Raw genomic sequence first — 135,860 nt, 5'->3', positions numbered from 1 at the left:
TAGTCACGTGTCATATGATTGAACCTATCTTTCATTCCACCTTCCTCTTCACCTTTAGCTGTCATTTTGCTCTCATCGACTTGAACGGAAAAACTAAGTCTTCCATCAGTCATTGTTGTCTCAACCGATCCTAATAGTTACATGGAAGGTGAGTTAAAAATAAGAAAAATAGAAGAAATAAATAATAGAAAAAGAACCGACCAAACCGATCCTTCCTTTTTACCTTCATCTTCGTCTTTGACCATTGTGTTTGCTCTCGTTGACTCGAATAGAAAAATCGAGTCTTTCATCAGCTATTGTCATCTCGACCATTCCCGACCTTTCCCCCTCTTTGATTGGTGACCAACAACCAACCTACCATTTCCTTTCTTCTTTGCTCTAACAAATAACCTGCGACCAACCCACCCTTCCTTGTCCATTTTTCTCCAACCAGTGACTCGCAAGTCTCGACCAACCAACTCTTCCATTTCCTCTTTACTTTGATCAATGACCCCACAATCATTTTTGCTCCGACCAACAACCCATAACTTATCTATTGGTGAGTTTTTAATTTGATGGCTGCTAGGTGTGGTGTTTTGATATTTTGTTTTCCTACTTTGTTTTCGCATGTTTAATTACACGTCTACTACACACTCAATACTAATTACTAGATAATTAGGTAGTTAATAGGTGTAAATTATAAATATTAAGCATTCAATATATTAGATTTCAAATTTAGAATGGTGATATACTTTTCATGTAAATTTCATGAGAGAAAATATGAGTTTAGCCTCTCTTTTATTGATAAATTTCACTAGCCATCTTGAAGTTTAGCAAAGTGGTATTGATCAGCCATATATTTTTTAAAATACTACCAACCTTCCTTATTGTTAACAAAGCATTTGAATGAACTATTTTGTCCATATATATGTGTGTATATATGAATTATAATGATTTGTAAGGTGGTATATGTAGGGTATATCTATATATATATATATATATAAAGAGTGAGTTTTAATCTCTAAAGCAACAATAATTAGTTTATATTGTCTATATATATATGTGTGTGTATATATATATATACGAATTATAATGATTTGTAAGGTGGTGTGTGTGGGGTATATATATATATATATATATAAAGGGTGAGTTTTAATCTCTTTAAGTAACATTACTTAGTTTATACTAAATAATATTGATATAATAATTTAAATATAATGATTATATGGAGCTCACTTTATCAAGTTATTGTATTGAAAGAATTAAACGAGTAAACTCCACATAATCATTATATTTGAATTACCACATCAGCGTTATTTAATATAAATTAAGTAACGTTATTTAAGATATCAAAACTCTATAAAGGATAATCTAGGGCAATGGTTAATGTGGTGTAGATATATTTTATTTTTAAACAAAATGTATTTATTATATCTTATTTCTAGTTTAAACATATTTTTATTGATTAATAATAAATGCACCATATTTTGTATTATTTTATCAATTAATAAAATTATTTTAAGACTAAAAATAAGTTACAATAAATATACAATATCTAAATAATAAGATGTATTTATTGCACCTTTAACCATATATATATGGATAATACTATTTGTACAGATAGGGTTTGTGACTTGAAAAGACCATTTTGCCCTTTTTTCTCTCTTCTTTCAATGATTATTTTGCCCCCCCTCTCTCTCTCTCATCCTCCTCCAGCCTATCATAGCCTTCATTTCGCCGTTGCCTCGTCCTCGCCACCCGCCGCCAGTCACTACCTCGCACTCATCCCTCCGCGCTACATTTTTGCCTAACCACCCACCGCCGCATGCCTCACCCTCGCCACCCAATGTATCCTTGCCTAACCGAGGGTCAAAGCCTCGCCTCTAATCACCTGGCCAACCGCCACCGCGAGAGGTAAGAAAGCTAGGTGAGGATGCAGTGGGCGACGAGTAATGAGGGCAAGGCAGTCGACGATCAACTAGGTTGGTGGTCGGTCAGACGAGAATGTAGCAATGGGTGACGAGGCAACAATAGGCGACAAGAGAAAGGCCAAAGACAGTGCTGAAGCAAAAATATGAGAGAGAGAGAGAGAGAGAGAGGTGCGATTGTTGGAGGGGGAAGGGGAAAGAAAGATACGAGAGAAGATGAGAGAAAATGATATCATGAATTTATTGCGATAAATTCTTAATTTATCGCGAGAACATCACCTATAAAACCTCAGCATGACTCATATATATGTAGCATGGGTCGGGCTATTCGTATAGAATGGGTTCACAAAACCCCTTTACAAACGCGATAAATCGCGATATATCGCGAGATTTTGACATAAAAAAATCGCGATATATCGCGATTTGTTCACCCCTTTCTCTCTCTTTCTCCCTCTCTCGCCTCTCATCTCGCCGCCGTCTTGCCCTCGCCTGCAACCTTGCCGCCGCATCGCCTCCTGTCGCAGCTGCAACCTCACCGCCTCCCGCCTCATCTCGCTGCCTCGCCTCTGTGCCTCGCTGCCTCGCCTCTGTGCCTTGCCTCCTCACCACTGCAACCTTCAGCAACCTGTGACCACCCAAACCAACCGAGGTGCAGCTGGTGGCAGCGATCGGCAAGTAGCGAGGGTGATGGCGAGGCGCAGAGGCGAGCGCGAGAGAGAGAGACAGATGAGAGGAGAGCAAAGGCGAGCCGAGGCGAGAGAGCAGGGGCAGATTTACGTGTGAGCTGCCCTAGGCTTCACCACAAGAAAAATGAATTAGGTAGGCTTAAATTTGCAATTCTTTGACCCCAGCCCACCCCCAGCCCCCCTCTGGAAACCCTTCTCTTCTCTACTTCTTCTTCCTCTCTTGACCTCACTCTCGCTTTCTCTCACCCTCGCCGCCTCTCGCTCTCTGTCTCCTCTCTCTTTCTCGTCCGGCGTCCGCTCACGCTAGCCCTCGCTCTCTGCATCTCTCTTGCTTTGCTAGCGTCGCGCTCGCCCTCGGCCCCTCGCTCTCTTCATTTCTCTTGCTCTCGCTCGCCCTCGGCCCTTCTTGCTCTCGCCTCTCGCTCTCTGCCTCTCTCGCTCACCTTCACCCTTTTCTCTTGCTCTCGCTCTCGCCTGCCCTAGCTGCTGCAACGCTGCCTCTCGGGTCTCGACTCTCGACGTTTCGCCCTCTTGCTCGCCCCGATGCCCTCTGCTCTGCCTCTCGGCCTCGCCCTTGCTTGCTGCCTCTGCTTCATTAGATTGAGAGCTAAGTAATTTTTTATTTTTTTTTGCCTCTGCCTCTGCTTAAGAAGTAAAATAAATTGTTTGTGGGTTTCAACTTTGTTGTTGATTGATTTGTTGAAGCTGTTGTCTTTTTTGAGCAAGTTATAAGTGATTTTTTTGCTAATTTTGTATTTGCTTGGAATTGGCTGTTTGACTGCTGCATTTAGTTAGGATTAGGAATACAATTGTCAATTGTTAATTTGTTATATTGGCCTTGCATTTGCCTCAAATCTTGAGTTAAATATTTTAATTGTTCGATTATTGAATTATGTTATTTTTTGTTTGTGTATCTTAAAATTTAGAATGGAACAACGAACTTCTGCGAAGAAAGAAAAAACATTATTATCTTTTTAAAATTTCAGCCCCCAACCTAAATTCCTAGATCCGCCCTTGCTAGAGAGAGTGTATGTTGAGTTAAACAAATCAGGGATAATTTGATCATTTCATAATTTTGTAAAGTTATCTATACACCCCTTATGTACAAATAGCTTTATTCATGTAGCATTGTCGCACATGTTTACATTGTTAACGTGGTGCCCTGAAACATGAGTTAATGTTCGTTAATTCCTCGTCAACTTTCCAAGCTTTTGAACTTTGAAAAGGCAACTTTTTGTCTTCTTCACCTCATATACATATATATATACCAGCCCAGCTGCCACCCCATCTCTTCATCGATCTCTCCATTGCTCTAGCTTTGCATGCTCTCTCTCTCTCTCTCTATATATATATATATTATATATATATATATATACATTCATTAATTGAAGAAATTAAATGGGTCCAGTGGGAGCTGCGAATCACCGACGGGTTCTGTCGGAGAAGGCCGCCGGCGACGGACATGGAGAAAACTGTCCCTACTTCGACGGCTGGAAGGCCTACGATGCCGACCCTTTTCACCCCACTGGGAACCCTAATGGAGTCATCCAAATGGGTCTCGCAGAAAACCAGGTTTTTACATCATCGATCAAATTATATTACATTGATTAATTAAGCTCGATCTTGGTCGTGATCTAGCTGATATGATTAGTAATGTGGGTTCTCAATTATTGCTTGCAGCTGTCTTTTGACCTGATCAAGGACTGGATTAGAAAGAACCCAAAAGCGTCGATTTGCACCGGCGAAGGGGTGGATGAGTTCGAGGCCGTCGCCGTCTTTCAGGATTATCATGGCTTGCCGGAGTTTAGAAATGTGTGAATCATGTTAATTACGATCGTTAATCAAAATGTTAATTAATTACAAGTGGGCCTTCATTAATGTTGTAAATCTTGATCTGCAGGCTGTTGCCAAGTTCATGGGAAGAGTGAGAGGTGGGCGGGTCACATTTGATCCCAACCGGGTAGTGATGGCCGGCGGCGCCACAGGAGCCACCGAGCTCCTCATGTTCTGTTTGGCCGATCCCGGCGACGCGTTCTTGGTTCCTACACCTTACTATCCAGGGTATATACATATATATATATAACATATAAAAACTCTTATATATATATATCGGTTTAATTCAATTTTTAAGTTTAGCACTTTCAGTTATTTTCGTTCAATTCTATTTTTGTATTAAAGAAAAATCAAAGTAACCGAACCGATTGAATGTAAAAAACGTCATTTTTGTACTTTATTTTTTTAATTTTTTAATTTTTTTAATCAATTAATTAATTTTTTATTTTTTTATATTTGTTCGATTTTACAATCTATTCAATATGTTTGATTTGATTTTTGACACAAGTTAATTTATTCAATTTGAATAATTTATACACTTTAATAATTGATCCGCTAAATGTTCATCCCCCTAATCTTAATGCTCCTTGTGTCATGATTAGCATTAATTAATAATAAAAAAGTTACTAATAATTATTCATTACATGGTAAATAATAATGTTAAGAGTCAAAATTCATGTTAAAACAACATTTTCGTTTCATTTTATTAACCATCCACAACTAAGAATAAGCCCTTATTTTATATATACATATACATATATATATATATATGCACACACATTGATGTGCCTTATGAGTAGTGAAGATTCCGAGTCCACTATTAGTCAAAGGGAGTTGTGGCTTAAATTTAAGAGAGAGTTTAATCAGCTTTTATAAGTAACCTTTTTCTATTATTGTACCTTCAACACCCAATAAGCTTTTAACAAAGGTAAACTTTAACTCTACCTTATATCGTAAAAGCCACTTTTCCCCCACGAGAGCCTTTCATTTTGAGATAAGTGATGCATGTCTTTCTTCTTTTGTGGTTTAATATTCGAGTTCAAAGTATAGAGGAACCATGTCAATCCATCCCAAATTTAGTGATTAAACTCTAATTAGCTTGTAAATGCTATATGATGGTTGGGGTCAAGCCAACTCAAATATTATCTCATGTGACACTTTATACTAACTCTTAAACGTATTATGAAATATATATATATGCATATATATGTTAATTTTGGAAAATTGGATTTCAGATGTGACCGGGACTTGAGGTGGCGGACCGGTGTGAATCTAATTCCGGTGACTTGCGATAGCTCAAACAACTTCCAAATCACGAGAGAAGCCCTAGAAGAAGTGTACGAGAGAGCCACAGAAGCCAATATCAATGTGAAAGGCTTGATCGTGAACAATCCTTCCAACCCACTAGGCACCGTTCTTGACAAACAAACCCTCAAGAGCCTCGTCTCTTTCATCGTCGACAAGAACATCCATCTCGTCTCCAATGAAATCTACTCTGCCACCGTTTTTCGGTCACCAAACTTCATAAGCCTCTCCGAAATCATCCAAGAAACGACTGCTGTTGATGCCAACCTCATCCACATCGTTTACAGCCTCTCCAAAGACCTGGGCCTCCCCGGATTTAGGGTCGGTATCGTCTATTCCTACAACGACGCGGTGGTATTGTGTGGCCGAAAAATGTCAAGCTTTGGCTTGGTCTCATCTCAAACGCAACATCTTTTGGCTTCGATGCTCTCCGACGAACAATTCGTAGACAATTTTTTGATTGAGAGCTCAAAAAGGCTAGAAAAGAGGCACGGAATCTTCACCGAAGGGTTGGCGAGAGCTGGGATCGGTTGTCTAAGAGGCAACGGAGGGCTCTTCTGTTGGGTGGATCTTCGCCAGCTGCTCAGGGAACAGACATTCGAGGCAGAGATTGAGTTGTGGAGGATGATAATTGACGACGTCAAGCTCAATGTTTCTCCAGGATCTTCCTTTCATTGCATTGAACCTGGTTGGTTTAGGGTTTGCTTTGCCCTCATGGATGATGACACACTTCAAGCTGCGTTACAAAGAATTCAAACCTTTTTTGGGAGCTATAAGTAATTAATCCAACACTACTCTAAGCCCTATACTCTAAGTTTTAGCGACACTTATCACTCTTTTCCTATCAAGGAGTGATTATTATTATGTACGAATGTAAACCCTAAACCTTGAACTTATTTGAGTTGATTATAATGTTTAGAGTTATGCTTGACCCTATACCTTAAGTTTTAGCAACACTTATCACTCTTTTCCTCTAGTACTATCATCTTATTTTTATCGAGGGTATTTTTGTTCTTTAAAGGTATCAGGGTGTGACTATTATCACATACAAATGTAAACTCTAAACCTTAAACTTATTTGAGTTTATTAGAATGTTTAGAGTTACACTAGATACTCATGATGGAATGTTACTATTGTAGCTAGCAATAAATTATTTTTATTGTTCATCAAATTTTGTTAATGAAAATTGACATAAACATACAATAATATAAACCCAAAAATCACTTCAAAGGTTTACATTAATGTAGATTATATTAGTTTTCTTCGGTAGAATTCGGTAACAAATCAAAAGGGGAATTGAATTGAAACAAAAATTAAAGTACAATGGCTCGTATATCATGAAATACAAAGTGCAAGAACTAACAGTATAATTTACCCTTTGAAATATAGTATAATTGTAGCAATAGTCACTATTTCTTTATAAAATAAGCATGATATTAAGAGACTTCTCAATTAAAAGCTATACATTTTTGTTATACTATTATTCATTTATTACAAATAAAAAATATATATCACGAACATAAAATTGTAAAATATATATTCTCATTGTTAGGAGCAATGTAAACATATATTGGTAGTTTAGATCCAATATCTCATTTTTATGCCCTTTTTCTTGTGATATTCGAGGTATACCTAATATAAATTGTAGATGTTTTGAGATTTTTTTTAATAAAATATTTATTTAAAAAATACAGTTAATTTTAATAATATATATTTAAGTTTTATAAAAATATTTATTTTTATTTTTAAAAAAAATAAAAATTGAGAAGAAAAATATTTTTAAAAAAAAAAGAAATTAAAAATTAAAACTAATAATGATAAAAAAAAGGCTGTTAACATATAATTAATTCTGCTGTCCAAACTTAGAAGGAAAGTATCTCAAACAAGTCTTAGACCCCAAGATGACTGAAATGATGTAATATGAAAGGATACACTGATGGTGAAATGAAAGAATATGACTTAGTAAAAAAAAAAACCAAAATGATTGAAACCATTGTGGCTCTTATAGTAAGATTGGTTTAAATGATTAAGGGTGTTTGGCTTATCTTGTATTTTTTATAGCTTTTATAATTTTTAAATTTTATAAAATTTAAAAGTTAGATAGTGTTTAAATTGATAATATGTTTAGATAAATGTGTTTTTAAATTATCAGTTAATAGTTATATGTTTAGTTTGAAAGAGCTAATAAGTTATCAAAATTTGATAAAAAATACTAAAATAGACATAATGTTGAATGATGTAAATAAAATTTATAAAAATATTAAATATATTAATTTAATATACATTAAAATATATATATATACGTAATATATATGATATACATATATATACAGAATGGAGGAGGCAACCATGAATGGAAGAGGCGGTTGGGCGATGGCAACGGCAAAAGGCTAGGGCTGGGGCAATGGCAAAAGGCTAGGGCTAGGGCAACGATGGCAGCTAGAGATAGGTCTGGTGGCGACCGTGACAACGAAGGCAAAGAATGAAGATGGAAGTATGATTGGAATTATGTATTTTGTTTGAGGGTAAAACGGACATTTCGTTGGTCAATGCAATAAGCTCTCCACAACGTTTTTGAAAAAGTTGGGGGAATAAGCTTTTCCAAAATGCTGGTAGATAAGCTTTTAAGCTTAAAAACGTTTAAGCTTTTGAGTGATTATCAAATACTTAACAAAATAAACTTGACAGTTTATAAACGGTCAAATTGATAAGCCAAACATCCCCTTGATTGATTTAAGTTCAAGATCATTCATCCACTCATCTTTATTGCTCTTGGCACCGTATGTTTGGATGTTGTTGGTGGAGATCAGCTATGTTGCATGAAAATGCCTTAGAATTTTGAAAATTAAAATGTCAAGAAACACTAAAAATATAAGATGCATTCTCTTTATTTTTTAATTTTCAGTTTTGACTTTTGAATTCATTTTCAGTTTTCTGTTTTGGTAGTCTATTTTTAAAAAATTGAAAACACGTTTTTTTTGTCATTTTTAAAAACTATTTTTCAAAACAGAAAATTAGAAAAAGCGTTCTCTTTGAAATTTTGAAAATATTTTTTTAATGATATTTTATTCAATAAATTTGATTATTAAGTAAATTATAAATATTTGATGTTAATATATTATTAAAAAATATATACATTTTAAGTTAATGAATTTTGTAATATTTTTCCCATTACAATAATAAAATATGAATAAATAAATATGTTTTGAGTTTTGAGTTTGTTTTGGATGAAAACACTCAAAACAACTTTTTGTTGTTTTGAGTTTTCTTTACAAATTTTTTTTTGTTTTTAAAAATGTATTTTTAAAAATAATAAAGAGAACGCGTTTTTATTATTTTAGAAAATTGAAAACTAAAAATGACTTGAAAACAGTAAAGAGAACGCAACCATAGTTTTTGACTGTTTTTGTAATTTTGAAAATATTTTGAGAATATTTTGTAATATTAGAAAAATATTTAAAAATACATTTCCATCTACAAAAAAATTAAATTTTTTCAATCTTTAACTCAAAATTTGATTTTTTTAATTTATTATTTATTTTTAATTAGGAAATCATTATTTATAGACAGAACTTATGTTTATATTTGTTTGAATACATTATGTAATTTGTGTTTATTTTTAAATCGAATCACTATTTTTTATAATTTTTTATATTAAAAATTATATTTATAAAAAGACTCTTATATTTTTTTTTATTTACACGTTTCCTTTACATTTTCATTTCTTACTTTTTTGAAAAATATCATTTTTTTCGTTTTTATTTCGTGTCGTATTCATTTTCATTTCCATACAATCTAGGAGATCAAAATGATGTTAACTTGTGACTAAATTAAAATTAAACATTATTAGAAGTTAAGTAATTCAAGAGTTGACATAATCAAGAAAAGATTTTGAGTTTTAGTTTCCCAAGGTAATCTCTACTACGACCCTTGGTTGCTTGTCACCATGAGATATTCTGAATTTATAGGTGAAGAATTAATAATATTATCACTAAAGTAAAAAGCAAGAGTATTAATTATTAGCTCTGTAGAGAAGGTTAGTTGTAAATATATCGTATATATAATATATTCTCTATAATTTAATTTGGACTTTATTGTATCTTTTAAATCAAGCTTAAAATGTAAAATCAATAGTTATTGGAATAGGTTTCGGGCCAAGGGCAAAGATGGAATTTAAATTTTGTACAAGGCCCACAAAGTTGATTAATCTTCTAATCTAGTCTCAAAGTGCCGTGGTATTTGCTTATTTGATTGCAAAGTCGGACACATGCTAACGAAAAAATCGTATCATAAATAAGATAAAAAATATAATGACCTTACAAAAGATACAGATCTTAAAAATTAGCACCTATAGGCAACAACACTCATTGGGACTAAGGCTTGACGTCGATATGTTAACCTAAATTTTGTATGTCCAACACCCATCTCTCATTTTGAGAATAGAAATAAAGAGAATGCATTTGATGAGTTGATTCTGAAACTAGCAACCATTCCATTGGTTTTGTTTCCAACAGCAATGATGAAAGATGGGAACACAAATGACTCAACAATCTTCAATTTGAAGTAGTAGGAAGTGTCAAGAATGTTGAAAATTGCACAACGATGAGTGAATCCCTTGAACAAACACCTCTTGGTTGTGTCCACAAAGAGGCTGAATAGATTGATTTCTACTCTATCCCAAAGCAAAACTTCAAGAGCAGACTAGGTAGTTTCAAACCACCTAGTCCCATGCTTCGAAACGAAGCATTTATATCAAGAACACGATGGTATCATCATCTATATATATGTTAACAGCATTAAGAATAAATGATAACAACAATCACAAGCCTTAGTCCCACCGGACAGAGTTGGCTACTTAAGATTCTAGACCTCCACCCATCTATACCGTGCATTGAGAATAATTACCAAAGCTTCTTTATTTATCTCCATATATTGTCTGGTTCTGAAGAGAACTATAGGGCATCGATTTATAATAATAACATTGTCACCAAGCTAAGCATTGACAATATTTACCAAAACTTATTACTTGTCTCTACACACCACCAACTATATACAGCATCTTCTCTGTTCTTGGATATGTCCTCGCATTTGCATCAACAGCAACAACTAACAGAACGTCCAGGATATGATATCTTACCGCATTAGAAGATGGTGCACGCACTTGGATTCTCTTCCACGCCCTGGTTGACATAGTAGTATGTGCTTGGCGGAGGATAGTATGGCCTGTATTGCATGGGAGGATAGTAAGGCCTGTAAGGCATGATTCCCATCATTGGTTCTGGTTCCTTCTTCTTCTCTTCTTCCTTCTTGGCCTCTTCCTTTTTTGGCTCCTCCTTCTTTGCCTCCTCCTTCTTAGCCTCCTCCTTCTTGGGCTCCTCTTTCTTAGCCTCCTCTTTCTTGGGTTCTTCCTTCTTCCCCTCCTCTTTCTTCTCCTCTTTCTTCTCGGGTTCCTTAGCTGGTCCTACCACAACGATATCAGTAGGCCAAAATTTGCGCAATTTGCTCGCAACACTAACAGGGTCCACTGTTCCAATCACTGTCAGCATTTTGCCTTTCATGTCAATGGAGATAGAATCGATTCCTACACAAATCATAACACACATCCAGTTAATTGTGTTCGACATTTCTATCTTATACTGCTTTACCTTCTCATTTCTGGAGACCCTTAACCTTCTCATTGCTTGCTAGAAGTCAGTCCACAATGCCTAATTTCTACCAAAATTAAGCCCGCTTTTGACTGAAAACATGGGAGTGTCACACTGTGTGTTAATTCATTTTCCCACTGGCAATGCTATCCAAACAAAACTTGTATACCTAATCCTCAAACAAATGAGTTAGCCCATCAAAATATTCACATAATTGAAAGGAGAAAAATCCTATGGAATGACTCATAGTTTTACAGGATTATCGCAGCATCGTCATGTTACAACCTATAATCAAAATCCAATGCATTTTGTGATCAAACTTTCGCTATAATCCTTTCGCAAGAGACGCGAAATCACAAAATTGGGTAATAACTAAGTTTACTACCCAAAATGATTTAGGAGCACAATTACTGTTTCAAGACTGGCTTGATTGATTCTGTGGAAGAATGAGAAGAATCCAAGAGACAAAAACTCTTTCCAGGATTCATACTTCCAAGTACACAGAAGAAGAAACATGATTGGTTCCATCTTTTCCCTTTCCCTTTTCCTTTTATTTTCATTTTTTTTTCTTTTTGTGGTTTTCTTAGCACCATAAAGGGAAACAAATTAGGATAGGAAAATTGGAAAAACCAGATTGTTACCTCCAAGACTAGAGACTGTCTTCAGGGCCTTCCTCTTGTCCTTGTCATCATGTAAATCCAATTTCAAGACGAACTTCTGCAAGAACAAGTAAAGAGATCCATCAGAACCAAAACTAGATAATAATTTCTTATTTATTTTCATTCTTTGATTATTATTATTATTACTATTATTTGTAACCCAATTGGAGCAGCATGATGAGAACCAACAGAATCAAAATAGGAACAAAAAAGATTTAGTAGTTAACCATTCTTGATCAATTGAAATCAGAGAATCTACTAATTATTTACAAAATCAAACCAACCCAGTTCAAGATCTCACATACACCCATCAAACAATTCTAGAAAGTACCAGAAAATATTACTCCATGAAAAACCCACAAAAGTTCAGGAGACAAAAAGTGGGCATCAAAAGGGAATAATATTATGATTCAGAGAAAAGAAACACAGAAGCAACAGCATCTTGAAGCCTTAAAAATGGCTAAGGATCAGAACGGAACAAACAAAATGAAAGAGCTTCGAATCAAGGAACCAACTGGCCCATAAGCAGAGAGATGAAGGGAACAGAACAACCAACCTTCATTTTCCTCCTGGGATTCTTAAGGGATGCGACTGCAAATGGAATTGGGAATCAGTAACCAGGGAGATGAAGAATGTTCAGAACTCGAGGAGACGGCAGATAGAAAGCAAAATGCAATTATTTCTTACTTTGTTGAAAACGATGGAGAGGTTTGGGATTGGGAATGGAACTGCAACAACTACAGGAATCCTAAAGATCCAAGAAATGTAAAAGGAAAAAAGTGTGGAGAGAGAAAGTGCACAGCCAGAGAGAGAGAGAGAGAGAGAGTGAGTGCACGATTCAAACTAGAAATCAGACGGCTGGAGCAGAGTAGGCTTCGTTTGGAAGGTGTCCAAGAAAAATGAAAAAGAATAATTGGCTTTCTTTATTGTCAACAGATACTTCTGCCGGTAACTTAAGCCACTATCAAGTTGAGCTTATCTAATAGATTGATTACACCTTAAAATTCATATTTTTATATTTTTTTATATATTTATTTGAATTTTTTTTGTTTCGATTATATTTCTGGGCTTAATTTTTAAGTTAATTTACTCTTATACTTTGATTTTTTTCGTATGATAACTCAAATTTTTCGTTGTTTCGATTATACCATATGACTTATATTTTTAATTTAATTTAACTCTTAAGTGTAGAAAAAAAATAGATAAAATAAAATAATAAAATATACGTCATACTCTATTTATGTCAAAAATAAGAATTAAATTGACTCGAAAATATAAGTCTATAAATGTAATTAAAATAATAAAAAGTTTAAGTTATCATACCAAAAAAAAATCAAATTACAGTAGTTAAAATTTATGAATGTAATTAAAATAATAAAAAGTTCGAATAATTACAAAAAATATATATATAAATATATTAATAAAAATATAAATTTGATCATTAGATCTCCCTTAAAATTTGATGGTAACATCATGAGTTTTCTAAGTTTAAACAAATTTACAAAAAGAGACTAAGCAATGCTCGAAGAAAGTATTATAGATTTACGAGATTTCAAGCTCACCGACTATTGAGGTATTTCTTAATTTTTATATTTAAATTTGTTATCAAAATTTGATGTTGAATAAAATAATTTATGTGATAATTTTTTTTAATATATATTACTATTTTCTTGACAACTTTGTCGATAATAAAGAACTAGTAATTAGCTCTATTGAACAATTATTAGTTTGAAAAAACCAAACAATTGTATTGTTTCAATCAAATAATGACTATTTATGTCCAAATAGATGTGCACTACCCCTTTTATTTCTTTTCTCTCAGTTAAAACCAAAAAAGAAAAAGAAGAAAAATAATTTCATGATTCCAAACATGGCCTTGGGGAGTAGTGTATCAGAAGCTGAAACAGCCTATGAATGATAGGTGCTGACGACCACGCGCATCGGAAGAACGTGCGGTGCGGTGGCTGTGTCCACCGAACCCTTAAATAGGGGTGACATTATTCGATTTAAATTAAGTTTTTAGATCGCTTAATGGATGTAGACAATAATGCATGTCATGAAAAAATACGTGGCGGATAGATTGTCACACGTCGAAGTAGCGGTGAGCATTGTTCGAAAAACACCAAGTTTTTGAATCGAGTGGGCGAGTATTGACAACTAATCGCACACAGAAAATGTGTGACGACTATGTCTATTATATGTTGAAAGATGAGTATTATTCGATCAAAAGTAATATTTTAAATTGAATCAATTAATTTTTATAATTCGGTTTGATCGATTTTAATATAAAAATATTGATTTTTGATATTTAATTTAGTTTTATCTTTTAGTACAAATACTAAATCGAATGACTTGTTAATTGTTTTAATAAAATTAAATTTTTTATTTTAATTTCAGTATGTGAAGTCGCTAAAAAACTTGAATAATTTTAATTTCATATTAAAATTAAACCCCTTATTTGTGCAAAAAAAAAAAAAATTGCTAATGCACTCATTAAGAAGCCTCTATCGAGGAATTAGCATGGATAGAAACGAATTATATAGACCAACGAGATGGTTATTAGGGATAAATAGTTGTATTGGTGAGTGTAACATTTCAAATTAGCATAATAATTTGAGTTTAAGGGCTAAATAAGCTAAAAACATTATCACATAAACATAGCAAGGTACTATTATGACCCTTATATGGCATTTCCATGTATTTGTTCATTTAAATCCAACTATATCATATCCAACCTCATGAATAAGATTGACCCTTAAATTAAATCAACCCTACATGCTAGGCCTCTATTAACTTAATTATGGTCACTAAATCAACCCTACATATAGGGCACTAGGCCTGTAGCTATGCTACTAAATTAATCCTAGCTGATGAGTTTTTGACAAAAATGAGGACGGTGCCAACCTCATAAATTCACAAATATATATAGATATAGATATAATCTTAGTATTATGTCTGTTATATTTGGATATAAATTTTTTGACCCTATATATATATATATATATATTGAACTTGAGATCCAATCTATTTGATAATGCTTGAGACCTAACTTAATTGATGCTTAACTTTGGTCCATTATCTACAATGGGCTCAATCTCGACCCATTGTCCAAACCATCTTAGTCTTGAACTGGTTAACTAGGTTACTTTGGTCTCGATACTCTATTTAGACTCAACTAAGCCCAATAAAATATTTAAGATTAAATTACCTAATTTGTTAGTGATTCCTTCATAGAATTAAGGGGGGATGAACTTATAATTATGAATTACTTCTTATAATTTAAAAATTTATTCTAATCACGATAATGTACGGAGGTAGAGCTTATATTTTTAAAATTATTTAGAATAACTATTCATAAGCACTATTTAATAGGGAAATTTAATTTTAAACGAAATATTATCTCTAAACTATCATAAATAGAATATGATCTCCTCTTCAAAATAAGTATTTTCAATTGTGATCTTAAACTTTCTTACTTTCTTTTTATTTTCCACATGACTTACTCATCATAATGGTCTTCTCAATTAGTCTCAACTGACGCTGAAGGTAACTTGCTTGCCAAGCCACCCACTTGATAAGCTAGTTGCCAAAAAAAATTGACAAGGAGGTGAAGCTATCTACAAACATACAACACGATAGTAAGAAAATGAAATGATCTCCACTAAGTCTTGTAGTCAAGCTCCTTTCTACCTTTGCACTAGATAGTCAATCTCTATCTAACTCGAGAAAATCTTTGCACGTCTCCATTACCTTTTGGGAGGAGGCCTAAAAATTTCACTGTCTTTTTTTACAATTTATCAAGTTCAACAATCTCGAGTCAAAATCCTATTATATATTATATTTTTTTATTTATAAATATATTAATAGTAATATTTATGTATGCATCATCATCAACAATTTGTAATACCCATTGATCTTGGATTGTACTCGAAATCATATGCTCAATTACAATTGAATTAGATAAAATTTATACACAATTGAACTATATTGCATGTATACAAATGTTACTGATTAGCCTTTGTTTGAAATCATTACAAGTGTGAATGAAAAGGTGAAAATCAATTGTCACCAACAAATTTGCATAGTGACGACCACCTAATCATAATTTATTAATAATTAGACTCTAATTACCCACCCACTTTAAAGTGTCACTAATAATTTTTATTACGATCCAATCCTTATTTTAATTTTTTTGTCAAATTTTGTTAAGAAAAACCAAAACGATATGTATTAGTATAACGGAAATGTTATTAGACACTTAAATTTGATACTTTTATTAACACTTTGTATTGATATCACAAACAATACAAAATAACAATGTAGAATATTATCACAAGCGTCAAACTTAAGTGTCAGAATAGCATTTTCATTAATATAAAGCTCAAACTTACTGGATTGTGGGGTTTACATTAATTTTAACATTAAGTAATCTTTAGGTTTATATTAATAGAGTTTCGATCTCCTAAGTAACGTTGCTTAGTTTATACTAAGTAATGCTGATGTGATAACTCAAATATAATGATATTGAGTTAAATTCTTATCAATTAGTTAGAGAAACGATAAGGATAAATAGGAGAAATAGAAATCGCAATAGTATTTTTGTCATATTGGTAATTTTATCAACAATAAGGAAAGAATAGTTAAAATTGTATACGTAATGAATATCACTGTCATTTCTCATTTGTTAAGAGTATTTTTATTTTTTATTAAATTTTAAGTGGTGTTAAATGTAATTAACCTAATTGAATTTAATAAAAATATTAATATAATAATTAATCAAAATTGATTATTTTAATTTAAAATAATGATTTTAACCAAATAATAATGACTAAATCTATATTTTTATCCTTGTACTTTTAATTTTTTTCGTGTAACCATTTAAATTTTTTGTCATTTTAATTAAACTTATGAACTTGATTCTCAAGTTAATTTAACTCCTGTATATTGATTTTTTTTGTACGACAACCCTAAACTTTTTATTCTTTTAATTACGTCAATGAATTTATATTTTTTAATTAATTTAACTCTTATATTTTTATCTGTGAAAAAAATAATAAAATAAAATGACAAAATACACATCACACTTTATTCAAATCAAAATACATAAATTAAATTGACTCAAAATATATATTTATATGTGTGATCGAAATAATAAAAAATTATTATATGAATAAAGTGCTGCAATAAAGAAGTTAAATTGATTAAAATATAGAATTTTAAAAATATAATTAAAATAATAAAAAATTAAATAATTACATAAAAAATGAAAATATAGAGACAACAATATAGATTTAACAAATAACAACAGAAAAAATAACCATCAGAATCAAATTCATGTCAGCCACGCCGAGCAAGGTCGAGTGGCGCTGCCATCTAAAAGAGCCGCCGGTGGGGTCCACATCCACGTCATGCGTACATGGCCGAGCCTCCACTTTCCACGCCGGCGGCGGCTAAAGTTCTGTCCTTTTCCCCGCCGCCGTAGATCTCCGCATTTCGGAGAGATTTTTGTTGCCACGTGGACCAATAATTTTATCCCAAAATTTTGACTGTTGACCACATGAAACCGCTTTGGCCGCCGGTGGGTGCGTAAATTTCAATTCGGTTAAACACCAAATCATCTTGGTTTCATCTTTGGTTTAAAACCTAATAATTTGTTGTTTAGTTTAGATAACAAATAATTATTATATATATAAATATATATATGTATTTGAAGTTAAATGGTTCGTTTAAATTAAAAATATTATTAATAAATTACAACAATAAATTTATCGAGTAAAAACGTAATCATCAAATCATCTGAATTTGTAAAAAATAAAATAGTTTGAGAGTACAAGAAAATCCCCATTCAAACACTACGATGATTATGTCAAGCATTGGAAATAACAAAAATTTGAAATTCATATTAACATCAGTATCAAAGACGTACATTTTTTAAAATAAATGTCTATTTACTTGTAAAGTATCTTGAGAGTAATCCACTAAAATTATAATTCTTATAGATAACATTTATCTCAATGTTCTAAAATCTTATTAGAATTATAATTCTTTATAAATTATATCTATCATTTTTATAGAATTTTCAGATGTCAAAGTTATCGAGTTTTCACGTTATCCGGAAGCCCTCTCATTTAAGGTAGTGTTTGTTAACAAAATTATGGATCGAAAAAAGTCGGATATTGAAAACATTACAGACAAAAAATATTTTTCATTATATTTGTTAAATTTATCTGATGACACTTAAAAAATAAGTCATGTGATTTCTTATCTTAAACTTTATAGATAAATTTATCTCCCCTCTTCAAATCAATTTATATTAGACATTAAAGATAAAAAAAAATAATGTATATGTTCTTTAGTGCATTTTAACAAATTTAACAAACAATTTGATAAAGATCTTCGAATGTTTATCAGTTTTATTTTGATCATTTCATATTTTATTTTGAAAAGTATTTAAATCTTATTTTGATATAATGTTATCTTATTTACTTTAACAAACGCTACTTAAAGGGAAAATATACACCTTTATATATTTTCATTTTACTTTTTAAATAGCACATTCACTTATTGTTTTCCAAATTTGAAATTACACAAATAGTTGTCACTTATATATTTATTTGAATTAAATATATATTACAATACATTAATAACGGAGTATCACATTAAGGGTGCGTTTGATTGCACTTATTTTTCATGAAAAATGCCTATTTTCCACCTAAGTTCTAACTTTTGTGCTATTTGATTAACCAGATTTTTCAGAGAAACTAAGTTCTCATTTTCAGTCACGTGAAGCGTTTTTCTCGCTTTTGCTGGAAATAGTTTTCCTATGGGGTAGTTTTTCATTTCCAGGGAATTCACTCACCACAGCCCCTCTCTTGCTTTTGTCCACCTCGATTTTTCTAAGGTTTTCCTCTCCTATTCGAGCCGACTTCGTGCCCTTCCTCTTTGTCGACATCCACCATCGAAGTTGAGCTCCAACTCGGGCTTCATTGCCATCTCCGACTTCCTGTGAGTCGCCATCCACTGTCGAATACGAGCTCCGTATTGGGCTTCGTCGCCATCTCCACAAGAAAGAGAGATAGAGACTCACAGTAATGGCGACAACGTTGCGGCTGACCCAGATGGCGACGATAGGGTTGGATGAGTCGATGGCGAGAATCTGGTTGTTGGGCACGTTGACGACGACTCAGCGTCGACGTCGTAAAGTCAGAAATGGCCGATTTTCTACACCTTTAGAAACGCCAAGCAACTGTGGTGGCGGGAGAGAGAGACGCAAGAAGGAGACAGAGAGGGTGAGATAGTGGATTTTGTAATTTGTGATGAAGAATAAAATAGAGAGTGATGAAGATGGGTTTGATTGGGTTTATTTTTATTTGTGATGAAGAATAAAACAAAGAGTGATGAAGATGCACGTTGTAGACCCGGACATGATCGATCTATGTTTGATTGTGTTTATTTTTATTTTATTTTATTACTATTTTTCATCACAAATTAATAAATAGAGAGTATTTATTGTTATTTATAATTTTTTGTGATAAATACAAATGTATAGAAATAAAAAATAAAAATGACTAAATTCTATAGAAAATATTACCAATCAAACATCAAAAGATGAAAAGTAACATCATTTTCTAGATAAAAAATTATACCAATCAAATAGCTTAAATTTCTAATTTTCATAAATTCATTTTCCTTACAATTCGATTCTCTGAAATTTATTTATTTTTTCACCTAAATTCTACCCTTACAATCAAATGCACTCTAAATGATATTTTTAAGTATCCAAATAACATTTCTAATGTTGGTGAGTAGGGGAGGAGAGGAGGATCTTTAAATGGCCAAGACATAATGATATCATTGATATGGACAAAAGATTTTGCAATAATAATATATTGTAAACTGTAGAAGACAATAACAAGTATGTCACACCATCATCATATCATCTACGACATTTGATTTTAAGCCTTGTACATAGCATTAGCAACCTAATCAATAAAAGTTTGAAATTTTTTAAGTTTTTATTTTTAATTTATAAAAATTCAAAAAATAAGTCTCTATGACCTTTATTTTTTTTTTTCACTCCTTTTCACATAATCAACAAATATGAGTTTAAAGTCGATCTTTAAGAAACTAGTAACGTAAAAAACAAAACGAGACGTTATAATCAACTATTGAGAAAGTAATAGAGTCAAAAATAAAATGCAAGAATCTTATAATGCTTAGGGAGACAAAATATGTGAAGTTGATGGTGGTCCTTTCTAAGTGTTTATTTGATAAGTAACTAAGTATTTTCATCACAAATGCAAAAATCTAAATTATAATTACCAGTTGGTTATTACACAAATATTCATTTAAAATATTTTATTTTTTAACTTTTACGGGACATAATACGAACCATGTCTCTAATATATATTAACTAAACATAATATATACTTTCATAATAAAAAAGAATATATAATTTTAATTAAAATCTTTATATAAATAAAAGTAGGATAGTCTTGAAAAAAAAAATTTCCCTCCAAACTTGCATTAATGATTTGCAATTAATACTTATTGTAGTGACCCATAATTAAGAATTAAATTAATTATTGATGTAGTGTGATAATATAATTTAAAGGAAATATTAAAATAATTTGTTGTGATTTAATAAAATTTACTTATGTAATTTTAAGGAAATAAGAAATTAAAATAATTAATTAATTTGTATTAGGAATTTCTGGAATTACAGGAAAATTAAAAGAAATTCAATAATGGGATTTTCAGAAATTTCGGGAGTTAATGTAATTAATTAAGTGGGCGTTAGTGCAATTAATGGAAAGTTTCGGGTGCTGGCGTGTATTGCAGAAAAGGGCTCAAAATCACCTTAAATATAACATAATGCATATATAGGTTGAAGATGCATGCGAGCGCGAGCGGTCGCGCGCGAGGCGGCCAGGCGGTGGACGCGGCTTTGAATCTGTGGTCAGGCACGCGAGGGGTTGGGATTTTTGGCTGATTTAATTCAGCCTCTAGACGTCGAAACGACGTCGTTTCGTCAATGGCGGTGGCTCCCAGTGGCTGGCCTGCTCGCTGCCACGTGGCCGCGTCTCCTCCGTTTATTTTTGGCCACATTTAAGCCCGATTTCGGGCGTGATTTTGAGCATAGAAACAGTAGCAATTTCAGAGAAAAATCAGCGCGCGCACGGGAGAAATTTGTGAGATTTTGGGGTTGAAAAATTCGGATTAAATTGTGTTTAATTCTAGATTTAATTATCCAGGTATGTAGAGCAGCTAGTAATTAATATTCTGTACGATCAGAATTTTGTTTTGAGTCTAATTTTGTTACTTTTGGCAAATAATTGGGATATTGCAGTTTGTATAATTTTTACTGCTTTTGGACCCAACGAGCCTAAGGATATCTCTGATAAGGCAAGTTCTTCTTACCTATCTCGTCGTTTCTTTCGTTGGCGATTTATTAAGCCTCCCTTCGTTTGTTTCGACTATTAATTAATTATGACGTTTTAAACGGTTAGTTTAAGATTTAATTTATTAAATGGATCTCGTGGGTTTTATTCGTTAGTTGCCTACGGGGGTTTGTGCCACCCCCTGCCTATTGGGAATGATGTCGTACTCACCCAGGGTTAGGTTCTTAGCGGTTCGGGTATTAATTGGATTTTTGGTTATTTTCTGGCTGGAGCGGTTGTGCAGTGGGGGCTAGGATCGGCGGTTCGGTGACGGATTGACTGTCGTACGGTCTACCTTAGGCCGCCGGCGAGTCTCTCCTACCCACTGACCGTTGACCGGTGCTAGGCACTGCTGACTAGCTTAGCCGTTATGTGATTATAGCATGCCTGCTTATATTTTATTCTCGTTGCATGGCTTGATGTGCACATGAGTACGGACTGTATGTTGGGATTATCATGATTTGGCTATGCTTGGTCACAGACATTCTAGTTGGCTAGGTTGCATCCAGCACAGGCATATGCATCGCGTGTGATTTACTATGTGGGCGGAGCATGGCCTGATGCCTGGATGTATGGGCGCCTTGTATCACGTTGATGCTTATTACGCCATTGCATTTTATATGCATTGCATGGTTACTGGTAGTATTTAGTTCTCGGACGGGAATACCGTTCCGAGGGAACCTTTGGCTCGGCTGTCGGGAGTACCGGCAGGGATACGGGTGACGGGAGTACCGACCCGGGACAGTGCGCACAAGCTTATGGAGATATATGTTGCCTTTCAGGGCAGCGGCAGGTTGGTATGGGACTTGGGTGCCAGGTGTCTTATGTGGGCCCCAATGACCGGTATGTGCTTTTATCACGCGGCGCTATTGTTTGGTTGCGTCACATGGCTTGTGTATACATGTGGGTTTGTATCTGGGGTGATCTCTTCTTCGATTCATGTTATAGCCTTCCTTTTTATATAAACTTGCTGAATCTTGCGACTCACCTTGCTTTCCATCATTCCAGGTAAGGGTAAAGCGAAGGCCGAGGGCTAGGATCGCGCCACCTAGCAGCCAGCCGTGTTGGTAAGGTGTACAGTTAGCTGCCCCCGTTATCTCTGATGTTTTGCTAGAGTCGCTGTCTTTTATTTTTGACTGTGCCAGGTTGTCATTTGTACTTCCTATTGTTGGCACAGGGTCTGTATGTATTTTTATATGCTCCATGACCGCTGTATCAGTGGGGTACTTGTGGGCATGCATGTTTACCATTTTGCTTCCGCTATTAAATTTCTTATTTATGCATGTCAAGGTATTTTTGTCTTTTGTCTATTCTTCTTCCCTTCTATGAGCGCACTCGTTCGGATAGATAGGGTGGTTGGGATATCCGAGCGGGGGTGCTTACACTTATTGCATTAATAATTTATAATTTGTAATTTGTATTAATAACTAGTGCATCACCCGTGCGATGCACGAATATCGCAATAAAGAAAATTATCGTTAAAGCAAAAGTTACATAATTCATTAATTATAACAAATTAACATCATAATAAAGAAGTAAAAAATAAACAAAATAATCATGTTGCAATCATGAGAAATGAACAAACATACAATAAAATTAGTTATTCAATTATTCTGGAATATGTATGCCCCTTTTTGTCTGACCTTTTTTTATTTTCTGACAGTTTTTATGTTTTTATTATGCTCTTTCTACTAACACATATGTGTGTCTTTAATAAAAAACTGTATTCAACGTCTATAGTATTCGTGACTTGTTAGAGTGAAGTTAACGTCTACAATTTCTAACACACTATTTTCACTTTGATGCACGAAATACTAAAAATGTGGCATGTCTTATTCTGAACTCTCAGTAGCTAGGTAATTGATTACTCAGTATAAATGGTGATTTCTCGATTTATTTTATTAATTATTTGATTGAAAATGTTTCTCGTTCATTATGATTTCAATATCGTGTATGTTATTAAACTATAGCTCAATTATGATAAATTATTGTGCGGTACGCTAAAAGGAATAATTTGTGCTGTGAAAAAAAAAAAAAAAGAATGTAGGTAAGAATGTAGGAACGTTAAACACTCACTATAAATTAGTGGACTAAAAAAAATATACAAATAAATAGAAGTGAAAGAACATAAAAAAATGAGCAAATACATAAGTGTGAATCAGTAAAAAAAAAGAAAAAAACTGAATAATAAAAGAAAACAAAAAACATGTAGATCAAACAAATTGCCTAGATATAAATCTAGCAACAACTAAAATATTTAGAAATAAAAAATTAGCAAACCAAGTTTACCTTGCATAAGAAATTATAACAAAAGCCAACAAATAAAATTTAGTAGCAATTAACAAAACAACCTCAAAAGTCTTACAGGAATAGGTCATAAAAAAAAAAAAAAACATTGTAATCCGAAACCAATCAAATAAACTTTTTTCAGTTATCCTTATTCTTGATCATCGATTGAATCTTCTTAGTTACATTAATCACAAATCGCCAAGGAGAGCCCTTTTGGCAAAACACCCTTCATACATAGTTTTCCAATGTACGTATAACTCACAACTCGACTTCAACAACGTAGTAACTTTATCATTAGATGAAGAAATCTAGAATATAATGTCATTAATTAGTACTTATGTCATACATATTAGGAATCTCCAAACTTATTTTACAATATAGATATTAAATTCTGAAAATTGATGAAATACATTTTTCTCCTCAATTTCAATTTTTTCAATATTTCAATAAAGATCGGACTCTTGCTGTTGAGAAAGGTGGGCACAACACGTTAGAACGTGTTTTAGCACATAGTCATTCTTAACACATTGCAAACCTTAAAACCTTAAACACTATACTAACTTGACTTGCTTTTAGCGTACATGTGCACTTAGAGATCAAATTAAGGCTAATTACCAACTTTATCACACTAAAAACTAAACTACGTTTGCAAATAAAGCTAAAAAATAAAATTATAACATTTAGGTTATATATAAAATTATAACATTTAAAATTAAAAAAATAAATTTAAATTAATTAAGCTATATATAAAATAAAGATAATTTAAATAATCAATTAATTATATAAATGATAATAATCAAATTTTCAAAGTTGATTATCCATATATGACTTCACATATTTTTCCTGTCAATCAATTACCACATTCAGGATAGGTTAAATTTTTAAGAAAGCAACAAAAAAAAATGTTAAAAAATAAAATTATAACATTTAGTTATATATAAAATTATAAAAAAAATAAATTTAAATTAATCAAACTATATATAAAATAAAGATAATTTCAATAATTAATTAATTATATAAATGATAATAATCAAATTTTTAAAATTGATTATCCATACATGACTTCACATATACAATCAATTATCACATTCAAAATAGGTCAAATTTTTAAAAAAATCAACAAAAAAAAGTTAAAAAATAAAATTATAACATTTAAGTTATATATAAAATTGTAACATTTAAAATTAAAAAATAAATTTAAATTAATTAAATTATATATATATAATAAATATAATTTAAATAATCAATTAATTATATAAATTATAATAATCAAAATTTCAAAATTGATTATGTATATATGATTTCACATCTTCTTCCTGACAATTAATTATCACATTTAAGATAAGTCAAAATTTTTAAAAAGAAAAAAAAATTAAAAACTAACTATTAATTAAAAAATTTAATGTTAGGACGACTTCTAAAAAATTAAGCTGTTACACAAAATCTGTTCACATTAACATAACTTTACATATTGATTATCCATACAGGATTTTACATATTCTTCCTGGCAATCAATCACTACATCCAAGACAGGTCAAATTTTTAAGAAAGCAACAAAAAAAAAAGTAAAAAAATAAAATTATAATATTTAAGTTATATATAAAATTATAACATTTAAAATTATAAAAAATAAATTTAAATTAATTAAACTATATATATAAAAAATAAAGATAATTTAAATAATTCATTAATTATATAAATGATAATAATTAAAATTTTAAAATTTATTATTCATATGTGACTTCACATATTTCTCCTGCTAATAATAAAAATATAAAACATAATAAATTTTTCAAAAGAAATATGACAACATATGATAAATATAAATAGCCTATACAAAATATTTTTATTTAAAATTATAAAAAAATAAACTTAAATTAATTAAACTATATATATAAACAAATAAAGATAATTTAAATAATTAATTAATTATATAAATGATAATAATCAAATTTTTAAAATTAATTATTCATATATGACTTCACATATTTTTTCAGCCGATAATAAAAATATAAAACATAATACATTTTTCAAAAGAAATATGAGAACATATAATAAATATAAATAGCCTATACAAAATATTAATTTTGTCAAAATAACTTAAACGACTTATTTAAAAAATAAATTTAAATTAATTCAATAATATATATAAAATAAAGATAATTTAAATAATTAATTAATTATATGAATTAGAATAATCAAATTTTCAAAATTGATTATCTATACATGATTTCACATCTTCTCCTTGACTATTAATTACCACATTCAAGATAGGTCAAAATTTTTTGAAAATAACAAAAAAAATAAAGTTCAAAAATAACTATTAACTGGAAAACTTAATGCTAGGACGACTTTCAAAAAATTAAGTTGTTACACAAAACTTGTTCACATTAACAAACCAGAAACACGATTAAAATTAATTAATTAAACATCAAAAGCCCGGTTAAACTAATTAAATAAATGATAATAATCAATTGAGTTATATATAAAATTATAGTATTTAAAATTAAAAAAATTAAATTAAATTAATTAAACTATAAAATTATATAAAACTATAACAATTAAAATTATAAACAAATTAATTAAACTATATATAAAATAAAGATAATTTAAATAATCAATTAATTATATAAATAATAATAATCCAATTTTCAAAATTGATTATCCATACATGATTTTACATATTCCTCTTAGAAAATTTAAAGTTAAAAAATAATTATTAATTTAAAATTTTAATGCTGGGACGACTTTCAAATAATTAAATTGTTACACAAAATCCGTTTATATTGACAAACCAGAAATAATGTTAAAACTAATTGGTTGAAAATAAGAAAATATGGTTAAACTAATTAAATAAATGATAATAATTAATTAAATTATATATAAAATTATAATATTTAAAATTATAATAAAATAAATTTAAATTAATTAAAATATTTATAAGATAAAGATAATTTAAATAATTAATTAATTATATAAATGATAATAATCAAATTTTTGAAATTGATTATTCATACATGACTTTATATATTTCTCCTTACAATCAATTAACACATTCAAAATAAGTCAAATTTTTAAGAAAGTAACAAAAAAATAATATTAAAAAATAAAATTATAACATTTAAAATTATAAAAAATAAATTTAAATTAATTAAACTATATATAAAATAAAGATAATTTAAATAATCAATTAATTATATAAATAACAATAATAAAATTTTTAAAATTGATTATCGATACATGACTTTACATATTTCTCCTAGCAATCAATTACCATATTCAAGACAGGTCAAATTTTTAAGAAAGCAACAAGAAAATAAACTTAAAAAATAAAATTATAATATTTAAGTTATAGATAAAATTATAACATTCAAAATTATAAAAAAATAAATTTAAATTAATTAAACTATATATACAAAAAATAAAGATAATTTAAATAATCAAGTAATTATATAAATGATAATAATCAATTTTTTAAAATTAATTATCTATATATGACTTCACATATTCCTGCTGTCAATAATAAAAATATAAAACATAATAAATTTTTCAAAAGAAATATGACAACATAAGATAAATATAAATAGTCTGTACAAAATATTAATTTTGTTAAAATAAATTAAATGATTTATTTAAAAAAAATAAATTAATTAAATGATATATATAAAATAGAGATAATTTAAATAATTAATTAATTATATAAAATATAATAATCAAATTTTTAAAATTGATTATCTATACATGATTTCACATATTTTCCCTGACAAATAATTACCACATTCAAAATAGGTCAAAATTTTTTAAAGTAACAAAAAATATAAAGTTAAAAAATAACTATTAATTGGAAAACTTAATACTATGACTACTTCCAAAAAATTAAGTTGTTACACAAAACCTGTTCACATTTGCAAACCGGAAATACGATTAAAATTAATTGATTGAAAACCAAAAGCCTGGTTAAACTAATTAAATAAATGATAATAATCAATTGAGTTATATATAAAATTATAGCATTTAAAATTTAAAAAATTAAATTAAATTAATTAAACTATAAAATTATATAAAACTATAACAATTAAAATTATAAAAAAAATTAATTAAACTATATATAAAATAAAGATAATTTAAATAATCAATTAATTATATAAATAATAATAATCAAATTTTCAAAATTAATTATCCATACATGATTTTACATATTCCTCTTAGAAAACTTAAAGTTAAAAAATAACTATTAATTTAAAATTTTAATGCTGGGACGACTTCCAAAGAATTAAACTGTTACACAAAATCCGTTTATATTGACAAATCAGAAAAACGGTTAAAATTAATTGGTTGAAAATAAAAAAATATGGTTAAACTAATTAAATAAATGATAATAATTAATTAAGTTATATATAAAATTATAATAAAATAAATTTAAATTAATTAAAATATTTATTAGATAATGATAATTTAAATAATTAATTAATTATATAAATGATAATAATCAAATTTTTGAAATTGATTATCCATACATGACTTCATATATTTCTCCTAACAATTAATTATCACATTCAGAACAGGTCAAATTTTTAAGAAAGTAACAAAAAAAATAATGTTAAAAAATAAAATTATAACATTTAAAATTATAAAAAATACATTTAAATTAATTAAACTATATATAAAATAAAGATAATTTAAATAATCAATTAATTATATAAATAACAATAATAAAATTTTTGAAATTAATTATCGATACATGACTTTACATATTTTTCCTAAAAATCAATTATCACATTCAAGACAAGTCAAATTTTTAAGAAAAGCAATAACAAAAAAAAGTTAAAAAATAAAATTATAATATTTAAGTTATATATAAAATTATAACATTTAAATTTATAAAAAAATAAATTTAAATTAATTAAACTATATATAAAAAAATAAAGATAATTTAAATAATCAATTAATTATATAAATGATAATAATCAAATTTTCAAAATTAATTATCCATATATGACTTCATATATTCCTGCTTCAATAATAAAAATATGAAACATAATAAATTTTTCAAAAGAAATATGACAACATATGATAAATATAAATGGCCTATACAAAATATTAATTTTGTCAAAATAACTTAAACGACTTATTTAAAATAATATAATTTTGCCTAAATAACTAATTTAAGATAACCTACCAATTAATTATTTTTCAAAATTAAGTAATAACATAAACATATATAAAATTTGTATTTTTTTGGTATGGTTTTGAAACTAATTAAGGGTTTTAGAGTTTTGAGTGGTGGCATTATTGAGAGAGAATGAGAGATAAATTATGGGAAATAAAATAAAAAATTAAATTTATTTTTTTTTTAAATTACTTGGCAGTCGGTATCCGATAGTATTACCTGATATATCAAGATTTCTCCAAATTTAAAAAAGTTTTATTTTTCTGTAATTTATTTCAATCAATATTTTATATTAATATTTAAGAATTAATAATATGGATTAAATCTTGTCTCTTCATATACCATGCTTACATATTCTCCAAGCATTTTTCAGGTAAAAAAAATTATCTACAAGTTCCAAGAAATACATATTTTTCACAAATCTATATTTAATTAATGATCTATAAAAATTCTATTTCGGGTAAGAAAAAAAATAAACAAAACATAATAAAATATCAAAATAGAAACTGAAAATGAGCGGGAAAAGGATTTGGCGGCTGTTTTGTTATAATATATATATAGATTTAAATATTTCAATTGCTTTGAAATAATAAGTAGTAATAAAAATTTTTCCCAAAACTTGTATTAATGATTTGCCTTTAGTACTTATTGTATTAATAATTTACATTTTGTAATTTGCATTAATAATTTAAGTCTTTCACTTGTTTTGAAATAATATGTATTAATTATTGTAAAATTAATATTGAATTTTAAATACACGAGTTTTTCAATAGTAATTATGGAATTTCTACTACATTCTTATGTGAATATTAAATATTTAATTAATCTGTCAATCAATAAAAAATAAATACTATTTATGATAAATATGAATAGACATTTAAACTATCAATTAAGGCACAGAAAATTGTTTATTTATATAAAATTATATCTTTATATAATATAATATAATAATATATAGTAGAATAGTATGCAAATATTTCTTCCCTCCAAAAATCTGTCAAACTATTTTTTACATCTAAAATTTGTATTAAACTTGCATGAATTTTTCAATGCTATTAATTAATCAAAATAAATATTTTCTGTTAGATCTCTCATCAATTAATTCGTCAATCAATAAAAAAAAATACTATTTATGAGAAATATGAATAGACACTTAAAGTATTAACTAAGTCACGAAAAATATCCATTAAATAAAATCTTAAATTTCTATAATATAATAATATATAATATATTATGTTAAAGTATAATAGTTTGCGAATTTTTGTTCCCTCCAAAAATCTACTAAGCTATTTTTTGCCTCTAAAATTTGTATTAAATGTGTTAATTTATTTAAAATATTATCTTTATATCTTTATTCTATATATATTTATATAATATTAAAATATGATAGTCAAATAAAGTATTTTGCCGAATGTTAATCAATGATTAATTTTTCCTTTCAAAAACTTGCATTAAATAAAAAATATAATATAATGAATAAAAAAATTTATAAGTATTTTGTCAAGTGACATACTTAATGTATTAATTATTCTTTAACACATTAAATGACAGTAAATTAAATTAAAAGTGTTCTCTATTAATATATTGAATAGTAAGTAATTAATTAAACTTAAATTTTGATAAATAATTAAAAATTTAAAAAAATTATAATTATTAATTTTGTTAAAATTATTTAAAATAATAATTTTATTTTTTTATTTTTAAATTAAACTCTTCCGTGTATCACACGAGTTCACCACTAGTTTTAAAATAAAAGAAAAAAATTAGCATCCTTAAAAAAGTAAAAGCCAAATAGAATTTGTTCTTTCCATGTGTAGACGAAGAGAAAATTTGGGAGTATCTTTATGTTATTTTATTTTTATTTTTAAAAATTATTGTGCTCGATAAAATGGTCCAAACTCCATACCCAAAAACAAACCTAAAATTAAAGAAAAAGACTCAAAAGTCTATCGAAAGAACAAGTCTAAAAAATAAGTCACAAGAGTATGAAGGATGAGTGAGATTGAGATCACATTGATTGATTGAAATACCTAAATTAGAAGATTGTGAAAGACTAACTTGCAATAAACCTACGAAAGAAAGACTCATGGGAGACTTAGTTGAGGGATCGGTGTGACTAAAAGGCACTGAGGTCACCCAAAGACTAGTATGGTAAAGCTATCGAGATCAAAGTCAAGTGACTCACGGATCTCAAATACTTAAGTCAATTTCGGACTCAAAGTGAAATTATAGTTTTAATAAAGTTGTGAGCGTATTCCTTGGTAGATGAAGAGTTTTCCATTTATGAGGAGGAGATTGACAATTGAAGGGAAAGCTATAATTTTTGACAGGCATTTCGAATTCTCTTTCATACTTACAAATTTATTGTTGTATTTAAATAATAATAAAAATAATAAAATAATGATAAAAAATTAAAAACAAACAATAAAAATGATACGAGGTCACTTAAGTTTGATACTATTGTGACGTATTGCATTAATTATAAGATAATTATTTATTAATTAGTAACTAATAAATATTTGAATATCAATATTAAGTGTAATCACAAATATTAAATTTAAGTATTTTTATATTATTTTTGAGTAAATAAATACTAAAATGTTAATTTTACACTCAAAAATATTTTTACACTTAATATGATATTTTTATATTAATATTTTATATATTTATATTAATTAAATATATAATATAATAATACGTTAATATAAAAATATCACACACAAAATCCAATACGTGGCCCGATCCGACATGGGAACCAGGATTCGTGCCCGCCATGCGGCCCGACATCTGTGTAACACCGTTAATTCTCCGTCGCCGTTAACTTAACCCTCTTGTCAAAAAATCTCTCTTCTTCACGCTCGTCTCCGTTGACTACCACGTTAAACTCCACTTCCCCCTCGTTCGATTTCCCCCAAATTGAAAAACCCTAATTTCCCGTTTTGATTTCTATGAATTCTCAGTTTACTCGCATGCGAATCCTATCAAACAATGGATTCCGGTTCTGGCCGTGATTTTTTTCAAATCTGCAGCTTTTGATTGTGTAATGTATTCGGGGCTCTGGAAACCTCTGAGATCGATCGAGCTTATTGTTTATCAAAATCGTGTGATTTGGATCGTGATTGGGAGTGGATTGGGGTTTGATGGATGATCAAGGCGAGGGGTTGTGTGTGATGCTTCAGCAACCGAGTTTGAAGATGTATCGGCTCATGAACGGGCCTTCATTGCATCCTTCGGGCTGGTTGGAGATTCGTCTGTTCTACGTCCGTGTATCGCCGTGTGCCGTCGAGAGCGTTCCAGATCATCTCACGCTCCGCCACCTCCGCCGCGAAATAAGGGTTGCGTTGGAAATCAATGGGGCTCGGATACCGGCACCGGAAGCGACGTCGCTGACGCTGCGTCGCGATCGTATCGATAAGGAGTCGTCGGAAGTGACGTATGTGAGCACTGACAGTGTTAGGGTTTCTGGGGCGGTTGAATTTGAGGTCTATGAGGGGGAGGACATGTTGCTGTGTGGGTCTCTGGAGAGAATGGAGGCTGCTTGGAGTAATGGCCATGTGGGATTAGAAAACGATTCGAAGGCTGGCTGGAGTATGGACTGCTATTCGGCAGCGGCAATTGCAACCGGATGTTCGGCATTTTTCCAGCCAAAAATTGGGATTTCAGCTCCGTCCTTTGAGGTTTACATTGCTGGGTGCTGTTCCGGTACGCCTGTGATTTTATCAAAGACAATTCTGATTAGTCCGAGGAGGAAACCGCCGAGGCATGGCATGCTTGATGCTATTCCCGAGGATGATGAAACTGGGAAGGAGAAGAACGGTGATGGCTTGATTCGGCAGCGGAAAATTCAGGTACTGGTGCCAATGGATTGCGCTCCAATGTTCTTCATATATGATTTATTCTTTCCTTAAATAATTGAATCTGAGTTCTGATGTTACAATAGTTGGTTTTAACTTGTAAAGTCAATTGATTCCCTTTGGGTGATTGCTAATTGCATTTGCATGGTTGCTTTCGTTCTTGTGCTAAAACCGTCTGAACATTAGAGGTACGGACGTACGGTCTCTATTGAATTTTGTTGTTTGTGGAAAAAGTGGTATTGAATAAAGAATTTTCTTTAACAGAAAAGAAAAATAATGAAGACAGATGGAATAACTTGGTATAAGTTTCAACTTTCAAGTGAATATGGTATGGATTAAGTTGGTATAATTTGAAGGGGATGTCATATGTAACTTTCTAGTTAGTTCTTTTGTGTTGCAATTTACTTTTATGTTTGAATTTGTTCATACTAATCCAACATAAAAAGTTGAGGTTGCATTTGTTGTAATCTTATCTCATTATATTCTCCATTAGAGCAAATGCTTTTCCACCCTATGGTCTCACCTAGAAAATATTTGGTTGTCCTATATCAACCAATGAATTATGACGTAATTATTCCATAACTAAAATTCATTCAGTTACTTGAAGTAACTAAGAACTTCAAATTGGAGTCAAAATATTATTGAATTATTAGAACTACTTTGATATCTTCTATCCACAGAGTTTCTGTTAATCCATACGACTTTCGTTCTTCCATTTTTTTGTTCCAAACCGTTATTTGAATTCTTCGATCTTTTTCTTGATTTCAGATTTCATCTGTTTATTCATTCAACGCACAATCACAAATGAGATGGAAAGACTTCTATTGGAATCCCCATCAAAATTCACAGGAATAGGGCAAATTCGATCTATCTTTAGTTCATATATATAACTAGCCAATATCTAATATCACATATACATGTCTTTCTTCCATAACGTAAACCAACTATTCCTATCTTAGATTCAATCGTATTCTAGAATCATTCATCAAAATATCCACAAGAGTTGGCTTATAGCCATGAAATTCCATAGACTTAGGTTGATTCTTCCTTTCCTAACCAACCCCTCTTTCCATTTTTCTGTAAATTCTTCTCCATCTTTCTTTATCATTATCCTACATGGATAGAATCGAAATGGACAATTTGATTATGCCTAATCATTGCATAGAAATTTCATTATTTGATCGATCTAAGTTCATGCAATTTATTATTTTTGAAAATTTTCTTTTGGTCAATCATTGAATTGAATAAAATCAACTGAAGGGGGAATCGTTTTATAAAACATATATTTTTTTATTTAATCAGATGCCATAAGTATAGACCCCCCAAATTCTTATTCAAATTATGACTCCTAATAGTTAAAAATTGATTGAACGATCGAAATAGAATATTCAGTGAGGAGACGTATGATATAAGTAGACCAAACAGGAATTTTAGGAAAAAGATCTTTTAGGTCTCCTTCCTTTTTTTTCCTTTACAATTCTGTAATCTTTTTTGTTATTACTCTAGATCGTCTATAATGTATTTGTATATTAATATTTCCTAAGTAGTTATCTTGAACTAAGCATCCATTGCCTTGGGCTAGGTCTAAAAAAAAAAAAAAAAAAACTATTTCGAAAACTAGTCAATGATGGCCCTCCATGGATTCCCCTATATAAGCTGTAGCTAAAGTTGCAAAAATAAGAGCTTGAATACCACTTGTAAATAATCCAAGGAACCTAACGGGTATAGGAACCATTAAAGGTACTAAAGAGACAACAACAAAAATGTCATGTCCCTAAGAGGATTAGAAGGGTAATATTGTGATAGGGATATAATGAAGGGGTAATATTGTAATAGGCTTATATTAGTTTGTTAGGAGATATTTGGTTGTTTGTTAGGAGCACATGGGTGCTGTTAGAAATTAGTTAAGGAGCTAGTTGTCATGTCCCTAGGAGGATTAGAAGGGTAATGTTGTAATAGGGATATAATAAAGGGGTAATATTGTAATAGGCTTATATTAGTTTGTTAGGAGATATTTGGTTGTTTGTTAGGAGCACATGAGTACTGTTAGAAATTAGTTAAGGAGCTACCTATGCCTATATAAAGGCCTATTGTAAGAGGAGAGGAATATGCATGAATTGATGAAATGAAATTCTGATTCTCTCTACAATTCTCTCCCTTCTCCCTCTTGTTTCTCTCTATTGCTCTCCCTCAATTCTCTCTAATTTCTCCCCCCATTTCTGTCCAAATATCCCTCTAAACTTTCTGTTCTTAATCCTAAGCCTTTCGAATCCCTCCGAATGCCAATTTCAGCCTGTTATGAACGGCTAGGTTCATGACACTAGTTATGCCTATAAAAAAGCCCATTGTAAGAGGAGATGGACATGCTTGAATTGTTAATGAAACTCTCATTCTCTCTCTAAGAATTCTCTCAAATCTCCCTCTCATTTTTCTCTTCTACTCTTCCTCAATTCTCTCTAATTTCTTCCCCATTCTTCTTCAATTTTCCCTCTATACATTATGTTATTGACCTTAATTCAATCGGATCATTCTGATTGCCGATTTCATCCCGTTATGAACCCTAGGTTCATGACAAATTAGTATCAAAGCCAACGATTCTCGGCTGCGATTCCATCGATTCTAATAGTGAATTCTGTTCAGTCACGTATTTGAGTCAAATCCGAGCCATCAAGATCCTAATGATTGTGATCGAATAGGTGAATTGCGGTGACCCACCACGATTGGCTGGGAATTGTGGACTGCCGATCCACAACAGGTAGTGCAATAAGAGCCAATCCATTTAGGAGGCGGTGCTGGAGGTGCTTCCTAGTAGCAACTCTAACCGCCAATTCAACATAAATAATCAAACGGTGTGTGAACGTAAAGCAGATTCCAGCAAATTTCATGATTATTAGTAGATCCGAGGTTGAGTCTTGAAGACGAAGCCAGTGGTTGACTCGGGGCTGGAAACTCAGAGGTTGCCCGACTTGAAGGACGAGATCTATTTTTCAAATCCGACCATGACGTACGAGGAAATTTCGGCTATCCTATCGGCTGCATCCAAGTCGTTGCATGTGGTAAAGGCAAACAAACCCAGGCATTCTTGGTTGTTGTTTCCCAACGACGGTACTCGGCTACTACTTTGTAATTTTCGTTCACTTCACGGTCGGCGATTCCAAGGGTGTATTTTGGCGTGATTAAGATTCAATTTGAAGGTAGTTCAAAGCCAGTGGTTATCAGCTACTGCATGGTGATTAGGCAAAACCTAAAGGTTGACTTCGACTAAGATTTTTAGTGATTCAGAGCAGGTGGGGGTAGTCGTTGAATCACAACAGTCGCATAGAGAGTCTGGGCGATCTTGGATTTGTTGTGATCCAGTGCTGGAAACGATTGCAGCAGGCGATTCCATTGGAGAAACGCCGTCAATTAGGTGGAATTCTTGGGAGTGGAAGGAATACACGTAAATTCCGACAAATTCAAACTATCTTGGCGGCGAAATTCAAGGACAGATCAACCATGTTCGCTAATCCAAGTGGAGCAAATCTTGAGCGATAGCTGATTCGTAGTGGTCTGTTGCAGGGAATTTCAGCAATCAACTTGGATTGCTGTCGATCCTAGACTCCTGATCAGCAATTAATGGCAGATCAGGGAAGCACAGTTCAGCAAGGGAGGCAAGCAAACCCAGGCGATCTTGGTTGTTTCTCCTTAGCAACGGATCTCGGCCACTGCCCAGCTTCTGATTCCTCTTACTGCCGCTAAATTTTGGGGATCCAGGAAGAGGACCGATCTGAGGCACTGAAATTCAGATCCACGAGTGTTGTGTTGGCTGCTGCGTTGATCGGGAGGCGGCTCTCGGTTGGGTTCGGACGCTCCTTGACGGTAAATTTATGATTATTCATAGGCTGTTACTTCTCGACGACTGTTACTTCTCGACGACTCTCGGTTCGAATTTGTGGAAAGGAAAAACAGATTTAGTAATTTTCGTGCTTGGTCAAATCAACACAGCAATCAGATTCAAGCAACCAATTGCTAAGTTAGAAGCGAGAAGTGTGAGGAATTATGATGGAAAGAGAGCTACGTTTTCTTGGCCTATTGCTTTTCTAGCCAGTGAGATTTTGGCCAGGAGGAGTAGTGCACGCACGAGAACATTGGAGTCTCAGTCGCAGCAGAAGGGTGTTGCATTTTTAGGGGGACGACCTACTCGTGAGGCCATTGGGAGCAGTGTATACATGGAGCTGATGGGCCCTCAATTGCAGCAGAAGAATATTTCATTTTCAGCTGAAATGGAGCCTCAATGGCAGCCAAAGAAGGCTGCATTTTCAGTTGGCAGCAACAGGGACAAAGGAACCAACAGTGGGATTGATGAAGAGTGCGAGGAATTTGGCCGTATGTTTCGTGAGAAGCTGTAGGAGTTTGCGATGATGCTAATCAAGAAGTATCATTACAACTTTCCCGTTGAATACTTCGATGATTATTGCGGGAGTTTTAACAAAGATGAATTCCTTAAAATAGAGCCGTTGAAGGGGAAATTGAGGAGGCGGGAAGCAGATTCATTGCTCACCTCCAATGTTGAGCAGAAGAAATATACCGGTTTAGGCGAAATAGACAAGGAAGATGCCAACTCATTACCCTCCTTGGCTAGTGCATGAGCTGAAGGATTTGGAGGTGTTTCGGATCAGAAGTTTGTGGGAAATGGAATAGCATTGGATCAAGAAAATCTGACTGAAGGACCCACAGATATTGGGGCTGGAATCCTTCATCCTATTATGGACCTACCAAAAGCTAAGGATTCTTTGGCTTGGGATAAAATGGGCAGCGAGAAGGTGGAGAGGGCTGAGGAGTACATGGAAGAAGAGAGTGAGGAAGAGGAGGATGACACTCAATCAGTTGGTAGCTTCTCAAGCACTGCCACTGGTGTTGAGACTCCTGATGCCATTGATCTCCTAAAACAACAGAATAAGGAATCTAAAGAGAAGGAACAAAGGATTGCACCGGGCACCTTGCTTGGAACATCTCTGTTGGGATGAGACGAAGCTCAACCCTAAATCAACCATTTATAAAGTAAATAAACAGACCGATTTCATACACGAATGAATGGACAGAATCATACACAGACACTCAAAACAAATCAAAATAAAGAACACAAGCAACTTTACTGTGATTCACCCGTTAAAGAGGGCTACGTCCACGTTGAGCTCCGGCAAAGGGAGCTCACTGCACTATTGGGAGAAAATCTGTTTTACAGCCTCGGATTACATACAAAACTCTCTGATCTTACTGTACAAAACCGACTCTCAAATTAAATTAGCCCCATAACCACAGGCTACAGATTAGAGGCTTACACCTTAAAGAGAAAATGAACGAATCATCTATACAGAAAGAATAAACCAGAGAATGATCGAACAAACCCTAAATGAAGCAAATAATCGGAGGCTGTCTCGCTTCCCATCTCGAGGCGACTGTAGTTGATATAAAGAAGACATAGGCAGTGTAGATTGTATCGTATAAAGGCACAACAGAGCATCGACGATCGGGGAAGAGGCAGGCTAAAAGACAAAGAGAAGCACACCAAATGAAACGGTAAAGGCGGTTGCCGTTTTGGCCCTCCACTCAGGGCCCAAAACGCTGTTGTTTTGGGCAGCCATGAGGGTTGCCAAAAGACCCTCCTGCCCTTCCGCAAAACGCTGCCATTTGAAGCTTCACTTAAATACAACAATCTCCACTTTGAAGCTTCAATCATAAAGGGACAATCCTCCAACAGAGCAGCAAGCTACAACCTTTGCCATCATTACTCATGTTGGTTGTTCTTTCAACCCACTGTGACATGCAACAAGCCCAAACAATGTTTGAACTTGGCTGCAGTCACAATTTTTGTCCCCATATCAGCTGGGTTGTTTTCTGTTGGGACCTTTTGAATAGTTACATTTCCTTTGGCTACTTGGTTCCTTACAAAATGATACTTTACATCTACATGTTTCGTTCTTTCATGATATACAGGATTCTTACACAAATGAATGGCACTCTAACTATCAGAAAACACTACAACTTTACCTTGTAACATATGAATTTCTTTCAGCAAACCTTGAAGCCAGATGGCTTCTTTGAATGCATCAGTGACAGTCACATATTCTGCCTTAGTGGAAGACAGTGCAACCAAAGGCTGCAGCTGTGACTTCCAACTGATGCAATTACCTCCTAAGGTAAAGAAGAAAGCAGTTGTAGATTTTCGAGAGTCCCTGTCACCAGCAAAGTCAGAATCCACATATCCAACAAGATCAAAAACTTCACATTTCCTTTTATAAAATAACTCAATATTAGTGGAGCCATTGATGTATCTTAACAAGTATTTTAAAGCTTCCCAATGAATTTTACCAGGATTAGACATGAATCTACTGAGTAGAGAAATTGAAAATGCTAGATCAGGCCTGGTACTAATCATTGAGTACATAATAGTTCCAATGACATTAGCATATGGGATTTTTCAATTTTAAGCATTTCAGAATTAGATATAGGACACTGTTTCTTGGATAAAATGAAGTGACCAGCCAAGGGAACATTCACTGGTTTACAACTAGACATGCCAAACTTTTGTACAGATTTTAACAAATAATCATGTTGATGAATTTTCAGACAAGAGTTACTCCTATCCCTTTCAATAATCATTCCCAAAATTTTCCTAGCAGTTCCTAAGTCTTTTATATGTATTTAACAAAGATTTTAACTCACATATTTTAGACTTAAACTTGCTAATTAATAAAATGTCATCAACATACAGCAGCAAGTAAACAAGAGTATCAGATACATGAAATAGAAACAATTGTCATATTCACTTCTCTGATAAAACCAATCCCAGTTGCAAAGTTGTCAAATTTTTTATACCATTGTCTTGGGGATTGTTTTAACCCATACAAAGACCTTTTTAACAAACAAGCATGATCATGATGTTTTTTGTTAACATAACCAATAGGCTGTTCCATATAAATTAGTTTTTCTAAATCTCCATGCAAGAAGACGGTTTTAACATCCAGCTTTTCTAATTCTAAATCATACTGAACAACTATTGCAAGCATCATACGAATAGTTTTAAATTTGACAACAGGAGAAAATATTTCAGTATAATCAATGCCCTCCCTTTGAGTAAACCCTTTAGCTACTAATCTAACTTTAAACCTTAAGGGATCAATGGGTAACATACCTTCTTTGAATTTGAACAGCCACTTACACTGTACCAGCTTTTGCTTCTGAGGTCTTAGGACCAATTCCCAAGTGTTGTTGGTTATCAAAGAGTTCATCTCTTCGTCCATTGCTTGTTGCCTTTTTAAACAGCCATGGGAGCTGACAGCCTCCTCATAAGAGGTAGGCTCACTGCTCCTCATCTCCATACCTGCCACTAAGGCACAATAAACTAAATCTGAGTAAGAATATCTTGCAGGAGGCCTTATAGTTCTCCTGCTTCTGTCCCTTGCTAGTTGATAGTCCCTTAAGTTCTGTTGAGGAGAGTCATATTGCTCTTTCTCACCTTCAGGGACTACAGATGGCTCCTCATGATCACTTTCATGGTCAGAGGGTAGGTCAACTTTAGGGTTAGAAACATCTGAGGAGGAAGTAGCCGGCAGATCAGGAACTACTACCAGTTGTTCCACCTCATTTTGGGTATCACCAGTTATAAGGAAATCATCTGGGGTGCTAGGTGTGGGATAGTCTTCCAATTTTTTTGATTTACAGGGAAAATTGGATTCATTGAATATAACATCTCTACTTATAATTATCTTAACTCTACCTGAACTCCTATCCCATAACCTATATCCTTTGGTACCATCTTGATATCCCACAAAAACACATTTGATGGATCTAGGATCTAACTTTCCCACTGATTGGTGGGCATAGGCCTCGTAACCAAAAAGGCAAAAACTTTGAGGTAATTAAAATTAAGTTTTCTACCTGTCCATTTTTCTTCATGGCACTTTAAGTTTAACACAGTGGAAGGGCTACGGTTAATCAAATGAGCAGCAGTGGAGAGGGCTTCTCCCCAAAAAGTTTTTGGTAGGCCAGCTGTAAACAGAAAACACCTAACATTTTCTAACAAAGTCCTGTTCATTCTCTCAGCCACCCCATTCTGTTGGGGTGTGTTTCTCATGGTTTTATGCCTAACAATGCCATGAAAGTCGCAAAACTCATCAAAATCTCTATTACAAAATTCTAATCCATTGTTAGATTGGTTTTCTACTAAGGCTTTCCATGTTTTAAATTTGTCTAAAGTCTGATCCTTAGTTCTAAGAGGAAAAACCCAAACCTTCCTTGTAAAATCATCCACAATGGATAGAAAATATATGTTCCCACCAAGAGTAGGCTTTTGAGAGGGACCCCACAAATCAGCATGCACATACTCTTAAGCATAACTTCGTCAGGTGAGTTCCTTTATGGAAACTCATCATGTGTTGCTTGCTTAGAATGCATGACTCACAAAAGTTCAAGGGGTCTATAGGTACTGGACTAAGGTAGCCTTGGTTTGACAGAGCCTTCAGACCTTTCTGGCTCATGTGACCAAGTCTCAAGTGTCAAAGATCTGTCTTATCAGGTTTAGCCATGCATGTAGTAGAAACATTAATAGGGGACAATGAATAACCATTTAAAACATATAGACCATGCTTTTTAGTACCGGTGAGAATCAGGTGTTTGTCCTTAAAGACATGCATATACCCATTTTCAGCTTTATATGAATAACCTAATTCATCTAAGCTACCAAGAGATATAAGATTTCTTTTTAATCCAGGCACGTGTCTAACATTAGTGAGTATTTTAATTCTGTTATCATGCACTTTAAAAGATATATCACCTATGCCTTGAACACAACAAGTTTGATTGTTACCCATATAGACAGTTCATGTTTCTTTGTTATTAAAATTTTGAAACGACTCAATGTTTGGGCACATATGAAATGAACATCCAGAGTCCATTATCCATTCATTAGCAACAATTGAGCTAGAAACAGTAAGAACTTCAGCTAGGTTATTAGAGCTGCTTGCAGCTGTCGATACATCCCCCCCTTATTTTTGTTTCTTTAACGAGTCATAACAATATTTCTTTATGTGACCCCCTTTCCCACAATGATAGTATTTCCATTTAGGCTTTTGCTTACCCTTTTTACCTTTACCCTTAAACCCTGAACCAACAGTTTGGTTACTATTCCCTATGTTATTTCTCTTATCAGATTTACCTTTAACAAACAGGTTGTTAGCTGATTTCTTAGAGGAGTTCAATTCTAACTCTCTTGCCTTAATTCCAGAAATAACAAGATCTAGACTAGGCACAATACCAGTATATTGCAAAGCATGTTTAACCACATTATATTCATCAGGCAATGAGTTTAAAAGGATCATAGCCTCACTGGTATCACCAAGGGCTTGATCTGTTCCTCTTAACAATAAAGCAAGCTTGGTGAACTCATCTATGTTTTCATCCATAGATTTAGAAATATTCGTCTTAAAGTTAAATAGCATACCCTTTAAATAAACTAAGTTCGGAGCAGACAAAACAGAGTATAATGAGTCAAGCTTATTCCATAGTTTAATAGGGGTATTCATGTCATCTACCTTACGTATAACACTATCACCAAGATGCAGAAAAATAAGATTGAATGATTCTTCCCTTACCTCAGCAACTCTTGCAAGCTGTTCTACTGTCCATTTCCGTTCATCGGTTTCAAGTGCAATAAGCACTTTATGATGAGAGAGCAGGACTCTCATCTTCTTTTTCCAACTACCAAAATCGTTTTTACCGTCGAATGTACCGATTTTAAATCGGGTTGATATCATCTTCGCCTTGCACGAAGGTACCCTAGGAAACCCTAAACACTGACCAAGACTCATTCAGCAAAAAATAATAGACTGATGAGAGACTTTCAGTAAACCCTAGGAACCCAAAAAAACGACACCACAACAGTAAACCCTAACTGAGATAAAACTCAGCCGTGGATACTGCAAGTATAAGGGCTCTGATACTATTGTTGGGATGAGACGAAACTCAACCCTAAATCAACACTTTATAAAGTAAATAAATAGACCGATTTCATACACGAATAAATGGACAGAATCATACAGAGACACTTAAAACAAATCAAAACAAAGAAGACAAGCAACTTTACCGTGGTTCACTCGTTAAAGAGGGCTACGTCCACGTTGAGCTCCGGTAAAGGGAGCTCACTGCACTATTGGGAGAAAATATGTTTTACAGCCTCGGATTACATACAAAACACTCTTTGATCTCACTGTACAAAACCGACTCTCAAATTAAATTAGCCCCATAACCACAAGCTACAAGCAGATAATCGGAGGCTGTCTCGCTTTCCATCTCGAGGCGACTGTAGCTGATATAAAGAAGACATAGGCGGTGCAGATTGCATCGTATAAAGGCACAACAAAGCATTGACGATCGGGGAAGAGGCACGCTAAAAGACAAAGAGAAGCACGCCAAATGAAACGGTAAAGGCGGTTTCCGTTTTGGCCCTCCACTCAGGGCCCAAAACACTGCCGTTTTGGGCAGCCATGAGGGTTGCCAAAAGACCCTCCTGCCCTTCCGCAAAACGCTGCCGTTTGAAGCTTCACTTAAATACAACAATCTCACATGTATGTCATTGGCATGGGCACACAAGACAAGGCAAAGGTAACATTGCAGCAAGAAGAGTTGGAGGATGGGGTTGTAGGGCTGACAGCACATTTGAAACCATTTTTAACGGCACTAAGGAAGAGGCGGATGGCTGAAATTAGTGTTGCAACAAGTCATATTGATGTTACTGTTGACGAAAAAGAAAAGAGGAAGCGAGAGACAAGGGAAATAAGAGATAAGAACAAGAAAAGGTGAAGAAGAAACCAGTGGGTGAAGATGGGCATTGGATAAAAAAGCTACGGTTAGGTGGTAATAAGTTTCTTGAAGATAAGAAACATTTCAAGGAGGGAAAATTGTCATGTACCTAGGAGGATTAGAAGGGTAATATTGTGATAGGGATATAATGAAGGGGTAATATTATAATAGGCTTACATTAGTTTTTTAGGAGATATTTGATTATTTGTTAGGAGCACATGGGTGCTGTTAGAAATTAGTTAAGGAATTAGTTATGCCTATAAAAAGGCCCATTGTAAGAGGAGATGGACATGCTTGAATTGTTAATGAAACTCTCATTCTCTCTCTAAGAATTCTCTCAAATCTCCCTCTCATTTCTCTCTTCTGCTCTCCCTCAATTCTCTCTAATTTCTTCACCATTCTTCTTCAATTTTCCCTCTATACATTCTATTCTTGACCTTAATTCAATCGGATCCTTCCGATTGCTCATTTCAGCCCGTTATGAACCCTAGGTTCATGACAAAAAACTACTAATTCACGGCTAATATATTCCCGAAAAGTCAAAAACTAAGTGATAAAGGGTTTGTGAAATTGTTGGGATTCCAAACAAATACTCTGAATTTCTATTCAATTCCTCAATTCCAATTGGAATTTTTACACAGCTTGCTAAAAAAAAGAAAGAACAATAGGGCATTCGAGAGGCCCAAACTCTCCAACAACCTTCTACAAAATTCCACACCTCTCTTTCACTCTCTTTCTCTTATTTATACCCCATCCTACTCAGCATAACTGTCTCTGGAAGCACATGCTGGTTTGTTACAAACAAACCAGCTATTTCCCCTACTACCCTCCACCCATTTTTACCTCCTTGCCCCTGCCCCTTGGCCAGCCTTTGGTAGGTCTAATGGACTGGGGGGCCTATCAGAAATCTTCTAATATGTTAATGGGTAAAAGGATTGGAGTTGGTTGAATGTATTTCCTAAAATAAGCCGATCCTTTTTGCTAAAACCCGCATAGAAATATGCCACTAATGTGAGTAAAGGCAAAGCAACAATAGTGTTTATATCATTCATGGGTGCGGCTAAAGCAACAGTAATATTTTGCTCAATGGATACAAAACACCTATGCTTTGGCACCTGGTGCAATAACAAGCACCAGTTTATTTATTTATTTATTTATTTTTATTTTTATTTTTATTTATTTATTTTTTTTTTGGGGGGGGGGGGGGGGGTTGATTTAATAGCAGTGGGCGGAAAAGTGGTTTTGTTACCTATTCCATTAGGAACTGCAGATTTTTTGGTCCATCACATTCATGCATTTACGATTCATGTGACAGTATTGATACTCCTGAAAGGTGGCCACCAGGAGAAGTTTTAGAGAACTATTGTTGCTTTAAAAACAGAATTTGCCATGTGAAATAAAGGAAAACTTTCCTTTTCAGTCTTGCTGTTAATGTTTTGCATTGAGAAATCTGTCTAGAAGATTAAGAGATTAGAAGACCCCTCGGAGTGAATGGAAGCGGCTAGAAATTCTAAGTTAGGGAGAGGCTAGCTTAGGTGTTTTATTATAAGGGTTAGTTTAGTCTTTGTGTAGGCTAAAATAAAAAGCCTTGTAATTACCTCCTATGTGCCTCTATAAATAGAAGGCTTAGGGCGAGACAGTTGGGCAACTCAAACTGATTCACTCATTCATTGAAATCGAGTGCTGGGAAAACAGAGAGAAAAGTCTACATATATAGCCTTTGTAATCTTGTGATTGAAGTGCTCGTGTGAGAGGGAGTTCTTGTGTACTGATTTCTCATTGGATTTTTAGTGGATTGCTCTCGGATCAAGGCTGGATGTAGGATTACTTATTGCAATCTGAACCAAGATAAATCTCTCTGTCTCTTCTTGTGGTTTGGTTGTCTCTTTCCTTAATCTCTTTACTGTTTTATATTTCTGCATTGGTTGATTTCCAGGTGAGGAATGTTGAGAGAATTGGCAAATAAAAGTATTGATTGAGTAATCAAAGGTGCTCCTAATCCTAACACTTGCAATATGCCCCAATCCACATCACAACAATAAGCCATTATCCATTTGCCTATTTTATGCACTTAGCATGCCACTCGAGCACCTGTTGTTGCTTCTTTTGCATTCTTAATTTCATGAAGCAACTTGGGGGGGGGCACAGTGTGGGGGCACTCTAAAACTAAAACTGCATGCTCTTCTATCTCCATTCTCGAAACAACATTTATTATTTTTCTATGTACAACACATTTACTGAGTGATATGGAAGTGGAACAGCCAGAATTTGAGAAAGATTGAAGAAGAAAGAGAAGAAATTAAGGGGGAGAGAAAGAGAGAGAGACATCAAGGAGAGAAAATAAATTGTATTCAATCATCAAAGGTATTAATTTTTTAATACATTGTATGCCAATTTATAGGCAGAAATCCAATCCTAATTAAACATAATTAACCTGGCTATAATTATTTCAACAAAATGAATAAAAGATAAAATCCAAGAATCTAAAATATAAACAAAATATGATGGCATTCTATTTTATTAAGGTTCACAGTTTCAGTTAACAGCAAAAATGTATCTCATCAGTGTTAATAATCTCAATCCTTGTTAACTTTTGCCATCCCTAGCCTTAACTCCAATATTTAGACTGATACTATTATTAGTTGGGACATATATTGTTATTTCTCCATGTTATCATTGGTCTCCCCTCACATTATCCCAATGTGAATACTGATACTATTATTATTTGGGACAGCTATTGTTACTTCCTCTCGACGACTTTGGTTTCCCCTAGCCTTACCCTTAATGTGAATACTGATAGTGTCTTTATCTAGGACAACTATTGTTTCTTCCCTTATTCGGGCACCAATTGGTCTTTGTTAAACATGCTAAAACTATTTTAATTGTTTTTCTGTTATTGTATTTTTCACCTTATGTTACCTCTTTCATCTTTCGGATTCATTAAATTTCAATCCTATCTCTCTTAGCTTGATCAACAGATCCATCTTAGCACCCTTGTTTCAACACATTTCACTAACATGTTTTTTAGTGAACTGATAATTTATATGCTAAAGCATATTTCTCAAGTCCTGTAACATTTTCCATTCTAATTCCAGAAGTGTTTGGCTAGCACAGAGAACATGAAAGCATTATTCCTTATGCCTATCCTGTCTTAATTATATAAGTCACATTTACAGGACTCCATCTATTGCTTGATTCAAACTAGGTATCAAAACTGTTAACCTTTTGGTATTTCTTAGCCTTTCTTACAACTACCTTTTCATTTACACTTTGTTTTAACTGAAGTTGCATCATTTATATAGTTGATTTTGATTACTTATTTTAAAACCTACGGACTCCAAAGATACCGTCAATTCATCCCTTCTTTCCTTTCCCGCACCTCTTGAATCTTTCAATCTTGCATTGGTTGCCATACATACATATTATATGAGACCTGTTATTTCTAACTCTTCCTAATTGTTCATTTCCAGATGACAACAGAGGCAGATGTTGATGAATATGAGTTGGATGCAAAAACTGGAAGCTACTATTCTGACGATATGTATGCCGGAGAGGATGGCCAACTCTCATGGTTCAATGCTGGCGTAAGGGTCGGGGTTGGGATTGGCCTGGGGATGTGCCTTGGAGTCGGGATTGGTGTGGGACTGCTGATGCGCTCGTATCAAGCAACCACCCGGAGCTTCAGGAGACGATTTCTCTAAATCTGATGATACTGGTAAGCATCCTTGTTAATGAAGTGACGTGTAAACAAAAAGATTTGGAGATCATTTCCGGGGGGGGGGGGGGGGGGGGGTGGATGAATATTTCGAGATGGTGGCAGCAGAAGAAACAAGAAAAGACACAAGAAGTCAGCATTACAAGGCTGTGTCCTGTCCTGTGTGTAGTATTCTTGTTTACTTGGTCAATAGCTAATAACAATGCTGCTGCTGCCGTGTTCCTTGACCTTTGGCACTTCCAACTGGAATTCCAGGCTGATTGATGTTGAGATGTTCAATCCATGGCAGCCCCGCAAAACCATGAAATGATGGAGATTGCTGCATTTGGAAGGATTCATTCACCTCTAATACTAATAGTAATGGATGCAAAGCTGTTTCTATTTTCTTTTGTTTTGTAGACATTTTTCCTGTGGTCACTGTAGTAGTTAGTGTGTATCTTCTTCTTCCTCTTTTATTCCCCTGTATCTGTATGAATTTTGGCCATTGGCATGTCAATCTACCATTCAATCTGAGTGAGTTGGGTAGTCTAAATAAATGGGGTGTCTTTCAACTTCTCATATCATTAAGTGGATTGTGTTTACTAGGGTGTGTAAATTTTGGTTCGAATCGAAAAAACTAGCCGGATCCAGTTCAAGGTGGAATCATCTTAGTTGGGTCTTTAGTCTTTGATTTTTCCTTGGAAAATAGTAGGGGTTATTTTTTTTATATTTTATTTTTTAGTTTTGAATTCATTTTCAAGTATATGTTTTGAGATTGTTGAAAATATATTCTTTTTATATGAAGTATTTTTTGTATTTTATAAATTTTGAGAATGTTTGTAATTAACAGTTAAAATGATTTTTTGTTGTTTTAAAATTTTTTTACAATTTTTGAAATATATTTTTAAAAATATAAAAATAAATATATTTTAATAATTTTAAAAAATTAAAAATAACCTAAAAACAGTAAAAAAAATATTACCGTAATTTTTAATTTTCGATTTGGTCTAATTTAGGCTCAAACAAAAAATCATGTATATATATAAAGTTGATTTGTTTTGTTGAATAAAAACAAATGCTAAATTTTTTTAAAGATATTTTTTATTTTTATAATATTTTAATATATTAATATCACTTTAAAATATATACTAATATTATTATCACCACCATGTAGTTTTTATGTCTGCTTGGTAAAGACATCATAATAAGTTTGATAATGTTACTTAAATATTTAATTTTGATATTTAACAAAATATTTTATGTTAATATTTTATATATTTATATTAATATAACACATAAAATAATATATCAATATAAAAATATAAATTGTCGAGTTCAGATTTAGGCAATTGTGATTCGTAGACCCACTAAATGAAATAAGCCCAATACACAATAAAGAAGAACTAAATAGAAATGACACAGAATTTTCACGTAGTTTGCCCAGAACGTTACTTACTCTACGATTGTACTCTGGGTATTTCGACAGATTGACAGTATACGATTATTCTTGTTGTTCCCCATTCAATTATATTTTTGACCCTTATTTATAATAAGAGATGTTTATAATTGCATGAGATATAAAAATATAAAGATAGTATAATGGGGGACAAGTAGTTCTTATCATCTGCATAAAATTGGGAGTGAGATCTTCATTACGAGCGATATGATTTGTCTCAGATAAAGTGAGTAGGTTCTTGTCTCCGACTATTTAGCAGCTTTGTTATCTATTCGAGCTGAAAGATCTAGACTAACAAGCTAAACGGTTAAACCAACGAGCTAGGAGCATTGTTAGGAGCTCGTTGGGTATTTTGCTGAAAGCTTGCTGGAAGCCTTATTAGGAGTTTGCTTGGAGCTTGTTTGGTTTTGTGATATGAACTTGGATTTCAGCGGTATATGAGTTTGCCTTGACGAGCTCGTTTGAGTCTTTTGGGCTTTAAACAATTGGGCGGGGCTACTGGATTGGGTCTACCTCATAAAAAGTTGTGCGACAAATATGTATAATATAAATTAAAATATTAAAATAAAGTATGGAGAAAGCTTGCGATATTCAAAAACATCTCATGTCGTCGTTTTAACATTTTTAAAATGTTTATTTTTTGAAATGTCAAATTACGTTTATGAAACATTTCTATAATTTTAAAAATATTTTAATATTATTTTATAATATTAAAAAAATATCAAAAACACCTTTTCGTCCATGAAAAAAATTAAAAATATTTTAATATTATTTTATAATATTAAAAAAATATCAAAAACACCTTTTCGTCCATGAAAAAAATTAGAGACAGAAAAAATTTAGGTTAGAGATAAACTTTTTTTTGTCTTTAACTGAAAATGTTTAGTTTTTCAAAATTTATTTAAATGAATCATAAAATTTATGTTTATTTTTAAATTAAATAATTATTTTTATATTAAAAATCTTATTCGTTCCGTAACCCTTCCGTTTCCGTTTCCGTTTCCGTTTCGGTTTCGGTTTCGGTGAAACCTAAGAAGAGGCTTTTCAATAAAGAAAATATTATTGGTACATCTTTGTGTACACTTTGGACTACACAAAGGTGTATCAATGACAAAAATATCTCTCTGAGGCGCATAAAGGCACGTGAGGCGCAGGATATTTTTGTCATTGATACACTTTATATAGCCCAAAATATACAAAAATAATATACATGTAGCATGACTCTTTCAATAAATTTGGTTGCTGCAGCTTAACGAAGTAACGAATGAAAGGTAGAACTCTGTATATTTATACATATATCATAATGGTATATTACGGTAGAACGGTGGCGGAAATGGCTAAGCCCTCGTTTCTCAGGGCGGAGATGCCTATCGCTCCAGATCTCCACGCCGTCCGCGGCGGCTCCTCCTCCTCTAGCCGCCGTGACCTCGTCTTCATTGTCAATCCTCGAGGTCTCTCTCTCTCTCTCTCTCTCTCTCTCTCTCTCTCATTTCCACTTCTGAGAGGTCGTGAGTCCTTCCTTTTCTTTTCTATTTTTCATTTTATCTGAGTTGCAACTGATAGCTCAGGAGCCAACGGCCGGACGGGCAAGGAGTGGAAGAAATTGCTACCCTATCTGAGATCTCGCCTCGGTTCAGATTGTAATGTGAGTTCTGCCATTTGCAATGTTAATTTGGATAATGTTCTTTGAACTAAATCAGATAATACGCACGGATATGTACATAGCTGAATAAGAATTTCAGTGTGAAATGTTGATTACTTGGTATCGGAGGTTCAATTATTTCCTTGGAGAAATAAAATACGTGAGCTTTACAAGTGGTTACACGAGGTAATTGAATAAGTATTAATTGAATATGAGTATCATGTAGTCAAGATGGACAAGAGTAAATGAGGTAGTGTCCTTCAGTTTGAATAGGAAAAAAATTGAGTTTTGATATTGATACACTGCTAAGTGCTTTGTAAAGCTGGTATACATGAGGTAAGAAGTTTATCCAGTGATTTGAGTGTCTTTTACATAAATTCTCTTTCATCAAAGGACAGTTCGAGAAGGTAGTGATTGCTAAGCAGGTCAGCAATTAGATGTGGTTGCAGAAAGTCAGAAATTGAAATACTTGCAATTGGCTTTCTGGCAGGACTTAAAGTTTCACAAAACCAACTGCTAACGTTGTTGACAAAATTATTTTCCCACAGGGCACAGCTTAGTCCTTACACCATTCAGTAGAATCATCACCATCAAACCATATAAGTCATATCATCTTGTAATGCAGAGTATAGGCATCACCTATGTATCTTGGGGATGGAAGATTGAATAATCAACTAATTCAGATGATTCCAGAAAAGTGACATGAGTGTTTTTTTTTTTTTTTTTTTCCTATCAGATAGAATTTTTACTATCTGATAGACTAACTACTCACATAAATCACCCGTTGGAAACCATCATCCCAGAAAAATTTGGATGTCAGCAGTGGGCTGGTGCAAATTAGGATTGGATCTGTGCAAACTTTTCTTTAGGATATGCTTCACCATCCAATTATCATCTACAGTTTTTCTCAATGACTTATCTTTACTTCCTTTTTTTTTTCTTTTTTTTTTTTCCAAATTCTGCTGTAATATTGTATATAAGCTTATCTAGATCCAGATTAACTCATATGAAGTATTTCTCTACCCTGTGACCAGATATGTGAGTCTTTGACTTCAGGTCCTCATCATGCGATTGACATAACAAGGGAGGTTGGTATTGTGAACCTCATTAGTTTAGGCTTTGAGTTTAAAACAAAAAAAAAAAAAAAAAAAAATTAGGTATGTTATGTGGAAATTCTAACAGCTATTATTTTGCAGGCCATACGTGAAGGTGCTGATGCCGTGATTGCAGTTGGGGGTGATGGAACTCTTCATGAGGTGCAACTTGTTTCTTTTTTAAATGTACTACTTTATAGTCGCCACAAATTTCAGTGCCTTTATTCCCCACGTTTCCATTCAAAATTTTCATATATTGGCAAAGTTATAACATATGCAATGATTCTTAAATACTCTAATTTAGTGTCTCACTAGGTCAAAAACATGTTTATGCCATAAATGAGAAGGAAATGTCATAATCTCATCTAGAAAATAAAAGATTTTTCTTGTGCTCTGCAATGAAATGCTGACAGTTGACATCACAAGCAGACATGTGCTTGCTTGCAAAGCAAAACGTTTGAAATTGTTTCTTCTTCAATAAGATTTGTTTTTTAGTGTTTTTTATTTTTATTTAAAAAATATTTTGTTTCCATAAGATGTTGAGCTGGTTGCTTGTACTTGCTACTTGCTAGAAATGTCAGAATAGAAAATGCTACATGAACAAAATTATCTGTTATAAGATATGAACTTCACGTAATTAACCAATTTCTGTGGGCCAATATACCTGCCATGTGGGAAACTATTATGGGTTTGTAAAAAAAAAAAAAAAAACATGGGGAAGGCCACGTGCAAATGTAACCCTCCCTTGACTCTCATAAAGTGGGGAGCCTTGTGCACTGGCATGCATCGACATAAGTTAATATTACTTTTATTTTGGGAAAAAAGCTTCTTATTTGCTTGGCCTCATAAGTTGTAGGTTGTTAATGGCTTCTTCTGGCGTGGAAAGCATGTCTCTCATGATAATCCAGAGGCTACTCATACAACTGCACTTGGTGTAAGTATCAGCTCCTTGTTGTCAATTTAAATTTTGATTTACATCTCTGATAGCAAATTAAGTGCATATTTTACTGTTTGTGAATTTGCTCATATGGGTTCTTGAGAGGAAAATGCCTGTTGTTTCTTCTTTATAGCTTATCCCCTTGGGCACTGGTTCTGATTTTGCCAGGACATTTGGCTGGTAACTTACAGCTGCTTTCACTTTTATCATTAGCTATGTTCCATATGAGATTGGCTTGCTACACTCTGTTAATGGAAACATCTACTGACATTTGTTTAATCAGGAAAAACGATCCTAATGAAGCCATTGACCGCATAGCAAAAGGTGAATCCACCTAAGTTCAGGACATTTTGTTCATAGAGAAATTGGCATATCTATTCTTGGTATTGCAATGTCCATAACTAGCTAGTAGCTTCTCAATGTTTGTTTTCACTTGTCTTATTTCCTAATTAGATGTGTTTTTCAGGACTGAGGTCTCGGATTGACGTTGGAGTAATTACTGCTGCAAACGATGACCCTCATTACTTTGTAAATGTTGCTGATACGCACTTGTAAGGTCACCTATTAGGAAAATTTTAGATTTGTTTGATCAAGAAAGTATATACTGATTTAAAAAATACATTCCTATGCTAATGCAGGAGTGCAAAAGCAGGTTATTTTGCATCTAGATACAAGAGATTTGGAAACTTATGTTATGTGATTGGTGCTTTGCAAGCCTTTTTGGGGCACTACAACCAGGACCTTAAGATCAGGGTTTGTGCATGCTGATATTCTCTTCTAGGAAACTTAGTCAGATATTTTTGTCATATAGCATTAAATGATTCTTTCAATGCAATGTGTTGATTTTTATATTATAAAAGCATTTAGTATTTCATGAAACTTTTATACAACGTTCATCTAGATCAACGGGGGTGAATGGGAAGTATATACTAAGGTGACTGCTCTTTGTATTGGAAACGCAAAATTCTTTGGTGGCGGTATGAAGATCACTCCAAATGCGAACCCATCAAGTGGAAATTTTGAGGTGGAGAACATTCCCTGTCTATTCTATAGTTGATCTGTTGCCAACCCTTTCACATTATGCCTTTGATGATGTACCTGTAAAGTTGGCTTCGTAACTTGTTTCTGCACAGGTAGTTACTCTTCAGGACTTCAGATGGTATGATTTTATTCTTAAGCTGCATAAGTTGTACAATGGAACGCATTTGTCAGTCCAAAATGTATCTTCAAGAAGGTATGTGGTTTTCTCCTAAAAGCAAAGGGTTATGTAAGGCAAATTAAAAGATTGTATGTTGAGGTCCCAGCCGGCAATGCTCCAACTTTGTGGAATATTTTTCAGCAATTGATTAGTGGTGACCAACTTCTTTTTGGTCTCCCATAACATAGATTCTTTCTACTAACTTAATGATGTTGTGGCAAAGCATAAGCTCATCTCATCCATTTTGCTTGCTGTTATATGCATATCTGTCTGTTACCTCCGACGCAATGCATTTGTGAAATGCAATTTTCTTTACCAGATAATAGGCACCACCACAGAAGAAACCTCTAACTCAGATGCATGTACTAATTGCACAAAACCACTGGCTCTTAAATGGTCTCTGATCTGGTGAATTTCTTGCTCCTGTTGCAGTGCACGTTCTATTGAAGTTGAGGAGATTGGAGGCAGCAGTAGCGTGTATGTTCAGTCTGACGGTGAATTTCTGGGGTTCCTTCCTAGGAAATTTCTTGTTTTACCTGGTGCCATTGAGATGATACGATGACGCGAACCTTGAAGAACATCTAATTCAACTACGCGTGCCAAATTGTTGTGCTCAATCTCGATGCATCCATGGTGCTGGCTGCCAACAGAGAGAAGGAACCAAACCATACAGCAACGAGAGAGCTTCAATGGTGAATATAAGACAAGATGGGTCCTGTTTATTGTTTTCCTGTAAGGCTAAGCTAAATCATGTGGTTAATCTGCAACACATTGAGAAGTTCTTTGGTTCTCGGTTGAAATTGTTGCTGTGGGGTTGTTTTGTTGTCTTGATGTAAAGATTTGCATTCAGATCATCATGCAAATTGTGAGAGGAAACGAAGAAAAGCTTCAAGATGTTGCTGCTGTAATCTTTACTTGTTGGACAACAAAACATCCCAGTGGATTGAATTATGAGATGCATCATCTTGTTGGCCTCAGAAAATTATTTTGGGGTTGGATGGCTGCCGTGTTATTGTTTTCTCTTGGGGCAAGTCCTATCCTCTTATTGATGAAATAGTTCGTAATTTTGCCCCACTTGGCTGCCCAAGTGTAATCAAGCTTGAAAGGGAACTGGAGATCTTGAGTTCAAGATTGAGTTTGAGTTCGAGTCTGAGTTCATGTAGGGTTACAATTGAGCCGCGTATGAGCTCATTTTCTAGGCTCGAGCTCGAGCCATCAGTAGGCTCGAACTCTTCACAACTTGATATTTTTTTTAAAGTTAATTTTTTATTTTATTTAATTTTATTATATATATTATATTATGTTAAATGATTAAATTAATATATATATATAATAATTTTAAACATATTTAATTATATTATATTATTATAATAATTTAAAAATTAATAATTTTATGTTAAATAATATATTTATAAAATTATAAATAAATATAATAATGTATTTATAAACCAGTTCTTCATGAACTATTCACCAATTTTTAATCTAGCATATTTAAGAGTCTTTAATCAAATTTATTAGTTTTCACAAAATTTTAATCGAATATATTTATGAGTTATAATAAGTTGAGTTTTATTGAATTCAAACTCAAATTGTTTATAAATTTATTTTTAAAGTTAAGACTTAAACTTAATTCGTTATCTTAACAAATGAATTCAAACAAGTTACCTGATTGCATAAGAAGAGATGAGAATGTTTCGCAGGTTCCTCAATGGCTGGAACTCGACCTCCTTCCTGACTTTCATTTTGGGAAGATTTATAGCCAAGTTATCTAATGAATCAATATTGTTTTCAATTCAAATTGTTCCTTAGTTTCCTGTAAGTTAGAAATTTGAGGAAGTAATATGGCACCACCTTCCTCACCGATAAATGATGCTTCATTCAGAAATTCTTGATTCAATTTAGTTGAGTCATTAGCTTTTTGCAAATCGGAGGTCTTTGGTAGGATTCTAGCTCTTGTTGGAATCAATTCTAGCTCCCATTGGAATCCCTCTACGGGAAATTTGCAAAAATAGGACTGTCGGCAAAGAACTTTGCAAAAATAGGATTCTTAATTTTTTTTTGCAAAATTAGGACTTTTGAGAGTTGAATGGACTAAAATGTCCCCGATTTAAATTAGCCTACGATCCCTTCGTCTTCTTCCTCTCGCACGCATATCCCCAATCGCCCGCCGACCAGAACATCTCTCTCGCTCGTCCTCTTCGTCATCTCTCTCGCTCATCCTCTGTTCTAAGCATCTAGGGTTGCTGCTTCTTTATCGGTCTTCGCCTTCAAAGCCATTGCAGGTAATTTCAGAGTGTTTTACCCTCTTCGATGCGATTTTTTTAATGACTACATAATGGGTATGCAAATGAACCTCGCTCTGGTTCTGCATTCTAAAGCTCGATTGAGTGAAGGCTATGCATTTCACTATAGGTTCAAACCAGAAACATACCCAAAAATATTTTATATCCGTTTGGTTTATATATTGATACCCAAAAATATTTTATGTACCGACATCATGCGATTTAAAATTCATGTTATTCGACATAAGAGCTTAAATAACTACTCTCTATGCTTTAGCTAGGCTTGGGGCAAAACAACAAATGAGGTTGCTATTGGTGTGCAAGCAAGAATTATCTATAATGACTTAAATGGCTTTTATGTGTGATGTGAGCAATTGAAGCTTGCTTAGTCTTGTGAGCGAGGCAAGGGCATGCCAAAGTCCCTTAATGTTGGTATAAATATTTTTCTTACCAAAAGCTAAATAGTGAAGATGGTTTTTGGGACCGACCATCATGTGCCATCTCTGCGAATGGATCTCAAAAATAGAACCTCGGACTTGGCGATGTCGGACCTTGGTGATAGAACTTGCAAGACTATGGAGTGACGGGGCTAGGGTCCTTCGGGGTAGACTCCAACACTCAAATTAGTAGAGTAAATACAGGTAGTCATGAAGGTAAGAATAAGAGAGCTTTTTATACCTAATGAGGACCCCGATCAAGATGGAACGGGTCTCGCGATCTGGCTTGAATCTTTCGAACTCCACACTGGATTGTTGACTTGCCACATGTCAGCCTCTTAGGCAATCCACGTGATGAGCGAGGCCACTAGCGCATAAGGGTATTCTTGTAATTTTATGTAGTGCCATATCAAATAGATTGTAAATTGGACTTCTAGCCATATTTATTTTAATGTTGTATTCTTTCCAAAATCATTATATTTTATGTTTTTTTTTTGTTAATCATGAAAATAATTTAATCGTATTCGTAAATTTATAATTTTATCTAATCATTTTAATCTGATATATTTAACTCATGTTCTTTGACGTGTAAAACAAAAATAAAATGAGATAAGTTAATTTAATCTAATTTTTTTATACATCCAAGTATAAGAATTAAATTAACTAAAAAATATATGAATATAAGTGTAATCGAAATAATAAAAGTTCAGGTAGTTACATAAAAAATATTAAAGTATAATAGTTAAATTGACTCAAAAATAAAAATTTAGAAATGCAATTGAAATAACAAAAAATTTGAATGACCACATAAAAAAACATAAAATTATATAAATAAAAATATAAATTTGCCATATGTATAAACTAAAAGTTAAAGAAAATAATATATATATATCATTAAATAATCAATGCCCTGCATTTTGCACCAATGTATGTGCAGGGGAGAAGAGGGAATGAAAAGGATACACTACGATTAACATTCCTTTGGATGAAGAGTTATTAGCCAATGGTATCAAGCTTTGGTTAACATTGTTCTGAACCCTTGCAAGTAGTGTAGATGGTCCAATACACATGTTCGGGCTCTTGTGCACTGTAATGTTATGGGATTGAGACTGATTTCGTGTGGATAATGTATTATTTATGTTTATTTGAGGGGGGCAAAATATGGGTTTTGATTCAATCTTACTTGTCCATTCGTTTGGCTTGAGGCAGGAGACTATGGTTTATAAAAAGAATGTGACGGTCCAATGTGTATTAAGGCTTCCTCAATTTTCATATTAAAAAACATTGCGTTCTAGGGTTTAAATTTAACAGTTTGCTCTTGCTTCAAATTTTATCTGGGAATTGAGTTGTCTTCGATGGTGGAACTTATTGGAATTTATGGTTCCCTCCTCCCCCAATGCAGTTATGCAATTCTTTGGTAGTTTATGGCTAACCAATTTTTTTCTTCCACTGAGGTTTTCGACCTTAGAATTTGATAGTTTGCTCATGCTTTAAATTTCATCGCATAACAAGGGTTTTTTTAGTGGTATATAGGTGGTTTCTGCCTTTTTTTGTTCCCTACTAGGCTTCTCAACTATTCTCGTCGAACTTTCCCATTATGGTTCAATTGTTGCTACACTCCAACGTAAATTATTTTTGTCTTCATGTATGTTTCTTGTCTGTTTGGGGCTTATTTTGTTGTAACTTATCGCTTCTTATTCTTAGCTAGCGTGCTATTATATTGTTCTCTGTTATAAACGAGGTTTTCTCTCACTTTTTTGTTGTAGATGCTATTGTTCCTTTTCTATTTAATAAATTTTTTATTTAAAAAAAGATTGTGTTCATTAAAAAAAAAATGGTTATAGGCTTTTAATTTTAAGCAACTTATAATACATCTTAAGAGAAGTAATATGTGTTTTGAAAAAATAATCATTCTTTAAAGATGTAATAATACCAAACATATTAGAAGATTGGAACCCATGAGAGATTATCCCAATGTTTAGTTAAATATAAAATCTCTATTATTTTTTAAAACATAAATCATTATCTATATTTTCATTAAATTAGATGTGGTTTGTGTTAAGTATATTTAAAAAAATTAAATGAAAATTTATTTAGATAGTATTTATTAATTAAAATATAGATTATAAAATATAGAAAGTATTATAAACTTTTTGTCATTTTCAATAAGTTTGTTAAATTTATTTGGTTACCGTTGAAAAGAAAATCACGTGATTTTTTATTTGAGTTTTTTCAAATATATTTATCTCTCCCCCTCAAAGGAGGAGAGATAAGCATATATTGATTTTTATAAATAAGAAAAAATGGCGTTTGTGTCTTATAATGTATTTTAAAAAATTTAACAAATAATTTGATATAAATATTGAAATAATTTATAGTCTTAACTTGATAATTACATATTTTTATCCAAAAAATATTTCAATCTTATCTTAAAATATTTTTATCTTACTTATTTTAATAAACATTATCTTAGTAGTGTTTGTGTTATCTAAATACAATAATTAAAATTTTTTATCAAAAGAGGAGTTTTGAAAGTCAATAAAATCTAGTGGAAAGATAAAGTAGTTTAGGAGAGTGTCGGGAAAAGCTCGATTTACTATCTAGTCGGGAAAGGCTCGATTCACTATCTAGTCGAAAGATATATAAAAGTTATTTTAAAAAGATATTTAATTAACAAAATTTATTTAAAAAGATATAAAACTTATGTGATGGAATAACAAAAACCAAATAAATTGAAAAGGCCGGAGGTCATTCAGCTGTGAGAAACGATGCCGTTTATCCGCGTTATCTTATTCCTATATTAGCCGCTAGGGTTTTGATGGTTTAGGGAGGAGAGCACGATATCTAGGGTTCGCCATTCCGAGAGGCAGAGAGAGGAGGGAAGTCATTGCGAATTGCTTGCGGCCGTCGCCGTCTCCTCCTGATTTCGACGATGGTAAGATCCTCTTCGTCTCTGTTCTTCTTTCAATTCACAGATCGGGTTGCTTTATATGTACGTAAGTTCATAACGACGTTGTTCGTTTTGTCTCAGATCATCCCAGAGAAGAATCGGAGAGAAATCTCCAAATACCTCTTTCAAGGTCTTCATTTTCTTGAAATATGTTGTTTCTGTGAATATGCGTCTAGATGTATACGTATATACATGTTGATAGATACATAAACATATAATGGTTATTCGTGTAAATGTAGAGGGCGTGTGCTATGCGAAGAAAGATTACAACTTGGCGAAGCACCCGGAAATCGATGTGCCGAACTTGCAGGTGATAAAGCTGATGCAGAGCTTCAAGTCCAAGGAGTACGTGAGGGAGACCTTTGCCTGGATGCACTACTACTGGTACCTAACCAATGACGGGATCGAGTTTCTCAGGACCTACCTCAACTTGCCTTCTGAGATTGTTCCCAACACTCTGAAGAGAGCTGCCCGCCCCGCCCCTGCTGGCCGTCCTTTTGGCGGTGGCGATCGCCCTCGGTAATATTGGTTCTGCAGCTTGATGCCTTATTTTTTTAATTAATTCTCATAGATACTTGTGTTCTAATGATTGCGAATCTGTGTTGGGGGCATTTTTAAGAATTGTACATGCATTATTTCCAAATCTTATGTGTCGTGGCCATTGTTGGTATGGCAACTTGTTATGTCGTATATTTATATATTATGATTTGATCATAGTTTTTGTGCTAATTTGATATGATGAGCATGGTTATACCCCCAGCTAATAAATTGGGTTATTCAGATTCCTATACAGTATGGGCTAGGAAGTTGGATTATTTATATTGTTTACTTTGTAGCATTGGCTATTAGCGGATGATGAGATTTTTTGTTTGGGTTACCTCATTGCTGGTACGGGCTTGTTCTTAAAGCAGCTGTAGAAGTTGGATTATGTGCATCATGGTTAAATGATTTCACATTTTTTTGGTTAATTTGATTTGGGGGTACAAATATTCTACTTGATAGTAAGTCAGACTATTGGATGTAGTATGGTATTGATAGTAAGCTAAGACTATATGGAATTTGGATGCAGTATGTAGGATTCTTTGCATTTTTTACTTTATTGGTTATTAGATGTTGTAATGTTGTCTGGTGTTTATTAGTATGCATTTCTTTGTCATTTAATTTACTAACTGATGCAAAGGATCTATAGCATCGTTAGGATTACTGTTCCTTTTTTTATTCTTTAATTTAGTTTTCTGGTTATCCTGGTTTAGTCTTATTTTGTTAGTTTATGTTAAGAGTAACATGTTTGATATAATTTTAGTTTATTTTGTTGCATTTATTATTGTAGTTATTGTAGCTTATAAAGACTACATAAACAAGCTTTGACAGCAACAGTTTTTTGTGACTCAAAGACTACAAGTTTGAATTATGAAAATAGCTTGATTGCAAAGGAAGGGTAAGGTTATGTACAAAAATGATCCTCTCCCTTGCCTTGCAAATTGGGGAGCCATATGTACTGAGGAAAGCTGTTTTTATTTGTGTAGCTTAGTCTGCGCAATTGCCTATTGATCTAGTTTCTTTCCTTCCTATTCCCCCCCCCCCCCCAAAAAAAAAAAAAAAACAAAAAACAAGGTGTAGTGATTTTATTTCTGTTCTATTTTCAAAAACAAAATCCATTAACTCTCTCTCTCTCTCTCTCATCAAAGTCTTAATTTGGATGTTTTGTTCTTGTAATTCACAGTGGTCCACCTAGATTCGAAGGAGATAGGCCAAGGTTTGGTGATCGTGATGGTTATCGTGGAGGTCCAAGAGGTGGCCCTCCTGGAGAGTTTGGTGAGAAGGAAGGGGCTCCAGCTGGCTTCCAGCCTTCATTTAGGGTAATTTCTATCTTTAAGTTATTTTTTCTTATCACAGTGATAAGTAAAATAATCTGTCATCAAATACCTCTTTAACAGACTGCTATTTTTGGCTTGAGCTTTGCTCAATAAATGTTAAGGTGACAGTCAAATATGGAGTGTGTTTGGATTGGATGATTTTGGTTCTATTAACATGTATCCCAAAAGACTTAATAATCTGATTGATGATTTGAAAATGTACTGGTTGAAGAGCTAATGGCACCCTTCTGTTTATCAATTAGTACTTGTGTACTGGTTGAAGAGCCAATGGCACCCCTCTGTTTATCAATTAGTACTTGAGTTGTCCCGTTCTTTTATTTACTATATTGGATAGCTGATATAAGATATTGGCATTAAACATCTGGTAGTTACTAAATGCTTGACTGGGCTGCATTAGGAATGAATGTATGCCTATCAACATTGACCTTAATATTTTGCTTTGGGAACTTCTCCCAAAGTATTAGACATCATTGACATACTGGGTCATGTTTCAATTGGCTATTGCTCTAGCAATCATCAGTAAGAAACATGCTCATATTTGATCAATCTTTAGACCTGTTTGGTGCATTTTTTACATCCTGCATTACCAACTTAAGTTATGTGCCCCCTTTCCTCAATTATCAGCTGATGTACCTTATAATGCACATGTTAGAATTTGTCCTGACTGCTGAGGGAAAAACGGAGAATGTCCTTGTACAATGCTCAAGGCTCTAGGCCAAGTAGCAAGAGCAACTTTTAATTTTATGAGCCCAAATGATGGATTCAATAAGAGTTTGTCAATAACTACTTTTGCTAAATAGAAACATTAAACTAAAAGCCTGTACAAAATGAGCCTATATGCAGATAATGAATAACCATAAGACTGAATTACCTAGGATGCCTGTGCCCTTAAGAAATCGTGGAGCCACCCATTATTCGCAATGGAACTCTGCACAAAGTTTCCTCCTGTGATATGAGTTATTATTGCCTGATCACTTAATACTGCCCCAAACATCTGACTGCATCTTCCAACTGAAATGGAGAACATAATAATCTTTCCAATGGGTGAAGTAGGAATGCATTTATTTTTTTCTCTCCAAAATAAGTGAACAGCCTATGAAAGAGGGGTGCATGGTAATCCTTACCTGGACCTGTCTGTATGTGATTTTGATTTAGTGTTACGCCATTTATTTTCCATGGCATATATTTGCAGGGTGGAAGACCTGGATTTGGTCGTGGAGGCGGTGGCTTTGGTGCTGGACCTGCTAGTGGAAGTTTTACTTAAGGGGTAGATTGGCGGATTTCATCCTGTTGCGGTCTTACATGGACATGATTGAGAAGGTCAAATGATTTAAAAAAATTTATGTGCTCCATAATGAGATAGTGGTATTCGTTCTCTTTTAGCTGTTGAGCAAAGTTTGACTCGTGTGCCAGTTATGTAAGCAGTCTGAACAAGCTAATTACCTGGTTTAAATTTTGATTTTGGAGATGATTGCAGTTATGATTCCTTCTTGAGCATTCATGCTTTGGTTATTTTTTATCATGGGGCAAACCTTGTGTTCTTCTGGGTATGTGATCCAGTAGTTAAATTTTGGTGCATCTGAGAAAATAAAAATTCATTTCAGTTGAGACATTGAACAATGTCAGAAACTTCCTTAACATGCTATTGTGTCTCAGATTTGATGAAAGGGATGAGATGGAGGTAGCTTTCTCTTATCTCTTTATTCAAATAAAAATGGAATTTCATTAGACTGTTTATTCATTGTTGTCTTTAAATTTGTTGGATCCCATTTTAGTGCATTTCCCTTTCTCTCCTAGCTTCCAGTTTTTAGGTCAGTCTTAGCTTGGAAGCTGTTGGATGTAACCACCGCATAATTCTGGTGCCTGATGAGCCATGGATGTGCCTCAAGTTGCTTGAATGTCACTCCTCAGTTGTCTGAAGTTTAGCCAATCTTCATTCTTATTAGAGGTGTCAAATGGGGGTTGTATTGTCTTGGGTTGTATGTGAGATGGCGACATAATCCGTCATCGTTACAAGGGAGTTGTGCTGGCCTAACCTAAGAATATAGGGCTGTATTGGGCTAGGGGTATGCAATTTACAGCCTGTCTAGGGCACAACCCAGCACAACTTGTTTGACCTATTAAGCGTGTTAGAATAACTGTTTTTTTAATTAAAAAAATAATAAATGATGTCATGTTTTCGTACGTGTCATTATTGATTCAGCATTAAGCACTAATCTTTTTAGTAGTAGTGCAATTGATTATAATAAATTTAAGTTACAATTTTAAAATCAATAATTTAATTTAGGGGCTTAAAAATACACCTAGAATTCAAATTCTAGTTTTACTATTTTTGTATTTTAAAATAATTATAAAATATTTTTAAAAAACAATTGTTCCTAAATTTATGCGAATTGCCTTGTTTGGCCCAGTAATCTAACTCATTGAGACTAAGACCAACCCCCATTAGCAATCTGCTGAATGATTTCATATTTTTATTAAAAGTATTATAGTCGCATATCTTTCAAATGTTTGGATTAATACGTTAATTATTCCATAAAAGGCATAAAATGGGTACTAGCAGGATTTTCTAAAATTTTAGTTGACGAATTCGTGGAGCTATAGCTGGCGATCGACGACGAGAAAGGGATGGGTTTGTAGCGGCTGCAATAGGTGACGGAAATGGAGAATGTAGTGGTGGTCGACAACACAATAAGAGGGTTGGTGGCCAGAAGCGATTGCTAAACTAGAGAAGAAGAGTAACAAGCGAGCACATTAAGAAAAAAAAAGATAAGTAAGAGAAAATAAGAGTTACTGGATTAGAGAAAAATAGTAAATACAGTCGTGTCAAGAAAAAGGGAGAGAGAGGATGAGGTTTTCTTGGAGAATGTGGGGTTTTTTTTTTTTTTTGAGAAATAGGTTAATTATATATATATCTAATATATGCATATATTATTTAATTATAAAATAATATATTTATAAAATATTTGTAAAATATATTATATACATATATTTTATATGCAAATTAAAATATATATTTGGCACATTATCTATATATAATATGTCAAATTTTTATTGCCAAATTTATTTAATTAAACATATTAAACACGAATTAATTATATCTCGAATATTTTTTGTATGACGAATGTTTTACTGTATTTAAAATATATAAAGATGAATAATACTCGTACTTTTATCATCTCAATTTTTTTTCACATACCAAATTGCTAATAAGGAGACCAACTCTGCATTTAGTATGACTTTTTAGGTCGCACATATTATTAAGGGTTAATAGGTTGTGTTAGTATGACTCATACTAATAAGATTCATTTAAAAAAAAAAATTGAACTTAGTTCGACCCACTAAAAAAAATATTAATTAGGTAGAAGTAGGGTAGCTTGCCCGTCTAATATCTGTGCTTAATTAGTAAGAATAATTTATTTAAAAAGTTAATAATAAAATATTTTTATTTAAAATTAATCGTGCACTACTCAATTATGGGACATAATATATGAATATCCATTTCACTTGAATGCGAGATTAGAACGATAGTTTGTAGATTCGATGTGTGTTCTTTTGTGATTGGAAGGTTATAAATCCGAATTTACAAAATTAATCTTTTGCAAATAGATGAGAACAAAAAAATGTACATATATAACACCAACAAAAAGTTTGGTACACTAAGGTTGTCTTTTTCCCAACAAATAAGTGAGAGTGAAGGCACAGTCAACATCTAGCATTTGTTGCTCTGCTACCATATCATGCACTTGTGCCCTCCATTGCATCTCAATATGGGCTTCATATAAAATTTGATAATTGATAGAAATAAATAAAAATTAAAAATTTACCATTTCGACCTTATATAGTGAAATAATAACTTTATATATTTTTATAAAATTAAGTGCTTACATACAAAGCAACTATTTATGATCTTCAAATATATTTAATATGAACTTTAACTCACTAATTATTTTTTATTCACTAATGTATCATTTTGAAAGCCATTATACCCTATATTGTAATTATAAATCTAGTACAATTCACATGGTACTAGAAAAAATCACATGTATGTCAAGATCATTAAAAAATTTGGCATATATTTAAGATTTTGATATACTTCTCGTGGTTCAATAAAAAAACATAATATATTAATGATTGTCGTATATAATAAAGTGCGCTTGAGTCAAAATAAATAAGTCTGAAAGTCTATTTGAATAAGAAATTCATAAAAATAAGTCACAGACGTATAAAGTTATTGAATGACTCAGATGAAAGGATACTAGCTCAAGTGCCTTACTTGGGAGCCTCTTTCGATGCCTTTGAAAGATATTATTGAGAATTCATGTGTCAGTCAACAATTAATATTCGAAAAACTTTTGTAGGTGACCCAAACTCAAAAACTTATCTCGTAATAGTGAGAGGAACCTTTTAAGAATATTACAAACTCTTAGATACTTGATTTGCAAACATTATTCAAGTAATACTGTAAATAACATAGTTAATAATTATTCTGACTTCATTACCTATAAATTCGAAATAGAGCCTGAAATGCCTGTCAATGACTGTGGTTCTCCATCTAGTTGTTAGTCTCACTCCTTTATAAATATGAGACTAATTTTTAGCAAAAGTGTTGCTTACAACTTTGGTTATACTATAACTCTATTTATTTGATGCATTTTGTACTTTCATATACCAAATTAATTTAAGCTTCGAAAGGTCTATATAGGGTATCTGAATACTAAACTTGATACTCTTTACTAAACTTGAGACATTCTTCCACTGCAAATAAATTTATCATTATATCTTAATAACAAAATAATGATAAGTAACGATAAATATACTTTATTTTTAGATAAGGTATATTTATTGTATATTATTTTTAATATATAAATAATTGTACTTTTTAATGATGAATGCGTTGCGTTTTAAACTAATTAATTAATTAATTTATATATTTAAAATACGAAAAAATATAATTTATCCAAAATAAATATCTTTAATACTACTTAGAATAATAATTAACATTTTAATTAATTAGCTTTCAATGTAAGAAATTAATTAATTAATTACCCTTGCATCATCTTCACCATAAGTATCGCTTAGAAGTCTACTCCAAATACCCTCTTTCAGCGCCCCCCCCCCACTTCTCTCTCTGCAACTCCTGGGCCGACCATGGCGTTTCCGTACATGGAAGCAGTCGTCGGTACGCTTAAATCTCCCTCTTTCCTTGTCTCTCTCTGTATGTATGTGTGTATCTATCTATCTCTATCTCTTTACGTGTGTGTGTATTTGTATGTGTAAGATTGTCTTTCGTTTCTTCTATTCCAAATTTTTTGGATTGATGTATTCATTTTCCCACAAATTGGGGTACCCATGGAGATCCGCAGTTACTCTGTCAGCCTTTTTAGGGCATCGCCAATCATGGTGTTTCGCAAAGCATCGATTTTTTAGGTTTCCGTTCGTGGTTTAGGTTGATTTTAATGCTTAAATTGTCAAGGTTCATGTGTACATGTTAGGGTTTTTGTTTATCTTTCTGATGGATTGTAGTAGTAAGCAAAGATTTCCCCCCTTTTTGGTTCGTTCTCAACTTTTTCTGCTGCATTCAGCGGCCCGCATCGTGTTCATTTTCAACTGAAATATGCCGTTTTCGTCCTTTTTTTGGCTTCTTCTTGCTATTTTTACGGGAAAATGGAGAATTAGTAAAGCAAAAGCCGCCTTAAAACGAGGCCAACCTTGAGCAAGAGGGAAGGTAAAGGAGGAAATGCAAAACCTACCGATAGCAAATAACTCATCTACGAGAGGAAAGAGGACTTCAGAGGACAAACAAGGGTCTCTATAAATCAAGAATGTTTCCTTCCACACAACTCCTCCGAATTCTCAATACCCCGGAAAATGTACCACGACACCAAAGTGGAATAAGACCCCAAAGACAATGTAACCTCCTACTTGGGTAAGCCCAACTTCATGAGTCCAAAAGCATGAAAATGGAGGTTGGCCTCACCTTCGGCACACTGAGACAAGAACGAGAAGCTTAAAAAATCTCTGGTCACTGCACCATTTAGAACTGGATGATCAACCTGCTCTCAATCTCTCGTGTAAAGATAGCACCAATCCCCTGCTCCTTGACCCCTCTTCACTGGATTGTCAGTGGTAAGAGCAGAACTAGGAAAACCAATCCAAATAAACAAATCTGCTCTTGGACACAGCTTTAGACTCCCACAACAATTTCCAAGAAACACTACTCTACCCTTATCACACAAAACTGCATGGATGGATCTCAAGTTGGGAAATCTTCTGCTTGTCTGAATCAAACCAATTGTTTGTAAGAAATAATTGGTAAGTTTATCTTTTAACTCTCAACCAACTCGTGTCTTCTTTTGTGGTTATCCAGGTTTTATGGTATTGATGTATATCTTTGAAACTTATCTTGATTTACGGCAACATACTGCTCTTAAACTGCCAACACTTCCCAAAACATTGGAAGGAGTAATTAGCCAAGAAAAGTTTGAAAAATCTCGAGCTTATAGTCTTGATAAGAGGTATAATTTCTCTGGCTGATCTAAATGGTCATTGAATTAAATTGGTTACATGTTTTCCTATGTGTAATTTTATCTGGGCTACTTGCTAACACAATCTTTTTGATTTATCCCTGATTTCTTATTAACTTTCAGCCATTTCCATTTTGTTCATGAGTTTGTAACTATATTGATGGACTCGGCAATTTTGTTGTTTGGGGTATTGCCATGGTTTTGGAAGGTGAGTGGTTTGCTGCTATGGATATGGGCTTCTTCTACTGTAGACAATTCTTGGTGTCTCTCTTTTGTTTTTATTTTTATTTTTTGTGTTGATGCAGAGGTCAGGAGACGTTCTTGTATACGTTGGCCTCAATGCAGAGAATGAAATAGTACACACCCTTGCATTTTTGGCCGGTGTTATGTTTTGGTCACAGGTGACGTATTTTTGCCCCCAAAAAATGAATTTTGAGTTCATTCTCACGTGCCTTATGCTTCTTAAAATTGATATCCCTTCAATTATGTAGATATTTGGACATAATTAACTTCACTTTGATTATTATTCAAATAGGACAAATTTAAGCACAAATGGTAATTACTCATGTGGTGGCAATTACACAGAAAAAAACTACCACTTAGAAAATGAATAACTGTATAAAAAACTGTCCCTATAGTTTGTCTAACTATCTAACAGTCTCTATTTCTTGTACATGGTTTTCTACATGTTCCCTTAAGCTGGGCTATAAATATTAGGAAAACCCAACTTCGATCTTCACATCTTCAAATTGGGTTTTCAGTAGATCCTTGTCCACATTCAATTTTTCTTTATGAAGTGTCTGTCTATTTAGATCACTTTGAACATGTTGAGTTGTTGCTAATATCTAGTTTAGATGACTAAGATATTGGGTAATTGAGAGGTCTTCTAACAATCCCTCTACTATGTCTTTAATGTCGGAATACTTCTTTGTGGTATTTCAGATACTTTGTGCTGTCTTGTGGAGGATGAAATTTTCTCTGACTTGCTATAGCTTTTATAGGTTAAGTACCTACATAGTTTTTATACGCTAAACTGAAACCTCAATTTTAAAGGCAACTTTTACAAGCTTTCTTCTTTTATGGACAAAGCAATCTTACATGCCTTTTAACGAGATAAGGCAACAACCTTTCTTTTAATTTTTTTGGAGGAATTTCACTTTCAATTGTAGCAACATGACAATTTCCTTGAGATCGATGTTGAGAGTGTAGTGAGTAGGCATGATGTGGTTGTAATTGATGAGTTTGATGAATGCCTTGATGTGAGGCTTCTTGGCAGTCTTCTTGGCCGAGTCCTTGTGAATAACCCTCTCAGGATATTTGGTGATGTCAGCGAATGCCTTAACATTAGACTTCTTGGAGGTTTTCTTGGTTGAGTCCGTGCGAATCACCTTGTCACGATTTAGGCTAGTTATATTTTATTTTTATTTCTACAAAATTGTATTAGTACTATATTTACATATTAGTGACAATTATGTAGTGTTTAGGGGCAATTACTCTAATGGAGGAAGTGGAAACTGCTTTGTTAAAGTAGTGGAATAGCCTTTATATAAGGTTGCACCACTCTTATACTTTTTTTAGGTTTTGATTGATTGAAAAGTTAATTCTCTCTATCTAAAATTATCTCTTTATCTCTCTCGAATCTCTCTATTTCTCACTACTCCCTGTCTAAATTACATTTTCTCTCTCTTAGTTCTCAGTTATCCCTCTTAATCAGTCTAATTCTTCTCCTTCTTCCTCTCTATTTCTCCCTCTCGTTTAATTCTCTCATCAAAGGAATTACAGTTAGGCTCAGGTTCCTGACAAATTGGTATCAGAGCAATCCAGTTCTTGGCTAGATCTATGTGTTTTTGATCAGATTTTGAAGGCAAGCATTTCAAGGCAGTTTCTGGAAGCGGTTTTAGAGGCAGTTACCAATAATTGGAATCAATTCTAGTTGCTGTTTAGGGTGGAGTTGGAAGTTTGATTAAGGAAATGGCAGAGGGAACCCGTATGAAGCAGATAAAGACAAGGTTGGAGGCTATGGAGATGGGTTTGCGGTAGACTCAGGAAGAGTTGGGTCTCTACTGGGAGGAGAACACTGTCAGATCTCTATTCTGACAAGGGCGGAAATTGTGAATTGGAAGAGAAGGAAATTCAGAGAGAGAGAGAGAGAGAGAGAGAGTTGAGAGAGAATATGATTCAATTGTATTAAAAAACATGCTGCTCCAACAGCGTGTGTTGGCTTATATACCCTCCTCAAGGAGTGGCACCCATATTTGAAATACATGCGGCCAACTATCGATCTTCTACATACTTCTATCCTTCTAACCGTCTGTCTCTTTTATTACAATATTACCCCTTCTACTAATAGGCTATTACACGGTTACCCTCACTTACTCTTAGCACATGACAATTCCCCTTCCCTTGAAATTCTTCTTGTCCTCAAGAAGAGTTTAGAGGAGTCCTACCTCCCTTGGAAATTGTTGGAGTAAGTCTGGTAAGTACTCCCATGTATTGTTTTTCGGATGTAGGGTGGACCATCGGACCAACACCTGTGTAAGGGGTAGTTTCTGTTTGTAAATCACTCTCTTGCCCATGATAGCTACAAGCTCAATCACCTGTTGGATCTCTTGGACGACTAGAGGCAGGGTTGCACTCATCGGGCAATTGCTAGGAGAGGGTTTGAGGAGAGATACATGAAAAACTGGATGGATGGAGGTCTTTGCTGGTAGTTGTAGTCTATACGCCGCTTTTCCCACCCAAGCTAACACCTCATAAGGCCCATAGAACTTGGGATTGAGTTTGGTCATTGCTTTTGGAGAGAGGGTCTTTAATTGTGCTTGCCTCAGTTTTAGATAGACTTGGTTCCCAATTGAGAAAATTCGTTCGCTCATCTTCTTGTCAGCATACTGTTTCATTCGATTTTGGGCGCGTGCACATTCCTTCTTTAGAGTCTGCATAACTTACTGCCTCTAATCCAGATAGTCGTCCATTGTGACCCCCACTAGTAGGTAATAATGGTGGTTTGTATCCAAATAGCGCCTCAAACGGAGTCATCTTTAAGGTGGAATGGTGGTTGGTGTTGTACCACCATTGTGCTAAGAGTAGCCACTTGTGCCACCCTGTTGAATGCACTAAGCACACGCACCGAAGGTAGGTCTCAAGGCATTGATTAACCCGTTTCGTCTGTCTATTTGTTTTCGGGTGGTATGCTAATGACATATGGAGCTTTATACAGAGTGATTTCATGAGCTCCTTCCATAGTAGGCTGGTGAAGACTTTGTCCCGGTCTGTCACAATGACTTGTGGCAATCCGTGCAATTTACCCACTTGGTCGAGGAACACTCGTGCCACTCCTTGGGTCGTGAAGGGATGTGCGAGGCTTAAGAAGTGGTTGTACTTTGTAAGTCTGTCCACGACTATCCGTATGCAGTCCTTGCCTTCTGACTTGAGCAATCCTTTCATGAAGTCCATGCTGATGCTGGACCAAGCCTACACTAGCATAGGCAATGGCTGTAGTAGCCCTAGAGGGTGAATGTTCTCATGCTTACATCGACACAACCCTTCACATAATCTTGCACCGTCTTTTTTAGCCCCGGCCAATAGAGCAACTGATGTACTCTGGACCCCTGAGTGGTTATAATATCCCTGACTTCGAAAATAATTAATTTATGAGTTTTATGGTGATTTATTGAGTTATGTGAAGTTTTGAGAGCATGTGAAATTAGGACAAGTAATTATTTTATTTAAGAATATTTATGAAAATAATAAAAGAATAAAATAAATTAAATTGGGGGATTTTTGAAAATTTTGGGGTGTAAGTGTAATAAAGAGAAATGAGGTGTGGGGTGGATGTGTTGAATTTTGGAAGTTCTGGGCACTGGTGCAATTTTGGGGAAATAGTTGCGGGTCACCTTACATTTAGTTGGGTGTCTATGAAGGTTGAAGGTGATGGCTAGCACGGGTGGTTGGGTGCGTGTGTGCGAGGGTGGAGGTTGCGGGTTTGACTCGTGGAAGCTGCGCGTGCTAGAGAGGATTTTTAGCTGATTTTAATTAGCCTTCAGTGCTCAAAATGATGCCTTTTCGAGGCGCCATGCGGCGTCGATGCACACGAGCGCGCGCGGCCTTGTTGCGGGCATGCCATGCGCGTACCCATGTAGCCTTGATGGCCGCGCCATGTGGCAGCATTGGGGCTGCCCTTTTGCCTTGTCTGCCACAATCGTTTCTTTCTCTGATTTTGATGCAATTAACATGAGAAATTGAGGGAATAAAAATGTTGTTGTTTCTCCTATAATGGGCTTTGCAGAGAATAAATTGAGTGAAGTCTGCAATGAATTGAGTGTAAATTTGAGTATAAATAAGAGAGTTTGGCCGTGGAGAGTTGAAGGCAAATTGAAGGCAAGCAGAGAAGCAAATGCAGAAAGAAGGTGTAAGGGATTTGGCAGCTTGAGGTAAATAATCTGTTCGACTTAATTAATTAGTAAGTTAGTTAATTCAGTAGATGATGTTTAGAGTAGTAAATTTAGAGAATTAGTCAATTAATGAATTGGCTAACTCAATGGACTCGGTAGCAAAGTGAATTTAGTTATAGGTTGCTAAATTAGTTTCTTGACCTTAAGTTACAAATATTTTGTTAAGGGATTTTTGGGTGCGTTGACAGTACGCCTAACAAATCACCAAGCGACACGTATTTCGAGGTAAGGGTTTAATATGCTTTGTGTGTAAATTACTTTTGTCATAGCTTGCATAGGATGTTGAGGGAGTGCCTAGGCATAGGGCAGTGGATTTCTGATTGTGAGAGTCTCGAGATAGGGTCTTGGAGGAAACCACTAGGGGCCACCTAGGGTCTGAGATAGGTGCGATGGACGGGCTTGCATGAATGTTGCACTTCATATTTATCTATGATGTCATGCTTAATAATTTACTGTATTGCATATTACCTTTACTGAGTCTCATGACTCACGCTTTCATTCCCATTAACCACAAAGATAGCTCGGGGTCCGGTAAGAGAAAAACGATGTATGTTGATAATCAGTTGGATGATGAGAGTGGCAATCCATGATGGAAATGCGGGTTTAGTAACTTGTAATTATTTTGTTTAATGGTTGTGTCGAATGCCGTCCATAATTGTTGGTTTGACTTGTTTTTTTCGTAATAATGAATACTTCGTGTGAGTGAGTTATAATATGCCTAAATTACAGCTTATTAATTTACTTACGAGGCACATGTCAGATTCGAGACTCGAGTGTCCTTTCGCTTCTTATGAGTCTTAAACCTCGAGTTTTCGATGGCCGGAGGCGTTGAAACCTGGACCCCATCTAGGGTGCCCACATCATTTCATTAGGGCATAGCCGGCCTCCGAAGTGAGACCTATTGATGTAACCGTGGGTTACGGTGACACCCGGTAGTGGGGTCGGGGCGTCACAAGGTGGTATCAGAGCAAACTAAGTAAGAAACCTAGTGATGGTTTGAGAAAAATATAATCCTGGGATTTTGAGTCTTATATATATAGACTTGCTAATGGATTTCATGATAAAATATCAGGATGACTGAAAAATTTCCTGAACAGGTTCTAGTAGATCATTGGACCAACCGGATTAACTCGAGGGAGCCAGACCCCAATGAGAACATTTATGAGATAATAGCAAAGATGGAGGACATAATTGAGGATATACTACCTAGCTACCTCCAGTGGCTTGATCTAGCTCAATTTCAAATAGATTTTTTGGTAGACATCCTAAAAGGAGAGTTGAGAACAGTTGCCGAATGGGTTCAGGAGAACGAAGAGTTTGATTTATTTTTCTATTTTTGTGAGAGGATTCGTCACTTGTTAGACGAACTGAATGAGAAAATAGTCGAAGAAGAACCCATAGAGGGAATCATAAGAAGAAGATCCTAGTGAGGATGAGGAGGAAGAGAATGTGGACGAAATGGAGATTGAAAATGATCCCCTTGAGTTCGAGTATAGCAGTTATGATGATGAGATGGACTTAGAGGAATCGTATAGTGACCATGGGGGACCTACTTTGGAGTCTGAACATGAGGTTGATGCATGGATTTGGAGGTCCGCCAGTCCTAAGTAGAAGGACACCTAGTAGTTGTAATAGTTTTGTGAAATGTTGTATCAATAGTGTTGTACCATGATATTTTGAGAATCTATGAGAGTTATGTTTCACTGTTTTGAATTAATGATAGGTTAAATTTGTCTGTGAAATTTTGTATCAATAGTGTTGTATCAATAGTGTTGTACCCTGATATTTTGAGAATCTATGAGAGTTATGTTTCACTGTTTTGAATTAATGATAGGTTAAATTTGGAACTATTACAATTATTAGGTGTCCTTTTACTTAGGACTAGCGAACCTCCAAATCCATGCATTGGCCTCATCTTCAGACTCCAATGTAGGTCCCCCATGGTCACTATGCGATTCCTCTAAGTCCATCTCATCATCATAACTGCTATACTCGAACTTAGGGAGATCATTTTCAATCTCCATTTCGACCACATTCTCTTCTTCCTTATCCTCACTAAGATCTTCTTTTTCTGATTCCTCTATGGGTTTTTCTTCGACTATTTCCTCATTCAGTTCGTCTAATAAGTGACGAATCCTCTCACAAAAATAGAAAAATAAATCAAACTCTTCGTTCTCCTGAACCCATTCGGCAACTGTTCTCAACTCTCCTTTTAGGATGCCTACCATAAAATCAATTTGAAATTGAGCTAGGTCAAGCCACTGGAGGTAGCTAGGTAGTATATTCTCAATTATATCCTCCATCTTTGCTAGTATCTCATAAATTTTCTCATTGGGGTCTGGCTCCCTCGAGTTAATCCGGTTAGCCCAATGATCTACTAGAACCTGTTCAGGAAAATTTTCAGTCATCCTGACATTTTATCATGAAATCCATTAGCAAGTATATATATATAAGACTCAAAATCCCATGATTATATTTTTCTCAAGCCATCACTAGGTTTCTTACTTAGTTTGCTCTGATACCACCTTGTGACGCCCCGACCCCACTACCGAGTGTCACCGTAACCCACGGTTACATCAATAGGTCCCACTTCGGAGGCCGGCTATGTCCTAATGAAATGATGTGGGTGCCCTGGGTGAGGTCCAGGCTTCACCGCATTCGGCCATCGAGAACTCGAGGTTTAAGACTCATGAGCAGCAGAAGGACACTCGAGTCTCGAATCTGACCTGTGCCTCGTAAGTAAATTAATAAGCTGCAATTTAGGCATATTATAATTAACTCACACGAAGTGTTCATTATTACGAAAGAAACAAGTCCAACTGACAAGTACAGATGGCGTTCGACACAACCATTAAACAAAACAATTACAAATTACTAGACCCACATTTCCATCATGGATTGCCACTCTCATCATCTAGCTGATCATGAACATACACTGTTTTTCTCTTATCGGACCCCAAGTTATCTGTGTGGTTAGTTGGAATGAAGACGTGAGTTTTGGAACTTAGTAAAGGTAATATGCAATGCAGTAAATTATTAAGCATGACATCATAGATAAATATGAAGTGCAACATTCATGCAAGCCCGTCCACCGCACCTATCTCAAGCTCTTGGTGGCCCTTAGTGGTTTCCTCCAAGACCCTATCTCGAGACTCCTATGGTTAGAAATCCACAGCCCCATGCCTAGGCATTTCCCTCAACATCTTATGTAAGATATGACAAAAGTAATTTACACACAACATATTAAACCCTTACCTCGAAATACGTGCCATTTGGTGATTTGTTAGACGTACCGTCAACGCACCCAAAAATCCTTTAACAAAATATTTGTAACTTAAGGTCAATAAACTAATTTAACAACCCTTAACTAAATTCACTTTACTACCGAGTCCATTAAGTTAGCCAATTCATTAATTGACTAATTCTCTAAATTAACTACTCTAAACATCATCCACTGAATTAATTAATTTACTAATTAACTAAGTCGAGCAGATTATTTACCTCAAGCTGCCAAATCCCTTACACCTCCTTTTTGCCTTTGCTTCTCTACTTTCCTTCAAAATTGCCTTCGACTCTCCACGGCCAAACTCTCCTAGTTATACTCAAATACGCTCAATTCATTGCAGACGTCACTCAATTTATTCTTTGCAAAGCCCATCATTGGAGAAACAACATCATTTTTATTCCCTCAATTTCTCATGTTAATTGCATCAAAATCAGAGAAAGAAACGATTGTGGCAGATAAGGCAAAAGGGCAGCCCCAGCGCTGCCACGTGGTGCGACCAGGAGTTCCGCACGCGCCTGCTTGCATAGGCGCCGCATGGCGCCTCGAAACGACGTTGTTTTGGGCGTTGAAGGATGATTAAAATCAGCTAATAATCCTCTCCAACGAACACAGCTTTCGCGGGTCGAACTCGCGACCTCCACCCTCGTACACACGCACCCAACCACCCGCGCTAGCCATCACCTTCAACCTTCATAGACACCCAATTAAATTTAAGGTAACCCGCGACTATTTCCCCAAAATTGCACCAGTGCCTAGAACTTCCGAAATTCAACACATCCACCCCACACCTCATTTCTCCTTATTTCACTTACACTCCAAAGTTTCTAGAAATCCCCAGTTTAATTTATTTTATTCTTTTATTATTTTCATAAATATTCTCAAATAAAATAATTACTTGTTCCAATTTTCCCATGCTCTCAAAACTTCACATAACTCAATAAATCACCATAAAACTCATAAATTAATTATTTTCGAAGTCAGGGATGTTACAGTGGCCTCCTATCGGAGAGTCATGTAGGGCTGTCAGGATCTTCCTTCGTAACAGCTCATCACCTCCGATCACCAACTTCTCTTTGTACCTTAGTAGCCTAGTCTGCTAGTAGGGTCTAGGGTCAGTTGCTCCATTAGATCCCTGGTCCAGTCTTCTCTCTTGTAACTGGTTGCTACTTCTAAGTACCATTCCAATATAACAGAAGTCATGGCCGCCGAAGTCCCTTCTTCCATGCAGCAGGAAAGGGCGTCTGCTACTTTGTTCTCATGTCCCTTCTTACATTGGATGATATAATCAAGGCCCATCAGTTTAGACATACCTTTTCTTTGGAGGTGTGTGTGGAGTTTCTGCTGCAATAGGAATTTTGGACTTTCATGGTTTGTTCGAATAATGACCTTACTTCCCTTTAAATAATGCCTCCACTTCTCTACTGCTATCAAAATAGCCTGTAGATCTTTCTCGTACACATTGAGGCCTAAGTGCTTTGGTGATAAAGCCTGACTGATAAAGGCTATGGGTCTTCCCCTTTGTGCCAACACTGCTCCAACCCCATAGTTGCTGGCATCAGTCTCTAGTACAAACGACTTATTAAAATCAGGGAGGCTCAATGTAGGACCTCACTCATGGCCTTCTTCAGCCTATCAAAGGCGACTTTGGCTACTTCACCTCAAAAAAATCCCTTCTTCTTTAGCAACTTAGTTAATGGCTTACTGATGATGCTGTAATTTTTAACAAATTGTCTGTAATAGCCTATAAGGCCCAAGAATCCTCGCAGGGCCTTCACATTGGTCGGTCTTGGCCAAGTAGTCATGGTTGCTACCTTATGGGGGTCCTTGCTCACTCCCTTTTCGGATATAACATGGCCAAGATATTCTACTTGGGTTTGTGCAAAGGCACATTTGGACTTCTTGATGAACAACTTATTGAATCTGAGGATTTGTAGAGTTGTCCGTAAGTGCTCAAGGTGTTTAGGGAAATTGGGGCTGTAAATTAGGATATCATCGAAGTAAACCAAAATGACTTGGTGTAGATAGGGTTCAAATATCTGGTTCATAAGGGCTTGGAAGGTTGCTGGTGCGTTGGTCAAACCAAAGGGCATTACTAAGAATTTGTACTGTCCTTGGTGAGTTCTAAAGGCTATTTTATGGATATCTTGGGGGCTCACACGAATTTGATGATATCTTGAACGGAGGTCGAGTTTGGCGAAAACTTTGGCCCCATGTAACTCATCTAATAAATCCTCTATGATTGGAATAGGGAACTTGTTCTTTATGGTAAGGGAGTTGAGTTGGCGGTAGTCAATGCAAAACCACCAACTGCCATCCTTCTTTTTGACTAAGAGAAGAGGGAAGGCATATGGGTTGATGCTAGGTCTGATAACTGATTGGTGTAGCATTTCTTTTATCATGCGTTCGATCTCAGCCTTTTGTTTTGGGGGATACCGGTAAGAACGGATGTTAATAGGCTCGGAATTGGGTTTAAGGTTTATGATGTGGTCCAAAGGTCTAGCAGGTGGTAGAGCCTTAGGGTCCTCAAACAAATCCTTAAATTCAGTTAAGAGTTCATCAAGTAAGTCCAGTTGGTTTACCTCCCAGGGGATGGAGCCATCCCTCGTTGAGTCCAGTACGAGTTTCCCACCATAGTCCGGTTCCTCCTCCTCCTGATCAATTGCTCGTATCGAGAACAATTAAGTCACCTGAGTCCATTTGCTTTTGGATAGCATATTTAATCTTTTTCCCAAAATAAGCTTGCAAGTACCAGTCTCTGCACTACCAGTGATAATCATTTGTTATCTCCCTTTTTTGAAAGTGACTTCCATTTTCTTAAAATCAAAGCAAATGGGGCTTACTTCTCTCATCTAGTCCACGCCCAAGACCATGTCACAGTCTCCTAACCTAAGGAGTCTTAAGTCAGCTTCAAAGTCTTTCCTCTGCATCTGCTAACAAAATTCCATACAAGTTGACTTGCAAATTACCTTCTGTCCATTAGCCACAGTAATAGATAGTGGATGAGTCCTTGTTAGTCTGCAATGGAGCCTCTTAGCTACCCTTTATTTGAGGAAGCTATGTGTGTTTCCACTGTCAATGAGTATTGACAGGTCATCCTCCTATGCTTTGCCATATACTTTTATGATCTTACTTGTGGACACTCCCCTTAGAGCATGAAGGGAAATCTCCATTTTCTCATCCTCTTATTTTTCTCTTGGTTCTCTGCTTTTCCAACCTCTTCTTTCTCTTCCTCTGTTTCTTCTAGTAGCAACAACTAGCATTTGCATTGATGGCCTGGGGCGTACTTGTCCCCACACCTAAAGCAAAGTCCTACTAACCTCCTCTGCTATCTCAAACTGTTCCCGAATGATTGGGATGGAGCCGGGAGAGCTAACCCCTTGCCGCTCTGTCCCCATGTTCCACCCTTCTTATTCCACCCCTGGTTACTCTGTTGCAGGGGCACTGCTTGCCATCCCTTGCTCACCCCTTTTTGCTTCTTCGTTAATGCCTCTACTGTTAGCTTTTGCAGCTTAGCACACTCAGTAGCCTGTTGCACTATTTTTGGTTGAAACATTTTCACGGTGGGACGGATCTCCTCGTTCAATCCGTTAATGAAACTTAATACGAAGTATCCCTCGGTAAGGGTGGGATTGGAGATCAGCACGAGGGCCTTCAACTCCTCAAACCTTTGTTGGTAAACTTGCACATATCCCCCTTGTCTAAGCTTATTAAATTCTTTCACTACGTTTAACATTCCTTTCTCCCCAAATCTTCCACACAGTCCCTCCACAAATTCTTCCCAGGAGCACTCTTCCTTCACTCCCATCCACCCCTGGTACCATGCATCTCCCACACTGTTAAGGTAGGTCGCGACGATTGTTACCTTCTGTTGTTCGGCCACATTGTAGAGATTGAATACTCTCTCACATCGCCTCTCCCATCATCGTGGGTTCTGGCCATCCAATAGGGGAATCTCCATTCGCGGCATCAATAGACCGATTTGGTTCGATCCTTGTGTAACGCTCGACCTCCTACCACCCATGTTTTCCTCCATCACTGGTTGCTCTGTTTCCAATTCAGTAGATCCCTCTGATCTGCAATTACCTCCTTGGCTATTTAGGATCGGTTCCGAATGTTCCCTCGGAGGGAACTCAGGTGAGATTCGTACCTGAGTTTGGTGTGAGAGCATCAGTATAAATTGATGCATGTGATCTCGGAGAGTTTGGTTATGTTCTCTCATTTGCTCCTCCAATCGAGTAGCCTGTGACCTACTCTCCTCCCGCCACAAGTTCACCGCTCCATCGATCCTTCTTTCCACTGAATTTTCAAACGTGTCTATTCTAGTCTGCATCTCTGATACCGACGCCTTCACCAGCTAGAGTTGCGCCTCCATATGTTTCATCTTGGTTCCATTTGCCATGGCCCTCCCGATCACCCAAGAATTTGCTCTGATACCAGATTGTCAGATCTCTATTCTGACAAGGGATTCTCTCGCAATTTAGGATGAATTGTGCGGGAATTGTGAACCGAAAGAGAAGGAAATTTAGAGAGAGAGAGAGAGAGAGAGAGAGAATATGATTCAATTGTATTCAAAAACATGTTGCTTCAGCAGCGTGTGTTGGCTTATATACCCTCCTCAAGGAGTGGCGCCCATATTTGAAATACATGCGGCCAACTACCGATCTTCTACATACTTCTATCCTTCTAACCACCTATCTCCTTTATTATAATATTACCCCTTTTACTAATAGGCTATTACATTGTTACCCTCACCTACTCTTAGCACATGACAAACACAACCACCAATGCTGCCACCAGAGAGGTTGTGCAATTGCTGGAGAAGGAAGTAGCTAACTTGGGTCATTGGATTGATGGGCTCCTGAAGATGTTTTCCAAGATGCCTCAGGCTAGCATGTCGGAAGATTTCCCTCCAAGAGTTATGTTAGAACCGATCTTGACACAAGTAGACATCCCCCTTCATGCTTCCACGTTACAGGAAGGTGAAGAAGAACCAGCAATAGACCAAGCTATCCAGGTAAGGGGACCCCACCCAAATCACCAACACACACCCCTACCTAGGCTGGAAATTCCCATGTTTGAGGGTGCTAAACCCAGGTGGTGGGTTAGGAGGTGTGGGAGATTTTTCCAATATTATCAAGTGGGTGAAAGTCAAAGGATAAACCTTGCAACAACCTACTTCAATAACATGGCTGATGCATGGTTCCAAGGGTGGAACAAAGTAAGAGATGAGACAAATTGGGTAGACTTTTGTATAAGGTTTGGTGAGAAACCTATGATAGACACAATTGAGGAGTTCAATAAGTTTAAGCAAGAAGGGTCAATGATAGACTACCACGCCCATTTTGAAGAATTAAGGTATCTAATGATGAATGCACATCCTGCCTCGACTGAAGATTATTTTATTTCTAGCTTCATTAATGGACTTAATGATGAATTGAGGGTGGTGGTTAAGATGATGCAACTTGCAATTTCCAAGTAGGTTGCTAAGAAGGCAAGATTACAAGAAATGGCCTTGGAAGTAATCTTTAAAAGGCACTACATCCCAACAGGAATTCAACCTTCAACAGGTTAGCAGCTGGGCGAAAATCTGGGGACTGCAACATCAGGATGGAATCCTAGGGTTAATACTTCAGCAAAATCCCTGGCCATGGATTAGAGGAGGCGGTTAGGGTTGTGCTATAGGTGTGGAGAGAAATTCTGTCCAGGCCACCAGTGCAAAAGGCAATTGTTGTCTGTGGAAGGATTGGAGGAAGGAGAATGCGGCAAAGATGATGCAAGGGTGGGATGAAGGACTAGCCGTTGAGATTTCTTGAGGACAAGAAATCTTTAAGGGGGAGAGAATGTCACGATTTAGACTAGTTATATTTTATTTTTATTTCTACAAAATTGTATTAGTTAATTATTTACATATTAGTGACAGTTATATAGTGTTTAGGGGCAGTTACCCTAGCGGAGGAAGTGGAAATTGCTTTGTTGAAGTAGTGGAATAGCCTCTATATAAGGCTGTACCACTCTTGTACGTTTTGTAGGTTTTGATTAATTGAAAAGTTAATTCTCTCTCTGAAATTCTCTCTTTTTCTCTCTTGGGTATCTATATTTCTCTTTACTCCCTATCTAAATTATCTTTTCTCTCTCTCAGTTCTTAGTTCTCTCTCTTAATCAATCTGATTCTTCCCATTTTTTCTCTATTTCTCCCTCTCTTTCAATTCTCTCATCAAAGGAATTACAGTCAGGCTCGGGTTCCTGACACACCTTCTTAGGATATTTAGCGAGGTTGGCGACGAGACAGTGACCGTAGGGGCGGTCGCAAGTGTTGTCATCAAATGACCACATGATGACGACCTTCCGGCGGATAATTCAGCCTTTTCTAGTGTGACTGTTTGCCTTCTCCTTGAGTCCGCCTGCGACCAACATCTACCATCTTCGATGCTGGAGTGTGGCTTTTTGTTGCGTCCTTTCTTCTCTGATGACTGTGATGCCTATCTAGGTTTTGTGTTGCAAACCCTTTTGTCTTCCCTGTTAATCTCCGTTTTGCAACCCCTCGCTTTCTCTGATGCAGTTTCGTGTTTGTGGTCGGTTATCCCTTCATTGGTGACGGTTGTGATTGTGGTTAAGGGTGACGACGACGATTGTGGCTGGGGGCTGCGACTATGGCGGACAAAGATGGAGATGATTGGAGATGGGCAATTATTGATGATAGCAGTAGGTTTTTACTTTACCATCTTTGCCCCTCTCCCTCCCTCTCTGAACTCTTTGTCTCACTACTCTGGTACCATATAGATATTTGGACAGAATTAACTTCATTTTATTCAGATTGGACAAATTTATACACAAATAGTAACTACTCATATGGTGACAGTTACACATAGAAAATGAATAGCTGTATAAAAAACTATCCCTATAGTTTGCCTAACTATCTAACAGTCTCTATTTCTTGTACATGGTTTTCTACAAATTCATATTGCTATAATCATGTTACTGGATTTAGGCCACATATAAGCAAACATGAAGCTTTGAGTTAGATGGGTATAAGTTTGCTGTATTTAATGAGTAAATAGGGGTTACATATGGATTATAGCTAATCCAACAAAAAAGGTAACTCACTGCCTGATAATTGTTCTCAATTGAGTCTGTCTTCATGGGACAAATATGTTTTTATTTCTTGCATATTGATGTATAATATCTCACTTATCTTCTTCTTGAAACTTGTACCTGGCTAGTTATTTTTCTTGTTTGGGATGCACTTCATGGGTGGGATGTAATGTAATTGGCATAATTATTTTTGAAATTTGCAAATCCGCATATATGGATGCACACAAGACATTATATCTTTGCCTAACTTGTTTTGCTAGTCAATCTTTTTGGACTATTTTGCAGATCACAGACTTGCCATTTTCTCTATACTCGACTTTTGTCATTGAGGCTCGTCATGGATTCAATAAGGTTGGTAGTCTTTCTTAGGACTCCCAGTCATGTTCATACCTTTGTTTTTTGCTAGCTTGGTAAAATTCCTTTTTATGCTGTAGCTTTGGTGCTTGGTAACTATTTAAGATATATTCTCCTCATGCTATACAGCAAACAATATGGCTCTTCTTTAGGGATATGATCAAAGGAATCATCCTAGCAATTGTAATTGGGCCACCTATTGTTGCTGCAATTATTTTACTAGTTCAGGTACTGTCTTTCATCTGTAGTGGCACTTTCGTCGGTTTATCAGATATGGTTGCTTCTTATCCACCTGATTCAGTTACTGTACATATTTGTATGAAGTCATTGCCATGTTAAACTTGACAAACTATCTAAGAACTAATTTTCACCGTGTTAAGGCATATAATGCAAATTGATTTGTTGCTTGGTGATTAAAGATGTTCATTTCTGGGTTGCAGAAAGGAGGTCCGTACTTGGCCATCTATCTTTGGGCTTTTATGTTTGTTCTATCTATTGTGATGATGACCATTTACCCAATTTTGATTGCCCCACTTTTTAACAAGTTCACTCCGGTGAGTTTCAAACATTTTCCCATGTCCATTTACTTTAAGAAATCACTTCATGTTTAGTTTAAAATAACTTCATCGTGGTTTGTTGTACAAACAGCTTCCAGAAGGAGAACTTCGGATGAAAATTGAGAATCTTGCTTCCTCCCTTAATTTTCCATTAAAGAAGTTGTTTGTTGTTGATGGATCTACCAGATCTAGCCACAGCAATGTGAGGGTTCTTCTCTTGAATATAGTGTTGTTTAACTTGTTGTACATCTTTTCGCATCATGATTATATCTTGGTTTTTGAATATTCCAGCCATGTTTGGAAGATCCATTTCCACCAATAATCTGACTCAAACGTTCTACCAACTTGCATCAACCACAACACCTAGACTAACAGGAAACTTCTTGACATTTTGTATAAAATTTGCTTGTCATGTCTAAACATGTGGAACAACTTTTGATGAGCAAATATAAATATATAAAGAATGAAAAAAACATTCATCTTATCTACAAGCCATTGACGTTCCATTAGGCAAAGGAGAGAAGAGGCAAAATTATGAAAAGTTCTAACTGTATATATCTTGAAGAACATGGTTTTTATGATAGAAAAAGATAAAAATGAAAGGGGGAAATCTTTATATTATTTGAATTGAATGTCTGTCAAACTGCATGAATTACCTCTAGATCTGGTGTCACAAATTTTCTCATTGTCTGCTTAGGTATTTGTAATAATATGAGATTTCACATGTAGGTTCATTGAAGATCAGCCAAATTTAACTGAAACACATTGACAACCTTGCCCAGATGAATAGAATGAAATCTTGCAATTTTTAAAATATAGTAGATTTAAGACGCATTTGCAAATCAGAGTGCAGTGTCTAAAAATGTGTACTCTTTCACTTTTTCTTTATTCATAAGTCATTACTGTGATTTGAAGATGGGACTACAGTATCCTACTTATCTCTCAGCAAAGATGAAATTGCTTTACTTTGTGATACTATTGTTTTTGTTGCCAGACTAAACTACTTTGCTATGTTTTGCAGGCATACATGTATGGGTTCTTTAAGAACAAGCGTATTGTCCTTTATGACACTTTGATTCAGCAGGTGCAAGGCTTATTTTTTTGAGAATTACGAGATTTATTTTCCTGAACTTCATCCATTTGTAAATTTGTTGGACGTATGATTACTTTTGTCTTCTCATTTTTTATATAGTTCTCTGAAAGATAAAAGAAGCCTTTAATTTGATATGGATATTGGAATTTTATGGAAACTATGTTTTTTGGAATCATCATTGTTGTTACATTAAGCTTATTTAACAGCTCACTTATCTTTAAACCAAAGCTACTTCTTTGGCACCTGCATATATTTCAAGTATCTAACTGACATGGCTATTACTCACCTATTTTTTGGTACTGAATTATTCATGTAATTCTCTTGTTTAAAGTCTAAATTTAACTTTCTGAACCCATTGCTCTCTTGCTAGTTTTCTCTGTTGGAAAAATCCAATTTGAATCTTATTGTGCCTACTTTGTGCATCTCGTCCTCTATTCTTATTGTACATTGTGTAAATATCCTGTTTTGAACAAGGCATGGTGGTGCTTAATAATAAGCAGCTATTGAGCCCTAAAGATGAAACCAAATCCTTGGAGATGAATGGTACCTTTTTCTTTTTTCTGGTCATGTCATGCTATCAGAGCCAGCAAAACAAGAGCATGGACAAAGGACTAACTTGGAGAAACTCAAATCAATGTCAAAGTTGTCTCAAAGATTACATCTAAAAGAGATTGTATAGGCTATTAATCCTGTCCTAGTTAGGAAACCTCAGTAATCCCTAATTAGGACTCTAGGTAATTAAAATAGACACCTAGTAAAAAAAAGATTAACTAAATAAAAGAAATAAATAATCTATACTAATTTTTATATTTACACATAGAATAATATCTCCCAAGATATTTTCTTACATGCCCTCCATCATCTATACTAATATACTGTCACATTAGACTTCTTTAGTTGAATATGCTGGAACTTGGCTGTGCTGCTCATACCATATTATATTACGTCCAATAATAACCATAATTTGTATTTATGGTTTTAGCAAACATTCAATTATTGGTATGCATTTCTCTAGAGTCACATAATTCATTGTCACTAGAAGGACCGGGATTTATGGAATTTTAATATTTTTACTGTTGTAACTTTTTACTGTAAAGTTTGTTAGCTCAAGGGGTATCCATGTGCAAGTGGTTATAGGGTGGCAGAAGATTGTTATAACCATAGAGTGTAGAATCTGCCTTTTGGGCAGCTTGTATAAATCCCCAATGATTGTTGTGGATGGATTATCGAGAATATCAAAGAGAATTCTACTCTCTCTCTCTCTCTCTCTCGCAATCTATGTTCTATCCTTGAGAATGCCTTCCCAATTCACATTGAATTAGGAAGGAAATCATTGTTAGGCTTAGGTTGTGACAATATTGGTATTAGAGCTCGATTCTCGATTGAAGCTCGTTTGGATTGAACCAATGGCAGAGGGTACTTGTGTGAAGAATCTCGAGTTGTAGCTACAACAAGTCAACTTGACTATGATAGAATTCCAGAACCAAGCTGATCAACTGGAGCTCGACACCACTCAGAATCACGAAGCGATCATGGCAATGGATCATAAGATGGAGAGCTCAATTGAGGGGCTAGAGCGGAGATTGGATGGATCTTTTATGTAGATGCGACAAGAAATGGGGTCACAAATACAACAATTCATGGTGATGTTTACTCGTCAGAATTTGGTAAGGGTCTCTTGATTTTCCTCCTAGGGAGAGAACTAAGCCTATTTTACAAGGGAATAGGATGAATAGAATGAATGGAACCTCTGAAATTGAGGTGGATTTGAAGGAAGAACTAGAAGGAATGATGGATAGGGGAAGGGAAGGTCATGTCAACCATCATCATCTGAGGTTTCCCATGCCTCGGATGGAGATCCCGATGTTTGAGGGAACTAATCCCAAATGGTGGTTTAAGGAAATGTGAGAGAATGTTCAATTAGTATAACATACTGGAAGGCCAGAGAGTGTCCTTAGCCACGACCTATTTCAATTAGGTAGTGGATGCTTGGTTTCAAGGGTGTACTAGGGTGAGAGGGAACTATACTTGGGAGGAGTTCTCAGAGAAATTGTGTGAACGTTTTGGTGAAAGGAGCATGATGGATGTTATAGAAGAATTCAACAAGCTTAGACAAACTAGGGATGTGGGAGCCTATCAACGAAGGTTTGAAGAGTTGAGATCTCTTATGATCAACCATAACCCTCACCTCTCGGAAGTCTATTTTGTGTCAAGTTTCATGAATGGTCTTAGCGAGGAGCTTAGACCAATGGTGAAAATGATAAGGCCCAAAATAGTGGAGCAAGCAATTGAGAGTGCTCGGTTACAAGAGATGGTGGTGGAGGCTTTAATAAGGAAGCAAAGGCAACACCAGAAGGGGATAGTTTTGGGAACATCCAATCCAGGGGGAAGAAGCTATAATCGGGAGATGGTGAAGGGAAATAATGGGGTGAAGAATGTGGCTAGATCAAGCTCAACACCATTTAGAGGGAAATTAATTGAACAGAGGAGACTTGTTGTCTTGTGCTATCGATGTGGGGATAAATATTTTCTCGGACATCAATGCAAAAGGCAAATACTATTGTTGGAAGGGGAGGATGTGGAATTACAGGAGGATGAAGATGAGGATGACTACAAAGATCTTGGGGAGGAGGACAATGGAGAGATTTCTATACATGCCCTGAAAGGGGTAGCTAATAACAAAATTATCAAGGTAGAAGGGCAGATGAGGGATTGCAGCCTCATGATATTGATTAGTGTTCTAAAAGGCGACCCTTGGCTGCTGCGAATAAGTCCAAATTTGCACCCCTAGGCGTCGTCGGGCCCGATCGATGCCTAGCCACCTACCCTAGGCTGCCTAGTCGTTTGGGTCGCGCGCGGCCTGGGTTGATTATCATTCCCCCCCCCCCTCTCTTTCTCGTCATTACTCTTTCTTGCCACTTTCCTGTTCACTGTCTCTCGTCGGACTTGTCGCTACAGCTGATCTCATTGTCTCTCTCTCTCTCTCTCTCTCTCTTGCTGTCGATCTCCTCCTCGTCGTCATCTCTCTCTCTCTCTCTCTCGTCGTCAATCTCATCGTCCTCTCTCTCTCTCTCGTCGCTGATCAGGTCGTTCTTTCCTTGCCGGTTCTTGCTCTTATTCCTTCGGTACGTATGACCATCTTCCTCCTTGCTCCTTGTTGCGCCATCTTCGTCAAGCAGCAAGCCATCTTCCTTGCTGCTTGCTACTTGCAGGCAAACAACATTTTTCCTAGGTGCTAGGCCCCCATCAGCTGCCTGATTAGCGCCTAACACGTTTTAGAACACTGATATTGATAGACAGTGGGAGTACCCATAGTTTTCTCGATGAAGGCATGGCTAAGTGGCTGAAGTGTAAACTCTCGGGAACCCAACCCTTGAGTGTGACAGTGGCTAATGGGAATTGGGTGGTAAGTAAATCAGCATGCACTGGCTTCTGTTTGGAAATGCAGGGGGAGGAATTTGAAGCTGATTTAAGGTTTCTAAGGCTGGGAGGTTGTGATGTAGTCCTTGGAGTGGACTAGATGAAGGGAGTAAGCCCCATCAATTTTGATTTCACTTGGATGGAGGTCTCATTTGAAAAAGAAGGAAGGAAGATGACCTTAACTGGGGGAAGGGAAGTTGGAGCTTGTAAAATGGTCACAGGAAAAAAGCTTCAAAAGGTGTTCAAGAGCTAGTGGAACTAGTTGACACGATTATTTTCTATTGTGGCAATGGAAGAGGGCCATGACAGTAGGGTAGAGAAAGGGGAGTTCTATCTGATTGTCAGCACTCCTTTGGGAATGTTTGACTAGGTACACAATTATGCTCTTCTTGATAATTTGCTAATAGAATTTGGGGACCTATTCATGGAACCTACAACCCTTCCTTCTACTAGAGAGTTTAACCATGCTATTAACCTCAAGCCTGATGCTAATCCCATTAACATTAGGTCCTACCACTACCCCCCAATTCACAAGAGAGAGATTGAGAAAATGGTTAGGGAGATGTTACACCAATCTTTCATTAGACTTAGCCAAAGTCCTTTTGCCTCCCCTGTTCTATTAGTCAAGAAAAATGATGGATCATGGTGTTTTTGTGTGGATTATCGCCAGCTTAACGCCATGACCATCAAGGACAAATTCCTTATACTTTTGGTGGAAGACCTACTGGATGAGCTACACCTTGCCAAATTTTTCTACAAGCTTGACCTACGCTTGGGCTACCACCAAATTAGAATGAAGCCTGAGGATATACACAAAATAGCCTTTAGGACACACCATGGGCATTTTAAATTTTTGGTGATGCCATTTGGGCTCACCAATGCACTAGCCACCTTTCAGTCCCTGCAAAAACAAGGTTTTGAAGATCTTAGAGGCAAGTTGGGAATGATTGACATCTATTCCTTACTTTGAGAGGGAGTGTTGGAGGCAGCTAAGGAATTATAAGAGACTCAAGATTACAACTTCGTGTAATCAGGAAAGTCAAACAAAAAGATAAGGTAGAATAAGGATGATTTAGTCATAAGTTATCCTAATTATTGTTGTTCTAAATCCACAAGATAGATAGCAAAGTGTTGTAATCTATTCCTATAAAATAGGAGAAAAGTTAGGAGGTTTTTTGGGACTTGTGTGTATATATATTTTTCAGATCAAGGAAATTATTCACGGTGGTGTGATTTCATAATTTTCTACTTAGTCTCTTCACAGAAAAACAATTAGTTTCTTCTATTGCAAAAGAGATTAGAGGGACGAAAAAATTCTAGTGGAACACATTACAAAAAATAATTACTGGAAAACAATTATTTTCTTCTAGTTTCTTTTGTAACTAGGAGAAACGAAAAAAAAAAAAAATAAAGCCGAACACACATAAAAAACAGTTACAAAAAAATAATTAGTTTCGTTTTAAATTGCAAAAGAAATTAGAAGAGAGAAAAAAATCAGGAGCACACACAATAAGACATTTGTTTCTTAGCAATTAGTTTCTTCTAAAATGCAATGGAAATTAGAAGAAAAAAAAAAATTTATAGTGGAACACATAGCAAAGAACAATTACAACAAACAATTAGTTTTTTCTAAATTGCAAAAAAAAATAGAAGAAAGAAAGAACTAATAAACAGAAAGATGCAAGTAGTTCTCCAGCAAGCAAGTGATATGAACATCACTGCCAAAGGATCCCCATGGCAAGTGGGAGAACTGGCTTACATCGCTAGGTTCACCTTTGACTGATATACAAGAGTATGCAATCAAATCAACAAGAAATATGATCTAAGGTGACAAATGGACAAGAATTACAGTTTTAATACACTTATATGTTCAAGGCATGCGCCTTTGTGCCTTGCATGAGGTGCGTGCCTTGTGCAGCTAGGCCTTGCCTCAAGCATGGCGCTGTCCCTCAGTGGTGACAAGGCACACAGAGCTGTGCCTCTGTTCACCTTGCGCCTAGGCGCACCTTTTGACAATTATGCATCTTGGTGATACCAGAGGCTGTCTTTGGGGATGAAGACTAGCATTCTGGTTGCTTAGACTTATTTCCAATCAATTGAGGTTCAGTAGATTTAGGATCTCCTCATGAAATATTGAACTTTTACATAATGTTTTTTGAATAAAAGCCATGACCCTGAGATTCAGAGTGGGAGCAGCACCTAACACTGAAAATTCTAGCAAATTTGGCATGGGATCTCTTGAATTGAGTTGTTTTTGCGAGCCTACCATCTTATAGGGTATAATGGTGTTTTGATTTCACTTTGGATTTCTTTGAATACTTTGAAATGTGGATACTGTCTATGGCTGGTGAAAACAGTCTCTTGCACCATTAAATTTTAAGATTCAAATCAAATGTGCTTCTTTATTTCTCTGTATTCATCTATTTCAAGTCATCTTGTACAAGTGTTCCATTGTGCTGCACACTTAGTTGATAATTTGTTGTTTAGTGACTAAATAAATATACTTGGGAATTGATTGAGCTCATGCTATTCCATCTCTTGAAAATTTTCTTCTCCACTTGTGCCCCACCACCTACCTCTTTTTGATTCTTCTTATTCACTATGGCCACGTGATTTCCTGCAGTGCAAAAATGTAGAGGAAGTTGTTGCCGTCATTGCACATGAACTGGGCCACTGGAAACTTAACCACACTATGTACTCTTTCATTGCTGTGCAGGTATGCTTTAATTTTTAAGAGTTCCTCATTTATGGTATAAGGTGCATGCTGGTTACTCCCGAGATTGTTTCTTTAATGTGTTGCATTCTGAATACATAATTTTAGTGTAACCAAATTTACTTGTCAGATTGTATGGCCAACTCTTATTTTAACCATGCAGTTTTAACATGTGTTTGTGCTTCAATAGGACTATAGGCTCTACGTATGTAAGCTTTTGCTGCTACAGATTAGCATATTTTTTCATTTAAGAATTTGAATGTCTTTCTGCTTTTCTGAGTTCTTCTTCATCTTGTGGATTGCTTCACATTATAGATGATAACCATCATTTTGACTTTGAGAAGTAGTTTTACTGTGGGGTTCTGAGCTATGTTTAATTGCCTCTGTAGATTCTCACATTTTTGCAATTTGGAGGATACACTCTTGTGAGGAACTCGAAGGATCTGTTCGAGAGTTTTGGCTTTGATACACAGCCAGTACTTATTGGACTCATCATATTTCAGGTATTTGGATGTGTATTGATAAATGACTAGGGTCTATGTTCTCTCCGAATGATTTGAACATATTGAATGCTTGGATATGCATCTTGATTTTGAAGGCCGTGTTTTCTGCTTTATTTTGCTGTTTGTCATTACCATTATAACTCAATCCAACTCAACAAGCTTTCCTCCCAATTACTTAGGATCTGTTTTTCTGTAGTTGGCTTTATAAGTATCCTTTAGTCTAATTATATCCATCCTTTATCATTGCCTGAAATAATTTCTTCTTGGCTTTCCTTGGTTTACTTCACATCTTCTAGGTGCAGGACCTGTGACTTGAAGACGCAAAACAATTTGTTTCAAAACATTATTCTCAAGTGCAACAATTTGACTTTACTCCCTCTCTTCCCTCTATGTCAATCTACTTGTATGTCACTGTTCATTCCATTAATTTTATGTGTGTTTGCACACTAACTTCCAGTGCCATGATCACGAGAACAATATGGAATTGAGACAAACTGTGCCTGTAATACCCCGAGGGCCCAGAGAAGTTAGTATATATCGAGGATAGTGTAAGAAAGGAAACAACACCAGCTGGATACCTTTTGGGCTGAATGTTGGCAAAGAACTCCCAAGTTAAGCGTGCTTGACCTGGGGCAATCCAAGGATGGGTGACCCCCCTGGGAAGTTCGTGTAGGCCCATCAGGGTAAGTTGTTCCGGTCCTTCCTATCGCTCGAACGGGATGTTACAAATGGTATCAGAGCCGACCCTTGGCGAAGGCGGTCCGATGAGGGCGGGGAGTGGCGCCGGGGCTTGAGGGCCTGTACAAGGAGCGGCTTCTGGCAGGCTTCTAGGATGGCAACCCCCAAGGGGAGAAGGTCTGGGACCAGTTGTAAGGTCGCATGACGAGGACGTCATGTGCTTAAGGGGGGGAGAATGTAATACCCCGAGGGCCCAGAGAAGTTAGTATATATCGAGGATAGTGTAAGAAAGGAAACAACACCAGCTGGATACCTTTTGGGCTGAATGTTGGCAAAGAACTCCCAAGTTAAGCGTGCTTGACCTGGGGCAATCCAAGGATGGGTGACCCCCCTGGGAAGTTCGTGTAGGCCCATCAGGGTAAGTTATTCCGGTCCTTCCTATCGCTCGAACGGGATGTTACAGTGCCTATTTGGTATGGCCTCAAACTATCAGGTGTCATAGTGAGATAATATGGGGTAATTCATCATTGAGGGAAACGGATCAAGCCACTAGCTTAACTCCTTAATGGAAGAACATTTTGATAAAATAGAGGTAGGGGTCCTGACACAAAGCAGGATGCTTCCCTAGAATCAGCCAATCAGCCACCTTTGATTGAGTACATGTGCAGCTGATTGATTGAGTAGTTCTGCACCAGATACGATTGGAGCTAAGCAATGTACTCTATAAAGTGAAGAACCCTAAAACTCTAAGGATTACTCAAGATTGATCTTTCATTTTTGATGCGGTCACCAATCAAGACCCGGCTCAAGTTCGACCCGACCAAACCGAAACATTATCACTGGAATAATAGTACAAGAACAATATTTTAATACTTCTTAAGTTTTAGAATTCTACTTGATTTAAGATTCTACTTCATGTTTGATGCGGTTACCAATCAAGACCCGACCCAAGTTTGACCCGACCAAATCGGAACAGTATCAGCGGAATAGTAGCACAAGAACAATATTTTAGTACTTCTTAAGTTTTAGAATTCTACTTGATTTAGGATTCTACTTCATGTTTCCACTTAATTTAAGATTCTACTTCATGATTTTACTTGATTTAGGATTCTACTTCATGTTTCTACTTGATTTAGTTGGATTTTGTTTATAAATATTAGATGGATTTGGATTAGCCAAATATTATAAATATGCATAGGATCTAGAGTTTGTAATCAAGTTTTATCAATACAAATTTCAGCAACCTATTTGAGTTTTCTTAGCAAAACAGTCTTGTTTTTGCGTCTTCTTGAAAGTTAAGCTCTGGCCATTGAAGTTTGTTCCTTTAAGGGTTTATTTTGGTGTGTCTTTTTTACACCTACATTACACGCTGCGTCAGGTGGTATCAAAGTGGTTCAACAATCAATCAGATGGCTAATTTTGAAGGTAATGGTAGCAACCAGCCTTGTGACAGTGATCGGGCGTTGTCCTCAATTTGGAGAGCAATCGAAGAACAATGGGAAATAACTCATACAATGGAGCAACAATTGGAGCGAATTTGCAACCAATTGGGCGTTTTACAACGAGTTAAGGATAATCGGAACCGGACTAATGGCGTGAATCAAGCCGGCTATGTTAAACCGGGAAGACCAGCCATTAATCAGGTCCTCATTAATCCTAGAAGACCAATGATGGATGATAGCGACGATGAGGATGATCTTGGTCATATGATAGCCAACCCTAGTGGTAAAGGGGTTAGGAGGAATGCGCAGCAACACAGCCATTAGGGAAACGATGAGTATAAACTAAAGAGTGGCTTTTCAATGAGTTTGGAGCTTGATTTTGAAGATTATGTTGTCCTAACAACCTCAACGTTTGCAAACTCAGGTCTGATTTATGCTGCCAACATGACAGAAACTCTAAGGTTATTTACTCATAATGGGGTATTTTCCAGTCCCGAGGGCTCAGGCATTACTTCGCAACCCAAGGATGGTGGCGTTTCTTCTGATCAGCTTGCGACTGTAAAGGAGATGGAGGTCATGGTAGCAAATCCTTCTACAATTTATTCAAGCTCTAGCATGGTTGAATTGAAGGCAATAGGAACATATTCACCTTCGCGATTGCAAAAGCAAGATGGTCACATGGGTTTCTTTGTGGATAATAAGGGTGTTGGATCTCCCAAGCTAGTTAACTCGGGTAGTGCAACTACTTTTGATATTAATCTGAAATTAGATTCCGAAACTAAGAATGCTGTAACAACTGCTACTATAGTTGATCAAGTGCTTAGACCAGAGGAGGATTCAAACATCAATATTTTAAGTGATGGAGAGATTGTTGGTAGTCATGGAATAAATCTTTATTCAAAACAGTTGCAAAAGAATGCTTCTTCAGGCAAGAAAAATCTATGAATGAATTTAGAAGCTGATGAAGAGTCAAAATCAAGAAAGCTAATGAGAGAAGGACCTGTGATAAGATCTACCAAATTAGAGAAGCGTTCAAGATGGATTGTTCAACATCCTCAATCTAACAGTAATAATACAATGGAGGTAGAGGGCAACAAACATGGCAATGGCTGGACCCATGCCAACGCAGATATGGCTAAGAGGAGGAATGTCTTTACTCATGTTCCCTTAACAGAAAAGTTCAAGCGGTTCAGGAAGATGTCAAGCAAAAGTTGCACAAATAAGAAGTACAAGGCGACAACTGACAAGTATAGGAAGCACAAGGTATTTGAGATTGGAGATGAAATTATGATATTCTTGAAGAAGGAATGGATTCCAGTAGGAAAGCAGAACAAGTTCAAGCCAAAGAAGTATCGTCCTTACAAAATTCCAAAGAAGACCAATGATAATGCTTATGTTGTGGATTTGCCTAATCATATGAGTATTTCTAAACATTCAATGTGGCTAATTTCTCTTTGTACTTGCCGAATGTGGATTTGTCCTACTTAGATCAAAATTCGAGCTCGATTTTTTTCTCAAGTGAAGGTAAATGATGCGGTCACCAATCAAGACCCGACCGAAGTCCGACCCGACCAAACTGGAATAGTATCACGGAATAGTAGCACAATAACAATATTTTAATACTTCTTAAGTTTTAGAATTCTACTTGATTTAGGATTCTACTTCATGTTTGATTAGGCTTTTATTTTTATTAGGATTCTAGTTGACTTTTACTTAGAATTTATTTTTATTAGGATTTTAATTGAATTTTGTTTACAAATATTAGATGGATTTAGATTAGTCAAATACTATAAATATGCCTAGAATTTAGAGTTTGTAATCAAGTTTTATCAATACAAATTTCAGCAACCTATTTGGGTTTTTTTAGGAAAATAGTCTTGTTTTTGCGTCTTCTTGAAAGCCAAGTTTCGGCCATTGAAGTTTGTTCTTTCAAGGGTTTATTTTGGGGTGTCTTTTTCACACCTATGCTACACCCGTCAATTTCCCTCTAAATAAAGTGAAGAGCAGGGGTGGAATGTTTAAAATACTCAAACCTTGTCTAGTTGAAGATACAGTCTTAGGGTTTGAAGAAACTAGCACTCCTTCAAAGTATCTAGCTTGGTGGCTTATGTCATGGGGATGAGCTTTTTGGTATATTTAGAACTCCCATTGGCTTGTATCTTTTGTTTAGGTCATTGGAAAACTTTGTGCATTAAATTCAATTTTGTAGTTGACTTATTTTGTACATCCTGTTTAAAATTGCATTTTGAAGCAATGTTCAGTCAGCAGCATAGAAAAATACTTTCTGAATTGTGTATGATTTTTGTCACCTCCTTGGCTGCAGCACACTGTGATACCTCTCCAGCATCTTGTGAGCTTTGGTCTTAATCTTGTAAGCCGGTCCTTTGAGTTTCAGGTAACTGTTTGATGTGAAAAAAATAGTTATGCTTTTGATATCTCTATTCCTCGTTTTCTGAAGACTACTTCTAACTTGTCAAAAAAGAGAGAGAGAGAGAGAGAGAACTTCCTAATTCTGTTTTCCTCCTTTACTGAAGGCTGATGCTTTTGCAAAGAAGCTTGGTTACAGCTCAACACTTCGAGCAGCTCTTGTGAAACTGCAGGTGATTTTGTCTTATGTACTGACATAATGTCTACTATTTTTGTTCTGCTGGATTGTGTTGCTATAAAAGTTAGGACAAGTGATCTGAAGATATCAATTTCTGATCCAAGCAAATTGTGTACATTATTTGAGTTAGAGAAGCCAACGTGAAAACCAGTTTCTTACAACAATGGAATAATTTGTCATTTATTTAATTTTCCTATACAAAATAATGGTTATTTATTTAATCTTGTTGCTATCTTTTTAGTGCCCGCCAAATTATGTGCCTGTATTGATTTGAAATGATCATGCTTGTCTCCACCTACTAATAATTCTTTTGGTATACTGTGGTATTCAAATACTTCATTCGAAACCTATTTCAAATTTGTGCGTGTTTTAGATCAACATAACGTCGCGTGCACGCTGATTAATTAAGTTGGTGTCTTTTCAGGAAGAGAACCTGTCAGCAATGAATACAGATCCTTGGTATTCAGCTTATCATTATTCTCATCCTCCCCTGGTTGAAAGACTCGCTGCAATTGACGAGCTGGATAAGAAGAAAGACTGAAGCCACTATTAGCAACCTGAAGTGTGGTGAATACAGTTCGAAGTTGTTTTATACTCTTCCAACTGGAGGATTTTCGCGAGCTAGAATCTCATTTGTTCTTGAGTTAACAGTTGCGTATTTGACAAAAAGCTGGAGGCAGGGAGAGTTATAGGAACGCCAAGGGCGAAAAGGCGATATGATCGAGGAAGTGCTTAATGTTAACTGGATTCCATTTGTAATATCTGTCTGCCTGTTATGTTGTATCTTAGTCTGAGGATATCTTTTGTTTTGTAGCATGTCTTTCAACTGCACTGGTTTTCTTGCAGGTTTTCCAAGCAATGATGAATGTTATAAGTTCTATCTATTCTCAGAAGCATTTCAGTTTTTACATTTTGATAACAAAGCTAGTAATCTTATGCATGCTGGGATCCTCTATTATCTCTCCCAATATCTACCCACGAATTTCAAGGCTTGATGTTCTCTTTGCTCTTGTTGTCTGTAACACCATTAGATTTGATTGATCTTTACATGTATCATCAACCTTTGATTGATGGTGCAGGTATGGCTGGGCTGGGTGTATGGCTTGTTGAGCTCTGTTTCTGCAATCAATGGCTGACCAAAGTATTTGCTCTCTCTCTCTCTCTCTCCTCCGCCCCCCTCCCCCACCTTTTGGCACACGCAGCCAGTTTTATGCTATATTATAATCTCATTGATTGATGGTACGGGATTAAGGTGACCTTGTTAAGAAACTTGAAAGGAATTGCAGAAGACTGTGTTTTGCTTTTGCCTTTTGTCACACTTGGGTTAGTTATTTTGATGAGGGGTGAGTAAAATTTCAGTTAAACTAAAATATTTGAACTGAAGTGGTTGAAAATGATGGTTCGGTTCGGTTCAATTTAATTTGTAAATTGGTTTGGTTCAGTTTTTAAATTTGAGTTTTTAATGTTTTTGGTTCGGTTTGATCTCTTTATTGAAAAAAATTGAAATAATCGAATTAAGTAAAATGTTAAAAGTAATGTTATTTTTGATCAAATTAAGAATTAGAGAATGGAAGTTTTGGCAAAAGAAGTTTTATTTGCACTTTGTTATTTTTGGTTTTTTTATTTTTTTTTATTATTTCAGTTTGAGTAATTAATCGATTGGTTCGGTTCAATTTTGGAAAGTGGTTTGGTCTATTGAGTTTGGTCAATTTGGTTGAATTTGATTACCAAACCGAATGAATAATCACCCCCTGTTATTGACTGATGTTACAAGAATGAGGTGATGTTTTTGAGTTCTTCTTCTCAGTAAGTTGCCATGTAATGCTGGGTGGTTTGGTTTGATCCATTTAGCACATTCTAAGGTCTGGTTTGGGCACTCTGATGTCCTAAAGTGGACATAATTTGTGCCCAAAGCCAAGACATTGCCATGTTTCCAATTCTTCCTGTCTTGGGATGTCCTACACTTTGGGACCCAAATAAATTCACTCTCTATTCGTGTACTTTTTATGTTTAGATCTTGAATTGCCTCAAAGTGGAACAAGTCACATGATATTATAAATGTTATTTTAACACTCACTCACGACACATTTAAAGTTTCTCAGTGTCAATTCATTTGGATTAAGAATTATTAAATTTTGATCCAGAAAGACATTTAATTAAATTTTCCTTAGTATGAGTTAGCTATATTATTATAAAATAAATAAGGACATTTTGATGTTAGTAAATTTTCAAAAATACCGTTTATACTTTTTATTTAAAAATTAAAGATAAAAAGCTCAATTACTAAAATTTGATCTCGTGACATTACAAGTATAAGACATTTAATTTATCACTTTAATAACTTTAATTTTTATCTAAATTTTGCCTTAAGATATTAAAAGTAGACTATAATTACCAATTGCCACTTGATAATTCTTTATATAAAATATTTTATTTTTTTTATTTGCATCATACTTTTAGTATTATCAAAAATATTTTTAAAATAAGGTAAATTTTTTTTTTTTATAAAAAATTTGATATGTATTTGAAATGATAAGCACAAGAGGAAGACTAATAAAAGAAATTTTCTATTAAAGACATGAGTTGAACAGCTGGCCTATTAAAGGAGTGCGATTTTGTTCACCTCCTTTAACGGGGTAACTTTACCGCTCCGTTAGTTTGGGGAGGTAAAAAGGTCATTTCAAGGGGTCTTTACCCATCTGTTCTTCTCTATCTCTTTTCTCTCCCCTTTCCTTGCTCTCGCTGTTGTCGACCCTCTCGCTGTCTTCTGCTACACTGTCTCGCCGCACCTCGCCTCGCAGTTGGCTAGAAGAGGCGATTGACGCGCAAGAAAAGGCGGCGACAACGGCGACATGAGGCTGGCTGGAGAAGAAAAGAAAAGAGGAGAAGGGAGAGGAGAGGGGGAGATTTGGAAAAGAAGAGGGAAGTAGAGAGAAGAGAGGAAATGGGTATTAGTTTTTCACGGTGGTCATTTTAACCCCCGTTAAATAGGGTGAACAAAATCGCACTCTTATTAAAGTATTATTTGGTTGATACTTGTTTTCTTCTTGTTACTTGCTTATTACGTGGGGTCAGAAGAAATATGTGAGGCATTTTTAGGCGGCAGCTACATTTTAGTTGTACTGAAAATTGTTCTCGTTCTGATTTTTTTCGATATCATAAATCCTATCTCAGAACTCTCATCGAAACCATATTATTCTCTTTAGACAATTTCACTCCGAGACATTCTCTACAGTTGATTCGGTATGTATAACTGTTATCAAATCAATTTTTCGGTATTCTAAATTCATCGAAATTACGTGACAAGTTTATACGAACATGGGGTATTACAATTTCGATGAAGATGGAGTCAAGTGATTTACATTGATAAATATAGAGTCATTAAGTTGCTTATAAAAGAAAGTGCTTACTTTGGTGGATAGAACAAAAGTTATGCCCGCTGATTATTATTTTCATGCGAGAAGGTGAAGTTCATTTATTGAAGAATCGGTACTGCCAATAATTGGTTTCTAATGTTATGATCTAATAAAATCCTAGAGATGCTGGATCAGATTCTTTTCATAATCTCAAGAAGATCTCTACATACTTGCCCGGACTAGATGAAGCAAGACCTTCCGATCTAAGTGCAAAGGACCAGCTCAAACGGTCCAGCTTATTTATTTACTTGAAACATAAGGGTGTTTTAGTATAATTTGTAAAACATTAAGGGCCCCCGCGGGGGTTTCAGTGTAATTTAGCCGGCTATTTAAAGGCTCTACGCGTAGAAATGGTCGATTAGAGCCGCTTTGTGAGAGACTCTCTAGGGTTCCAATTCCAAATTCCACTACAGTTAGTTGGGGTTTGTACCGCAATTTCGATTGTCTTCCTTCCGGCAGACATGTAAGCATCCGAAATTGGTTTGATTTTACTGATTCTTTGTCTGTTTTCGGAGTCTTAGCGATTAATCGAATGTTTTGAGGTCTTGATTGCTTTGTTTCTCAATTTTCTGGCTATTACGTGTTCAATTCGTTGATGTTCGTTTGATTAGGTTTAGATCTGGGTTTTGTGGTTACATGGTTGTGTATGCTTCATGTTTTGCAACGGGTTGACGAAGAAAATGCTTCAGCTTGGATGAGAAGTGTGAGATGGCATCCATTTAAATTTCGTAGCAATTTTTTGATTTTTTTTGTTTATTACTCTTGTTTTGCTCATGTATAGAGGGATATTCGGCTTGAATCAGTTCAGTCAAGAAATTTACTGCGGTTCAGGGATCATAAGCCGTGATACTGAGGGAAATTTGATTTCGAGGATCAGCTTCTTTGTTATTCCCCCCTCCGTGGCCATAGGCAGTATAATAATGCTGGAAATTTGTGGGGTTAGCTCTGTTTTCTCCCCATGGAGTTGTGCGCGTCATTTGGTACCTCAGTTGAAACTGAAGAGAGTTATGTTTAAGGTTATGAAATCACAGAATAACGTTATTCAAAAAATAAATAAAAAATTGAAGCTGTATCCACTTTTCATATGAGATGTAATTTCAGGATTCTTATTTGGGGCATGCGTTTTCTATTATTTGTCATGATTGCTTGTGGCTGGCATGAGCTCAATTATTATGGGTAAATATTATTACTTACAATTTTTTTCTCTGCCACAGTTGAATCCCCATTTTTTTAAGGTTACAAGTAATGATAAGGTTGCTTTTTGTGATTGGAAGGTCACATCATCAGATTATGCAAACAGCTTATTTGCAAAGGAAGAGTAAGGCTGCATATGATATGACCTACTCCCCACCTTTGCAAAGCAAGGCCTCTCGTGCACTGGGGACGTCATTGTTAGTTGAATACAAAGTGCCGAAGCACATGATGGGTCGCATCTTTGTATTTAAGCTTGCTTCACTGGAGTTTAGCATAGATGGATTTTGGAATTGATTTTTTCTTGGAGATGCTGCTACTTGCAGCATATATGAATGTCTGATTATTTATGTTGCAGGAACATATGATTATTGATGCTCGCCTGACATCAGGTTATAGTGATTTTTTGAACTAGATGAAATATATATTTTAGACTAATTGAGCATATATTTGTACTTCTCTTTAGGCATTTTTCTTGTGTCAGTTTTTATTGGACAGTTGGGAGAGAGAGAAGAAAAAGCACTCCTGTTATTTAGTGATGTTACATATTAGGCATATAGTTGTGTGATGTGTGACTTTGAGAAGTTCTCTTTCATGCTCTTAGCTTCTCACTGGTTTTAGTACAAACTGATATGCAGATTGTATATCAAAATGAGTCGTCCACAGGATCCACATCGGCCTTTCTTCCCGTTTGGAAATCCGTTCAAAATGATGCTACCTAAGGGTTCATATCTGTCTCCGAGGCTTATTGCGCTATTAAGCAATTTTGAGGAAGCCTTAGCAGAGCGATTTAAGAAGCTTAACCCAAAAGACGGGGAGGATCTCCTTAGCTTATCCTGGATGAGATCTGCTGTGGAGTTGCTATGTCAAACCCACATTGACATAAAAACCATTATTACAGAGCTTGAACTTCCAGTGCATAAATGGGATGACAAATGGATTGATGTGTACTTGGACGACAGTGTTAAGCTACTTGATATTTGTATTATTTTCAGTTCTGAGCTCTCACGCCTCAATCAGGGCCATCTCTTTCTTCACTTGGCCCTACACTACTTGGATGCTTCCTCCTCAAGCCAGTTTGTAAAGGCTTATTCTTCACTTGATGGCTGGAAGAAGCACATTAGTTCCAAGAATCCCAGGCTTGAGAATTGTTTTACCATCTTGCAGAGTCTTGCTGAGGCGCTTAACCTGCCCAAGGTCAAGAAATCGGCCAAAGGGAAGGTTTTAGTGCAAGCCATGTACGGTGTTAAAGTGCTGACTTTGTTTATCTGTAGCATTTTAGCTGCTGCATTTTCAGGTTCTGCCAATAAGCTAGTGGATTTACAGGTCCAAGGAACATGCCGGTGGGCAAAAGCGTATGTGGATGTGCAGGCTTATGTAAATGAGGAGATGAGGAATATATTATCTAGTGGAAGAGTTACGCCAGTGAAAGAGATTGAAGCAGCCGAAATAAGTGTGAAGCAGCTGTGCCCCATGGTGAAGGACGGGGTGGATCCGACCCAAGCCGAAACCCTCCAAAATTCTATTTCCGAAATAGGAAAGAGGGCAGAGAAACTTTCAGAAGGACTGGGTGATCTTGCTAATCAAGTGGATAGCTTCTTTCAAATTGTTCTGACTGGACGAGATGCTTTGCTTTATATTCTTAGAGCAGGCAGTAGTTTCCCTGATCCAATGCAGAAGACCAACAAAGTAGAAGTGCCTGCAATGCAGAAGGCCAACAAGGTAGAAGGGCCAGCAATGCAGAAGACTAACAAGGTAGAAGGGCCAGCAATGCGGAAGACTAACAAGGTAGAAGGGCCAGCAATGCAGAAGACTAACAAGGTAGAAGGGCAGGCGGCGAGGTAAACCCATGGCTCTACTGTTATTGTACTCTATATGTACAAGTGATACAGATCGTTGTGAGGTTTGGACCAATGATGTAGATCTGTTTTAGCTTTCTATGTACTGCCAATCATGTATATATATATATAGGTTTGTATTTTGTGCAGAATTTAATTCTAAATGCCGAATTTGCACCCGAATGTATTCATCATTTCCCGTTCTTTTACTTCATGTCATTTGGGAGATGCTGTGATCGTGATTTTGTAACTAGTTGTGTGCTTTCGAGTTCTGCACGGATACAAGGTGCCCAAAGATCGGTCTTGACTTGTGGTCTAACGAATAAGTGGGATTCATGGAGTCTTTTTTTTTATTCAAGGGCCTTCACCCCCCACCATCATGCATAAAATGCTCTACCAACAATACTAACTTGTGACTTGTTTTTTGTTTTCGTTTTCAATTGACAACAAAGCTAGCAGCAGCAGCAGCAACAATGGCTGGCTGCCCATGCCTCATAGCTCATGAAAACAAGTGCTTGTTTTGTTTATCATTCAAATCTTTCCATTCGCAGTTCTTTCTTAATTGAATCACACCAGTGCCCCCATAAAAGCTGTCCCTATCATGCTTCACAGGTTCTTGGTGGTTGGTTCTTTATCTCTTTCTTTTGCAGGTATCTGTTGTTTTAGCATTAAATTCTCCAAAGTTTATTTCGTGTAATTTTAGTTTATTTCAACTTGCAGGTAAAGTCAATTAACCAATTTTCAAGATTGCCCAAATGGTAAGCAATCAAGTTAATACACTTTTCTTTTCTTTTTTAAGGTGAGCTCTCACACAAATTTTTACTTTATTCGGGATCGGGATTTGTGAGTTTATTGCACAAATCTTTTATTTTTTTACACCTACATAACATGGGAAAAGTGAAAAAATTAATTCATATTGATATAAAAATCCAAAAACAAAAACCAGTCACACACACAGTGGCTGAAAATGGTACTCATGAGCTCAAATTAAAAAAGGAAATATATATATATATGGGCAAATTTTTTATTTTATCCTTGTAAAAAGTTTGATAAATACTGTGATGTGATTAATCCTACAAGTAGGGATAAAATAGAAATTTTATCGTGTAAGTATAGGTACACATGTATTTGAGTTAAATACAGTTGTCGAATTAAAAAACCCTTATAAGAAAAAAAAATTGTGAAAGGAACTGACACAGTATTCATAAACTAATATTTTTACTACTCAAATGAGAAAATCTCAAGTATGATGAGACACGATTTTGAGTACCTGATTGTCTTTGTGATCGTTTGTAATTATTTTACTTATCATTACTCATCAATTTATTATAAAAATAATTATTTTATCTTAAAATTATTATTTTTACGTGATTTTATGTCGCTCGTGTCTTCAATTTTGATAAATGAGTTAAATTGCAAACGAGATTTTGACTTTTGCTTAAATTAATATAAAATTCGTAATCTATTGATATTAATTCTGGCATATCACTAACTTGTCATTTAATCTATATTCTGGGATAATAATTATTTTATTTTGAATGATTATATAAGGTGAAACCCTGTATAATTATAAATTGTATGGTCAAATTAATATAGAAATTTATCCTAGTTAGGGCAACAGTTGGTAGGGGTGTTCAACTAATCCAAACAAAATTAGACCAAAAATGAAATTAGCAAGAATTTAGTTGGAAGATCAAACTAATTAATGGTAGGGTCAAACTGGTTTAATTAATTAATATATTAAAGTACATATATATATATAATGGTTTTATTCAGTCTTTGATTCAAAATGATAATCAAATCGAACCCCAACTTAACTTATTTAATCTCGGACCAAATTGAATTTCTCATGGTGAATTTATTATCAAATTAACCTTTTGTGAAATAAATAAAAAATAATATAATATTAATTATTTTTTTATATTTTTTAGTGACTTTATAATTTTAATTTAAATATTTATTTATTATTACTTATAGATAATTAAAGACGTAATCAAACTCACCTCAGCCGCCTCTATTCAACTCTAGACGCTACGTTGGAAGTCTTATCTTCTTCTAGACTTCCTTCCAATGGGCTGCAAATTGGAAAAAGCAAAACTTTCTCTCCTCATAGGAGCAGCCATCGCTGTTTTTCCAGTTCAAAAGTCTATTCAAACTTCAAAGTCTCCCTCTCTCTCTCTCTCCCACTCACGTGGAAGAAGGTAGCGTGTGGTTTCTCTGAAATTCATCAACCACCCAATAAATGTCAAGTTGTCAACAAAGTTACTGTGATTCGGCTACCCTTCCGCGGAATTCAGAGCCGACTCTTGCAGTTTCCTGAGTTGTCTAGGGTTTGGGTTTCGACATGTCTTGGGACTCGAGCTCCTCTGCCAGAGGGCAGCCCACCCATGGCGGACGCTACGTGCAGTACAATGTATACGGTAACCTCTTCGAAGTCTCCAGAAAGTATGTCCCTCCGCTTCGTCCCGTGGGTCGCGGCGCTAACGGCATCGTCTGGTAAGGTCTTCTGATCTTATTTTTGCGTATTCATGGCACATGTAGTTTTTGTTTGTCTGGGGTGTGTTAGTTCGGATGTTTACACGTGGACGTGGTGAAGGTTTAGATCGATTGGATTGAGCTAAATCTTAGTGCGTTTTGGATTAATCTGGAGGAAGTTGTGTGTTTTGTGATGATTTCAGTTTGTTATTCGGTAGCTGTTATGTTTCCTTAAATTACGTATATGCCTTGCGGTCCTGTATTCCCTTAATTTAGATATGCCTGATGCAAAGATTCGAAGCCTACCAACACGTGCATGTGTTTTTGTTTTTTTGTTCTTTTTTGCTTCATTGAGTATTTGAATTGAGGGGTGAGGGTGACAAATTCAGATTTCCTGTTATAGAACTAATCGAATTAATGGTGGTCAGATTGCGTTTTTTGTACAATTATTTTCTATTCTTGATCATGAATCAATAAGATAAGAGTAATGGTGTTTGGCTGTCTTGACCTATACTCAATTTGGCAGCACAATGATACTTGACTTTGTTCATTTGACTGTAGCAAATGCGATGATGGTTTGCTTAATGGTCCACCTCATGCTTAATTGTATATTAGCTTGGCGGACTGTATTTTTTAGAATAGAATATTTTATATGTTCTTTTCTGTTGTATTTATTGTTCTATATGGACATCAACTGGTCATGGCATATGTTAAGATAGATTGTGATGAATTTTTGAAGCAGGTTGGAAGAGGGGGGAGGGGGTGTTCTGAATCCTAATGGATATTACATGGCCAAATCCATGTTTTTGCCCTTGTACTTTCACCTTTTTTTGTGTGTGTGTGGCTATTCAAACTTTCCATTGCTTCGATTACACCCCTGAACTTGATTTTCGAGTTAATTTACTTAAGATCTTTTTTTCGTGTGGCAATTTGAAATTTTTATTGTTTCGATTATGCCTTTGGTTATGTATTTTTTAGTCAATTTAACTTCTTGTATTTTCATGTGTAAAAAAAAAATAAAGTGAAATGACAAAATACATGTTACATTTTGTTCATGTTAAAAGTACAAGGATTAAATTGATTTAAAAATGCAGGTCTAGAGGTGTAATCGAAAAAATGAAAAGTTTGGATTGCCATATAAAAAAAAAGTTCAAAGTATATGGAGTTAAATTGACTCAAAAATGCAAATTTAGGGGTGTAATAGAAATAACAAAAAGTTCAAGTGACCACACGAAAAAAAGGTAAAAGTACATGGGCAAAAATATAGGTTTGGCCATATTACATTAACTTGTGAAGTACACATAAAAATTGACATGTTTTAGCATTTGGGACTGGATCGACATGAATAGCTGAACATGTAACTAGCAAGTACATTGTAGAATTTGATGAAACTATGAATAAGAATACCTGCTCATGCAAAAAAGTGACATACTTGTTCTCAAACGCCATTTCTCTAATTCAATGAAAGTGTTACTTAAGAAATATGAGATTTAACAGCATTGTTGTGCCCAATAGCCATAATGATTAGTTGACTATAATACTTAAGACTTGTACTTCGCTTTGACACCTCCACCTTAGTCAATGACAAAGAAGTGTTGGACCTAATAGTTTGAGATATACTCAACAAGTATGTATATATAGTTGGGTTTCCTTTAGCAAAATTTTTGTACCCCGTTTGTTTTCTTACCCTGAAAACTGTGCCTTAACATGATTTTGGTACTTGTTAAAGAGTTGCTTTAACGACTTCCACAAATAGGAAAGAATTATCCCCATGGGGAACTTTTTCATGTATAAATGTTAGTAAATACCACACCGTGCTTCCTAGTTTATGTAGAGTGAAATGTTTCCTTGCACAGTCATCAACTAAGCTTCGTCTGACAAGTAGCCTTTATTCAGACACCATTATATGATTAATATGAGGAATCCAGTGAAGTATGGAATTTGTTAGGTTCTTATAAGCTGTTAATCAGCTACTGGCCTTCAGGAATTGTTCATCTATTTGACTTATTTTTCTCTGTTTTATTAAAAATGTGACTATTTAATTTTCTGCAGTGCTGCTGTTAATTCAGAGACATGCGAAGAAGTTGCAATTAAGAAGATTGGTAATACATTTGACAATAGGATAGATGCCAAAAGGACACTAAGAGAAATTAAACTTCTTCGCCACATGGATCATGAAAATGTAAGTTTTATTACCTTTGAAACTCATGGAATATCATATTATCAACTTGCCCCTTGATGCCTCGCTTCTTCTTTCCATCCTTTCTAATTTCTTTTCTATCTTGACTTTTAACCCTACATGGCGGGTTTAAGGCTTGATATGTTGTTTTTATCATGACTTATAAATTGGGTTGCTTTTATGTTAAAAGTAATTATGTGCTGTGGCACAGTTATGCAAACATATTTTCCCTTCCTTCTACGGTTTGCTTACTGATTTCATGCTGGTGCCATTTTAAGCAATACATCTGCGAGACTATTTTAATACTGGCAAGGAAGATGTCATGATTTCAGGGTAGATGCTAACACATAGACCACCTGTTGGGAAGTTATAATTTTTCTTTGATTTTAATTTTTATTTAGATTTTAGATTTTTAGCTTTTATTCATTTATTTAGATAAAATTTTATCTTCTGAGCTAAATTTTAGCCTATAAATTGGCTTTAGTGATGTAATCAGGAATTGAGTTAACGAATTTGAATGAAATTGCTGAGTCTTCCCCTTGTGAAATCTCTTACCCCCTCTCTTTCTAGGTTCTCTTATTCCCTTCTACTTCTTCTCACGCTTTCCTGCTCTCTCTCTCTCTCTCTCTCAAATTCTTCTCTTCTTCCTCCAAGTTTTCTGCAAATCCTTGCTGTCCCACATCATCATCTAGGCAGTGAACCGCCTACAAAATTCCATAATGTATATGGTCATGGTTCAATTCTTGTTCAATGTGCCATTAATCTATGGATTTGAATTAACTTCTGCATCAGCAGGACTGGTGATGACTCAAACCCATTGGAGACTTCCTTCTTCCTTGTAGTTCTCAGCATCAATAGGATTTTATATGCTGTGCCGAGGGCAGTGTTAGCAGTGTCATCTCCCCCCAGTACCCTTTTTCTGATTTAGCCAAAGAAAAGAAAAATGGTAATCCCCTGCTTGCATCTTTGAGGTCGTGGATCAACTAGTACATCTATTAATTCATTTTAAAAGTTGCTGAGGAGATGCCGACCTTGCTGCTGGATCTTTTTGTATTAACCACATTATTGCCAGACATGGTTACAACTAGGACAGGCAGATCTGTTAGGATAGCAAGGGAAAGGTGCGGGAGATAGGTTCTTTTGCCTCTGTTGATGCATTTGGAGGGAGCAAATTAGAAGATCATTAAAAAATTCAGTGGAACTAATATATAGATTGAGAAGTAAATTTTGTTCTTTGCGCAGTTGGCTCATGGAAGTATTAATCCATCTTTTGTGGAGTTTTGTTTATTAATATTTGTATTAGGTTTTTGTGGATAGTGGGATTTTCATGCAAAGGTCTTGCTTTAAGTACTTTCATGTATTTGAACAGCTCTTGAGGGCAAGCCTAAGTAGCAATGTCAAGGTTGTTCTTTTGTGATTGGAAGGTCACGGGTTCAAATTGTGGAAACACCCTTTCTGCAAAGCAAGGGTAATGCTATGCATAAAAACTAGCCCCTGACTCACCACCCTCGCAAAGCAAGGAGCCTCCTGTTCTGGGATGCCTTTTTTATTTGGACAGCTCTTGTTTTGGTTCTTTGTTGAATGATGTCTACTTACCAAAACATAAAATAAACAAGAATGATTTCTTTCAAACATTGAACTATATTATATATGCCTCGCGAAGTTATTCTAATTCTTTCATTCAGTTTGCTTATGGCCAAGGATCAAAACAAAATCTCAATTCTGTTTTGATTAGCTCGAAAATGCTTCAAAAACATGGATAAACTTCTGAAACAGAAACTTATATTTATATAATAGATTATGTAAGGTTAACAATTGAAATTTTTAAAATCTTTTTTAGGTACATGTATCTTTTTTCATAAATGTTCTTTGTAACCAATAAGATGTAAATTCAGGTTCCAACATTTTTAAACATGCTTGAGATGCCAACTAAATAAAATTTACAAATATAACAATAATTGATAATTTCTGAACTAACAATATAATATTTCAATGTTGGAGGTACTTGGGGAAACATGGTTAGCCTTTTGTTCTACAAAATTAAGAATAAAATTTGATGGAGGTTAATGAATAATAAAAACTTATGAGTTAAGTTGATTGGTTGTGAAATCAAGTGAAAGAACCTAGATTGTAATTAACAGTAATACAACAATGACAACCACCAAGCCTTTATCCCTCTGTGGGTTAGCTATATGAATTCTAGCTCTCTTTATATCCATGCCCTTATTGTTTGTAAGGCTCTTATAAATAATATTATACCTTTCTATAAAGTTTTCCCTGGGCTTCCTCTTCTTCTTATGTTAGATAATTTTTCCTGGGCCTCTATTGGTCTTCTTTTTAATAATGTCTCACATATTTTATCTTCGATAAGAGCCATTCTGATCTTGTTACAAATAATCTCATTTCTAATTTAATCTTGTATGGTCGTACATCCATTTTGGTATCCTTATCTCCATTACGCCTATATTTTGCACTAGTTAGTACTTTACTATCTAACATTTTGTACCATACAATAAAGTTGCTAGTTGTCTTATTGAATTTCCGTTTTTGCTTTTATGGAATTTTACTATTACATAAAACTTTGGATGCACTTTTTATTTTAACTATTATGCTATAATTCCATGGATAACATTCTCATTAATTTCATATTTTTTGATAATTGATCCAAGATATATGAGGTCAAAGGTGCCTTTTCTTAAGGATAAGATACGTGAAATGTGATTAAAATGATCTGATCATGTGAGGAAAAGATCAATAGGTGTTTTCTACGAGGAGAGTGAATGGAATAAGAAAAAAAAAATGTGGCTAAAGAGAGAGGAATACTGAGAAAAATTTGAAGGAAAACATTCAGGCATGACATGGGCTACAATGGCCCTACAAAATACATGGTCATATGTAGAGATAACCAGAGCTGACCTCACCTAGGGAGATTATAGCTTGGTTAATTTTCATTTATCAAGATGTTTTTTTATTTTTATTTGATTTTGTCTTATGATGGACTGGTATTGCTATTTTCCTTGATTTTCTTAGTTTCTCTATCTGTAAGCAAACAACAACAATAACATATCCAGTCTTTATTCCACTATGTGGGGTCGGCTATATGAATTTCCATGTATTTTATCTTTTGTCATATCTTCATTTAGACCCATACACTTCATATCAAGTTTGTAATTTTTAAAAATTTTGAAGTGTCAAGTTTGCTCTTCTCATGCAATCATAAGCATCTTGTTCTTTCTTTCCGCTCTGCAGGTTGTTGCAATCAAAGACATCATACGACCTCCACAAAGGGATAACTTCAATGATGTCTACATTGTTTATGAATTAATGGATACTGATCTTCACCAGATAATTCGCTCCAATCAACAATTGAATGATGATCACTGTCGGGTTTGTTTCTACTTCTATTTTATGTGTTTATGTAACTGGAGAAAGTACTTAGGATCCTACTAAAAGATTATTATGCTTTCCATGGTCAAAAGCTGCATTCAAAGGATGGATACTGTTCTCCTTATTGCTATCCATGTATTCTTATCACTATCACCTCCTGTCAGCTGCAATATGTGTCCTGTTACTTGTTAGTTGCAGTCTTCTTTTCTTTTTTTTGAAGAAAGTTAACCCAACCAAAGGCAGAAACAGTCAGGGATAGAAATGAATCCCAGTTATTTTGACAAGTGATTGAACCAACAGAAACCAAATCTTGATTACAAAAGTTATGAACTTTAGAAGGAAATGGAGAGATCCTAATATCATCGATAAAACAAGTTCTTCTCGTTGATGCTGCAAGCTCATGGACAGCTTGGTTGCTATGTCTGGGAGTGTGAAATCTTCCATATTTGTTAATCTTTTGTCTTTTCTCTTTAGCATGACGAAGATAAGGATCTATCCTTTCTAGCATGGTAAAGATAAAGAACTATAGATGTGACAAACACAGAAAGTTATGTAAAAAAAATTGCAGCCTGGCTTTTACATCAGCAAAGGGTGTATACTTGCAGAAGAAGTATTTCCATGATTAACTTACACACTTCATATAGCAGTTCAAGTATCATGAGACGGTTCATGCCCATGGCTGCCTTGCGCCTCTTCTCTTCTAGTTGTCATGCTTTTACAGAGAATTTTCCTAGTGAACAGCAGCAAGATTTCTCTAGAAGTGTATGCCTTGAAATTTCATGTGCAAGCTGCTGATATTTTTCTAAGAGGCATCATACCAATTTTTAAAACTGAGCTCTCTATAAAAAAAGTGCATATATTAAACATCGATAATTAGGAAATATTATGGATTGCTGCATGATGGGTCATGAGGTCATGCTAGTATCAACCAAAGGCACTCTTGCTGTATCAACCCTCTTTGTGCGATGCATTGCTTGTGGTTGAGGAACAACAGAGTTACTGAAAGGTTTTTCCTTGTCAATATTTGGTCTTTTTGGCTTTCTTTCCCTGTACATGTTTCCCCTTAAGGCAGCTAAGGTACCATTTGTTTACTTATAAATAAACAAAAAGAAAAAGAAAAAAAAAATGAACAAGAACCAAATAGAAAAAGTAAATTGTTCTGGGGATGAGCTACTGGAAGAAATTGTCAATTTTAGCATGAATAAATGTTATTGCTCTAACATTCATAATCAATTAGTTACATATTGCCTCTGGATTTTCTTTGATAAGATTGCCTCTGAAAGAAATTTGCAGTAAGTTCATCTTAAGGTGTGTTTTAATGCGAAATGAATGTATCACCACTTGCAGTACTTCCTTTATCAATTGTTGCGAGGACTCAAATATGTTCATTCTGCAAATGTCTTGCATCGGGACCTGAAGCCTAGCAATTTGCTCCTCAATGCAAATTGTGACCTAAAGATTGCAGATTTTGGGCTTGCAAGGACAACATCTGAAACAGATTTCATGACTGAATATGTTGTTACTCGATGGTACCGAGCACCGGAGTTGCTGCTTAATTGTTCAGAGTACACTGCAGCGATTGATGTGTGGTCAGTAGGTTGCATACTAGGTGAACTTATGACCAGGCAACCTCTGTTCCCTGGCAGAGACTATGTTGATCAGCTTAAACTTATCACAGAGGTATGGTTGGCCTTTGGATTATTCAACTGAAGCTTCTTTTATGTCAATTTTCTACAATAAAGCTGCGGCTTTATTCTTTTTTAACCAAAAATTGAATTAGAGTTATGCTAATCATAGTTGGTACTCATTTCTTGAGGTTGTGGGTTTGATTTTGTTTTCATGCGGGATTGTGCAATTACTTGTCTTTATCCTAGGGGTCAGGCCTGGGCTTTGGCTTGCGGCGAATTTTCCCATATACCTAGTCCGGGTCAAGGCAGATCATGGTTTTAAAGAGGGTGGAACGATTCAGACCAAGGGCTGTCTGTAATTGGGGATCTCTTGAGTTTCTTATGTTGCCAAAAAAAAAAAAATTATGAAAAAATATTGGGCTTTTTATGATTTTTCAAATTTTAGAATGTGTTTCTTGATTTTTTTTTTCCAAGAGCCTCATCCATCTCTATTATTTGTGTCATTTGTCTCAATTATAGAATTTCGTCACCCTGTGTCCAAATCAATTGTTAACAGATGGCATGGACGTGTCAGCTACATTATCTACTACTAATTTGCTGTGTCATCCATTTGGATGAGGTTGCAAATATTAAAATCTAGAGAGTTAAAAATTTATATGACAAAATTTTATCCAAATAAATTTTCAAGTATAGCTTCATAGCTTCATATAGAAAAGTTTCATGAGATGGCAATGCCTTGCGAACAATGTTGACGCTTTTCATGTGGTGGATGAGTGGCTGACAAGGAAACCAAACTTGACTTGGTTAAAGATGATAGGGAGAACAAATATTGCATTATGGTATATTGTACGACCCTTGATAAAGTGTGATGTAGAAAGAAGAGTCATCAGGTGACCACAAGGGGTTGGGACTTGACTTAGTTAAGTGTTGGACTTAACATAAAATCAGAACTCTGAACCTTGTTAGATCAAAGTAATAATTGGTGATATTTAAGATAGCAATTCGTGTATATGAGTTTTACCTTTTTCCTTTTTTTTTTTTTTTGGTGGCATCAAGAACTGTCTTATTGTTAGATAAATGCAGTACTCCTTTGATGCTTAAGGAGATCCCTTGTCATTGCTCGAGATTCTGCACTCTACAGTAAGTGGTGTTTTCTTATTAATCTCTCTTCTGGTAGAGGGAAATGTCTTTTTGTCCCTCATTTTCTTTGGTTTGCCTGCCTGCTCTCATTGTCATATTTGTCCCTTCTGCTTGTTTCTTGCTAAGTCATTGTGTTTTCATCCACTAAATATGAGCATACCTTTCCTTTTCTAAATAATCTCTGTTGAAATTGTTCAGAAGCAAGTTGAGTACCTCTCTACTATTTGAAATCTAAATCACCGATGACAAGTGTGCACTGTCCTCTGTTTTTGTCTCTACTAGCTTATTGGTTCGCCAGATGATGCCAGTCTTGGGTTTCTCCGAAGTGAAAATGCCCGGAGGTATGTTAGACAACTTCCACAATACCCCCATCAGCAATTCTCTGCTAGATTTCCTAATGTACCTCCTGGAGCTGTGGATTTACTGGAGAAGATGCTAGTATTTGACCCTAACAACCGTATTACAGGTATAATGTGAATTAAGTTGGCTTTAAAGTATAGGAGAAGTAGGAGAAAGTGAGGGACAATGATATGAGGTTATTTATGCTTGATAAGCATGTGACTATAATTACTTTCTATTGACTACTTGCATAAATTTTGTCAATGCTCATAGATTTCTTCTTTATAGAGGGCATCAAAATCCTTTCTTTTTCACTTACCATCTTTGCTCCTGCTTCTTTGCAGTCGAAGAGGCCCTGTGCCATCCATATATGGCACCTCTGCATGATATCAATGAGGAGCCTATTTGCCCTAGTCCTTTCAGTTTTGATTTTGAGCATCCATCATTCACTGAAGAGAACATCAAGGAACTCATTTGGAGGGAAGCTGTGAAATTCAATCCAGAGCCTCCGGTTGAATAAAGACAAGTAATATGTAACATATGCATGGACTAGTAATAAACAGTTCATCACTCAAGTTCTATTTCCTTTAACCTTGTATTTTGTGTCTATGCCGGATGGAGGTGCACCGAGGCAGTTCTTGGAAAGCTTCTCTATCGGTACACTCTCTTAGGTAGCTGAATTAGGGTATTGGGTTAGCCCTAATAGCCATTAATGCATCTGTCCTGTCCTAGATGATGCCTTTAAACCATAAGTTCTACAGGTTTTCCTATTCTACTGTAGTCTAGTGAGAGGTACTAGGCTTGTATATGAAGACATCTATGGATTTGAATGCTCGCATGTTTGATCTTATAGCTTCTATCAGACTATCACAACCCTGGAAGCAAGGTTTACATATTTCTGCTAATAATTTGATGTGTGGCAAGTGTTGTATGACTCCATTGGGTTTTGTTGTTCAGCACGTTGAATTGTGTTAGAATGCTATAAATGAGGATGATGCATTAAGAACCCCCAATGGCTACAATCTAAGGGAAATCAGATAAATTATAGTCCCTACAAAAATCTAAACACAAATTTACGAACTTAAAATTGAAACGAAGTCATGAAAGCTAACAAAAAGAAAGAAAAAAGAAGGTAAATTGGATTAGATACAAACTTAGTTCCTCAATATATTCAAAAGGTAATTGGATTAGATGCAAGCTTCAATTGTACATCACGTGTGTCACCTACTTGTCCTGTCTTCATAGCTGCTACCCAATGAGGCACCGTGTAGCTTGATGATCTTGATTGACTGGAGAAGAATCTCTTCTTGTGTGGAGTAAAGCTCATCTTTGTTCTACAATCACCCAAAAGAGAAAGCAGTTGGTGAAACAGAAAAGGGATCAAGTAGACTATACAGTGAATAATAATTTGAAATAAGAAAGACGCATCCAAGAACTGAAAAAAGCAAACTTTACAACCACAAGGATAGCTGAATTAACCAGGAGAGATTCAATTCAATTATATACCAATTACCAGGTATGTCACGAATCAAATCCTCTAAAAGGACAGGAAAGAATGATTCTGAATGGAATCCCATCAACAGATTTTCAGCACTTCGGTATTGTTTCTTCCTCTATTCATGAGATCCAAACAGAACCCACAGCCCAGCACTGAAAATGGTAAGATGCTATAGGAGTGCCTATCGCAGCATTTTGATTTTTATGAGAAAAGATGCTATAGGAGTGTGCCTATCCCACCAACAAAATTTTGTGAACACCTAACTGGATCATCAGCTATCCAAAGAAACAGGGGATATAAAATATGCTCACAAGAAACAGGAGAAATGAGCATTTTGTGCAGTGAAAATAGACCAATAAAATTGACAAAATTAATTCTGCAGGATGGGATAAGAAAGCAAATATACCATGTGTTTCAGATTGCATCCCAGAGTCAATTCAGCATATGACCTTTCAATTTGAGACAGGAAACAAAATGGGGGCTCCTTTTCCAAGAAAACTTTGGAATTTGATTTGAGCATGCTCTTTATATCCTCTGATATCAGGGGAATCTTGCCCACATCATCAATTTGCAAAGGAATTTTGGTGACCATGGCACGCCATGTGGCTCGTGATTTATTTACAATTACCTACAAAAGTCATGTCAATCAACACAGACCTCATTAATAGATTTGATCAGAGTATAAGTCTATGAGAGAGAGAGCGCCTCAACACGGAAACAGCAAATGATCACTTCATAAGAACATGAAATATTGAGGAAATGGCTAGAAGATTAACTTGAGTTCATATCCCTCATTCCATTCAGTTGCAATAATATAAGAAAGGGAAGGGGTTTAACCCCAATCTGATTCCAAAAACCAAAACGGTTATTAGGACTAACCTGATAGCCCATGAACCAACCAGACTTGAATACAACAACAACAACAAATTAAACTTGAACCAACCAGACTTGAATCTCCTTATTTAAACTTGAACCCTTGAATATGAAATGTTAGCTGTTTAAACTCCAAATGTCCAAAGAAAATTCCAGAGAAGACCTTACAGTTTTGAAAAAATTCCAGAAAGGATCCTAGAGTTCAGGAAAATAATAGAGAAGCCCTCAAATCTTTCAAAAAATTATAGAAACATCATAGATTATATTTTGAGGAATTTAAGTGACATAAAATTATTGTAATGGCTCAGGTTAAGGATATTGCATATTTTATTTTGTGGATTATTCCTGCACAAGAATTTGGTGAGTGGTTATTTCTGTGAGAATACATGTTTTGAAAATTTATTCCCATACATGATTGAAAAGTGTTTTGACATATGACATCTGTGTTCATAATTTTTGTTATTTGATAAATAAATAAATATATATATATATATGACATAACAATTATGCTAACAAATTGAGAAATTATTTTGAGAAACATGAAAAGATTTACCATGGGGGAAGACCACGGGTTGCTCTGGCAGCTAAATCCAGCTACCTATATGGCAATAAGGTTTTGGCTTCTAAACAGGAGGAGAAGATACCTGGTAATATCCTGGTCGCTCCACTGGGTACTTGAGGATAGGTCCCAGGTATAATCCTGGGTCCCTTGTACGTTGTTGGATCCACAGGCTACACAGAAATACTCATGGAGATATATAATGTTGATGATGATTGATTATGGATTATGATGATTCCCTTGGTTAATTGTGCTTTATGCACAATGAAAATATGTTTGCTACACAATGTGACATGAATTTATACTATTGATACACGTTAATGCATGGGGAATATTTGCAAATAAAATCAGTTTTTATTATATACATATGAAATCCATTATTTTGGATATGATCGATTATGCAGAGCAACCCTCATTGGGCTATAAGCTCACCACTCCGCCTAACATTTTTTGAGTGATCAGGATCAACAGGTTTAGAGTTGGACTTTGAGTAAGGGAAAGTCAGTGGACTCATTTTAGCAATATTTATTTTTGTTTATTTTAGTTATGTACACATTGAAGATATTAGTGATTTTTCTATTTTACTGCTTTTGTATTTGGAGATTTTCAATTGAAATACAATGAATGAATTTTAGGATTTCTGATCCTTTTAAGTCACGGCTTGAGGTTCAGGGTTAAACATACTACCCACAAAGAGGGTGCAACAATTATCAGCAAGAATGTTGTACAAAATCAGTGGCATAGGTTAGCTAAGTCTTGGGCTAATATTTATAATTTTAACAGTGCCAGATTGCATGAACAAGAATATGGTTTTTTACCTACCTTGGACTTCATTGACAATATATTTTCATTATGAAATATTGCAACACCAAGAAAAATAGAATAATATTATTGGAAAAGATCTTCAATCATGCTTATTTGCTACTGGATAAAGAATCCTACATGAACGAGGGTAGTCACTGAATTTGGGTCCTCAATATTATTGGGATTCACATGCTTATGAGGTTTAAGGTTTTTACAAAGAAAATGAGAAAATATATAAATTTCAGCAGTTTAGTATGGAAATTAACCAGTTTCTTTTTCTTCCCCTGAGAGGACAAAAAGGCCCCCATAAGCTAACCTTGGTTTCATTAATTTTTAAAAGGAAGTTACACCTAGTCCCTTCCTGGCCTCCATCTTGGCGGCAGGCACCCTACAGTGGTGTGTACCTCTATTAAAGAAAAAAACTTGGGCCATGATCAAGAAGGAAAATTAAATAAATAGCTCCACAAAGATTAAAATAGGCACAACTATTCCATGGGACAAAAACATGTATGCCCAACCAATAAAATGAGATAAATTGACTAACTGCGGGCAATACAGTTATGTTTAAATACAATTGGCTGGGCACATGTGCCTTGTACCGATAGAATAATTTTTTTTCTAAAATAAAAAATGCTGTCTGGTAAGAGGCTGTTAACTGCAATGTTCCCCTAAAATATAGTAGGTCTTTTTCACTATTGATTTCCAAATTTCTTTTCCTTCGGGCTCTAGAAAGGTTTGTTTATCTTTTTTCTTCTTGTGTGTGTGCGCGCGCGCGAAGCTAATAATAACTCATTGATCATGTCTGTCTGATTTTGGACTTATTGCTGATTCTAGCCAAGTTATAGCATAATTACCAGTATATTCTTGGTTGATGTCAACCAAGAGAAACGCTCTGGATCAAGATGTCTTGGGTGCAATAGTACCTATTTGAATCAGTTGAAAACACAATAAAGGAGTTATCTATTTGTCTAACACCAGAAGAGTTCAGCAACCTTTCCAGTGTGGGGTTTGGGTAATGTAAGAAGTTGAGTTAGTTCTATTAGTGAAAATGGATGTAAAAGCAACTCAATATTGCCATGGTGGTTGCACTTGCAGCAAGAATCATCACTGGATGGAAGCTAACAAGCTCCTTGTCAACTACTTAATATTTTTATTAGTAAAAAACAAATTAAAAAGGTCAGATGAGAACACCACAATGCAATGAACTAGTATACAAGAAAAATGCAAATTAAATCACCAAGTGTTTACACAGTAAAAGTTCTATATTCATATTGCAGTAACAAATGTAGCTGTCAATCTTTAGTATCACATGCGATAGAACTTAGAAGAAAATTAGCCACTGCATATCATGTTTAATGTGCCAGAAAAATTATTCTCTGCATAGTGAAATGCAAAAAAACCACAAAAGCAAGAATATGGAAGTGCAGAGAGCATGCCAACCTGACTAGAGAACAGTGTATTTGGAACTGTGATAGGAAATTTCTCTGCACTTAGTAATGAGGTTGTTGTAAGTCCAATTTCCATAACTTGACCTTCTATAGTGCCAGCCTGCAAGAGTAAGATTTGTTCAAAATTTATAAGAAGAAATGAAGAGATCAAGCCAGGGCATAAGTGAAATAACTCGATATTCTAATAGAATAAAACATCAAGCACCCTGAACATGGATCACTTGGACATATGGAAACAAATCAAAACTGTAACAAACAGGGGCAGATTCAGGAATTTTGTATACTGGGAGCACAATTTATAATCTAAAATTGTTATTCACAAAATTTATAAATAATAGAATTTTACTTCACAAAAAAATAAATATTTTTCATTATATATTAACTAAATATTGCAGTACATCTTTCTTTGATGAATGCATGAAGTTCACTTATCTAATCAATATTTTCAAAAGAAAAAAGAAAGAAATAATACATATATTGAAAGTTTTTCCAATATATTTGTTCTCTACAAGTCTTCATATTCTGGAATCGTAGTAAAATTTTCTCATTGTTCTCTAGGAGTTTTCAAGCTGCTAGATTGTTTGGCAAAAGCAATTTCAATGTGTTGCTTTTGATTCATCAAAACTTGGCATTTCATAAGCTTGATTGTGAGAACTACTTTGACTTCCAACTAATTCAAATTTAAAAAAAAAAATTAGAAATAAGAAATCTCTCAGCAACCTATAAATAAGCACCGCCAAAAAAAAAAAAAAAAAAACTTTTTTTTTTAAGAAAAAGAAAAAATTTTAATTCTTGTCTACTAGCCACAGATTATGTTTATGGTTTTCTCTAGATATCTATAAATACACAAATATAAATGCATATCTATTCTTGGAAATATAGCCAACAATCTTAAAGGCCACCAATCCTTACCAAGAATCTGCACATACAAATCAAAACCCCAAATTTCAATATACGCATATACATATATAGTAGCATTTACATACATATTAATCTATAGATATGCATTATACTCGCAGCATCAAGAAGCTATATAGGTTCATCTTGGTATTGAAGGATACACAATGGGGGCACTAAACCCCCACTGTACCAGCCAATGACAAGAGTAATTGGGCTCTATCTCACCCTTATTTGTTTTTTTCTATGGTGAAATTTTAAAATAATATGAACTAAATAGCCTCCTAGCCCAAATTGACTTTAACTTCAAAAAGATCATAATTCAAATGAGATTGGGACACTGAGGTTCATTCAGGATGCACTGTGGGGGCACATGCCCCCACTGTGTATCCACCATTGGTAACAAACCAGCACCTTTTTTTTTATTGGCATCTTGTTGTATCTGGTATGAAAGAGGTAAATTGGATAGAATTCAATGTCCTAAAATACAATTGCTTCTTGAGAAATTTTCTTTTCCAGGGTTCACACCCTTCCAGAGCCTTTACTTATATAACAAAACAACAACCAAGCCTTAATCCCACCAGGTGGGTTCACCTCGATGAACTATATAGTTTGTTAATCATCTCTTTGACCAAGTTCTCTTTGATTTTTCTCTACCTCTTTTGTTATAAACATCTTTCTTTCTATTAAGTATTAACTATCCAAACCATCTTAATTGAATCTCACATATATTATATTCAATAAATGCCACTCATATTTTGTACATGTTGACACTTAACTACCCAACACCTATGCCATACAATAGAACTAGTCTTATATAGTCATGCAATAATTTTTGCACTGATTATCAGCTAATAACACAATGCTTTCCTATATCTGCACTTGGGACTGGCTATGATTAAGAGAATTGTTAAAAGGATTACTCAATCTACAAGTATAGTTTTTTTTTTTTTTAATTATAATCAATAATGAAGAAATCTCCTTTTGAAAGAATAATCCTTCATATATTATTCCCTTGAGAATACCACAAATATATATACAGTGGATCCTAAGAATTCTCCTAAATTTTAGAGATTAGATTCCTACTTTTTAGGACTAAATTACAACAACCTTAAATACAAACAAATCTAATAAAATGGAAAGATAAGATATAACAGCAAGATAAATCACAGAAAATAAATCAGATGATAACGAGCTTAATAGCTCAATAACTCGGCCATTAGCTCGACAGCTTGGCAGCTCGGCCTCATCAGCTCGACAGCTTGGCCTCATCAGCTCAACAGCTCGGCCTCATCAGCTTGGTAGCTTGGCCTTCTAACAATTTCCACACTCCCTCTTAAGCTGGGCTGAATATGTTATTCAAGCCAAGCTTGCAACTCAATTCATCGAATATTCTTCTAGATAGAGCTTTAGTGAGAATGTCAGCCACTTGGTTACTAGTAGGAGTGTAGATCAGCTTGAATACTCCCTCTTCTAGTTTTTCTTTGATAAAGTGTCTGTCAATCTCCACATGTTTAGTCCGGTCACGATGAATCGGATTTTTAGCAATGCTGATGGCAAATTGGTTGTCAGACCACCTGTATTGGTTCCGTTGTATCTATTTTCAGCTCTTGGAGTAGTCTTTTCAGCCATATTCCTTCACAAAATCCATGAGCCATTGCTTTAAATTCGGTCTCTGCACTACTTCTAGATACAACCGACTGCTTCTTGCTGCGCCAGGTCACTAGATTTCCCCATACAAATGAACAATACCCTGAAGTTGACCTTCTATCAAAATTGAACCAGCCCAATCAGCATCTGTATAGACTGTGATTCCTCGATTTGTTGTTTTTCTGAACATTAACCCCTTGTCTGGAGTTGATTTTAAGTACCTTAGGATGCGGTAAATTGCTTCCAAGTGCTCCTCTTTAGGATCATTCATGAATTGACTTACAACACTAATAGAAAATCCAATATCTGGCTTGGTATGTGATAGACATATAAGCTTTCCTACTAACCTTTGATACCTTCCTTTGTCAACTGGATTATTTTATTTGCCAATGTCCAATTTTTCTTTAGATTCCATAGGAGTTTCAGCTGGTTTACAACCCAATATTCCTGTTTCCGTAAGGAGATCTAGGATATACTTCCTTTGTGTGACTGAAATTCCCTCTTTGGACCTTGCAACCTCCATGCCTAAGAAGTATCTTAAATTCCCTAGGTCTTTGATCTCAAATTCTCTTGCAAGTACTTCTTTAAGGCTTCTGATTTCAATAATGTCATCCTCTGTAACAATGATATCATCCACATATACAATGAGAATAGTCAATTTACGCTCCAAGGACCGTTTGATGAATAAAGTGTGGTCAGCTTGGCACTGATTAAATCCATGCTTCTTGACTGCCTTTGTAAACCTCTCAAACCAGGCTCTTGGGGATTGTTTAAGTCCATAGAGTGATCTTCTTAGCTTGCAAACTTTGTTCTTTGTAAGTTTAGTCTCAAATCCATGGAGAATCTCCATGTAAACTTCCTCTTCTAGATCTCCATTTAAGAAAGTATTCTTCACATCTAACTGATGTAGAGACCAATCCAAATTTGTTGCTAGGGACAACAGAACTCTGATGGTATTCAACTTTGCCACATGAGCAAATGTTTCTTGGTAGTCAATACCATAAGCTTGGGTGAAGCCCTTTGCCACTAACCGAGCCTTAAATTTGTCAATCTCTCCATCCTCCCTATATTTTATCGTGAAAACCCACTTGCAGCCCATAGAGTTTTTTCCGGGAGGCAAATCAGTGATATCCCACGTTTCATTCTTTTCCAAGGCCTTGATTTCCTCAAGAACAGCCTCCTTCCATCTAGGGTGTTGAAGAGCCTCTTGGATATTGTTAGGAACCTACACTTTGTCTACATTTGAAACAAACACATTGAATTTTGGTGACAGACCCTTGTATGAGATATAATTTTGTAGAGGATGTTTTGTGCATGCTCTCACACCCTTCCTCAAGGCAATAGGCCAATGTAAATCCTCATCATCAATAGAAACAGTAACAGTATCCTCATCAGCTGTATTTCTACCTCTTTCTACCGATGATTTCGGCTCAGCATCTTGAACAGTCCCAGGCATGTTGGAGCCTCATTCTCCTTAGGTTTGGACTGTCTTCTAGAGTAAACTTGCAGTTCAGTGATAGTAGAGGCAGGAAATTCCTTGGTAGGAGAAGGAGAATGGTTGGTAGAGGTGTTAGATTTAGGTTCCTTAGTCTCCTCAGGTTCTTGGCAGTCAATAGAATCCCAAAACTGATATTCTAAGAAAGTATCTTGAGTGTTCTCCCTCTGAATATCAATTTTGTGATAATAGGACTAATTTTCAATAGATGTGACATCCATGGAGGTAAAGAATTTTTGAAGTTCAGGAGAGTAGCATTTATACCCTTTTTTATGAGAGTAGCCTAGAAATATGCATTTGAGAGACCGAGGCTCAAGCTTGCTTCTCATATGATTATGCACATGAACAAATGCACAACAATCGAAAATTTTTGGGAGAAGATGTGAAAGGATCCGTGTGTGAGGAAAGGAAGTAAGAAGAAGTTGACTAGGGGTTTGATGCTTTAGGATGCGTAAGGGCATTCTATTGATTAGATAGGTGGCCGTTAGAATAGCCTCACCCCAAAAATGAGAAGGAACATTAGTAGAGAACAACAGGGATCTTGCAACTTCCAATAAGTGTCGGTTCTTTCGTTCTGCAACCCCATTTTGTTGGGGGGTATCAACACAAGTGCTTTGGTGTACTATGCCTTGTTGGGAAAGATAATGACCAAGGATAGAATTGAAGTATTCTTTGCCATTATTGAATTGTCTTTGCACCATTGAATGAAAAGTTTGAAAGATAGAACCAGTTTCAGATTTTTCTTTCATAAGAAATACTCACGTTAAGCGAGTATGATTATCAATAAATGATATGAACCAACGAGCCCCAGTAATGTTTCTAACCCTAGAAGGCCCCCATACATCACTATGAATCAAGGAGAAAGGCGAAGATGGAGTATAAACTTGGCTGAGATAAGTGTTTCGTATATGTTTAGAGAATTGACAAATTTCACATTGTAACAAATGGGGATCTTTATTCTTGAACAATGAGGTAAACAATTTCTGAAGATAAACAAAATTAGGATGACCTAATCTATAGTGCCATAACATGATAGTACCATTATTGGAATGAAAATTAGATAAATAAACAGCTGGTTTAAGAGAAGAACAGTTGCTGGATTGAACAACTTTACTGCTAGAAGAAGTTTTTTTAAGGATATAGAGGCCCGAACATGCTTCAGAACTGCGAATCGTCCTCCCTGAATTTCGGTCCTGAAATTCACACAAATTTTGTGAGAATTTAACCACATAATTACAATCAGTAGATAACTTGTTCACTGATATTAAGTTGTAGTCTAAATTTGGCACCAAGAGAACTGATTTTAGGGTTAAATCATCTCAAACTGTCACCATTCCAATTCCAACTACCTTTGATAGTGAACCATCAGCAATCCTTACCACCCAATCTCGCTTGCAGGGTTGAAAATTAGTTAGTATATTAGATTCTCCAGTCATGTGATCAGAAGCCTCTGAATCAACAATCCATATAGCAGAAAACTCACTTTTGGCAGTTAAAACATGAGATGATCTACCTTTAAGGGCTATGGAACCAAATGTCGAGTTAGAGGGCTGAGAAAATTGGGTCTTTTCTAACATAGTTTGAAGCCATTCCATCTATTCCTTACTGAACAGATTAGGTGATGAGGTTATTGTGGTTTCCTCCATGGAAGCTAAAGCACCTCTACTCTTCCTTTCATGGGTTGGCTTCCAATCAGGTGGCTTAACATGAATTTCCCAACAAGTATCTTTAGTGTGTCTTGTCTTGTGATAGTGATCACACCAAGGTTTGCCCTTCTTTTGTTTGAAGGCAGTTTGATGGCTTCCGCAGGTGATTAGAGCCGATTGCTCCAATGTTGGACTTGTAGACTTGACCATAATCTTCATCCGGCTCTCTTCCCTTCAGACTTCGGCAAAGGCCTCTCTAAGACTTGGCAAGGGCTTTGTTCCAAGAATTCTCCCACGTACAGCATCTAGGTTTTTATTCAAACGATGAAAAATTTGTACAGCCTCTTCTTTTCCACAATACTCTTGTATTTTGTTGAATCCTCTATGCACTTCCATTGGATAGTATCATACTTATCCAACTGAAGCCAATACTTGTTTAAGGAATTAAAGTATTGTGTGACATGAGAATCACCTTGCCTTAGGTCATCAAGCACGCTTTCTATGTCGAATAACTCCAAAGTATTTTCGATATGGGAATATGCTTCCTTAGCAGCCTCCCAAATTTCTTGTGCGATATCATAAAGAAGGAAATTCTCACCTATTTCATTCGTCATAGAATTGACGAGCCAAGACATCACCATGTTATTTTCTGTCTTCCAACCTCTGTATCATGGTTCCTCTTCTCCTGGTTTGGTTATGACTCCGGTCAAGTTGTCATCTTTACCCTTGTCGCATATGAACATCAACACCGATTGTGACCATTGGAGATAATTCTGACCGCTGAGCTTGTGTCCCGTAATAGCGATCATCCTGTTATTATCCATGGTTACAACATTGTTGCTTGGTGCGGGAATTATCTGAGTAGACTTACTGCCGCTGCTGGCCATTGTAGAAGAATTCTGTTACTATCAGGTAGAAGGAAGAAAGGAGATTAAGAGGTGGCTGGTCGCTGTAGCAACTGGCTGCTTAGGGTTTGATAACAGAAGGAAATAATTCCTGCTCTGATACCATGAAGAAATCTCCTTTTGAAAGAATAATCCTTCGTATATTATTCCCTTGAGAATGCCACAAATATATACACAGTGGATCTTAAGAATTCTCCTAAATTTTAGAGATTAGATTCTTACTTTTTAGGACTAGATTACAACAACCTTAAATACAAACAAATCTAATAAAATGGAAAGATAATATATAACAGCAAGATAAATCACAGAGAATAAATCAGAAGATAACGAGCTTAGTAGCTCAGTAACTCGGCCATTAGCTCAACAGCTCGGCCTTCCCTCAGCTCGGCAGCTCGACCGCTCGGCCTTCCAACAATTTCCACAAATAAACTCTTCAAACTTGGAAAATGAAAATTATAAGTGGAAATAACCTAGTTGCAGCATCATGACCATCATCATCAATTGTACCTTATTGTAACCAAGTTACGGTCGATGGTACGACATTTATAATGTCTATTGACTTCTAAAAGTCATATTGACAATATAAATCCATATAAAAGAACAATGTGAAATTTTTTTATGAGAAATGCCCCTCCTAATGCAATCCTCCAATAAGGGAATGATGAGATAAAGTTTCAACACCACCTTCATATAGAAAAGTTCCATTAGATAGTTGATATTATGAAACCAACCTATATAACATGTAAACACGACATTGAAATAGCCTCTTTGCAACAACTTAAAAAAAAAAAAAACAAACAAACAAACAAAAACACAAAAACAAGGGGAAGGTAGCGTGCAGATACAACCCTCCACTGGCATTGCAAAGTGGGAAGCCTTGTGCACTGGAGACACCCTTTAGTCTTCCAATAACTCAATAATATTTTCACTAACATAAACTAAGGGCTAGTTTTAGCATTGTTATAGGTGGCCCAATGCCAAGAAAATGGCTAGTTTCACCATTCTCTATATAGGAGCCACTATAACACACAAAGAATACTTTTGGAAGAGCATTTATGCAGATTACATTGTGCACATTTCAAGAGATTGAAGAGAGGACTCATTGCAAATCTACTTTCATTTATTGAACTTCACTTGTATTTTCATATCTGTAAGAGATCATTTCTTTCTTTGCATTTCTAGTTTAGATTTCTTGTTGCAAGAGTGGTGAGATACACTCTTGTGGATTGTACAGCTAGTGGATATACCACTTTGTATTCGTATTGGTGTTTTAATACACCTATTACTATCGTTTTGAAAAGACGGTGGATTGGAAAACTCTAGTGAAGCTAGAGGACTGGAGTATGCTTGGAAGAAGCTGAACCACTACAAGTTTTTCTGCCTGCTTTATTTTCTTTCTCTTTACTTCAAAATGGGAAACTATTATTTCAATAAACTATTCCACAAAAAGGGATTCATAATTTTCAAAAACCAAAAATCATTTTTTCTTGCATAAAAACTCATGCTCATTTGTCCTGATCCATCCATAATGTGCATTATATATTCAACGAGTTGCTGTATCATTTTATTAATTTCTTTGTCTATTTTAAATCCTAGGTTGGCATCGATGCCGACAAATCCATCTACGTGGAAGCACTTGTTCCTTATTTTCATAGTGCTTCATGATTGGATAATTGAGGCTTCCTTGAGCCTAGTGAACCAACAGTTCATGGATGGTCATGTGCCAATCACATCCCCTTTTAGGTTGAGATGTCAAAACGCGCACATTTACTCAGAAATATATCAAGTACTGCTCAACATTAACCATTTTAGCATAATAACTAAAAGAAATGGTGAACCCAGTGCATGAGGCTCCCTCTTGCAGGGTCTTAGGGAAGCTCGATTGTACATATATGAAAAGACTAAATATTTCTACAATCTGGTACATATTTAACCGAAGCATCTATAGCAGGAAGGAACTACCAGTTTTGGCATAACATGTACATGTTAATATATAATTGGAACTGGAAATAACCTAGTACAAAACAAAAATGGCTTGCATGTTCCATTAATCCCAAGCTAGTCTAAAGTAGCCTCAAATGAACTAGACTTCCTTCCAAGAGCGATTTCATGCCAGGAAAATCCAAGTATGGTTCACAACTATTACCTCAATTATTTCCACATATTCCCCAACTAACTTAAGTATGAACTAGTTAATTAACAGAGCTGTTGTATGCAAACGTGACTCCTGACTTCAACTTCAAGGAGGTTGGTATATTATTGCATTAAGGATAGTTGGAAATTGTTTTTAATCAAGTACATGATAGAAATGAAGTACATTAATTTAAATTAATGAGTTGGAAACCCAATAGGCTTAGCCATGCAAGAAACATACATTAACTAGGAATTCTGAAAGATATTATAAATTAGGAAGGCATCCCAAAACACATTCATAAAATAAGAAGTCCAAAAAGTTTGCCCTCAAATATTAAAACATTCATAATGAAAATATCTAATGACTACTATTAAAATGTTGAGCCTCTAGATCTATGGTTGAGAAGTACTTGGTTGCCATTGATTAGTGCAAAAACTAAGGGGCGGGGCAACAGGATCAAATCCGAGCTAAGTTGAATCCCGGAGATAAAGTTGTTGAATCCCTTGCACAGTGGGAGGCTCCAACTGTCTTCTAGAAGCTTCGTCGTGCCTCTTAGCAAGAGATTTGATATTTGTTACAATCCTGATTTTCTCTAACTATACAAGTTACTGTCATGGTTTTCTAAAAAATATATTAGGTGATTGCAAAACCTAGCGGCATAACATATACTTGCTTAGCAATATGCCAGCTTTATGTAGATCCTACAAGTAACACATTAGTGTATCTTAAGAATATCAACCACGAAGAAAGCTTATGCATTCAATTAAAGCAGAAACCTTAAATTCCTCTTATTTTATTCATCAAAAGAGAGCCTTCATTCATAACTTTCTGCAACTCCAAACGAACCCCAAGTCCCTGTCAGTCAAATCTAGCCTAAGATGGAATTACGCTAAAAGTGACTGTTTATTTGTTCTAATTACAAGATAGTTGCCGCAAATAGAAAGCTTTCTCAATTTATGCACAGAAAAGCCACACTTGAACTATGTTCATGCCAATTCGGAAAAATTGAAACAAGAAGATATAAAACAACAAGATATTCAAAAAGTACCAATAATTCCCTATATGTAGTGAAGTCACAAAAGAAAAATGCAAAAAAATGTACTTTTATTGTATCACCAACAGAAAACGGTTGTGAAATCTGCACAGACAACCCACTAAGAACATTTCCAAGAATATCTCTAGCTGCAAAGGCAGTAGCAACTCCTGCACAAAAGATGAAACAAGACAAAAGATAAAATTTAATGATACCTACAAAAAATAAAGCAATAAGTACCTTCATATTATATACTACTAGCATCTTAAACAAACTGGCAATTGGGAATATCTTCTACTATTACATATATGTTTGAGCTTCAGAACAAATAGTCCTGATAAGTCGCTCCACAAGTTTCAGTGAGCAAAAGGGCCTCTTCTTACAGTGTTAGTTTCTAAATTTTCTCGTAGATATACTGCCTCTAATATGATCAATTTGTCATTCTTAAAACTATTAGTTTTACACTCAGTTTTTTTTTTTTTTTCTTTTCAAGCAATCCTATATGTTTCTTACTCTGTGTCAGTAGATTTCACTTTCTGGCCAATCATAAGTCCTCTTGGAAGACTGGAGACACAACACACAAGAAAAAACACATACTCCATAATTTTGGAAATCCTCAATTATCAGAGGATGGGTAAAAAGTAAAAAGTTCGAGTTATGATAACTCCTCGCCCCCCATTACACACAAAGTGCTCATGCACACATGCACAAGATATGAAAGCTACAAGTAGTGTGGATTTCAGTAGACCTGTTGTCCCAATATAAATGGAAAGGGATCCTTTAATAAAAAATTTGAAAGTCCTTTAGACCAAGATATTGTTAATGTTTGATCAACAAAACATAGATGTCTTGTTTTAGATAGCAATACAAAAAAGGATGAAAGGTAAACCAAAGATTGCAAATCAGACTACTCAGAGAAGGTATAGCTTAATTATACCAGCAAAAGGACATGATTGAGAATGTTTCCCCCACACAAATGGAGCAAGACAGTGCACTTGTAAAGGAAACAAGTTCTTCAAGAGGACTAGAGAAAGCATCACAAGAAGACTTTGCATAGTCCATTATCATAGTTTGTCAACTAAATATGGCATAGCCTTTTGAAAATTAAGCAAAATTTAGGTCATGATGTTAAGTTGAATCAGTGGTAATCATTGATCATGTACAATAGATGACCAACTCTTTGAGAATCATATTCTAGTTTGAGTGGTAGGATTTGAATTCCAATTGAAACACCAAAAAATAACATAGATGGAAGTTAAAACTTAACATTTGAGATTTCAAACTTAACGGACATTTTGGGGTCAACTATAGTAAAGTAAAACAAAATACAAAATCTTATAAATTGAGGTCAAGCCTTGGTAGCAACAGTAAGGTTGCTCCTTTAAGGTCAGCAGGTTAAGAATCGGAGTTGTGGAAATAACCTCATTGCAAAGTAAAGGAAATGTTATGTACAAAAATAAGCCCCCTCAAACCATCATCAAGCAGGGAGGCTCGTGCATTGGACGCCCTTTAGAAATCTTATAAACTGATCAATTACAAAACAATAGATGTGTTAAGCACTTCATTGTCTCTAAAAATGGCCAAATAAAGTAATTACGGAAGGATGAAATAATATATAAACATAATTCACCAATCATTTGATATATATTAGAACTAAAAGTAGAAACTTCACAGGTAAAATTAAGGGCAACAACGAGCTATGGCTATCGAAAGCAAGCATGAGATCAAAAATTTCAGATATGTGAAATGTGAAAGTAAAAATCATACTTCATGTCTTTAATTCTACGAGTTTATTTACGATGAAACTTGTCTTATGAGAAAAGGATTAGTCATACTCTCTTTGGCAACTGCTAATAAAACTCACCTCCTATGCCACCAACTGTCAGAATAGATTGCACAGCCACCCCACATGCCTCAGCTAAAGCCATCAACCCAAGGACAAATAGACCAACAGATGAAATTTTGTCCAAAGTTAATAATTTATCCCGTTCAACCCCTGCTACATTCCTATATGCCAAAGAACGAGCAACTACATTCTCTTTCCAGCGATTCAGAAACCAAACAAATGAAATAATAATAGCACCCCTCCAAGCTGGTGCAATATATTGCGATGAAAAAGTTGTTGGTGCTATCATCACGGCTCTGCATAGAAAGAATGAATAATAGACTTCACAACCATGAATGCAAGATCAGAACCATAGCAAACATACACAATACAAGTATAAAAAGAATTGAACTAACATTTGTGAAAATGCCATGAAGGTAATCAGATATCGCAATGGACCCTCCAAGGCACCCCAAAAGCTTTTCTCATATGGAGCTGGCCCCCATAACGCGGTCCCTGATAACAACGTAGCCGGGCCCTGCATCGAGTACTTATGGAATCTCCTCAAAACCCTTGGCATCACCAGCCAAGCTAATAAAGTAGCGGTCAAAAGACTGCCAGCTGGAACTATAACATCTCTGAGATAGGGATGCGCATCAAGCAATTGTTGCACATAAGGAGTCAATTCGGTATAGGCTTCTTTAGCCCTTTCCCCAGTGTAAGACATAGCATCTCTTGCAGATTGCCATCCATCTCTAGCCATATCAACCCAATTACTTTCAGCCACACCACTTTCAGGAGCTGCAGGCTCACCAGCACCTGAAGCAGCTGGAACTTCTGGATCCCTTGCTTTATCTCCCTTCCCACCGAAAAATGATGAATACAACCGGCAATTCAACACAGGGCTGATCACAATAGAAGAAACATTGCGCCCTACTCGCAAATTGGGTTCACCAACAAAACTGGTCGCACTATATTGACTACCGCCAACAATAGATTCCAGACCCATCATTCCAAAACCATTCTTCACGTAATTCCGAGATAACCCACGTCCGTTTGCGTGGTAGATACGGGTTGCATAAGTAAATAGCGGTCTCACCTCCACTTGATCCGCGTAATTGGCAATTCTACGAACAGATGGCGGGCACAATTGCTTTCTCGCATAGCAGGTGCTAATTGGAGAAGAGAGTGACTTCAAAATCGAAAACCTTGCTAAACCCATTACTGATAGTACCACATTCCGCAGAATCTACAGCAGCTGTCCGCTTGGTTGCCAAGAAAAGAAGAGAATAATACCGTGAAGTTGTTTACAGTGGCCGATCTTCTATACAATAAGATAACGGAAAGTAGAGCCGTTGCCTGTTGCAGAGAACGGACGTTCTATAAAGATCGCTCACACTGTGAGAGAGAGGGAGAGAGAGTGAAGGCCCTGCAATTGGAGGCTGTGGAGACTCGAAGTAGAGTTGGCAAATGACCCGGGTGGCCCATGGGCTCGGCCGGCGGCCCGCCTCCCAGCTCAGCCCGACCCGGTTTAATACTGTAGCAAACAGGTTGAGTTAGGACACTGCTTTGTGACCCGTGACCTGATCCACAAAAAATGGGAGTGATCCACCAAAATGGTCTGCCTCGGCCTGCCTTAATCCATTTATTAAGAGCTATAGGGTCGTGTTAAGCCCCCATTTCTCATTATTTGCCTTGACCCATCCATTTGCCAACTCTATCTCGACAATGATGAAAAATTTGAAAATATGTTCCTCACTATATCGTTTGTTTTTTATCTCCTAATTTAAAAGGAATTTTTTAAAAAAAAAATAAAATTAAGCTGCCTCCAACTATACTTATTTTATTTTTTATTAGATTATAAATAATTTACTCTCTATTTTTTAAAAAAAATATGATTGCTCTAACCACGCTTCATATTCTCCTCTTTATTTGACTTCTTATTTTATTTATTTATTAATAAACTTCAATTCTATTCATTTTATATTATCTATAATTTTAAGTACTACAAAATTATAATATTTATTTTATAATTTACTAATAAATAAATCTTACTATATTAAAATTTAATAATATTTAATATACACAAAATAATCAAATACACAAAACAGTAACCAAATATACAAATTTTCAATATCACTAGTCAAATACACAAAACAATATAATTTTTTCAAAAATCAAATACATACACAAACATGCATGTTGATCATTGCTTGTTCCCCTTCTGACACCATTACAGATGTTGGTCATCGTCGAATCTTATGGTTGTCGTCGTCGTCGCTTGGTCTGCTCGTCACTGCCTATTCTCATTCCTACGTCAATGCAGACGTTGGTCGTCAACCATTAATTGTCATCTTCAACCTCTTAGACCTTCTGTTAATCGTCATCACCACGACAAATTGACTATTGAGATGGGTGTTGTGAGGAAGAGATAGCGAAACTTGCTTATGGAGACGGATCACAAAAATCTTGCGAGGCCTTAACTGCTTGCTGTTAATTTAGCGATGGCAAACAATATTGGAGTGAATATTGGATTGACTCCCTAAATTTTTGACATGGCGAACCATTGGAGATAGCCTTACAAAGTAGGTTATAGCATTGAATAAAACTAAATTATTAAACCAAATGATTAAATTTTGGTTAATTTGATTGGGGTTTTTGGTTCAATTCTAATTTTTAAAATCTTGACTTATTTTATATCTAAATTTAATTAAAATTAAAATAATTGATACAATATATGCATGATAATGCTAACTATTATCTTAAGTCAAAATAAGTGCATTTTCTTTATATACATTTTATTGTCATTTAATAATTTAATGATTCGATTTTTGGTTAAATTCATATTTTTATCTCTATACATTTACTTTTTTTTTTCATTTGGCCCAATGAACTTTTTGTTATTTCAATTATCGTTATATTTGTATTTTTGAGTCAATTTAATTTATGTACTTTAACATGTTAAAAAAATAGTTATAGGGATCTAACCGAAACAACTAAAAATTCGAATTATTACGAAAAAAAAGTCAAAGTACAGATATTAAATTGACTCAGAAATATAAATATAACAAAAAATTTAAATAATTATACAAATAAAATATAAAAATAAAAATATAAGTTTAGCCTTTTATTTTTTTTTTCTTATTCACCTTTATCTTTCGATGAGCTAGGGAACATATATATATGCCTAATATTGGGGTTTTTCAGATGGGTCGGGGCAGGGCGGAGCTGCCGCCTTTGGGCCGGAGGGCGGCAGCATCAATTCTCACATATGGGTTGGTCACATTCTTACGAGCCTATTCACTGCTCATGGCCCCTTGCTATCAGGTATCAACTCTATTGGGCTGCCACACATCAGTTTAATTTCATAGGTCTACATAAATCTCCATATGATAATGATATAATGGTGACTAAAAAATAGGGTCAAAGGGTAAATTGTCAAAAATATTTCTGTATTAATTTTTAAGATTTATCATTGTAAAAATGAGGAGAAATTAAATAGTTATTTCATAGACGCTCTTTAATTAAATTATATATATATAATTTTTATAATATATCAATATAAGAATGGTTGCATGTGAAGACGTTATTTAGGTCGTGAGAGATGGTTTTCACAATTTGATTATGTTATGCTCAATAATAAGTCTAAATCGAATGAGATTCACATATCTATCTAAAGATCGAGAGACCAAAGTAACTAAGAGAGTCGAGTGACTTTAGATTGAGTGGCTTGGCTAACTTCATAACAAGGGGCTTGAGTAACCTCTCTTAGAAGTCCTTTTTGATATGTCCGATGAACCCTTTTAGGAAAACTTCATAAGTCACTCGACAATTAAAGAATTTATATTTAGAAAACTCTCGTGAGTCATCTAAACTTGAAAGTCTCTCTCCAAACAATGTGAGAGATATTTTTCATTAGACTATAAATTCCGTAAAACCTAATCTATAAATATTATTCATGCAAGATTGTGAAAAAATTAGTCAAATTTATTTCAATAAAACTACATTAAAAAGGTAAAAAAATAATAATTATGAACTTACTAAATAATAGGTGAAACGTCTCCTTATCGACCCACGAAAATAGAGAATCCAACAATACTTAAAAAAAGAAAAAAAGAAAAAATCAAATTGGGCAAAATTGATAAATTGTGAGAATTAAATGAATAGTGAGAGGGATAAGGAGGAGACCAAACCTAGAAGGAGTGGCAAAAGGATCCAAATGAACAGTCAAAGAAGCAGAATCCCACAATAGAAAAAGGCAAGAGATAAGATGATGGAGGGATGATACTTTTGAGTTTGTGGGTGTGCATGAATGAGAGAGGAGACAGTGATTGAAACATTTTAATTTTTGTCCAAACATTAATTTAATAATGGACCCACCTCCCTAAACTTATATGGTTTTCAACAAACCAAGACCTAGCTAGGGTACTGGAGGGACCAATTAGACCCTATTTTGGGACCCAGAAGGGCGGTTTGTGCTAAGTATGCTTAAAAAATTTAAAAGAGTGACATTTGAGAGTAACTATTTAAATTTTAAATAAAATGAATATTGGTATAATGGTAAATGGTAAAGTTATTTTGAAAGTCAATTTTTTTTTGTTTGTAAATAAAAATTATATTAAACAAAAAAAGAATGCGAAAGCAACTATAACTTTATCGTAGGGCATAAATCGAGTAACACAATGAAAGAGTAAAATAGAACACAACTAAGCAAGCGAACAAATACTTCATTCGAGTAAAGAAACAAGAAAATTAAAGCAATACAACTAAGTACAAGTGTCAAAGAAAGTTTTTCGAAAGTTTGCACCAAAAAAATTAACTCTTAATCATGATCGCCCTTTAGTGTTAGAATGGTACATTCGCATAAGTATTAACATTTATGACGCCAACTCCCAACTACTCCCCAAACAATTACTTACTTGAAGTGTCAAAAAACATACTCATAAGTCAATTATTATTTAGAGACTACGAGTTTAAATTTTATTTTAATTTTTTTAATCAAAATATATAAAAAGTATTTTAAAAAACACTTTTCACTACAATAAAACTCTGGCACTTACTTGTATAATAGTATAGATATAGGTAGCTAGGTAGATAGTTTTTCCCTTTTTTGGGCTTCCAAAATGAATTAAAAAGAATGGAAGGTGAGAAATAGACAAGAATAGTGGCCAGTTTGGATGGGTGGAAAAGAATGAATGGGGAAGGTGGAAGCTAGGGGGGGGGGGACAAGACAAGCTAGGGGTGTCTTGGATGGATTAGGCAGAGCCCAAATTAGGCCCATAAACCCTAGTGGGTGTCCATATCTGAGCCCTTGATGCATTGCTGGTTGGCCAGGGTTCCCTCCAATCCTAGGTCTCTACTGACCCTCCATCCTACCCCATTTAATTTGTCTCCTTTTTCCTATTTACTTGGGGTGCAAATGGTGAAATCTCTCACCTTAAGGATTTCTCACACACTGCTCTATGTATGTAGAAGGGGTTAATCATGATACACGGCAGCGTACCAAGTAGCAGGCATAGTGTATGGTGTCCACAAGGAGTCATCTTCACAGGAGGGTAAAACTCTTACACTACGGCTGCCATGAC

General features: G+C 35.2%; 9 protein-coding genes across 17 annotated transcripts; 7 read left to right on the top strand and 2 right to left on the bottom strand.

The window, feature by feature from the left end:
- The first annotated feature begins 3,904 nt into the window (after positions 1-3,904).
- Positions 3,905-6,726, top strand: LOC127787069 (1-aminocyclopropane-1-carboxylate synthase-like). Its single transcript, XM_052314921.1, has 4 exons — positions 3,905-4,165; positions 4,274-4,405; positions 4,494-4,654; positions 5,662-6,726. Exons 1-4 carry the CDS (start codon positions 3,992-3,994, stop codon positions 6,509-6,511), a joined length of 1,317 nt encoding a protein of 438 aa, XP_052170881.1. The 5' UTR covers positions 3,905-3,991; the 3' UTR covers positions 6,512-6,726.
- Positions 6,727-10,622: 3,896 nt separating this feature from the next.
- On the bottom strand, positions 10,623-12,878 carry LOC127813860 (heavy metal-associated isoprenylated plant protein 39-like). The gene is made up of 4 exons (XM_052354952.1): positions 12,723-12,878; positions 12,592-12,626; positions 12,018-12,093; positions 10,623-11,312 (listed from the first exon to the last, which is right to left on the bottom strand). Exons 2-4 carry the CDS (start codon positions 12,595-12,597, stop codon positions 10,873-10,875), a joined length of 522 nt encoding a protein of 173 aa, XP_052210912.1. The 5' UTR covers positions 12,598-12,626; positions 12,723-12,878; the 3' UTR covers positions 10,623-10,872.
- An 18,909-nt stretch (positions 12,879-31,787) lies between these two features.
- LOC127787350 (uncharacterized protein At1g01500) lies at positions 31,788-47,900 on the top strand. Its single transcript, XM_052315345.1, has 2 exons — positions 31,788-32,782; positions 47,098-47,900. The coding sequence occupies exons 1-2, from the start codon at positions 32,075-32,077 to the stop codon at positions 47,326-47,328; spliced, it is 939 nt and encodes a 312-aa protein (XP_052171305.1). The 5' UTR covers positions 31,788-32,074; the 3' UTR covers positions 47,329-47,900.
- Positions 47,901-50,035: 2,135 nt separating this feature from the next.
- On the top strand, positions 50,036-54,630 carry LOC127787678 (sphingoid long-chain bases kinase 2, mitochondrial). 2 transcript variants are annotated; one of them, XM_052315735.1, is made up of 12 exons: positions 50,036-50,228; positions 50,346-50,422; positions 51,454-51,507; positions 51,616-51,675; positions 52,370-52,447; positions 52,584-52,630; positions 52,734-52,774; positions 52,917-53,001; positions 53,089-53,203; positions 53,352-53,474; positions 53,588-53,684; positions 54,081-54,630. In XM_052315735.1, the coding sequence occupies exons 1-12, from the start codon at positions 50,042-50,044 to the stop codon at positions 54,200-54,202; spliced, it is 1,086 nt and encodes a 361-aa protein (XP_052171695.1). In that variant the 5' UTR covers positions 50,036-50,041; the 3' UTR covers positions 54,203-54,630. The 2 variants fall into 2 exon arrangements, with proteins under 2 accessions (XP_052171695.1, XP_052171694.1); XM_052315734.1 differs by having other exon boundaries at positions 50,039-50,228; positions 53,584-53,684.
- A 4,514-nt stretch (positions 54,631-59,144) lies between these two features.
- On the top strand, positions 59,145-62,674 carry LOC127787419 (40S ribosomal protein S10-1-like). The gene is made up of 5 exons (XM_052315462.1): positions 59,145-59,302; positions 59,399-59,447; positions 59,557-59,836; positions 61,041-61,176; positions 62,387-62,674. The coding sequence occupies exons 1-5, from the start codon at positions 59,300-59,302 to the stop codon at positions 62,456-62,458; spliced, it is 540 nt and encodes a 179-aa protein (XP_052171422.1). The 5' UTR covers positions 59,145-59,299; the 3' UTR covers positions 62,459-62,674.
- Positions 62,675-66,277: 3,603 nt separating this feature from the next.
- LOC127786706 (CAAX prenyl protease 1 homolog) lies at positions 66,278-96,799 on the top strand. Its single transcript, XM_052314315.1, has 14 exons — positions 66,278-66,376; positions 67,565-67,712; positions 67,845-67,929; positions 68,027-68,122; positions 82,836-82,901; positions 83,034-83,132; positions 83,345-83,458; positions 83,553-83,663; positions 84,483-84,545; positions 90,598-90,690; positions 91,077-91,190; positions 95,634-95,705; positions 95,845-95,910; positions 96,340-96,799. The coding sequence occupies exons 1-14, from the start codon at positions 66,346-66,348 to the stop codon at positions 96,454-96,456; spliced, it is 1,275 nt and encodes a 424-aa protein (XP_052170275.1). The 5' UTR covers positions 66,278-66,345; the 3' UTR covers positions 96,457-96,799.
- Positions 96,800-99,634: 2,835 nt separating this feature from the next.
- LOC127787437 (protein BPS1, chloroplastic-like) lies at positions 99,635-102,588 on the top strand. 7 transcript variants are annotated; one of them, XM_052315488.1, is made up of 6 exons: positions 99,711-99,794; positions 99,943-100,034; positions 100,113-100,507; positions 100,606-100,914; positions 101,161-102,277; positions 102,311-102,588. In XM_052315488.1, exons 5-6 carry the CDS (start codon positions 101,174-101,176, stop codon positions 102,365-102,367), a joined length of 1,161 nt encoding a protein of 386 aa, XP_052171448.1. In that variant the 5' UTR covers positions 99,711-99,794; positions 99,943-100,034; positions 100,113-100,507; positions 100,606-100,914; positions 101,161-101,173; the 3' UTR covers positions 102,368-102,588. The 7 variants fall into 7 exon arrangements, with proteins under 7 accessions (XP_052171450.1, XP_052171449.1, XP_052171444.1 ...); XM_052315486.1 differs by lacking the exon at positions 99,943-100,034 and having other exon boundaries at positions 99,696-99,794; XM_052315485.1 differs by having other exon boundaries at positions 99,943-100,507.
- Positions 102,589-104,378: 1,790 nt separating this feature from the next.
- On the top strand, positions 104,379-114,363 carry LOC127787439 (mitogen-activated protein kinase homolog MMK2-like). Of its 2 annotated transcripts, XM_052315491.1 has the most exons (6): positions 104,395-104,856; positions 106,888-107,017; positions 110,264-110,401; positions 111,749-112,081; positions 113,452-113,635; positions 113,853-114,363. In XM_052315491.1, exons 1-6 carry the CDS (start codon positions 104,705-104,707, stop codon positions 114,026-114,028), a joined length of 1,113 nt encoding a protein of 370 aa, XP_052171451.1. In that variant the 5' UTR covers positions 104,395-104,704; the 3' UTR covers positions 114,029-114,363. The 2 variants fall into 2 exon arrangements, with proteins under 2 accessions (XP_052171453.1, XP_052171451.1); XM_052315493.1 differs by lacking the exon at positions 113,853-114,363 and having other exon boundaries at positions 104,379-104,856; positions 113,368-113,510.
- A 257-nt stretch (positions 114,364-114,620) lies between these two features.
- Positions 114,621-131,691, bottom strand: LOC127787436 (mechanosensitive ion channel protein 1, mitochondrial-like). Its single transcript, XM_052315483.1, has 6 exons — positions 130,692-131,691; positions 130,315-130,592; positions 128,520-128,620; positions 118,683-118,790; positions 115,413-115,634; positions 114,621-114,842 (listed from the first exon to the last, which is right to left on the bottom strand). Exons 1-6 carry the CDS (start codon positions 131,495-131,497, stop codon positions 114,729-114,731), a joined length of 1,629 nt encoding a protein of 542 aa, XP_052171443.1. The 5' UTR covers positions 131,498-131,691; the 3' UTR covers positions 114,621-114,728.
- Positions 131,692-135,860: the final 4,169 nt, after the last annotated feature.

Source organism: Diospyros lotus, chromosome 12 (assembly GCF_014633365.1).
Source record: "Diospyros lotus cultivar Yz01 chromosome 12, ASM1463336v1, whole genome shotgun sequence".
Lineage (NCBI taxonomy): Eukaryota > Viridiplantae > Streptophyta > Magnoliopsida > Ericales > Ebenaceae > Diospyros > Diospyros lotus.
Note: the sequence above shows the minus strand (reverse complement) of the source record. Positions and strands in the feature narration are given on the sequence as shown.

Coding starts and splice junctions, on each gene's coding strand:
- LOC127787678 (XM_052315734.1), top strand. CDS start 50,042: ATGAAAGGTAGAACTCTGTATATTTATACATATATCATAATGGTATAT. Junction 52,631..52,733: donor TTTGCCAGGACATTTGGCTG/GTAACTTACAGC, acceptor TTGTTTAATCAG/GAAAAACGATCCTAATGAAG. Junction 53,685..54,080: donor CAAAATGTATCTTCAAGAAG/GTATGTGGTTTT, acceptor CTCCTGTTGCAG/TGCACGTTCTATTGAAGTTG.
- LOC127787069 (XM_052314921.1), top strand. CDS start 3,992: ATGGGTCCAGTGGGAGCTGCGAATCACCGACGGGTTCTGTCGGAGAAG. Junction 4,406..4,493: donor GCTTGCCGGAGTTTAGAAAT/GTGTGAATCATG, acceptor CTTGATCTGCAG/GCTGTTGCCAAGTTCATGGG. Junction 4,655..5,661: donor CCTACACCTTACTATCCAGG/GTATATACATAT, acceptor ATTGGATTTCAG/ATGTGACCGGGACTTGAGGT.
- LOC127786706 (XM_052314315.1), top strand. CDS start 66,346: ATGGCGTTTCCGTACATGGAAGCAGTCGTCG. Junction 66,377..67,564: donor GTACATGGAAGCAGTCGTCG/GTACGCTTAAAT, acceptor GTGGTTATCCAG/GTTTTATGGTATTGATGTAT. Junction 95,911..96,339: donor CAGCTCTTGTGAAACTGCAG/GTGATTTTGTCT, acceptor GTGTCTTTTCAG/GAAGAGAACCTGTCAGCAAT.
- LOC127787439 (XM_052315491.1), top strand. CDS start 104,705: ATGTCTTGGGACTCGAGCTCCTCTGCCAGAGGGCAGCCCACCCATGGC. Junction 110,402..111,748: donor TGAATGATGATCACTGTCGG/GTTTGTTTCTAC, acceptor CACCACTTGCAG/TACTTCCTTTATCAATTGTT. Junction 113,636..113,852: donor CCCTAACAACCGTATTACAG/GTATAATGTGAA, acceptor GCTTCTTTGCAG/TCGAAGAGGCCCTGTGCCAT.
- LOC127813860 (XM_052354952.1), bottom strand. Junction 11,313..12,017: donor GACAGTCTCTAGTCTTGGAG/GTAACAATCTGG, acceptor TGATTTGTGTAG/GAATCGATTCTATCTCCATT.
- LOC127787437 (XM_052315484.1), top strand. CDS start 101,174: ATGAGTCGTCCACAGGATCCACATCGGCCTTTCTTCCCGTTTGGAAAT. Junction 102,278..102,310: donor CAATGCAGAAGACTAACAAG/GTAGAAGGGCCA, acceptor AAGACTAACAAG/GTAGAAGGGCCAGCAATGCA.
- LOC127787419 (XM_052315462.1), top strand. Junction 59,448..59,556: donor CTCCAAATACCTCTTTCAAG/GTCTTCATTTTC, acceptor GTGTAAATGTAG/AGGGCGTGTGCTATGCGAAG. Junction 61,177..62,386: donor GCTTCCAGCCTTCATTTAGG/GTAATTTCTATC, acceptor ATATATTTGCAG/GGTGGAAGACCTGGATTTGG.
- LOC127787350 (XM_052315345.1), top strand. CDS start 32,075: ATGGATGATCAAGGCGAGGGGTTGTGTGTGATGCTTCAGCAACCGAGT. Junction 32,783..47,097: donor TTCGGCAGCGGAAAATTCAG/GTACTGGTGCCA, acceptor GTTCATTTCCAG/ATGACAACAGAGGCAGATGT.
- LOC127787436 (XM_052315483.1), bottom strand. CDS start 131,497: ATGGGTTTAGCAAGGTTTTCGATTTTGAAGTCACTCTCTTCTCCAATT. Junction 130,593..130,691: donor TTCATGGCATTTTCACAAAT/GTTAGTTCAATT, acceptor CTTTCTATGCAG/AGCCGTGATGATAGCACCAA. Junction 118,791..128,519: donor CTGTTGGTGATACAATAAAA/GTACATTTTTTT, acceptor TTACTCTTGCAG/GCTGGCACTATAGAAGGTCA.